The 144,179-nt window shown below is 43.7% G+C and overlaps 1 protein-coding gene and 1 long non-coding RNA gene across 2 annotated transcripts; one reads left to right on the top strand and one right to left on the bottom strand.

Moving 5' to 3' along the window:
• Nucleotides 1-39,615: 39,615 nt before the first annotated feature.
• On the top strand, nt 39,616-42,793 carry LOC119175555 (uncharacterized). Its single transcript, XR_005110311.2, has 3 exons — nt 39,616-39,752; nt 42,098-42,195; nt 42,502-42,793. It is a non-coding gene; the product is annotated as an uncharacterized LOC119175555 (long non-coding RNA).
• A 40,312-nt stretch (nt 42,794-83,105) lies between these two features.
• Nucleotides 83,106-132,834, bottom strand: LOC119176957 (nose resistant to fluoxetine protein 6-like). The gene is made up of 15 exons (XM_075878272.1): nt 132,171-132,834; nt 119,749-119,957; nt 112,671-112,785; nt 112,427-112,511; nt 111,928-112,010; nt 100,958-101,140; nt 100,374-100,467; nt 98,724-98,810; nt 96,199-96,364; nt 92,054-92,136; nt 91,439-91,561; nt 90,615-90,735; nt 90,290-90,479; nt 84,681-84,823; nt 83,106-83,361 (listed from the first exon to the last, which is right to left on the bottom strand). Exons 1-15 carry the CDS (start codon nt 132,478-132,480, stop codon nt 83,107-83,109), a joined length of 2,247 nt encoding a protein of 748 aa, XP_075734387.1. The 5' UTR covers nt 132,481-132,834; the 3' UTR covers nt 83,106.
• Nucleotides 132,835-144,179: the final 11,345 nt, after the last annotated feature.

Below are 144,179 nucleotides of genomic sequence, written 5' to 3'. Positions count from 1 at the left end.
GCGCAGTATGACCAGTTAAGCAAGGATGATTCAACCTGTGAGTATGAACAGAGATAGAGAATAGTTTCACGTGTTGCACTCAGCGTAGCCAAGTCCCACTTAGCCGCTACACTTGGCGAGTTGCACGTTGACCGGCCATCGAGGTCGACCGAGCGGAACTACCCCACCTACTTTTTGTATCTCATTTCGGGGCCAACCCCATGACCGGTCACTGTAGAAAAAAAAAGTGGGGAACGGGGGAGAGCACAAGGGCGGGGGCTAGCCCATAACAGGCCTACGTTATCTCACCATTGACTGCGAACTTTGGCAGCCCCTTCAGTGCCTCAGCTTGTATCTCATCCTACTCGACAATGTCTTCTCAATCTCTCCAGATCGAGACAATATGAACAGTATATGTGTGTTAATAATTAGAAGGCGCATTTTTGGCTCCAGAAGAGGCAGGCGGGTGAGGGAAATTGCCACCGAATTTGGTGCTCACAATAAGAGTAAGTAAAAATTTCATTTAGCAAGAGGATAAAATCGGCATACACTTTTTGCTTACACGAATTGTTATGACTTGCACAGAACAGCCTTGACTCAAAAGAGCGATACTCTCGTCCTCAAGACGCAGTATACAGAGGGGAAAATAAAAAGTGGAAGTTCTTACTTTTATTCTCTTCGTACTCAAATTGGTAAGCATGAATGCAAAGCCAAAATCACTTTTTCGAATTAAGTTTTTTGGCACTTAACATATAATACCCTTATCTATGTAAATAGCAAAACAATTTACATAACAAAACACTTGAGACTTTTCTTAGGCAATGTATTATGACATTAGGTTTACCTAACACATAGAAATATGCCAACCTATGCGAACATAATAGTGGGAAAATGATTAACTGTATGAATCTTTTAGCCGTTTTGAGTTGTATTCCGAACGCGATAAGAAAGACCAACTGGTCTTTATACAGAACATTATATATGCATTGACACTCAAGTCATTGAGAAGTCTGCTGAATAAAAGTAGCGCTTATATGTTTTTTTTTGTGGAATATACGAAACAGATTTCTAGTGACTCGGAATGCTAGCAGTAATGAAGATAATTTACGCATAATGAGTGAAGTATAGAGCTAATATGCGTAAAACGTTTCCGCGTGAATTCCACAGCAATCATGACTCTTCAAGCAAATATTCTGCTTACTTATATTTACGTGTAAATAACGAAATGAACTGGATTTGTAATGCAAGTCGTACCTTTTTTTCCCAGGCCCTTGTTTTGCTCTATTCTTTCATTCGCGGCCACTTAATGACAGAATGGTGTAAGAGGAAAAAAGATTGCGATTAATCTCCTCAAATACAAAGGAATGAAGCGTGTTTGTATCGTTTTTCATTGTTCTCGTGGTTATCACACTAATGCAATGCTTTGATGTAAAAATCTCACGAATAATTCATTTCGTTCTTTTTTACAAGCTACGATTATGTCCGATCTCTGAGTAAGCACGCAATGTACAAGATCCTCCACTAAGTGTTTTCGCATCTTGCACAGGCCTCCTCTGATTACAAAAAATCTACTTCAGCTTTTGCGGTGATCAAACTGCGAAACGCCTTATAGCGTGCATAAAAAAATTGGTCATTTCGGTGACATTTTTGAGAATGTTAAACAAAGACTAAATAAATTTACAGCTTTATGCCTTAGTTGCATGTGTTTTGCTTCTGTATTGAGTACCATCATTATGACTACTTGTATTATTGCTTTAATGACATTAATAAATATGTATTTATGCCTCCTCTGCAAATTTATTTATTTATTTGTTTATATGAATATACAGTCCAAGAATAAAACTATATGTAGCAGGTGTGAATAAGTAATACAGGACGAAAGCAACATGGCAAAAATCAACAAAATAAAACTGAAATACATTAGAGAAGTATATCCAAGAAAACATCACTTTGCATATTAGAAACAAGAACTTACATATGTTCGAAGTGGTTAGTAGCGTTGTCAATAAAATCTTTTTATAGTAGTGAACGAACCTTGCCCGGTATGGAATTCGAGAGCTTTATATATAAAGTACGTGGAAAAAAATTAAATGTGTCTCCTGCAGTACTACAATGCCTGCTGGGACAAAGGAGAGCTTCCATCCACGTGGAAGCATTCGGAGGTTATCGTGATACCTAAGCCCAACAAGTCCACAGCTGTTGACAACCTTAGACCCATTTCTCTGACTTCATGCGTTGGCAAGCTGTTTGGGCATATGACCCATGAACGGCTCACGTCGCACCTTGAGGACAATGGGTACTTCCCAGACACTATGTTCGGCTTCCACCAGCTGCTTCCTACGCAGGACATTGTGTTACTCCTCGAGAATGATTTAGTTGATCACTTGAGCAAGAATAGCATGTCGTTCCTTCTTGCCATTGATGTGAAAAGCGCCTGCGACCATGTTAGCCATAAAGCAATACTACAAAATCTCAAAGATACCGGCTGCGGTTCCAAGATTAATGGCTATGTTTGATGCTTCCTCACCGGTCGTACGGCCACGGTGGGATACAACATACGGAGCGAAAATTTTGATCTGCCGTACAGGGGTACACAACAAGGCTCTGTTGTGTCACCACTCCTTTTTAACATGGCACTCCTTGAGCTCCCCCGCCTTCTCGAAAAAATACAGGGCCTACGTCACGCATCTACGCGGACAATATTACGCTTTGGACTCGAGGCAAGAGCATTGGAAAGCAAGAAAGCTGCCTTCAGGGGACAGTCAATGTCATAGAGAACTACCTCGAAGCTGCGGCCTCCATTGTGCATCTGAAAAATCAGAATTACTGGTACTCAAGGGCCGTACGCGAGGAAGACCTCCAACCTGCGAAGCGCCAGACCCATGCATCATTCTTCACAGGGTCCAAACACCAAAGTCACCTCGCTTCACGTGCTCGGCTTGCACATGCACCATGACGGATCAGGGGCCGTCACGCTTCCTAGACTTCAACGCACAGTCTTCCAGCTCACGCACCTCGTAAGGAGAGTCGCAAACCGAGGCAGTGGCCTGAAGGAAAATGATACCCTGAGAGTTGTGCAGGCTCTTCTAACCAGCCGAATCACCTATGGAACCCCGTACCTCGCTCTCAAGACATCTGAAGTCGACAAGCTGAATGTGCTCATCCGCAAAGCTACCAAGCTCGCCATATGGCTACCTCCAATAACGTCGACCACAAGACTCCTAAGAATGGGTATACGCAACACCTGGCAAGAGCTGACAGAAGCCCAAAGGACCAGCCAACTCGAGAGACTTAAGCTCACGTCGACGGACAGATCGGTCTTTGAGCGCTTGGGCTACAGCGAGAGCTACATCTGCGAGGCAAACCGCAAAAAGAAGATGCCGCCAAACATGCGAGAATCATTCAGCATCGCCCAAGTACCGTGTAACATGCATCCCGAGTACCATCGAGAAAGACGAATCACTCGAGTCGACACCATCCGCAGAAGACACCAGCTCGATCCAGACGCTCGCTACGTCGACGCGGCCAAATACCCAGGCAAAAATGCCTACGATTTAAGGGTGGTCGACGCAGAAGGGCAAGAGCTGGCATCCGCCACCCTCCGGGTGCGGAGCTCCGAGTCTGCCGAGGAAGCAGCGATCGCCCTTGCCACTACGACTGGTAAGGACGCGGTCGTAGATTACACAGATTCCCAATCCGCTGTCCGCCATTACACGCGAGGCCGAATCTCCGCCAAAGCTCTCAAAATTCTGAGAAAAAGCCAAACTCCGCTTCCTTACACCTGCGTGGTATGGGTGCCGGAGCTCGAGGGGCTCGAGGGAAATGAAGCAGCTCACGCCGCGGCCCACGGTCACGTCAGCCGGGCCTTCCTCAGCGCCTCGGTTGACCCGCGGTTAGCCAGCGCTGCAGAAGAAGTGGAAACCGTACCACTAACATACAACGCCATCCTACAACACAATCATCTAGCTCGCAGGGTGTACCCGCCACCTCACCCCAAGTTGACTAAAGAAGAGTCCACAGCATTTCGGAGACTTCAAGCTAACACCTATATACACGGCACCCTGCTGCATAGAGTCTACCCAACGCTATACGCCTACAGCTGCCCGGTATGCGACGTGCCAGACACGCTGGCCCACCTACTTACTACTCGAGTGCCCATGGTGCCACGAAGATGCCAATACCAAGTCCGCAACGACTGCCCGTATCGACCCCCTAGCCGAGACGAGAGACGCCAAGATTGCTGCACGCGACCTAGACGACCAACGAAGACTTGTAGCCAGGGCCCAGGAGGTGATTGCGGCCAGAGAATTCTGAAATAAGAGACCCTCCTACCTAGGGTCACCTCAAGTTCACAAACTCAGGAACACTGCTTCGAAAAAATAAATGTTTATTTCATAATCATCATCATCATCATATTTGTACGAGCAGATAAAGGCTTTGTGTTCAAGTTGTGGGAGCTGCGGGTGAAAGTTTATTCCTTAAATGCTATGTTGTTACTGCCAAGGATTCCAGTGGAGGAGTTGATAATGGTTTATAATAGTTTTAAAGATTCAATATGGTGACTAGAATGAAATGGTACAATGTTCAATAATTGCAGGGCCTGGGATGGTGTGAAGTTCTGGTTGTAGTTGGCGGCATATGAAACGGATGGTTTTAGATTTTACGCTTTCAAGCGTATTTAGGTTACCTTGTTTGTGACGGTACCAAACTACATATGCGTATTCTAAAATAGGGTGAATCAACGTTTTGTACAGAAGTAGTTTGGTATCGCGGGGGGATTTAGCCAAAGTTCAGCGCAAATAACCAAATTTTTTTTGCATATGTGCACTCCAGGACCAATACGGCTTGTCATTAGTACACTGTCTCTAAACGATTGTCGTCTCTCTAGCTTGCACTTCCCTCCTTGAAAAGTTTGCGCCTACAACTTTCTCGCGAAGGGTGCCACGCCATCCTGATTACAAACATGCACTGCATAATTGAAAGTTTGGAACTTGCCCCAAAGAGCTCTCGATTTCTAAGGTAAGCCTATAGGTGAGCGAGCAGTTTCACCTCCATCTTCCTTTACGTCACACACATGCTCTCTTTCCTCGTGACCACATACCCTCGGTGGGAAATAAGTTGATGCACGTCAGCGCCAACACAAAGCTGGAGCTCCGTTCTTATCTAACAACACCACAAAGTCGCGCTTATCACGGCTCTAAAGGTTTTCCCGCTACTTGCTATCACCGCTACATATTCTGTGTGCGATACATGCAATGGGAGGTAACATCCGTTGATAGCGCACTTCAAGTATGCAAGACGACAAGGAACAGCGGTCGCACGTGCGACTGCACGGCAATGGTGCGATATATGACTAATATCGATGCCCATGGTAAGTGTATCAGGCTTTTACCCTTGTGGCTACTCGCGGTTGACCCTGCTTGCGTCAGCGCACGAAATGAAAAAAAACTTCGATGAAAACGAAAAAAGACCATGACTATAATAATTACAAAAAACTCTATTTGCACTGCGGTGTGGCTCATAATATTATCGGGGTACGGGCGTCTAAGATTCTCGTACTGTACAACGAAATCTGTATATCGCTAGGAGAAAGAAAAATCCCTTCAGCAGCGGTGTCACGAGCGGTCTCCATTGTCTGCGTTATCAGCTACATCGTTCGCTGCGACGTACTCTAAAACGCGCGCAATTGGCTGCTTTGTGAGTGACGGCGTTCATCCCGTCACCACCGTGGCGCCGAGGGCGCGCGTATCAGTCTCTCGTACGGTCTCTCCTGAAACTTTCCATATGGGTATGCCACGGACAACTCTAGACGAGCACCCAAAGTAGAAACGTGAGAGAGCTCGCATTGGCCGGGCCGATGATGCAGTCTGGGCGCAAAAAAAAAAAGGAACCGGGAAGGCGAATTTTTAATTTAATTTTTGGACATATTTCTTCCTTTTGGAGACGTGTAGACTGGATTGCTGACGTAAATGCACGAGCATGCCGTTAGCCGCCTGCGTCTGGCACATTCATTTCGTGACACGCACGAAATTAACGCATATTTACGTAAACTCACCACTAACACGCTACGTCAGCATCCTAATACTCATTTTTCTGATACATCATCGGCGAAACGGTTGCTTTCTCACTTCTTTTGAACGCAGTGACCACATGGCCCAAAAGGTAGACTATGCATCGAAGCTTACAGCATGCTTTCCAAGCCGCTTCCACCATGTCGCACAGCTTAAAACAATCAGCAGTAAAAGAATCAAGCGCAAATTATCGGCCACTAAGCATCATTCTTTGAAATCAAGATGCCGGAAGTGTTCTAAAACTAAGTGCCCAAATGCCATGGCTGCAAAAATAGCATAAGGCCGCAAAACAATAGAAAAGAAAACCCCTGCATAAAAGCTCTCAGGGTCGCTTATGTATACTTATCAGTCGATTTGAAGACGAAAACCATCTTTTTTTGTCTTCTAAATCGATTCAGAGAACCTCCCACTCTCCACTCCGAAAGCCTTCTCCCACTAACGTGGTTTTACCATGCCTCCAACAATGCCTCACTTTTGACCAAGAAGTGATCTCATGTGATGACGTAGAAATCAAAATTATACAGTGCCGTCCACCCCTGCGTACAGCGGGCCAGCGACCGGCTTTGATTTGCGGGGAGTCCCCTTCCACCAGTTGCGGGGTCTTACGATGCGTGCACAAGAGAAATCATTGCGCTGATTGATTGATACGCGCGGTTTAACGCGGGGGTACTGCCACATTGGACAAAATACACATTGGACGAAGATAAACGGGCGACCGCGAGCGCAAATCTCGAATAATCTGAGGTTTTTTGTTTGTTGGTCAGTGTCACCTGAACAAAATCTACTGACTTCAAAGCAAAAAGATGCTTACTACTGTCTTGTCTTCCTCGTATTACTTTGGAGTTGTGACGTCACAGTGTGACGTCACATATTTTGCTGATATTGGACGTCATGAAGACGCTTTGTGCGACATCATACCGTGATTATTTTGACGCCACCGTTGTGGGCGCCGATGTGGGCGCTGACGCGGGACGTTAGTCAATCGGTTAGTCAATCTCCTATGTGGCACGTAGATTTCACCCGCGTGTTCCAATACTATATCTTTGCTAGGCGCGTCTGCGCGACAATTTATTTCTCATTATATTATTCGCAGCGAATTCATGCGTAAGCTTTTTGTTGGTGTGGAATACGCACGTACCTGTGATAAAATGGTCTTCGCACACTCTGGCTCCAACGTTCGGTACCCAAAGGCAACCTGTCACTCTCGCTCTCTACACAGCCGCGACCCACCTCATTTTTTTTTCTTCGTTCAATGGAAATCGATAAATGCGTTTGGCTTTCACGCTCCAGTTGGAGCAGCCAAATTCTGAACAACCGACCATGGTTTATCAGGACGAAGATAAACGGGCGACCACGCGCGCGAATCTCGAATAATCTGAGGCTAACGGCGGAGCGGTTTTGCGTCGTCTACTCTCCTTGAACCGGAAACCGGCAGCAGACGGTGCATCCCACTATGCCTTGCTGCTCTTTTACTGGTCACCTATTTTCGCGTTTTAAGCGGCATCTGAGGCATTCACACCAATAAACTAGTCACCATTGGGCCATGTGCTCTAAGATGGCCATTGGGCCATCTTAGAGCACTAAATACAGGGTGTTTTTTTTCCCTCTAATTGCATCAACTCGTCTTGCTTTGCACCCACGGCAAAGTGAAAAATGCGTTGCAGTATGCGTGCAGCCGTTTATTAGGCAGTAAAGCACGATCACTGTCGTGCTACCAAGCTAAACGAACGCATGTGTATAGCGCCACCCGTGCACCTCAGTGTAGAACGCGCAAGCATTCGGCCTTGCTGTGCGGCATGACATCTTGCGACGTTTGCGGGTTCTGACGGGGTGTGCCGAAGACATGGTGGTCCAAGAGTATGCACAGCAAAATAGACGTGCATATCTGCCCACGCTGCTTCGAGGCAGGAGTGTTTTCAAGCGCCTATGTTTTGCCGGCTTTTCGCGTTATATACCTAAACCAAGGTTTTTTTATGGGACCGTGTATCTCGCCACAGCCACAAAGTGCTCACCAATCGTTTAAAAAAAAATCAGCGGTGTTGCTTAAAACAATTAGCAGTAAAATAATCAAGCGCATATTATTGGCTCCAAAACATCATTATTTGGAATCAGTATGCCAGAAGTGTTTCAAAACTGAATTCAAAGAAATTGAACATAGGAATATTTCAACGTTGCACCCGTTCAAGGCAGGTTTGCATGTCTATTAGGCCTTGCATTCTAAATCACTTGGTGGTTTTGGGACGTTAAACCCCACATATCAATAAATCAGCGCCATGCATTCTCTTGGGCACGCTTCGTTAGACCCCGTAACCGGTGGAAGAGCTCACTGCGCAAATCAAAGCCGACTGCTGGCTCGCTGTACACAGGGGTGGACGGCACTGTATAATTTTGATTTTTCAGTTGATGAGCGCTTTTAAGATGCGATCATGCTGGCAGCTCCTTCTGAGCCGTGTGCAGACTTCTTGCTTGTGTAAATTTCTAAAATCAGTAATGAAACAATCCTGAACATCACAACATGCGGAACTAAGCTGGTCATTTCGCTAAGTCAGGTGGTTCGCTCAACGGCCTCGAGTAATGAAAGCGAACTCCAAAGTAATACGAGGACGACAAGACAGCAGTAGGCATCTTTTTGCTTTGAAGTCAGTAGATTTTGTTCAGGTAAACATGTTCTCTCAAAGCGACATACTTGCTATTCTATATGTTATCTTCGCTTCGAGATAGGTAATAGTCCACTTCAAGTTGTAAAAGAGTAGGTGTACTTAGGGCAGGTAATAGCCGCGGAGCCGAACCACGAGATTGAAGTAACTAGAAGAATAAAAATAGGGTGGAGCCCATTTCGCAAGCAATCTCAAATTATGACAGGTAGGTTGCCATTATCCGTCAAGAGGAAGGTATATAACAGCTGTATCTGGCCGGTACTTAGCTACGGAGCAGAAACCTGGAGACTAACAAAGAGGTTTCAGCTTGAAGGGAAGACGACGCAGTGAGCAATTGAAAGAAAAATGGTAGGTGTAACCTTAAGAGACAAGAAGAGAACAGAAGGGATTATGGAACAAACGGGGGTTAAGGATATCATAGTCGAAATCAAGAAGAGGAAATAGACATGGGCCGGGCGTGCAGTGCATAGACAGGATAACCGCTGGTCATTAAGGGTAACTGACTGGATTCCCAGAGAAGGCAAGCGGGTTAGGGGGACACAGAAGGTTAGGTGGGCAGATGGGATTAAGAAGCTTGCGGGTATAAATTGGCAGCAGCAAGCACAGGACCGAGTTAACTGGCGGAACATGGGAGAGGCCTTTGTCCTGCAGTGGACGTAGTCAGGCTGATGATAATGATGATTGTTATCTTCATAGAACGGCAATTGTTCATTGCGAAGCACATGTTTAGTGGAGTTTTGTGGCGCAAGCGCCACGCGTGGCCAAAAAGCACAGGTGTGCATTGAATTAAAGATGGCAATGCTATCTACAAGTGAGCGATCAGAAATTAGCACGAATGACTCCTCTATGCCATTGAAGCCCAAGCCTGGGAAGCAGCGGCTGAGAGTAGCTACCACAGCCGCAACCTCTGATGACGCGTCGAGCTGCGAAGTCCTTGACATGTGACACGAAAGCTACAAATTTCTTTCAAAAACGCAGACAATGACTCATATTTAAAATGCCGTTCTTTGGCTATGAACATCTGAGGAGGCAGTGGTACTTGTTCGTTGTAAGCTAATGAAAAGTGCTTTTATTAATAGTCTAATTCACTGCATTGGATGACAATGTGAATCACAGTGAGGGATTTACCACATTTATCACACAAAGCTGGACCACTGCCGGAAAAAGGGTATGAGTGTGTACTTTATTTATGTCCTGTTCTTAACCTTGTAAGTTTTAATTTTGTGGGGCATGACTTGATACAATTGGGCAATTGCCAAGAAGTGGCTTGATAAGGTGTTGTTTATTTTTTATGTGCCTCTACCAAGTGCTCTACTAATAAGCTATCAGCCTTAGTTTAAGGACACGTTTGAAATCAAGGGCTGGGTCAGGAATGGACGTTTTGGCTGCGTTTTCGTGGAAAAACATGGCAAGGTGATCCACCGTCACGTTACCTTCGATCTCGTGGTTTCTTGACACCCCGTACACTATGACATGCAGTTTAAAAGGGTAGACGGCGCCGGTAGTGCACCAATCTTTCATGAGGGGAGTGGGGCAAATGGGATATATATATATATATATATATATATATATATATATATATATATATATATATATATATATATATATATATATATATATATATATATATATATATATATATATATATGTATATATATATATATATATATATAAGGGAGCCCCACCGTGGTCGTCTAGTGGAAGGTACTCGGCTGCTGACCCGCAGGTCGCGGGTTCGAATCCCGGCTGCGGCGGCTGCATTTTCGATGGAGGCGGAAATGTTGTAGGCCCGTGTGCTCAGATTTGGGTGCACGTTAAAGAACCCCAGGTCGTCGAAATTTCCGGAGCCCTCCACTACGGCGTCTCTCACAATATTATACTGGTTTTGGGACGTTAAACCCCACATATAAATCAACCAAATCAGCAGAGATAATAGCGGTGTAGCCAAAAAGTGCAGAATTTTGATAGGTTCAACGCTCAGTGCTGATATTTTCCCCGTGTTTTATGAAGAAAACAGTGGTGAGGAGGATAGAGTACCAGGAAGAAAGGCAGTGAAGGCGAGTAAGAAACCACTCTTTCATATATTTTACTAAGAGGGCTTTAAAGGCTTTTTAAATGTGTACCTTCAAATACTAAACAAGCTTTGAGCAGCCCCGTCAAGGACATTCGCAACGCGAAGCCTGAAAGTCAGGATCAAAAGAATAAAGTTCTGCGAGTTGATGGGCTTAATCAAGAGCGTGTCTTCAATAAATGCGTTGAAAGACTTTGCTTTGTGACTGTTAATCAACATCAACAAATGGTCGACAGTCAATTGTGTTCAAGAACACTGCCTAATGCATTGAAATACATGGGGCAGTAAAGTTTCAAAATGTCTGCTAAATAAATACGGTTAGCGTCTTGACAATACTTGGATTCTACTTACAATCCGTTTAATTTTTTATATACGCATTCAAAGAGAGGTAGGTGCGTTGTACGAGCTAGTTCTTTTCAATTGAGTGATTGATGAGTTGCCCAAAATGTTTAGTCGTAAGAAACTAGCGCGTTTTTCTGGCCGGATAATGTGATATTAGTTCAGAAACAGAAAAAATACCTAGGTTCATGCACAGCCCCGCTTCTTAGCGATATATCGGCGACGTTTTGTGTCAAGGGCTTACTGCTTGCTTTCAGCACAAAAGAATTAAAATGTATTGTCAAGTCATTTCAGTAATTTTTTACTCATATTACATGCTGCATATGCGCTCAAGAAATAAAACAGGGGATTTTTGTTGACATTGGGGCAACCTGTTGTTGAGAATGGCTAAGATGTTTAGACATGGAAATTCTTTGTAAGCCTGATCTTATGTGCTGAAACTATGAACCTCACTCAATGCAAGGTCTTCTTTCGCATGTCTTCGCATATTGCAAACTTTTCAAGCAAGACCTTGCAAGAGAATGTTTTCAAGCCATTCACACAAGCTGGTCTGAACGTTCTCTATATCATAGTTTTTTCCACAAGTTAACACGCTAAGGTTGGCTCATCGATCCGAGCAACGTTGGCTCAACGATCCGAGAACCCCAGGTGGTCGAATTTTCCGGAGCCCTCCACTACGGCGTCTCTCATAATCATATGGTGGTTTTGGGACGTTAAACCCCACATATCAATCAATATATATGTATATATAAGGGAAAGAATCAAGGACTTATTTTCCAGTGTTTTGACACAATGTTAATGAAATCTAACAGACAATAATGCCAAGAAAAGTATAGGGGAGGTTATTAAGGTTGTTAGGCCAAATTGTAAGGTAAATGTGAAGAAATAAAAGTGGGTGAAAAGATAACTTGCTGTGAGCTGGAACTAGAATATATATATATATATATATATATATATATATATATATATATATATATATATATATATATATATATATATATATATATATATATATATATATATATATATATATATATATATATATATATATATATATATATATATATATATATATATATATATATATATATAAGGAAAAAAGGTGTATACCTAAGGGCTTGTTTTTCCGTGTTTTGACACAATATTAATGAGATCTAACAGACAATAATGCCAAGAAATGTATAGGGGAAGTTATTAATATGAATGTAATGTAAATAAGATGAAAGAAAAGTGGGTGAAAACATAACCTACCGTGAGCAGGACTATATATATATATATATATATATATATATATATATATATATATATATATATATATATATATATATATATATATATATATATATTATAAAGGAGATTTATTAAGCAGAAAGGTTGGTGCTTGGAAGGCTTGGAAGGCGATGCACCAGCCGCAATTTCCGAGCTCGAGCCGCTGCTGCACACTCGATGCTGCTGCCTCTGCTGCACACTCGATGCTGCTGCCTCTGCGCCGGAGTACTTCCTCTTCTTTACAATGGCCCCACGGAGAAAAAAAGGAGCCATCCTGGCGACTTAGTCCTGTGCAGGCGGCGTTGAACCGTGGTATTGCTTGAGCCTCTGTACGTGTACAACCTCGCGGTTGCGACGTCGCAAGTCTGATGGTGGCGTAAGAGGCTCAATGAGGTAGTTTACTGGCGAAGTTTGTTCGACAATACGATATGGCCCATCGTACTTTGGCAGAAGTTTGGAAGAGAGCCCAGGTGTGTGATGCGGCACTGACAGCCATACAAGAGAACCCGGAAGAAAAACGGGAGTTGAGGTCTGGGCATCACGAATTGCCTTTTGCCTGTTTTGGTCATCGCAGGTAAAGCGACGAGCTAACTGGCGGCATTCTTCTGCGTGTCTGGCGGCGTCCAAGATCGGTAGGCACTCGGACGCGTCTGGTCGATAGGGCAAAATGGTGTCAATGGTGTGGGAGGGGTGACGGCCGTAGAGGAGGTAAAAAGGGGAGAAGCCTGTTGTCGCTTGCGTTGCCGTATTGTAGGCGTATGTAATGAATGGGAGAACTAAGTCCCAGTTAGAGTGGTCAGGCGTCACATACATAGATAGCATGTCACCGAGAGTACGATTAAAGCGCTCGGTAGCCCCATTGGTTTGTGGGTGGTAAGCGGTACATGTGCGATGTACAATAGCACACTCAGCGAGCAATTTTTCAATGACCTCGGACAAGAAGGCGCGGCCGCGGTCACTGAGGAGTTCTTGAGGGCCTCCATGACGCAACACAAAATGACGTAGTAGGAAAGTGGCAACCTCTTGTGCTGTAGCCGTTTTAAGAGCAGCGGTCTCAGCATAGCGCGTTAGGTGGTCGATAGCAACTATTATCCACCTGTTGCCAGTCGGAGTCAATGGAAGTGGCCCATAAATATCTATTCCAACCCGTTCGAAGGGTCGGGAAGGGCATGGTAAAGGCTGCAGTTCACCGGCGGAGGCATGTGGTGGAGATTTTCGGCGCTGGCATTCGGCACAAGAGCGGACGAAGTTGCGGACGAAGGTATACATGCCACGCCAGTAGTAGCGATGTCGAAGCCTTTCGTAGGTCTTGAAGACTCCTGCGTGGCCACATTGTGGGTCAGCGTGAAAAGAGGAACAAATCTGCGACCTCAGGGTTCGTGGAACGACGAGCAGCCACTTGCGTCACTCTGGTGCGTAGTTACGTCGATAGAGAAGCGTGTCACGTATCGAGAAGTGTGGAACTTGGCGCCGAAGCGTTCGCGTCTTTGGGAGTTCAGAAGTGTCGGAGAGATGATTGAGGAGAGACGCAGTCCACGGGTCATTGCGTTGTTCGATAGCAATGGTGTCAAAGTCAAGCGATGACAATGTGGAATCGCAAGCGGAGTCAGCTGTGGCATTCTGGGACAGGGGGGAACGGGAAAGGGCGTCGGCGTCAGCATGCTTCCGTCCTGACCGATAAACCACGCGTATGTCGTAATCTTGAATTTTCAACGCCCAGCGAGCGAGGCGGCCAGATGGGTCTTTTAACGTCGAAAGCCAGCACAGCGCGTGGTGGTCGGTCACGACGTCAAAAGAACGACCATATAGATATGGGCGAAACTTTCCAAGGGCCCACACAATGGCCAAGCACTCCTTTTCTGTGACGCTGTAGTTGCTCTCAGCCTTGGTAAGTGTGCGACTAGCGTATGCCACGACGTATTCCTGATGTTCCGGTTTACTCTGTGCGAGCACAGCACCCAGGCCTACACCACTGGCGTCGGTGTGGATTTCAGTTGGCGCTTCAGGATCGAAATGGCGTAGAATTGGTGGCGTCGTAAGAAGCCGTCGCAGGGTGTTGAAAGCCTCGTCGCAGGCAGGGGACCACGATAAGAGGTCTTTACAGCTGCTGAGAAGTTGCGTGAGAGGTGATATAATAGACGCGAAGTTTCGGACGAATCGCCGGAAATACGAACACAAGCCGATGAAACTTCGAAGTTCTTTGATGGTGGCAGGTTTAGGAAATGCCGTAACAGCTCGCAATTTCTCGGGATCCGGGAGGATGCCTTCCTTGGAAACAACGTGGCCCAAAATGTTCAGTTGACGCATGGCAAATCGACATTTTTTGAGATTTAATTGCAAACCGGCGTTAGTTAAGCAAGTAAGGACGTGCTGAAGGCGACGTAAGTGTGTGTCAAAGTTAGGGGCGAAGACCACGATATCATCGAGGTAACACAAGCATATCTTCCATTTTAGTCCACGCAGGATGTTGTCCATCACTCGTTGTAAAGAAGAGGAAGTACTCCGGCGCAGAGGCAGCAGCATCGAGTGTGCAGCAGAGGCAGCAGCATCGAGTGTGCAGCAGCGGCTCGAGCTCGGAAATTGCGGCTGGTGCATCGCCTTCCAAGCCTTCCAAGCACCAACCTTTCTGCTTAATAAATCTCCTTTATAATTGGTGGAGACGTGCCGGGTACCGTCCCTTACACCTTCCCGCTACCATCCTGGAACTCCGTTCTCGACGGCTACCTTCTGCTATGCCGGACGCCGATCAGCAGACGCTTCCATCTCTTCCGGCCACCTGTCCAGGCAGTGTTCCTCAGCGGGAGCCTCCAATCTTCAGTGGAACAGATGACAACGACGTTGAAGAGTGGCTCTCGACTTTCGAACGGGTGAGCGCTTTAAACAGATGGACGGACGCGGACAAGTTGACACGCGTTTCGTTCTATCTCACGGGTGTAGCCAGCCTTTGGCTTAGAAACCACCAGGCAGACGTCCGAACGTGGCCGCAATTTAAAACGTCAATTGTAGCAGTCTTCGATCGACCTGCCGTCCGAAAACTTCGTGCCGAGCAACGTTTACGCACACGCGCACAAGAAACGGGTGAAACCTTTACAAGTTACATAGAGGACGTCGTCGATTTGTGCAGACGCGTGAACGCCGAAATGACGGAAGCTGAAAAATGTAAGCAAATCCTCAAAGGGATTGACGACGACGCTTTTCAAATGCTCTTGGCGAAAAGCCCGACCACTGTTAACGACGTAATTAGCCTCTGCCAAAGCTACGATGAATTGCGGAAGCAGCGAGCGCTGACAAGACGTCCTCCAGCGCACGATTTGGCATCGCTGTCTAGTGCGATCAGTGGTCATGACCACGCGTCACTAATGGCCGAAATAAAAGCATTTGTCCGCGAAGAAGTTGCACGACAGCTTTCCTTGGTGCCTTTCACACCAGAAGCTACCACAACTTTACCATCGTCTCTACGTGACGTCATTCAAGGAGAGGTCGCCGAGGCCTTACCAGCTGCTCGCGAGCCTAATCTTGTGGCTGCTGCCTCTGCGCCGGAGTACTTCCTCTTCTTTACAATATATATATATTTATATATATATATATATATATATATATTTATATATATATATATATATATATTTATGTCATTTGTTATCAAGTGTAGCCGGTCAATTTTCGACTATCTCCGATCGCGCTTAAAAAAAACGTGTAGGTACACGTGAAAAGGGCACTTCAGATTATAAGCGCCTAAATGAAACTGTATCATGCCAATTAATTTATATAATATTAGAGAATAGAGTAATTATCATGAAACATTTTTCCATTATTTTTAAGGTGCTACTTTTTAATGACTGCAATGATTTTTTCATTTTTTGTTTTGTTTTTCTGTTTGGCGAAAAAGTGCAATATGCTGCATTTTTCGAGTTTTGTCATAAAAAGCAAAAAATTTTTCTACACTACTATATTAAATTCTCTTCTTTATAAGTTTTCATGTTATATGATTAAAATACATTGGAAGCAAATGAAACAAAAATCTTGCCGAAATATTGTGGCAAAGTTGGAGGAAGAGCGGCCCAATAGTGCGGCTTTATTTTCGCAATGTAGCAGTCTAAGAAAAAAATATGGCGTATGTCTTTTTGCATAGTACTGTTTTGCCGTAAAATAAACAGAAATTTTCAGATGAGTAGTTTTTTGTTTTAAGAGAGTAAACAATTTTCCAGCTGAACAACCACAAGGTTGTAGGAAGTCTGCCTTTGCCCTACCTTCACTGCATAGCAATTCAGCACGAAGTTCCAGCGGGAGCTTTTCGGCAGTGGATAATGCATGTCACAGAACTCCTTGTCACTTGTTTCCGTAATACTGCTGTATATAACGTCAAAATGGGGCAGTGGTGCTTTTTTTTTTATGGAACAGTATCTTCCCCTTTGGACCATCAAAGGGCAGGTTATAATGCACCGATTCTTTGTCCCAAGCTGCAGAAATATACTGCAGTCCATGGCCTGCATTACATTGTTGATGTGTTGTGTTTAGCTTCTGATATTTAATACACATGGTCTTAATAATAATTAACGACATAACTGAAGTATATTTCACCTGATCAGTTTTTAGGATGTTTTAGGCATAGGTGAATTTGACACTTTGGGTGCCAGGCCTGCCTGTTAGTGCCTAAAATGTATTACCTCTCAACTTTCCGCATGAATGTTGATGGCGGCCTCTCTAACTGTATGTATTTTTATCATTGAATGAAATATTTTAATGACTAAAAACAGTTGACAAATAATTGAATTTCAACTTGCCAAAAGGGTTCATTTAGCACGTTGGTGATTTGAAGTCGTCATGACTTCTTGAATGCGAAGCAATTCTCAGGCTACCAAAGGTACTTTGAGTCTTTCCATCTCTGGCCATGATAATCTTTCCTTCAGTCATGTGTGCCACATACCCGTATACCACGGGCTGCTGTATGCGAGTATGCGCCTAGAAGTTTGTATCTATCCAGGAGTGGTAGCCACAGACGTCGGTAATTTAAACGCAGGAGCATTAAAAAAATCTGCCCTCTGCAGCATTGATCCAACGACTGCAAAGAATAAAAATCAGGATCCCTAGAAGAACAGAACCAACTCCGATGGAGGCGGAAATGTTGTAGGCCCGTGTACTCAGATTTGGGTGCACGTTAAAGAACCCCAGGTGGTCAAAATTTCCGGAGCCCTCCACTACGGCGTCTCTCATAATCAAATGGTGGTTTTGGGACGTTAAACCCCACAAATCAAATCAAATCAGAACAGAACCAACGAATCTTCTGTGGCAGTCATGCATTCCACCACAAAACTACGCATGGCCTTGAATCTGCTTTGAAAAATGTACTCTGCAGACATGAAGTCGGCGCTAAGCGATTATGGTCACAATGCTTGCTATCTAAATTTAAACAAGAAGATAAACATTGCATATGTACTCTTAATGTCTGGACGATATTTGTGCTCCTTGGAGACGTACATCGCAAATATATTTGTCAGGGTACGGTTGAGGCATCTTATCAAGCCATTGGTTTGTATATGGCACACTGCAGTGAACTTCTGGTGGTAGAGCAGGATCGCAGGAGCTCGTTGATTACTTTAAATAGAAAACAGCGGCCGTGGTCGGTGTCGCGTTAACTTCAATTGTGGCTTCTGTGTCACCTCCGCCTGTATAGCAGCCACACAAACATAATATATGCACTCATATGACTCAGCAAGCTATAATCAAGCGTTGCTCGGCAACGGAGCAATGCGCTAACGAAGATATTCCTATTATCGCACTGTAGCACTCTCTTTGTTTCCATAAAAATTATTTGCGTGCCCTAACGTGAGTAGTGACGCTGCGTCAGGTCATAAATTTCCCTGTAAACGTCAGTGCAGTCGACCACTACTACACCCTGTTTACAAAAATAGGTTGATGAACCACGTAACGTCCATCTGAAAGAAAATAAAAAAAATGCGGCATCAGCAGGTACTCGCTGACAGCTACACATAAAACAGATTTCCACAATTGATGGAACATGCCAAAATTTAACGGCAAACTGTTGCATAATAACGTTCACTAAGATTTCATTGACGTATTTCACTCATGGAAACTACGTCGAAAATTGTACTCAATTACATGTCAAAGAAAAAGTTCTGGCACGCGCATCGAACTGACGACTTCTCAGTCGGCTGCCGCATGGGCCGAGCACGCTATCCACTGCGCAACGCCTACAGATTCTATGCGCTATACAGACACGCCTTACGTATCTCACACATTTCTCTTAGAGTGCTCTTCGTCAGTAGTGTAGTGTCACCCACTTGGAGTGGTAAAGTGATTCATCATTACTGTGGCCTCCGCGAATTGTATACGTGCAAAGCGTGCTGCTTCGTGTTTGTTTCATTAGTCGCGTTTTCAATACAAGTGCGATTTTTTGAAGTGGTGGCCTTAAAATCAAATAAAAAAGATCTTTCTTTGTTGCAACATAGCTAAACGCATTGAGGTTAGTATGTACAGAAGGAGGCACCCATAGCACAAGGTTGAACGGGGACCTCCTGTCAGAAGTATGAATGTTCAAAAGTACAACAATATCGCAACTGACAGCGGTTATTAATTTCGATAGGAATAAAAACAACGCAAACATGCAATATAACTTCCAGTAAAAATGGCAACAAAACAACGTTCAGTAAATATACATGACTATGAAAAAAACTCAAACACACAAAAAATGGCTGTAGGATCTCGAACAAACGTAACTTTTAATACATAGCTAAACAGACAACTCAAATCTACATGAGTAATAAATATAAAAATAACTCGTACGGTATTAGCACTACCATTACAGAAATACAGATGAGTTATGATTCCAAAATGGGATGATTAAGCTCTTTTTTAAAAGTGTCAAATGGCAATTGTTTAGTGCATAGTGGTATTGAGTTCCAAAATCGAATAGTAGCAAATATGGTAGTATGTTTACCGTAGTTAGTGCATGTATGTGGAAGTAAAAAGTTGTTGTTTGAGGCAAACCTGGTTAGATTAGAGTTCACCAATTGAAACTTCTGCAAGACATTGGCTGTTATAGAACCGTTTAGACACTTGAATGCAAGAATACTGAGTTTGAATTTGAATAAATTACACATTGTTAGTACACTATGTTGCTGAAAAAGTGGGGACGCACTGGTGATCGCTGTACTGAATGTTATAATGAGAATGGATCGGTTTTGAAGATGTTGAAGTGGGAGGATATGAGATGAGTAGGTGTTCGCCCGTGACGCGATGCAGAACGTATTATGACTGTGGATGAAGGCGTAGTATAGTTACAGCAGTCTGCAAGTTGAAGAAAGGTCGTGCTTTAATTAATGTTCCGATACCAAGAGCTATCCTCTGTCTTATAAGTGAAATGTGATGATGGTACGTTAGATGAGCATCTATGACTACTTCCAAGAATGTGCACTTAGTGGTACAGAGATGACTGTGGCCATTAATAGTAATAGCGGGTGTAGGTGAAAGAGCGTTATGACTAGAATGGAAGACAATGAATTGTGTTTTATTGGTGGTAATGGTTAAACAATTAGCTGTGGGCCAGTTCTGATTGTTATAGAAGTAAGAGGACAGTTTATTAGTTCGCGCATCGATAGACCTGTCTTTAGTAAGTATAGTTGTATCATCTGCGTACAAAAAAGAATGACTATGGGTGAAAGTGGAGGTTAGGTCAATATTATAGATTAAGATTAACAGTAGGCCCAGTGCGGAACCTTGCGGAACACCTTTGTCTATAGATTGAAAAAGAGAGAGGATGTCGGAAACAGAAACAGCTTGTTGTCTATTAGATAAGGAGCTATTTATCAGCTCCTTCGCACTACCTACGATACTTATTGAATTAAGTTTAGCTAAAAGTATGTTATGAACAATAAAGTCAAACGCCTTAAAGCGATCAATCAACAGAGCTCTGGCAAAACAACCAGGGTCAAGCGCGTGTTTAATATGATCGGTGAATGAGGGTACTGTGAAATCTGATGAATAGCCTGCACGAAAACCAAATTGTTGAGTGGATAGGATACGAAACTTAGATATTTAGATAATCGTTTTTAATACACTTCTCTTGATTTTTCTGTGCGATGAAAGAATAGCAATAGATCTGTAAAGACCAGTAGACGTTCTATTGTCTTTTTCAGAGACTGGAATTATCTTAGGCTTTTTAAGCTGCGATAGGAAGATGCCTAATTTAAACAAAAGGTTAATGATATAGGCTAATGGAGACGAGATTACGAGAGAGATGCGTTTCAGTTGAATAGGCTGAATGTTATTGAGACCAGCATTTGTTGTTTTCATCTGAAAACTTATTTCTACCACTTCATCTGGGCCCGTCTGAAAGAAGTAAAATGACTGAGAACATTCCCTAATTGTTGGCTGGTAAGCATGAGGCAAGAGGGAAGTGTGAGCCCATAAGTACTTGTTGAAGGCGTTCGCAATGTCGTCTGCATTTCTAGTACACTCTCTGATGACTGTAATTCATTTATACCTGGCTCATATAATGATCTGTTTAAACATGAATTAATTGTTTTACATCGATCTTTGCTGCTGTTACCAGCAATGTGTATCCTGTTCGTATAATGAATTCTTTTAGCTTATGCAAGAACTTTGTTCATAAGTAGATTGCAGTACATTTTATATCGCGATCGCAGGGCAGCATTGAAGGGCCGTTTCTTTAACTTATTGTATAAATTGTATTTTCTTCACAAACTTTTTATTAATCCAGCTGTGAGCCATGGGCTACGTGGGGCCAGAATGTTCTTGCAACATTTGACAAAGCCGGTAGAATCGTCTAAGCACTTTTTGACGGCAGGTGAAAAAGAATTAAAAGCAACTTTAGGATCATTCAGCAGTTCTAAAGAACACTATTATATGGCTTCAACACGCCTAACGAAGTTTATTTTATCAAATACATGTTTTTGAAATGAGCTTAGCTTATTTTGTGTGACACATTCAAATCGGCAGAAAACAGGGTGATGGTCAGTTGAGTTGGCTTCAAGTACGCCGCAATCGTTTGATGGAATAAAATTTGTTTAAATGTGATCGATGAGAGAACCGGACGCACCAAGTACACATCTAGGAACCGAGATGAGAGATTCATAGCCAAATCCTAGAAAGCACGCAGTGTAATCAGAGTACGCTGAACTGCTGACGTCGAGAATATTAATGTCTATGTCACCTAGGATGACGACATTCTTATTTTCAAATGATAACTTGTTGAGAATAGCTGAAAGTGATGAACAGAAATCGGAAACATGACGACGGTGATCTATATATGCAGCCTATTGTCTTATTGCCATTTGATGGCAAATATGGGTTACCAATTTCAATCCACACAGACTCGGTATTCTCAACAGAAAGGCTGAGATTATATCTTTCTTTATATGGTATTTATACTTTTACGAATATAGGTGCACCGCCAAAACTACTAGACAATCAATGACAATACTCTGGAACGCATGATGGGAAGCAGAACATATTTTTGTCATGAGGTGATAGACATATTTCAGTGAGGCAAATGAAATGAAAGTTCAATTTATATGACTACAAAAATTCATGTATGCTACCGAAGTTTTTTTAAGACTGCGTGGATCAAAGTAAACAACAGGCAAATATCGATCGCAGCAAAACTGCTGAAGCCCATTTGCGGCGAAATACGTTATGAAGAACTGGTAACTGTTGGGAAATTAAGCTATAAAAGAGGCTCAGCCGGTCTGCTGGAAAACAGACAGGTCTACTTCAGAAGAAATGCGGAAAACGCGGCTTTCACTCGACTTTCTCGCGTTAACTTGGCAATTGTCAGTCCAGAGATGCTACCACTGTTTTTCTTTCTCCAGCAACAGAGCCTTTGCCGAAAGCCGCTTATTTTCAGGGGCTAGGTGGTCATTTACAAACACCGCATTTAAAGAGAGCCAGAAAAGCCAAGGTCACGGCAGGTAAGTCGAGCCTCCCTCGCTTTGGTTACAAATTCTTGCTTTTTTGGCCGTGAGCAAAATCTGGCGACAATGTTTTTGGTAGACCCAGTCTTTGTGGTAGGCCCGTCTTTTGGTGTGCACATGAAGGCTGCCTAAAGCGTTGGTCTCACTCATATCGTACACTCAAGAAAAAAAAAAGCCCTGCGACATGCGCCTGCCTTACGTGGATGTAGTAGCTCGTTCTTCGCTACGCGCGCCCCGAGAAACATGGCGGCCAGGCTACAGGGGTGACATGACGTGCTCAGCCTTTTTTTTTTTTGAATAGCACAAAGTTCAATCACACTTTACGGGGCCGTGGGATGGCACCCTTAGCACGATTTCTGCGTCCAATATGCGACGTTCATCTTGCTATCACCCCTTTTTCTCTGATTATGCTTTGGTCGTTATTATCTACAGATACCACAATGATTTGCTTAATAAATTGATTGTCAATGTGAGTCGTAGGGATGTAGATTTACCCATCAAGATCAGTGCAAAGAAAGAAAAGGAACACGAGAACAGAAGGATGTGCACAGCATTTCCTAGTAGGTGTAGCAAGCGTCAACGAGAGTTAATCCACGTTGAACGACGCTACAGCTGTCGAACACCATAACATACGTTGGGCAAACCCTCTTTCATCAATATGCAGGAAACATTCGATTACCTCCGTAAAGACGCGTTTCACTTTCGTGCTATACTGATCCCTATTACGGAGGGATCAACTCTGTTTTTTTTTTGTGGGGCGAAGCTCTTTAAGGCGTGGGTTGGTCGTCACCTGTATGTATGCATGTATGTAGTAACCGCCTAACAGCATATCCATGGAGTGAATGATGACGAGTGGGACGAAGCTCTGAAGAGTTTGATCGGCGAACCGTGAATCATCCTCTGTCTGTCTGTCTGTCTGTCTGTCTGTCTATCTGTCTGTCTGTCTGTCTGTCTGTCTGTCTGTCTGTCTGTCCGTCCGTCCATCCGTCCGTCCGTCCATCCGTCCGTCCGTCCGTCCGTCCGTCCGTCCGTACATCCGTCTGCCTGTCTGTTTGACGCACGGACAAACACATGGACGGACGCATGGACGGATGCACGGGCGGACACACGTATTGCGAACATTTCTTAAATTACTCCTAGGCACCGGCATAAATACGCTAATACAAGCGGTGTAAACAAAGTTTTCTTTGAAATTCAAAAAATGACAATTACAATGTTGAAATTTCTCTCGTTGATTCTTTCCTAAATGGTCTTTCGCTGTATATGATTGGTCTAAACATTCTGGGTCATGCACGCAGCATCAAATTTGGGTGCACGTTAAAGAACCCCAGGTGGTTGAAATTTCTTGAGTCCTCCACTGCGGCGTCTCTCATAGTCCTATGGCGGTTTTGAGACGTTAAGACCCCACATATCCCATATCATGCAGCATCAGCTCGTTACGCGAGGCAACATGATCTATTGCGTAATCACCATTTATGCACGACCACATAAAAATAAGAGAATAAACTATTTTCAATGTGGCACATTGCTTGCTAGCACAGGACCGGGTTAACTGGCGGAACATGGGAGAGGCCTTTGTCCTGCAGTGGACGTAGTCAGGCTGATGATGATGATTATGATGATGATGATGATAATATTTCTTGCTATTGGTTCTTCGGTATATAAAAATTTCTGTGTTCCACAAGATCACCTACTTTTTACTTGACGTAAAGAATCTGTGAAATTTCGTGGTGTTGATAACAGTGCATGCGCATTAAACAGCGCATTCACGTGCTGAACAATACTTCACGTTTTGGAATGCCTGGAGAGCGCCTTCTTCTCTAAACGTAATTGAAGTAGGCTAGCCGCCGATCACATTAGCAGCGACTACATATGGCAGCTGGTGAGGTGAATTTATATGAATATGACAAAAAAATATTTTCGCTTGCAGCAAAACGGCGTTTAGCAGTTTGTGCGCATATACATCTCTGTGAGCTCATCCTTGCTGAGAAAGAGAGGAAGAGAGAAAAATCAGCAGCGCTGTACGTGTGTGCTTCTTTTCTCTGCAAGTTGTATTGTGAGCTCTAAAAGATAATTCAAGTTGAATAAAAAGCAACTAGCCTGACCCCATAGTGCTTAAGCTCCCATAGTGCTAAAAGCAAGAAAAAAAAAAACATGGACATTCACTGTCTCTCTGGTCCGAGGATTCAAGTTGCAGGGCATGCTTAAAGGCTGAGCTTCCCAGTGTGCTCGAGTTCATTGTTTTATTCGTAGACACTTTCCAAGCTGCCAACATTGCTCCAAGTTACCATAAGCACGACTGATCAGGTTTATTGGAGACTAAAGTGGAAACCTTTTTTTTTTTGGCTCTTCCAGTACAGCAAAACTAAAATATTAAAGAACATTCGTCACACTCATCGGCTCACGTACTGCAGCTTCGACAGAGTAGCGGTGATGCTATTCTTTTCAATGAAAAAAGATTGTTTTCCTGAAGCAGCAAATGCTTTCACCAGTTCATAAAATGTTTGCTTTGTTCCCATCCGTAGCTGCATCAGCCAGTTCAGTAGAATGAAAGCAAGAACAAGTGATGTAATTCTGTAGGGCCCATGTTCAGCGCTAGCCTACTCTATAATGCTATACAGCCCAAGGCGCGAAAGCGTCCCTTAGGCAGCCCTCACTGCAAAGAGCCTATAAGGAAAATAATCGCAGCAGGAATGTTGGAAAATTTTCACTATATTGTCAAGTTTGCTCGTAACAATATAATTGAGTGACTATACTGTGGTGAAGGAAAAGCTTCACCTTAGTTGTTCGTTTCACCAGCATGCAGACAACAGGGATGACTGTCGAAATGCAGAGGGGCTCATCCCCCTAACTTTTTAGGGGGGGGGGGGGTGAGCTCGCGCACCCTTGCCCCTTCCCCTCCCAGCTGATACGCCTATGAATTACGCATAAATAAGAGTAAAGGGAGACAAGGACCTCATTATTTTGTTTTCTAAGAGATTTCATTGCTTTTACCACGCCTAGAGAATCCGTATAACTTATTGCGTTTTGTAGCTTTAAGTGTTTAATGCGTTTAACAGCCGCAAGTGTCGCGTAAGCTTCTGCGGTGAAGAAGTATGTATCTGAAACACTGGCATCCGAAAAGAAGGGCCAACTTCTGAATACGACGCAGACGTGAGAAACATTGAGACATCTGTAAAGTATTCTGGACAACTGTATTTGTGTTCTAATTTCAGGAAGTACATGCGGATATTTACAATGGGCGCATGGTTCGTAACCTCTCATATCAAAACAGCCTCACTGACAGATGAGAAGGTGTTCTCTATGTACTGTCAGCGGTTCAAAATTTGATCCCCCCCCCCCTCAACACTACCATTTTTGTCAAAACTTGACTTGTATACCTTGGTAGCGGACTGCTACTTCTGAGTGGACTATGTATAGATGCTAAAACGAAATTTCAAATAATCAAACTTGCAGACACCTTTCCAGCTCTAGCGCTCGTGAGTAACTTATTTATATAGGAGGTTCCGCATTGATAGGGAGCTCGCAAAATCCTTATCGACAACTACAATTAAAAGTTCTGGCACATGACTTAAACAGTATATCACTTTTCTGCGAAAACATCTGCAGCGGCAGGAACAGACGTACTTTTAAATGTAGAACTTCATGCTAAAAGTACACATACCTGAAAGTGCTCATTTTCTCTAGCCTCAGTTAAGATATGGCCACACACACGAACTGTAGCTTCCTGAATAATCCTCCTACAATGTCTTATGAAACCGCTGCAAACACACATGTTGTACCTGGTGTCGGACGAACGCCGATCAACACAAGACTTTTTGTGAACTTGTTTAGTCGTCAGATAGATGCAAGTAAGGTTACTGTGGACTGAGCGGATTACGAGAATAGTAAGCAATAATGTAACGGATAAATTGGAAGATGATGGACACTACACACACTTATGTTTACCGTCTTCTTCATATTGGAGGCTGAGCATCTCTGGTGTGGACGGTGAATGAAGTCGTACAAGATAGCGTGGTTGAATACTAGTGCGAATTATTCTTTATTGCTCAGTATTGTCCCTTTGCTTCTTTTCTGTACAAACTTCAATGGGGAAACATACAGGAGCTAACACTGCTTACACCTTGAGATATTTTTTGCAATGATTGACACCCTTTAGGTTTTTGTCTATGGTAAAATGTGCTTGAAGGCTTCTAATACTCGATTACCATCATTTCATGAATTTTTAGTGACAGCTGAGTTGGTCACTGATCACTGTATAGTTGTCTATGGCGTTTTATAATTTTTATCGAATTCTTATGATCTTTTCAGGTTTGTGTTGTTCTTTTGCTCATAATTTTTCATTCTCTTTTTTGCCATATTTTTGGCTGATGACAAATTTTTTTCGGCTGGTTTTTTTTTTATTTTGATACCTAAGTTTTAGGTATAGTCGGCTCCTTTTTGGAATGGAACCTAAAATATTCGACAGATATTAAAAACTACGAACATTTTGGCCTTCCTTGAAGTCAAGCACGTATAGAATGTCTGAATACGGCATGCAACAAATGCTGTTCAAATTCCTTCAGCAGAAACGCTCATTCTCTCGCCGTTTGGCCTCAAAGCACTGGGCTTTAAGCGCACCTCCTAATGTACTGTTGGTTGCGTGTTGACGGCCACATGCGCTATATTTGCTTAATGCCTTGAGTACCGAACAGTTCATTTTCGAACATAAAATTCTCATAAGGTAAATGAGTACAGTAGATCGAATATATAAGGAAGAAAACATAAATATAAAATCGAACGAAAGGAGATGTCGAAGCTCCCCCGCAAGTCTGTGGCAACCATTTCTCCCCCATTCCACGGGTAGTTTTTTTTTTGTTCTTCCTATAGATGACGAAGCTTATGGCTGCAATCGTTGCCTAAACATCACTATTAATGACTTCTCGTAGTGAAGCGGTGCCACGTAAGAGTGATCGTAATGGAGAAATGATAGACGTGCATCAACGAATATAGAAGCCCTATGCTGCGGTTCCACATAAATGCTACAGGTGGTTCATGCTCATCTGCTGTATGGTGTGCGTGCAATATTTCCGTGTGATGTGCTGCTGCTATCGCCTTTATAACCAAGACGGATGTCTGAATATGGAAACCTCACTGCTTCACACACGCTGTCTTCCACGCTGAATTTATTTGGTAAATAACACCTATTTATTTATTTATTCATTTAAATTAAATTTAATGTCCTATGGGCCTTATCATACACTGAGCTTGAAAAATTTTGCGCGCTGTGGGTAAAAATCACTTGACTTCATAAACATCAAAATAGCTGGAGTGTAACCATTTTTATTGTGTGGCAATCAAGGGTTCTATCCCAGAGCCACGTTGGCGCTTGAAACTGCTTTGCAAGAAGACCCTAATAAATTGCCATGTCCGTCGTGGAGTGACGTTCACAGATGTACTACTGCGTAAAGGAGAAGTGTGGAGTCGCACCAGGCGTCACACCTTATGAATTGTATAGCATTGAAAAAAAATCTGAGCAAGTTAACTCATTCGTTAACTGAAGCTCTTCGAAATGTCCCGATATATACAGAAAATAAACCGAAAAATACGAAATGCGGAAAAAAGACGCCTAACAGTTACGTGAAACTTGCAGGTGGTATCACGAACGGGAATATTATCAGTAATAGCTATTTTAGAAAGAGAGAGACTGGTGTGTGACAGCACGTTATTACACTCAATAAAATTACTGAAGCTTTCAATTCATACCTTTGGCACGGACGTTGTTTAACCTATTTGTCAGTCATGGTAGAACGCCACTAGTACGTTTTTAGGGCTGTACGTGGGATAATCAAGGGGCGATTGTTCAGGACGGGCACATACCAGTGACCAACTAGCCACCCAAATGCCACCTATCTGTGCTCAATTCACACAGTGTAAAGCGTAGCATAACCGAAGTTCAATAAATAGGGACACCAACAAGCGCTAATTATCAACTGATCCTAATTTTCAAACAAAGCAAGATTATACAGGCAGTGTTTACAGTGACTAAAGAAACCAGATTAAGGGGGCGCATGCGAAAACAAGTGAGATCAGATTAAATGAGTACGTGGTGAAATATACTTAACGCATCATTATAATACAAACTGTAGCCCAAACCACTACTCTTGTGAGTTATATATTTAATTTTTCGGGTCCCCTGTCTTCAGCTTTGTTACATCCGTCGCTCTTACTAAATTAACTATATCTAGGCACGTGCTTGTACGAAATCCTCAAAAATCTGTGAAATGTGATATCCGTTCGATTCTTTCAAAATGACTTCTTGTGTAGCCGGAGGCATTCCAAGATGGTTAAGATATCAGTTTAGGGAAGTTCTTAAATAAGTTAAATGATCGACGTTTTGTTATTTGTGGAGCTAGAGGCTGCTTTTTAGAAACATGGAAGCTGCAATGAGTTCTTCGCATGCAGGACTTCAATTCTCCAGTTCAACAAAACCACCTAGCTCCACTAGTGCACTAGCGTAAAATGTATTTAATTTCACCTAATTACTTTTCCTAATGATAACTTTAGCCGTCTTAAGATGTCTCCAGCTACAGAAAAAGTGACACGCAAGATGCAGAAATTAAAACAATAGAGCGAAACTTCTGCAGCGTGACCCCGGCAAAGCGATGTTTGGGTTCTGGCAATTACATCATGTCATTCGCGCTTTATGATATCTTTTTTATCGCAGTGGCTAAACAAATTCTTACAGGTCCGAGCGCCGAGGGACGCTCTTTTTTCTCTTTCAAGCACACACAGTCGAGCACGTACTTCCGGTTTTCGAAATATTCATAAAAGTTATTGATGGTTGTGGTTGATGCTAAGGTATAAAATTATATTGATGATTGTGGTTGAAGGTAGGCTATACTGGATACACGTTATGTAAGAACATAAATTTTTATAATGCTTAGGTAAATCAAAAGGCAGGATAAGTAATGAAAATCAATTGATTGAATTCATCGAAAAAGTGTGAGCATCTGGGATTATTGCGGTACTTGACGGAGCAGATCTCAACCTATGCACGCTTCTTTTCACATGGCTTCCGAATACCCGCTTCGACCACGCGTGAAAGGCGAGGTCAACCCATGAAATATGTTAGGGCGCAGACATCCCGACGGGCACGCCGCGGTGGTCTAGCGGCTAAGGTACTCGGTTGCTGACCCGCAGGTCGCGGGATCGACTTCCGGCTGCGGCGGCTGCATTTCCGATGGAGGCGGAAATGTTGTAGGCCCATGGGCTCAGATTTGGGTGCACGTCAAAGAACCCCAGATGATCGAATATTCCGGAGCCCTTCATTATGGCGTCTCTCATAATCACATATTGGATCTGGGATGTTAAACCCCACAGATCAAGCAATCAATCAGGAATCCCGACGTGCGAGTTCCACTACCAGACACCCAAGAAAAGTATTAGTGCCGCCTCAAGACTTTTACCAATTATTTCGTTTCTTTTAAAGATTCTTACTTGGATGCAAAAACATGGGGAAACAACGTTTTTATATATGCCAAAGTCATGATATGATTGAGGGACACCGTAGTGGGACCTCCAGTTTGAATGTGGCCTCCTCGGGTTGTTCACGCGCACCTGAGTTTATTGTGTATTCATGAGGGTGTTAGGAATTAAGCCTCTATCACAGCCAAATAATGTAATGTCAACCTTGTATTGTCCAGCTTTGATCTGGGAAGGACACCCTACCTGGAGGTTATCATTACGTACTCCAGAGGGCCAAAAAGACAATCTTTTCTCATTGTATGCGTATAGCGCATACAATGAGAAAAGGTCGCAACAGTGAGCATGATTCATGGCTAGAGTGTCATCATCATCATCATCATCATCATCATCATCATCATCATCAACCTGACTACGTTCACTGCAGGACAAAGGCCTCTCCCATGTTCCGCCACTTAACCCGGTCATGTGCTGGCTGCTGCCAATTTATACCCACACACTTCTTAATCTCATCTGCCCACCTAACCTTCTGTCTCCCCCTAACCCGCTAGCCTTCTCTGGGAATCCAGTTAGTTACCCTTAATGACCAGCGGTTATCCTGTCTACGCGCTACATGCCCGGCCCATGTCCATTTCTTCTTCTTGATTTCAGCTAAGATATCCTTAACCCCCGTTTGTTCCCTAATCCACTCTGCTCTCTTCTTGTCTCTTAAGGTTACACCTACCATTTTTCTTTCCATTGCTCGCTGCATCGTCCTCAATTTAAGCTGAACCCTCTTTATAGGTCTCCGGGCTTCTGCTTCGTAGCTAAGTACCAGCAAGATACAGCTGTTATATACATTCCTCTCGAGGGATAGTGGCAATCTACCTGTCATTATTTGAGAGTGCTTGCCAAATGTGCTCCACCCCATTCTTATTCTTCTAGTTACTCCAATCTCGTGGTTTGGCTCCGCGGTTATTACCTGCTGTAAGGAAAGGACTTAAAGACGCCGAGGAGCATCAAACCAGAACTGAAGAAGACGAGCGGAGAGCAGGTGGCACGAAGGCGACAACAAGAAATGAAGAAGAGAAGAAGGCACGTGCGATTACGAGGCAACTGTGCGCCAATCAGCTGATGACCAGTGATGGCCCATAGAGGTGGCGTGCCACGATTGGGCCACGTGCGACCATTACGTGGCAGTAGGCTTTGTGGCTGGGGACGAGCCGGAGCAGCGGCAGACGAGAGACAGCGGGCCGAAGCGCCGGACGCAGGCGATCCAGGTTCCGGCCAGGGAACGCGGCCGTCCACGCTACTGTCGTCCAACCACCAGCTGGGGCGGCATTGCCGGCACGAGTACTGCATCTCGAAGCGCGGCCTGGCCTGCTGTTCTCTTCCTTGCCGAGGGCATCGCGGATCTCGGCGAGGCGTCTCCACGGTCAGCCGTTCGACACAGCGATGAACGTGGCCTGGCTAATGGTCACGGATGCGTCGAGCATCGCGTCTCGGCGCACGCTCTTCGCTGGACGGGCTGGCCATGCCCCGCATGGAGCATCGCGTCTCCATGCGGGTTGACTGCTCCGTGGCCGAACCCATGCCATCAAGCGCCGGTGTCACGAGAGCGTCACACAACGGAAAGCAAAGTGCATGGAGGTGAAGATAGTGTGGATGTACAACCGGGATTGATCGATGAGGAAGATTCCGAAGAGGAACACCAAATGGATGATGAAGACGACGAAAAGGAAGAACTCGTGTTATTCAGGACCTGGCTTGATGAGAGACGGGAGACAGCGGGCCGAAGCGTCGGACGCAGGCGATCCAGGTTCCGGCCAGGGAACGCGGCCGTCCACGCTACTGCCGTCCAAGTACCAGCTGGGGCGGCGTTGCCGGCACGAGTACTGGATCTCGGGGCGCGGCCTGGCCTGCTGTTCTCTTCCTTGCCGAGGGCATCGCGGATCTCGGCGAGGCGTCTCCACGGTCAGCCGTTCGACACAGCGATGAACGTGGCCTGGCTAATGGTCACGGTTGCGTCGAGCATCGCGTCTCGGCGCACGCTCTTCGCTGGACGGGCTGGCCATGCCCCGCATGGAGCATCGCGTCTCCGATGCGGGTTGACTGCTCCGTGGCCGCACCCATGCCATCAAGCGCCAGTGTCACCAGAGCGTCGCACTTCGGCAAGGGACGAGCGAGATGTTCTGCCGGGCGAGACGCGGGCGTGTGTACAGAGGACCATGGAGCCGGGCGAGGTTCAGGGTGGCCGAGGATTCAGATGCCAGGGGAGTTGCTGCCTGAATCAAGAATCGCCGAGTGGTGCCGAGCCGTACCGAGCGACGCACCAGCCTCGGAAGTGGGCCGCGAGCTCACGAGGTGCGCACCCGAGGGTACCTGGCTGTGCCCTGGCCAAGGCGACGAACGCCGGTGAGTGAGCTGCCGCACCGCAGCTGTAGTGTGCTGGCCAGAACCCACACGTGGAACCGCTACGCCCGGAAGGTGATCAAAAGCTTGGAAACGAGGTCCGAGGTCGCGCTGGTCAAGGTATCTCCGCCACTGCAGCTCGAGAGTTGAGGCCACGAAGGCAGACGAAACGGAGCGCCGCTCGAGAGGACGAGTTCCTGGGAGCGTTCCTGAGCCGGACGTGAGACCCGTACGTGTCGGCCAGGTCGAGCTCCGGTGTGTCTGTTCAAGGTCCAAGGCCGAGACCTGCCGAACGGCTCCTGCCTGAGTGCAGTGGCCGGGAGCAGGTTCGTGGACGAGGCCTACCGGGTGTGGTCGTCATGAGGCGTGGCCTGATCCAGGACCTCCGGAGTTGCGACCCTGACTGCTGGGTTGGCCGCGACGTCCGACTCAACGGCGCTGCACACGGTAGCGTATCCGTGCGTCGTCAGCCGTTCCACCCATGCCATGAAATAAAAAGTTCATGTTAATGATTTCTCGTCCGCTATCAACAAGCATAGTGACGAACGTCCCGTTAACCATCACGATAAATGGCGAGCCTGCCAGGATCAAGCTCTCGCGTTACCTCTGAGAGCCTCACGTTGTTTGTGTGTGGCGGACGAGAATGGACGACAAGAGAAAGCTAGTTGAGCTAGGGAAGGAGATGGAACTGAGTGGAGAGGCTTTGCTGGCATGGGTGAGCACTGAGAATAAAAAGAAATGAGGAACCAGATAGCGAAAGATCGAGAGGAGGCACGTCTAGCAGCACAGGCAGAGCATGAGCGTGAAATAGCTCGCATGGAGGCTGAAAGGCTCCTCCTCGAAGAGCGGCGTCTGTTCATTGTTGTGTGAGAAAAGTTGTTTTCCCTCTAAACAACTTTCTTGAGCAGGGGGATATTGTAAGGAAAGGACTTAAAGACGCCGAGGAGCATCAAACCAGAACTGAAGAAGACGAGCGGAGAGCAGGTGGCACGAAGGCGACAACAAGAAATGAAGAAGAGAAGAAGGCACGTGCGATTACGAGGCAACTGTGCGCCAATCAGCTGATGACCAGTGATGGCCCATAGAGGTGGCGTGCCACGATTGGGCCACGTGCGACCATTACGTGGCAGTAGGCTTTGTGGCTGGGGACGAGCCGGAGCAGCGGCAGACGAGAGACAGCGGGCCGAAGCGCCGGACGCAGGCGATCCAGGTTCCGGCCAGGGAACGCGGCCGTCCACGCTACTGTCGTCCAACCACCAGCTGGGGCGGCATTGCCAGCACGAGTACTGCATCTCGAAGCGCGGCCTGGCCTGCTGTTCTCTTCCTTGCCGAGGGCATCGCGGATCTCGGCGAGGCGTCTCCACGGTCAGCCGTTCGACACAGCGATGAACGTGGCCTGGCTAATGGTCACGGATGCGTCGAGCATCGCGTCTCGGCGCACGCTCTTCGCTGGACGGGCTGGCCATGCCCCGCATGGAGCATCGCGTCTCCATGCGGGTTGACTGCTCCGTGGCCGAACCCATGCCATCAAGCGCCGGTGTCACGAGAGCGTCACACAACGGAAAGCAAAGTGCATGGAGGTGAAGATAGTGTGGATGTACAACCGGGATTGATCGATGAGGAAGATTCCGAAGAGGAACACCAAATGGATGATGAAGACGACGAAAAGGAAGAACTCGTGTTATTCAGGACCTGGCTTGATGAGAGACGGGAGACAGCGGGCCGAAGCGTCGGACGCAGGCGATCCAGGTTCCGGCCAGGGAACGCGGCCGTCCACGCTACTGCCGTCCAACTACCAGCTGGGGCGGCGTTGCCGGCACGAGTACTGGATCTCGGGGCGCGGCCTGGCCTGCTGTTCTCTTCCTTGCCGAGGGCATCGCGGATCTCGGCAAGGCGTCTCCACGGTCAGCCGTTCGACACAGCGATGAACGTGGCCTGGCTAATGGTCACGGTTGCGTCGAGCATCGCGTCTCGGCGCACGCTCTTCGCTGGACGGGCTGGCCATGCCCCGCATGGAGCATCGCGTCTCCGATGCGGGTTGACTGCTCCGTGGCCGCACCCATGCCATCAAGCGCCAGTGTCACCAGAGCGTCGCACTTCGGCAAGGGACGAGCGAGATGTTCTGCCGGGCGAGACGCGGGCGTGTGTACAGAGGACCATGGAGCCGGGCGAGGTTCAGGGTGGCCGAGGATTCAGATGCCAGGGGAGTTGCTGCCTGAATCAAGAATCGCCGAGTGGTGCCGAGCCGTACCGAGCGACGCACCAGCCTCGGAAGTGGGCCGCGAGCTCACGAGGTGCGCACCCGAGGGTACCTGGCTGTGCCCTGGCCAAGGCGACGAACGCCGGTGAGTGAGCTGCCGCACCGCAGCTGTAGTGTGCTGGCCAGAACCCACACGTGGAACCGCTACGCCCGGAAGGTGATCAAAAGCTTGGAAACGAGGTCCGAGGTCGCGCTGGTCAAGGTATCTCCGCCACTGCAGCTCGAGAGTTGAGGCCACGAAGGCAGACGAAACGGAGCACCGCTCGAGAGGACGAGTTCCTGGGAGCGTTCCTGAGCCGGACGTGAGACCCGTACGTGTCGGCCAGGTCGAGCTCCGGTGTGTCTGTTCAAGGTCCAAGGCCGAGACCTGCCGAACGGCTCCTGCCTGAGTGCAGTGGCCGGGAGCAGGTTCGTGGACGAGGCCTACCGGGTGTGGTCGTCATGAGGCGTGGCCTGATCCAGGACCTCCGGAGTTGCGACCCTGACTGCTGGGTTGGCCGCGACGTCCGACTCAACGGCGCTGCACACGGTAGCGTATCCGTGCGTCGTCAGCCGTTCCACCCATGCCATGAAATAAAAAGTTCATGTTAATGATTTCTCGTCCGCTATCAACAAACATAGTGACGAACGTCCGTTAATCATCACACCTGCCCTAAGTATACATAGTCTTTTACAACTTGAAGTGCACTATTACCTATCTCGAAGTGCTGCTCTTTCCGAGGCTGTTGTACATTACTTTCGTTTTCTGCAGATTAATTTTAAGATCACCTTTCTGCTCTCCTTGTCTAACTCCGTAATCACGAGTTCAAGTGTACGTTGTATTTAATTCGATGCATTTCTTTGCGTCGTGCGGGCAGGTTGAACACTTCTATCTATCTATCTATCTATCTATCTATCTATCTATCTATCTATCTATCTATCTATCTATCTATCTATCTATCTATCTATCTATCTATCTATCTATCTATCTATCTATCTATCTATCTATCTATCTATCTATCTATCTATCTATCTATCTATCTATCTATCTATCTATCTATCTATCTGTCTGTCTGTCTGTCTGTCTGTCTGTCTGTCTGTCTGTCTGTCTGTCTGTCTGTCTGTCTGTCTGTCTGTCTGTCTGTCTGTCTGTCTGTTGTGGAGTTGCTACTCCGAAATTGGAATGACTCCGGAGTCGTTCCACATTTTCGCGACCTTGGGATGGAATGGGAATGGAAATAAGCGCTTTGCGCGTGGAAATAAATGGGAATAGAATTGTGTCTTTTTCCGAAAATAGAGCACGGTTTCGTCTAAGTGCTCTTTTTCAAACCTAAAACATTAGTAAGTCAGAGCCTCGAATTTTACTATGCATAACTTGCAAATACATCACAGTGCTGAACTCTGAGATACAATCTCGGCATTGGTGCCACCATTACCTAGCACATGGCAGTAGATGACGCCGAGTCAAGCTGTGAGGCTCTCGCATTTTCCGTCTTCGCTGTACGTCGCAATAGTGATTTGTGCGACAATTGACTGCCGCACAAGTGTTAAGTATACATGAGCTAAAAGAAAGGCGAGAAGTAGGGATGCACTATTCGCCCAAGGTTGTCACAAACCAGTGCGTCCCCATGTGCTTTGTGATGCCAGTGCCCGTTGAAGAACAACAGATGGTAAAAATTTCTGAAGCTTACCACTACGGCGTCTCTCATAATGATATCTTTGTTATCGGACATAAAACCTCACACATTATTATTAATAACCACTGCGACTGCACGAAAGAGCTGTCCGAGCTCTTTCACCCGCCGTCACTTATTTTTAGCTTTAAGGCAGGCCTCTAGTATAGGCTGTGCCTATTTTGAGCCTTAATATAAATTGTTCTTTCAGCCTTTCTTGCAATAAACCTATTGATGCTATTAATAGCAGCTAGTGCAAACGTTTGGATATCAGAAGAGCTGGCATGACAAGTAGGGCAATGACATCATAAGTTTGCCATGTCTATCGAAAATAAGATGGCATACACATCTCTTGTATACTTTGTTCTCGGCACAAAAAAGATAATATAAATTCATCGTCTCTAGCGGTGCTTACAAAATGCGTGTTGTAGTTCTCAATCACTTACGAAATGTTTGTCCCAAAAACTGCGCTCGCGTGAGGGGAACGCCAAGTGTGTTCAGGTTTACAGCAACTGAGCACTTTTTTTGCCTGATTTTTATTGACTGGCAATTGTGCCAGATCTACATGTAGACGGTCGAAACAAGCGTTTGAATGATGTCGTCCTACCATCAAGGGCAATTTGCTCTTGCGTGCGCCTGCTTATGCAGAGGCTGTGCGCAGTGACCTTGGCCAGAGTTCACTTGAGCGTGAAATGCAGGACCGTTCGTGGTCACACCCTTGTCGTAAGCTTTGTCAGATACTAAAGGACTATGCCACGTTGCACGCCATCGCCTTTTTCACTGGCGTTTTTCAGTTCTCAGGTAACTCTCTTGAAGCTGCATTACTGATAAAAGTTTTTTAGCCCAACTGTCCAAATTATTTTACTACTGGAATGTCTACGCCATACTTCATATTTTTTTAGACTTTTTAAAGCTTTGTATTAGCCTGGCCGTGGTGGTTTAGTAGCTAAGGTACTCGGCTGCTGACATGCAGGTCCCAGCATCGAATGCCGGCTGCTGCGGTTGTATTTACGATGGAGGCGAAAATGCTGTTGGCCTGTGTGTTCATATTTTGGTGCACAATAAAGAACCCAGGTGGTTGAGATTTCCGGAGCCCTACACTACGGCGTCTCTCATAATCATATGATGGTTTAGAGACGTTAAACCCCCTATAATCAATCAATCAATCAATCAATCAATTATTCAATCAAAGCTTTGTATTTGTAATTGAAGAGCAAAGAGATGATGCATTCCTATATGAGAGTAACGAGTATCACCTTATTGTTTATTCCAGGCCTTACTTGTTTATATCATTACTGGTGTCGATAGATATGTGTATTTGGTGCCTAAATGAAATCATGAAGGACTAAAAAACGTTCGCGATAGGCTCTATTTTTAGCTCACAGATTTCTTGCGGACCCTACTTCCAAGCTAATACACCATTGTTTGCTAAGTTTAGATATCACGTGCATCACTCATGGCTGATTCGGTGCATTTTGACGGTGTACTGTGACGTTCGGTTCCTTGTTGTGGTTCATTATAAGGCTTTGGCGTTAAAGATCTTATTTCACAGATATTCCGGCGTCGGTGTCTTTGATTGTGAGCAAAGCCTCATTATCTTGACCATTACTGAAAAATTGAGGAAAGTGCCAGTAAGTAAAAATGAAAAGTTTTCCATGCGAGTGAGGACCTAAATCAGGACGTTTGCGAGGCAAGCAGGTGTTCTACTACATAACCACACGTCTGCTTGGAAAGGCAGAGAAAATAACTCACTCTGCTTGAAAATGTAGTGATGGTAACTATAGCATACTTTACAAACACACGCGTGCTGTATGCATGCTTCACAATTCAACATGTAACATCACAGTAATAATGCGTGGTACAAGCGTACATTGCAATCGGGCGTCAGAACATGCAATTATCATAACTTCATGGTTCAAAGCAGGCTACTCTACAAAAGGCACACACGTTACTGCGCCTTGTCCCATTAGGCCACGTGGTGGGTGCATAGCAAGCTCCAAAATATTTCACACACACAATCGTCCATAGTTTAAAGGATGCTACCCTTTACACAGAATGAAGCCGTATGCGAAAGCGTCACTGACGGAAGCCCACGAGAGATGCGATACGGGCCTATTGGTAGCTCTTCTTTAGTGTTTCTATAGTGAACTTAAAAACACAGAAAGAGATGAAGGCACATATACACCGGCAGAGGACTCTGTCTGTATTTGTGCCTTCATTTCTTCTAGTTTTTTTTTTACAGGAAAGCTTACAGATGACGGAAGCCATTATTAATCCAATACGCACTAGGGACAGGATATCGCTATCGCGTTTACCTCTTTAGGCGAAGCTTTAGGGTCTCCAATTTCTTTTCAAGATATGTGAATTACAAACGGCATGTTACGCACCATTTAACAAGATCAATAAAAATAGCATAAAGCTAAGTGGAAATAAATATTTGATGTTCACTTGAGCGTTGAACACTCACCAAATTGTTTCACAGTGCCATTTGCAGGTTTACTTTGCTAACATTGCGTTGCTAAACTTGTACCTCTGCGAAGAGACCACTGTCACGCATTCGAAAAGGATTTAACTCTTATGTAATGATGATAAAGAACACACAGACGAATCATGACAATGAAATTGTCATTAGTTATGAATATTTTATTATTAAAAAGTATACATGAACGAGAGATTGGATGAATCCTGTTCCAGTTTTGTCAGCTTTCTGACATGCTAGGGACACATCTTATTTTACGTCATGCGATTACGTCATACACGTGTGGCAAGACATGTTTGTCATCTCTCAAAAAAGGTAAAAAGTTAAAAAACTCAACTATGTAAATTTACTAAATGAAAACAATATAAGTCAATCCTACGTCAATGTTTTATTTTACGTCACATCCTGCTGCATCAACACAAAGGTGTACCTTAAAAGAGTCTTCTCGTTTATGTCGGAACAAGAAAATAAATAACAATCTTGAGCAAGTGAAGCTGCGAAAAACCTACGTGAGAGTTTCCGTCCGGATACGCCGCCCTTTAGGCACGTAAAGGAACATACAAGGAAGCAGGGCCGCTCGCTATCATCGTTTCCTCTCACTTGGTAGCGTGGTTTGCGCATTTTGCGCGCGCCCGTGTGCGGAACTTTATATTTTCTGCAGAACCTGAGTTGTGCGCCGAAAATAAGGTAAAAATAAGCACAAACAAAGGATGATCGTCATAGGCCTGTGGCCACGCTACTGGCCTGTGACGATAAATGTCCGCCTCCGGCGGAAACCGGGAAACCCGACGTCTAAGAATTTGTCGGTGTGGTCTTGAGACTGTGCGACGAGCGTAGGTGCCTGAACGAAGAGAGGGCACAGCCCTTGCTGAAGAGAGTGTCCACCATTCATCACAGCGGGGCATGCGGCCGTGCCCAGTTTCATACCAGCACCATTGTCGACACTGGCGTAACTTCAGTAAAAGCAGCTGCTTCGGCCGAACCGGACTTCCCCGAATGTTGCCCTCCCGGGCCGAGAGGCGGGAGTGAAGGGGGGGGGGGGGAGGCTGAGCATTGGTGACTTAAGACCAGTCGCATGGCATCTCTGATCCACTCATAAGAGCTCAGTCGTCCAAAGCGGCAGACAAGTGTGGAAAGCCCAGCCACGCGAGAAGTTCGCTCAATCTTCAAGTGAGTAATCGCAATTATACAGCCTTGTCTTTGGCAAAATTCGAAAGAGAAATTTCTCACTATACTTAAACCCATAGCTAGTCTGTAGCATACTAGCTGTCTTACACAGAACAAGCAAAGTACCGCGCCAAATACAATAAAAAATTGGTAAAAGACATTGGACAAAGCGTAACATGATCCTCCCTCCTTAATATCTTTTTCTGTCATTGTTACTTTATTTTGAGCGTTATGTAACTAGGTGGTTGTTTACATGGCTCGTTGTGATGATATCAGTCATTGTACAAAGCTTTGTAGTTAGTTCATATCATAAGTGAGATGGTTAGTGTTTATAGGCTCTTAGGTACTCTGAAAAGGTCCATTGACATGTATTTTTAGTAGCACAATGGTTAGTGTTTATAGGCCCTTAGGTACTCTGAAAAGGTCCATTGACATGTATTTTTAGTAGCACAATGATATTTAACAAAGTTCATGTATGCCTTGAAAGTGACGTGTCTTTGCTCTTTGTTCAGTTTTTGTGCAACGTAAAGCCAGCTGATAAAGCTCTGCGGCTTTCTGTTGCGTGAATTGAACTAAATATTTAGTGTCATTTCTCTTATTATCATTGCCGTTGTTATTGGCATCGCAGTCATCACTGAAGCTGGTAAAGTATCGAGCAGCAAATGACGTGCATTCAAGTGTATCTACTGTTTGTCCATTTTTATGGTTGCTTTGGTGTTTTCTTTAAATATATGTAAATGCACCGATGGAGATATGGCTCATGGTGTCACACTGAAGAAAACACATAGGAGTATTTCGTGCAATAAGTATACTACAGCTAACAGTAACGTTTCATACAAAACTTTATTAACACGCAAAAAACAAACAAATAATTGTTATGCTGCGAAGATTATTTCCTACCCCGCCGTGGTGGTCTAGTGGCTAAGGTACTCAACACAAAAAAAGAAGTTAACTTCTTTGGCGCAAACAATACGGAAAAAGGAAAAAAGAAGGCGAGGAAAGAAACAGATTGACGCCAATCTGTTTTTGTGCTATGTACCAACTAGACCCAACGCAAGTTTTGCTAAGGTACTCGGCTGCTGACCCGCAGGTTGCGGGATCGAATCCCGGCGGCGGCAGCTGCATTTTTGATGAAGGTGGAAATGTTGTAGGCCCGTGTGCTCAGATTTAGGTGCACGTTAAGGAACCCCAGGTGGTCAATCGCTGTGAATCACGTAGCTTTCCTGAATAAACCTATTACCTGTCTTACGTTTATTTCCTGAAGAACTAAATAAGACAAAAATGTGAATGTTTCGTCACGGTATTGTTTAAATTTGAGCACATGGGCCTACAGCTTTTTCGCCTCCATCGAAAATGCAGCCGCCGCAGCCGGGATTCGATCCCGCGACCTGTGGGTCAGCATTCGAGTACATTAGCCACCAGGCAACCGCAGCGGGGCATATATTTTTACGCTCGTCGCCCAAAAGTATTAAATTTATTCCTTCAATTTTTTCGGTGTCTAGGACCAGCTTGCAAGAAGAATGAAATCAGTCGTGCTACAACAGTGCATAATAGACAAGACACAAGCTCAACGCTTAAAATAAAAATACAACAAACGTGACAGAGCGCGAAAGTGCGAACAGTCACCAGGAGTGAACGTCCCTTTTAATGGTAGATTGCGTTCCTAATACAAGTAACAATAACGTTGGGCGAGATTTGTGCATTCATTTTGCAATTATATTATATATATATTACAAGCAGGCAACAGCCAATGCATTTCATTCACCAACAATCGGCTTACACCCCTCAGAAAACGCACCTCGGCTTATAGAATTGCGTGCGCGCCGCCAGTCGCATATCCACACTAGGGCGGTGATGGGGCTGCCCCCTACCGCCCGATCTCGGGGCGAATAGCGTAATGTGTTTCTTTCTTGCTGTCATAAAGAGCAATCTTCTCAAGATGAGCGATTGTGCACAGTACAAATGTGTTCTCGTCAGTTAGCTGTGAATTCACGACAATTGTGTCGCAGTTGTGGCACTACCTGCTCTTGGGGCTGCTTTTATAAAAATTAATACAATCAGTAGGCGACACTGCTTCTCCTGGGTAATAATGACGGTGGGCTGCATAGCGCTTCGGTCAACTACTACAGATGAATCGGAGTTTGAGGAACCAGATGGGAGTGTGGTGCTATAAGGATTAGAAAAATTACGACAGGCGAATTCTCGCACGTGCATACAAGCTAGTCTTCGAACTTCATAAAGCATAAAACTAAACCATTCAAAGGAATATTAAAATTGTTGCTATACAGATATAAAAGATTCTGTAGAAAACGTAAGATCACAAAGTAATTTTTTTCTTTTCTTTTCAGGATGAAATCAAAGCTGCTTGCGTACGCTTTTCTTCTGGTCGCCTGCGCCGCATTGGTGGATATGGCGGTAGCGTACGACCCCACATTCTTCGACATTGGTAATTTTCTTTACATTTCTTTACTCAAATGGAAAACTCTAAGTGACGGTTTTAATGAAGCTGCTCAATAAAATGTAGAAAACGATTACCAGCGCAAACAAAACGAAGAGAGAGAGAGAGGTTAAGAGCAAGGCAGAAGTATCGAAGCATGAATGGTTGATCAGGTTAAATATACTAATACAAACTGAAATAATCCGGTCTGACTTAGTTGGCGGAAATTAGGAAACTTTGATCCGATAGTCACTGATCAGGTAATCTGTACTGCTCCTTACTTCTCACGAACATAAACTACGTGTATTATTGCAGGGTTCGGCTGCCCGAAGTCGGCACTGTCCTGTTTCCAGGAATGCCGAGATCAGCGTGGGCACCGAGGCGGCTATTGCAACGGACCTTTCAACATCGTATGCACTTGCTACTGAGATTTGGAATTAATCAACTACCAAGCTGCGTGAGATTGGTTTCGAAGCAGCGTCACCAATTCGACCACAATCGCCATCATCATGCGTGTTATAAAAATAACGGCTTCCTTGGCTTTCCCATTCGCCTTCCCATTCAGGCTTTGGTGTTCTAGGATTACATTACCTTAAACCATGATCCTCAAGATTAAGGGCTCTAAAAGTGGGGCAGTTGCAGTGCGTGTGTATGTTTGTTTTAATTTCTGTAAGCAGCGAACAAGTGAAGTAATTGAGGTTTTGTGGCCTCTACCAAAAGAAATTACAGCTAAAAAGAACGCCGTATGCACATCTCATTACGTGATTCCTTCTTTCATTCTGTGAATATGTTGCTAGTCAATACTTCTAACCTATTGTTTGACAATAAAGAGATTTGTTCTTCCGATGTGTTTCTGCATGCCTGCGACCATCTATGTAACTTTTCATATTACCGTGCATTCAAGTTACAGAAAGGCAACAAACGTTAAGAAGAAGTCTATAACCCCAGGTTATAGTTTTAAGGCCTCTATAATATGAAGATTTTTTTTCTGTAGATGGCATTCTGTTTTGACTGTAAAATAGCGTAAATAACGCACAGGGACCCAAACGAGTGGGATGACACTGGCAAAAACTTACAATTAATGCTAAATTACGACTGATTCGACCACATGGGTTACATGTAGGCAATAATATAAAAAACAACTGTAAATTTAGCCCTTTCAATACAAAACTAGGTAAGGGGCCACGACACCCAATTTTCTATCATAATTTATATTACTCGGGTTAATCCTTGCGCATGAACCAATGAGGTGATGAAATTTAGGTGCATATAGTCAAGTACTTAAATCATATTTGAATAATTTTATAAATACGTGAGTGAACTGGGAGTCAGCCAACACGGCCACACTCTTGAGCCATGACGTAACAAGCAGCTAGTTGTGCGGACGTCTGCATTCCAGCGAGTCATATTACTCCGTGGTCAGCCGCTCGTGAAATCGAGATATTGGCAGCTTTAATTAGACAGATTGTCATTATTCATGCATGTTCATAATGTGCGTGGCTGATAAGTGGGGTTTAATGTCCCAAAACCACCATATGTTTATTAGAGACGCCGTAGTGGAGGGCTCCGGAAATTTCCACCACCTGGGGTTCTTTAACGTGCACCCAAATCTGAGCACACGGGCCTACAACATTTCCGCCTCCATCAGAAATGTAGCCGCCGCAGCCGGGATTCGAACCCGCGACCTGCGGGTCAGCAGCCGAGTACTTTAGCCACTAGACCACCGCGGAGGGGCTGTGAGTGGCTCTTCAATATTTTAAATTTCTTCAGCTTGGCACTGAAATCGAACGATTTGCAGCGGCTGAAAAATTGGTAGAAGACAACGGCTCCGCCCTTACCAGCCCAAAACTACACAATGCCTTGGCAAAATGGTGGTCACCAGGGGTGGGCGAGATTTACAGCTAGCAACTTCTAGGGCTTGTTTTGCGCTAAAACATTTCATTTTTAAAGCACAGTTTTTATATCTATATAGCATGACCCTCCTCCCTTCTAGTTTCGATTGTAAACCACAAATGGTTGGGTGATTATGTCATGATATGTTTAAGAACAGAATTGCCTTTTCCCATTTTAAGCCGTCACTGTCGAAGACATACTGTCACTTCATGAGGCAGAGTGTCTAACGCCAGGTTACTCACGCAAGCAGGTTTTCTGTCTTCGTCATTTCTCGCAACTTGCAAAAGAGCAAGTTGACAGAAATGACAAAGCAATGACGAGCAATGGCGAAATATTTCAAAATGGTCGACTGAATCGAAGAAACCATGTGAACCAGATGAGATGAATATATCCGTCATTCTTTAGGTCCACAGCCTCACAGATCAACTGAAAAAGATTGGCTTACAGTACAACGTGAATGTAATATGTTCCGCCAAAACAAGAATTCGCTGTTCATGCCCCGCGTGCTGCGTAACGTATGTACAACAAAAAAGGGATACGTTGGCTAGAAAGTTTTAGATGCGCCATACCATCAAGTTTAGAAAATGCAACAAAAAAGGTGTTGTATACCAACTAGCAATATTATGTGGTCGCACGAATGCCGGATGGTCAGGACGGTGCCTAAATGTTCAATTTCGTGAAAATTATTCTTCATTAAAAGGCAGTCCAAGTAGCACCCTGTCTGTTCCTTCGTGGCGCAAAGTGCAAATTGGCACCGTGTTTTCATGACGCACCCATACTACTTCAAAACGATGATCAGACCGCTGGAGAGGTAGCCAAAGCTTTTTTTTTTTTTTCATTGCAAGTTTAGAAGATCAACGCATCAACCACTCATCTTTATCTCTGTCGGGTGAGGAAGCGGGTTTGATGCGTCTCAGGGCTGTAAAATTGGAAAGTGAAAATGTTAATTATTTTTATGCTGTTGAACAGAGATGTTGAGCATGATCAGTTGTTTTTTTCGTATATATGTTGTCTTTCTGAACGAAAAAAAAATGTGAGTCAAAAAGTTTGCACTGGGTCGTCCTAACTCGCTGGTGTTCCTGTGTGCTATTTGCGCTATTCCACAATGTGTTCGTACCAACTACAAGTTTTCCCTCTCACTTTAATCCAAGTGCCATCCTAGATAGTCTGCATGCCATTCAAATAATCTGAGCGCCGAGCTATTTAATCCATGTGCCAAACATTTAATACAAGCGTCAACATATTTAATCAAAGCGCCAACTCACTCAGGCTGCGTGCCATTGAGTTTAATCCAAGTGCCACCGTCTTTAATTCAATTGCCAATGACTTTAATTCAGGTGCCAGTCAGTTTAATCCATGCGCTAGAAACACACAGTTAGCCACTATATATAGTATAAATGTCAGAATAACGTAAATATGGCGTCACAGTAAGAACTTTTTTCTCAGCTATACATGATAGCGCTTATGAAATGAAGTGCGCAGTGTGACTTCCCCTTAACATTTTGGTGTCATAGCTTCAAAATAAAAAAAGTCAGTAGTAATTGCATTTACGGTACTTAAATGTATTTGCTCATAGAGTCCATGTGAGTCTTTATTGCATTGCTACTGCTTCATTCCGGTTAACTATCTACAACATCGCATATGCATGCATAGATTCGTGTCGTCTGCTGAGCAGACGGCATTTGGCTACTTATGCGCTGAGACTACCGCAGTCGTCTGCTCAGCCCAGGGAGAACAGTGACCGATAGATGATATTCATTCGTTCTTGATATCATAAATAACCACTTATAAATACCAAACTAGCATTTATTCGGGTTTATGTGGAAATAAGTTGTTATAAAAGCATCAAAGTAGATACTCTGGTTTTCATGTAACAGACGACGCTTAGTGTAGCTGAAGCGTGTTTACTTGAAACGTGTGTTTTCATACGGGAACATTTGCAGACAAAGAGAGAGCTTTGCTTGAAGTCATGGCTGAACGCAAACGAGGACCACACTTTAAGAACCCTGATGAACCTCGTCGAAAAAACAGCAGAGTATCGGTGGTCGACAGGGCTAGGATTGTGGACATTTACAGGCGTGGCGGTGACTTAAAGCAACTGGCCGACGCTCTAGGCATCAACATTAAAACAGCAAAATAGATTGCCGCTACCGACAGAGAAACATCAAAGCATGGCGGGGGTTCAAAAAGGAAGTTTGGAGATGTCGTCGAGAGTACTTTGAGACGAATTGTCGACGAAAACTGTACATTTACACTGAAGCAAATAAAGGAGGCCCTTGAGAAATAAATGCCAGGAGTAACAATCAGTGCAAGCACAGTCGACCGCTTGATGGATGCCCACTGCTACTCGATGAAGCTAGTGACGCAGAGGCCCACAGATCGCAACCATGACGATATCAAGCACAGCCGCATGCTGTACGCCCTATGGCTGCAGTCTGATGAACCGCGTGTTTGCCGCTTCTATTTGGATGAGACTAACTTCAATATCTGGTGTTCCAGGAACTTCGGCAGGGCAGCTAAAGGACAACCAGCTGTGCACATCACCACAACGACAAAGGGAGTGATCTTGAACGTTATAGCATGCATGTCCGCAAATGGAGTTATTCACTAGACTGTGGTGGACAAAGTTCATTGGGTTGTTTTTAATGACTTCCTCGGTGATGTTTCGGCTCACGTAGAACGTGATGAGCCAAATGCCGAAGCTGTATTCCTTTTTGATAATGCACCTGCTCACGCTCGAGCAGAACAGGCGGTTTTGGCTAACTCCATGCACTCTATTAAGCGCCTGCCAGCGTACAGTCTTTTCTTTAACCCTATAGAAGAAGCCTTCTTGAAATTCAAGTCACACGTGAAGGACTACCTGAGCGAATGTCGTAATTTAGTTTTAGTGACACCGCAAGGCATGACGAAAAAGGAGCACAGGCGTTCTTTGCTGCTGGATGCGGCTCGCCACTCCATGCAACAAATACAGCGCGTGGACTGCGCGGCCTTTGATCAGCACAATTTCTCTTTCGTGCCTGCCGCTTTGCGTGAAGATGACTTGTGAACATCCGTCTCCGAGCCCTATGAGACAGTTCTGTTTTAATGAATACACTAACCTGTGTCTATGTTGCATTTCTTGAATAATTAGTAGTAATGACTCTTGTTTTCCTGTATATGTATATATATGTATGTGTACACACACACACACACACACACACACACACACACACACACACACACACACACACACACACATACACACACACACACACACACACACACACACACACACGCACACACACACACACACACAGGACACTACAGGTTGTGTGTGTGTGTGTGTGTGTGCGTGCGTGTGTGTGCGTGCGTGTGTGTGAGTGTAGAGATAGAGAGAGGAGACAGAACAAATAATTTAGTGATTGCACTGAATCTGCAAGCTTCCAATGTGCGATGAGAGGCATATTGCCGCGCAAAAAAAAACACGTACACACAAAAAAAGAAAGCTAGGCCCAAGGTCAGTTGCGTGTTATTATCATTTTGTTTCCTCTGTGTTCGTTTCTTCGCATTCGTCAAGTACGCCACAAAACTAACAAGCTAAACGAACAATCAATAGTGTTCGTATCATTTACCTTTCTTTGAATAAAAAAATAAGAGCATACAATAATGTAAAATAAAACTTCTATTGCCACATCAGGGTTATCAGTTTACGTTTTATGTCCACTAGAGGAAAAAAAAAACATATTGGAATTATCTCTAATTCACAGTGCGTGCCGCGCGACGGCTTCCTAATTTCTTGATTATGTAGCTGTCTTTGACCCATCACTGCCCGCGATCATGCTTTTAATCTCTTAGTATGCGTTCCGGCACTCTAGTAAACATAGTGTGTCGTTCGCATTACATGACCTGTCCTGGTCATGTAATGTTGTAGTGTGTACCAAAGCCAATTATGAGCTTCAGTGACGGATACTGAATTTCATTGCACTGTAAAATATTCAGTAATATGTTCCTGCGTTTTTTTTTCGTTTTCATTAAATTTATTTAACCTGGGCCAAGCACTTATTATACAAACTTGCGCATAGCGAAGTATAAGCACTCCAAACATGGCTTAAATGAACCACGGCAGTAATTTTTTTCAAGAATACTATCAACGAATACAAATAATAATGATTGATTCTACCTTCCTACTATTGTCTTTTATACTGTAGGAACTGCATTTCAATTGCACTGCCGTTTTTACGCTCGTATTCTGGTTTTTGTGCGTGGAGTAAACTGACTGGCACCTGAGTTAAAATCATTGGCAATTGGATTAAACACGGTGGCACTTTGATTAAACTCAATGGCACGCGGCCTGAGTGAGTTGGCGCTTGGATTAAATATGTTGGCGCTTGAATTAAATGTTTGGCACAAAAATTAAATAGCTCGGCACTCAGATTGTTTCAATTGCGTGCAGATTACTTAAGCTGGCACTTGGATTAAAGTGAGAGGGAAAACCTGTAGTTCGGCTTTCCGTACATACAGCACTCTGTCACTATCCCGCACTGCAAATCTTGTTGACAGAGCACTAGAAACGTCATACTTCCACCGCAGATGAAAAGTGGTTCAGAAAACAATAAAGATAATACCACTGCATGACGCTTGTCCGAATGCAAGCACCGAAAAACGCTGGCTCATCTTGGGCTGCACACCATGCATCGCTTCGAGAAACGCGGCGCGCTACTTAATTGCTGTACTGGAATGTCTATTGCTCTGCCCAATAATGCTTGAGAAGTTCACGAAATCGGAAAGCACGTGCTTAACGAAGCTTGAGAGCGAAAAAAAATATTTTAAGGGGCATCTATCAACCACGCGTGAACTGCATGTCATGCGGCAAATGGACGGCACTGCAGCGTGCATGCTGGTGCTGCTGCTCGCAAGCCGCACTTTGTTTCTTCGGAAAGTATTTCTTACCTTAGGGTGGTTCAGCTGTTTTTAGCAGCTCTTATAGTCAGACATCTTTCAGTATTTCTTTCTGACACATGCCCGAGGGCCCTTCTGAAAATATGGGGTATATCCAGACCCGAACTTTGATGGACTATTTTCACAGCTCTTGTCAGCGACTGTAGGCTAGGCTGCCAAACAGAAAACTCTTGAAGTTCATTTACTTTTTTCTATTTAGATAAGGCTCTTATTCTCAAGTCACAGGCATTACCTGTACTCTTGCGTAGAACGTATGTAGCCTGCTACCACTTTCACTTTATTTTCAAAGTGTGACTTATTCTGCAAAAAGCAACAAAAGCTCTAATAACAACAGTGATACATCGTAAAAGTATCAACAATATTTGGTCTAAACATAAAAGTGTATGACCTTGGTGAATTCTATGACCACCCACATGGGCACACACTTTTGCGGCTAGACCAAACAAGATGCATCACTTGATCGCGTTTATTAGAGCTTTCGTGACTTTTCCCATCTCGAAACCGGCTTTGTGGATCCTTCAGGAAAAAAAAAAACATTGAGTGATACATACTCGTCGGTTCCCAGCTCACATGGGAGGCGTGGATGGGACCCTGCCTGAACGAATCAGCTCACGTGGCCTGCGTAGCTACCACGGGAAGCTGGGCTTAGACTGTGTTGGGGCCCTCCCACTTTGCAACTGACAAAAAGTTTTCACCTGGGGCGGAGACAATACTTTTCATCACAAAGAAAATTAATTAGACCTCAGGCTCTGACACTCAGACAACTTCATGTCTGGACGTGCCCCAAACCAGCTTTATTGCGCAAGATTTATCTCGAAAAACAGCAACAACTATAGCATGTTCTCTTTGCGCTGATATAGCTAATTTTGGACACGTGATAAGACGGTTCCCCGCGGTAAGGGGCCGCGAAGCCATCACATGGTCCAAATTCGAGGCTCGTGCGCTTTTTTACCGGCTCATGACTCGAACAACAGTTATGGGCAGTACAATGGGCCGGTGACGCAGCAGAGAGACTTGGTCTTTCTGTTCCGACGTGGGAGCGGCTCGAAACGGGCTAAATTTCGTTCCGAAAGGCCGAAATGACGTTTTTTTTTGGTCCAGCCATGAAAATGTATAAAGGTGCACTAAAAACAACATGAAATCCTGTAGTATGGAAATCGTTCAGACTGGACAGCCCTGGAAAACTACCAAAATCAGAAAGGAGGCGGGAAAAAACTTTCTTATTATTTTATTTTATTTATGATTTATATTGAGCAGCACCCTCACCAGTTCGAGCGCTGCACAAAATTTCCAAAGTATGCGTTACCCTTCAGGATTTTTATATGCATGGCTACCAAGCTTCAACAAACTTTTTTACGGAAAAATCGCCACCCCATTGACGCTGATGACGCAAACGAAACAGGGTTTTATATTAAAGCAATATTGACACCTTGTGAAGGTGGCAGCATGTTCTTCAGGGCACACTGTACGCTGTAATCATGTGGGAGCATGAAAAGCACTGCATTCATTCAGAATTTGAGCCTCACACGATTTACTTAACGACTTACACTGGTTGCATATGTACTTCACTTTCACTTTTATTTACCATTCATGAAATGTTCTTAGGCGATATATAATTTTAATGAAACAGAGTTGCCCACCCGAACATAACGGAACGGTATATTTTGTACTAGACTACTTATTTTGAGCTCTAGTGAACGACAAACACTTGAAAGCACAAATTCTATTATGCCGCACAAGACGCTCATGGCATTGTCATGTTTGTGTTGTGCAATATATATATATATATATATATATATATATATATATATATATATATATATATATATATATATATATATGTGTGTGTGTGTGTGTGTGTGTGTGTGTGTGTGTGTGTGCAGGCATGGTGGTGGAGTGGCTGCAGTGTTGCAAGTAGTCAAGTAGATCCTCCGTGAGAAGTCACAACATGGTTTGAAGGCCAGACTGGCTGAAACGACGAAAGAATTCCGTGTTTGACACAATACTAATGAGATCTAACAGACAATAATGCCAAGGAAAGTATAGGGGAAGCTACTAGATCAAAATATATTGTAAATGTGAAGAAACAAAAGTGGGTGAAAAGATAACTTGCCGTGGGGATGAACCATTATTGTCTGTTAGATGTCATTATTATTGTGTCAAACACAAAAAAACGAGCCTTTAAGTATGCACTTCTTTCTCTGTTTATTAACCAGGGTCTCGTACAGGCAGGCTTGGTGCCTTTATGTTGTATACGAGGGGCTATTGGTCAGCTGACAGATCGTAATAAGTTCACGTGCTACGTGACGCCAAACAGGCTCATAAAGAGTGTGCTCCACTCGCCGCCATGGCTACTAGTGGTGCTGACTGACACTACCACGCTTAAATTCACATATATACCCAATAGTGTGGCTGGGGGAATGACTGCCATGGTAGCTCAGTGGTAGAGCATCGAATGCGTTATTTGAAGGTCGCAGGTTTGGTTACTGCCCACACGGCAAGTTATCTTTCCACCCACTTTTATGTCTTCACATTTACATCACAATTCGATCTAGTAGCTTCCCCTATTCATATATATATATATAAATATATATATATATAAATATATATATATATAAATATATATATATATATATATATATATATATATATATATATATATATATATATATATATATATATATATATATATATATATATATAAATTCCTAATCATGAGCAGGATTCGTGATCATTGGAGTAACTGTATATGCCATCTTTAGGTATGAGCTTATATACAGTTACTCTAGGGAACATCTGCACATAGCGACATCTGCCATCAGTCACACTGGTGATCTGTCATAACTGAATGCCAAATAGGCGAAAAAAATAATATCTGACAAAAAAAGGTATCTATCAAAAACTAGTCTTGGTTTTATACAGCAGAGACATATTTCAACAGTCTGGCAGAGGTACAGCGCTTCACTACGAACCACATGGCTCCCAATGTGTTATAACTGAAATGAGTGGTTGGGTCAAACGGGCGAATTCAAGTCCTTCCTGCAATTATAAGTCCATAGCTAATCTGAAATTCCTGAAAGGTGGTTACATGGCTCATTAAGCAGGTGAAATAGCACTCAACCAGTCACGTCGAGAATGCCCTCAATGGCGTCGGTGTCTGCATCACATCGAAAGAGGAGGGTAAGCGAGCGTCAATAAGCGGCCATGGGACGTGAATGTGCTGCCATGAAATGAGGTATGTTGATCGAAGGTTAATAATGGTTAGGTAAACAGTGTCACCATTAAATGCGTTTTTAAAGTGAATGGTGGCTGCACAGTTTGGTGCGTCGGTTTGGGTTTTACCTGCTAAATTAGCCAGACTTCATCGCCCCGCGGTGGTTACTACTGGACGCCTTTCTGAAATTTCAGTGGGGATGTAATTTTCGCAGCAAGGGCTTGAATTGGCCTATTTGTCTCAAGTGCTTATTTCCTGACTCGACCGCTTATTTCCTCTGGTAGAAGAGGTAATTTTGTTAGTTTCTACACATACTCCCTTAAGAATGTGTGTACGCATCTGAAGATTCATTCTGCCACAGTAAAGGAGATACAAGCAGGTACATACCTCCTCACATACCTCCTTTCTCTAATTTTTCAATAATAGTGGACGCATTTCTAGAAACACCCTACATTGCCTACGTTGAACAATTCGTATACAGGGGTTGTGTAGTAGATAGAAGGGCAAAAAGAAAGTGGCAGTTCTTACTTTTATTCTCTTCGTATTTAAAATTGTAATTATAAATGTGAAGTCAAAATCACTTTTTCGAATTAGGTGTGTTTGGCCCTTAACAAATAATACCACAATCCATGTTAATAGCAAAACAATTTACATAACACAAACTCTTGAGATTTTTTAGGCAATGTATTTTGACTTTAGGTTTACCTGACGCATGGAACTTTGCCAACTTGATGCTCACTTTAAAAGGAAAAAATGAATGACTATATGAATCTTTTAGCTGTTTTTAGTTGTAATCCCGGACGCGATAAGAAAGACCATTTGCTTCTTAGACATAATAATACATGCATATTAACACTCAAGATATTGAGAAGTCTATGAAATTAAAGTAGCGCTTATATGCACTTTTTTTTCAAAAATTATGCGCAAAATAATTTCAGTCAATAAGAATACTAGCAGAAATGAAGATAAATCGTGCTTAATGATTGAAGCATGGAGCTAATACGCGTAAAACGTTTTTGCGCGAATTCCATGGCATTGATGACTTTTCAAGCAAATATTACTGCTTACTTATATTTACTTGTAACTAACGAAATGAACTGCATTTGTAATCCAAGTCATACCTTCTTTTTCCCCCCCCCCCGCACTTGTTGCAATTTATTCTTTTAGTCACGACCACTTGTTGACGGAATGGTGTAAGAGAAAAATTGCAATTAATCTCTTCGAAATAGAAAAAAATAGGTGTGTCGCATTGTTTTTTATTGTTCTCGTGGTTACAATACCAATGCTATCATTTGATGTGACAATCTCAAGAATAGTCCATTTTGTTCTTTTTTCAAGCAACACTTATTTCCGATCTCTCAGTAAGCTCGCAATGTGCAATAATCTCCTCTAAGAATTTTCGCAACGGCAACAACAAAAAATCTACTTCAGCTTTTGCTGTTATCAAGGCTCGCTAATCACAGCTCTACACCACCAAGTCTCATTTATCACGGCTCTACAGGTTTTTCCGCTATGTACCATGAGTGACAGGTGAGCCAGCTGCCGACTGAAAGTACTACCCCTCACGCCCCATATACGCACCCCTACCAGACAAGACGGAAGCCACGGCAACGACGACCAGAGGCAGGATGACGGCTGCAGGATGTCCTGCAACGATAACTTTGCGACCGCTAAGAGAGCTGCTGACGTTCCACTCGTCTCCTTTAGAAGACCCCGAAACCTGGCTGGAGACGTTTGAAAGGGTTTCGACGTTAAACAACTGGAACGCCGAGGACAAATAGTGAAACGTATACTCCTATCTGGAAGGAATGGCAGGGACCTAGTTCGAGAACCGGGTGTTTAGGCTTCGAACCTAGGAACTGTTTCGCAGTGCTTCTTTGAAAATGTTCACGAGCGTTGCCAGATGGAAAGGGCCACCTCCATGCTGGAGACACGGGCGCAACTCCCGAAAAAGAAAAAAAAAACGTGACCATATTCGTCGAAGGGATGACCCGGCTGTTCCTTCACGCCAACCCCACCATAGATGAGGGAGAAAAGCCCCAGTTCATGATCGAGAAGCCAAGTAAGAGCTGTTGGCGGGACTTGTCCGCAACCTGCCCAAGACTGTCAATGAATTCCCCGCAGAGGCCATGACGATAGAAAAACTCCTTGAAATGCATTGTCAGGCTTTCAATTGCTCTTTCGCCACCCCTTCCCGTTGAACCGCTGGATAATATATCTACACTCCAGTTGGTAATAAAGTTCGAAATAAATAAAATTGTTCCTGCTGTAGCATTTGCAACAAAATGTAGCACCTGCCTCCCGTTCCTTGAGCATGCACGGGCGTTGATGAGACATTCGTGTGATTTCCAGATTCTCACGTTTTAGCATTATTATACACTCGACGCTCAGCGCTCCACGCATTCCTATCAAAATTTTATATATCATTTAATAGATTTAAGATTTCATATAACGAATGATATAAAACCACTTTATAGTCATATTACTTCAGTTAGATTGACGATTATAGATGCAATCATGGCAGCACATTGCTGAGCACTACTAGCACTTTATCATATCAATCAGGAGGCTCTTTGTCTATATCTGACCCTTGTGTAACTCAAACAGAGAGAAATAGAAATAAAAACTAAATGTCATCAGAATCAATGGCTCACTTTCAGGTCTACATAAAACATTTAGAGTTCCAGCACACACAGCAAAAAGAAAACCAGAAGAAAGCAATGAAGAACAGATATCGAGATACTACAACGAGAACAGAAGCAACAGCAGCAACAACAACAGCAACGGCAACAAAACATTGGGTACGCGTAAAGATAGCGATACTTGAAAACCAAGCTGAACTGAGTGTTGTTATAACTACAATGAAAGGTCTGTATATTAATTCAACATCATTTTTATGATGGTAGAATAGATGGCTCCATTGCGGCCTACTTTCTCATGTTTTCGCTTCTAAAATGAAACTACTATAACCAGTTTTAAACTCTTCTACTTCTGCTCCTCCTCTTCTCATAGCTCATACCCATTGGGGATTGGCAAAGTATAGGGCGTGAGTTGTTTTTTTTTTTCAGTTTTTTAGCACATTACTTGTATCAGCTAGAATCAACTAATAGAACGAATTCATTCGGACTACTCATGCAAGTACGCTTACAAGGCACCCACTACTCCATTAGTTGATTCAGTGGCTGATAAATTATGGCTTAGCGGTGGTCTAGTGGCTAAAGTACTCGGCTACTGACCCGCAGTCGCGGGATTGAATCCCGGTGGCAGCGGCTGCATTTCCGATGGAGGCGGAAATGTTGTAGGCCCGTGTGCTCAGATTTGGGTGCACGTTAAAGAACCCCAGGTGGTCGAAATTTCCGGAGCCCTCCACTACGGCGTCTCTCATAATCATATGGTGGTTTTGGGACGTTAAACTCCACATATCAATCAATTAAATTATGGCTTAGCCCTTTTTAATGGGTTGAGAGCATTCAGCAACCCATTCATTAGGCAATTCATATTTTGTGACGCCTGGTTAGACAATTCGTGTTCTGTGACGAATGGTTGTTATTTTATTCTTCTACCGCGCTTTATAACGTATAATGCAGTTCCTTTCCCACATGACGCTCGTATAGGGTTTTTATGCGGAAGATTTCCGAGCAGTGGGGTGGCTCTGTTGTGGAATACTAATCTGCCACCGAAAGGATCTCGGTTCAAGTCCCGTTTCACTGTAGATATGTTTTCTTATTTCGTTTTTTTAAAGCAGACTAATCCCTGTACCCACAAACACTCCTTGACTTGGAAGTGACTTCCACCGCCTTCAATATAGCGCGTTCAAAACGCATTTGTGTTGCAGTTAAGGTAGTGGCAAGTCAAGTTCTAGCGTTTTTGAATGCCGGTGTAAAGTATAGTGACATATCAGGGTGGTGGGGTTCTACGGAAGGTTACAAAGAGAAGTCACTAAACGCACACTTTTACAGCAAATGCTGTAATGAGATCACATCAAGGGTACTGTAGTTGTGCACCGCCACCGGTGTGATTAACCGCCATCACGCGAAAGAAAAAACTAAATAAGAAAATTATTCAGGTTGAACGAAATTCAAACCTGGGTCCATTCCGAGGCAACCTTGTATTTTACATCAGAGTCATGCTAGTGCTCGTACCTTATGCACGCAAAAACACTGCATAACCATTATGTTGAGAAAAATCCACGCAAACAGGCATAATTTAACGTGGTAGAAGAGTTAATTAACCAGTTGTCACACAATGAGAATTGTGTAATCAGGTGTCACACTAAGAATTGGCTAACGGGTGGGTCGTTGCACGTTTCTAATGCATTACAGAGGGCTCAGCCATGATTCTTCATTATCATCAGCCACCAAATAAAGTAATGAAGTATTGTGTACTTTACAAGCGTACTCATATTAGCTCTAATGAGTTCAAGCAACGGATTCTGGAAATAACGCTCAGCTGTTCCAGCTTTTGCTGTGTCTGCGCTGCGCTTTCCACGCAGACCTGGCGTTTTCTTTTGTGCGTGTGTGTTAATGGCCCAATAAAATACACTACTTTGCGGTTTCAAAGTACACGACAGTGAAATACTTACCACTGTTATTGATTTTTGTGCATTGCAATTATGACATTGCTCTATAGAAGGACAGCTCGTACTGACATTTGTGATTTAGCTGGAAGATTGGTAGACTTTCTGAGATGCTTTCATGTTCGCGTAAACCAACGTTGTAACAGAGTCCGTCTTCCCAATGCACAGCGTACAGGCGCTAGCCTATTGCAGCATGCCCACTCTTTGAATAGCATGTTATTCTAAAAAATACTGAACTTATCCAAAAAGATGTTACAGACCCGGCCGGCTGTTGGATTTATAACGTATTTTTAGTTTCAGGAGAGGCAATTAACGCTAAAGAAGAGGTGATGGCTGACTTGAAAAAAAGAAGTTAAGTGGCAATCTAAGGCTGAAATATATTCCCACATTGGAGAACGGTATCAAAGTGACAAAATTACCAGGCTAGTTACTTACATTATCGCAATTTCAATGGCACTCATGGGCTCATATTGCTTGTTAACACAATTCCTTATGGTGACTGGCTTGCTTACCCACAACTGTAAAAAATAATGTTTTTATACTAAATATGAAATATTGGCACAAGACCGCACCTGTACCAACGTAAACGCCTGCTTATGCGTTTATGCAGCTTGAAAAAACTTGGAGGACGCAGAGTGCCGTCTTCAAAAGTAGACAGCGACGCGTAATACAACCTTGTTCGCATCTTCTTCACAATCAGTCTGTCTTTGGCTTTCAGTGGATAGCTAAAACAGTTCGCAAAGAAAGGAATCTCTGTCAGCCTGTAAATAAGCACCTTCAACTTATCCTAGAATGCCTATACTGCCAGTACAGTTGCGAAAAGCTAACTACGACATAATTATTTCTTGGGTCATGTGCCGAGGTACCTAATGAAGGTTCGTGAAGCAATACACACATCTGCGCAGCTCTCCACGTTGCTGATTCTGTTGTTGATAATAATGATTAATTAGGCCCATGTGCTTTGTAATTTATGGGCCTTGAAACCAACCACTCATCGCGTTATTCCTATGTTTTGACGCCTGGCGTGATTTTTTGCTTCTACCATGCCATGATATATGGGTTAATGACACTCCTCGCACAAAATAACATTCACATGGTGTATTATTTATTAATATTATTTCGAGCATAAGCATGGCTCTGTAGTACAACACCTGCTGGCTTTGCATAAGTTATTAGTTTTATTCCCACTCAAACAGAATATTTTTTATTATTTGTTTATTCGGATCTACCATAAGTTTTCGCTCACAGCCACTGACGCCAACCCACACACCGGAATTTCGGTGAAACAAGCTCTTCAGCGCTTCCATCTTAAGTAAATGAACAGCGTGACAGAAAACGAGGACGAGAAGACGAACGACCGGCACCAGTGCTGCTCGCCATTCCTCCTGACGTGCTTTTTCTTATTGATGTGATGTAAGAAAATTTCGGCGCACAAATTCGGTGCCCGCTACTTATTATCCTTTAGACGTATTTAACAGAGAGCGCGTATGCTTCAAGACGCCAAGCTTAAGAAGGGCGGAGCACATACAGTATAAAAGTATACCAACGCAATATAAATATATAACGGTTCTGACATAATATTTCAAAACAACGTATTCAACAATCTCATTTGTGTGCATATGCGAGAATATTAACAAACAGAAGAGTTACCAGCGCATACTGTGAACAGTGATATAACTGAAAAAAAAAATATTCTACAGTCACATAAATATTTTTGTCACGTAAAAAAAAGCAAAAAAATGCACTAGTGTCGGCCAAGAATGTCACTGTCATAAAACAATAACAAAAACTTCGAATACTTTTACTGCGCTCTTTTGTAAACCTCTTGTTAGCCTCGGGCCCAAGAGCTTCCGCAAACTAAATGCTCTTTGATCTAAAACTATTGGGCCTGATCTAAGTCGGCATCTTGGTGTTTCACGTTATGGGCATTCTAGAAGGAGGTGACGTATGTGTTCATCTACAGAACCGCAATCACATTTAGAAGTTCCAGCGCATCCAATTTTGTGCAAAAAATGCTTGCGGTCCTAATCTTAATCAAAGAATAAGGGTGTCCACATTTGCGTCTTAAGATAACAAAATTTCAAATTGACGTCCTCGTTTACTGTCACACTGCTCATTTGTTGAAGATGCAAGCCCACCAGCTTGCCCATTTTACCATTCTGATGGTCATTCGGGCTATGACGTTCGAAGGAGTGCGCTCACAATAGCATGCATTCGAACAACAAATAAGATAACTGTGTCTCCATTTTTACTTTTGGTATTCATGCATATATACCTTTTTAAAGCTAGCCCTCCAGCGTGTCTTAAAAAACAGTCTTGTGGAACAGAGAATACCACTTACACCATTGTTTCAATAAAATGATTTGTCTTCGTCAAACAATTGTCACTTGTTCAAATGTTGGCCAAAGTGACATTCTCTGTTCAACAATTTCTCATCAGTTGAAGTCTCCATCTTCCGCTGGACTAGTTTTTAAGATGAGGCGTTGGCGCGTGGGGTGTACCAATTAGCTTATAAGACCACCTCTGGTTTCTTTTCAGTGACAACCTACTGGAGAAAAAATATATGCAAAATCGAGGATTACTTCTTCATTAATTATTAGATGGCTCAAACCAATAGAAATGCAGGCATCTTTCAGTTTCAGGTGAACTAAAACTTTGTAACATAACTGTAAACCAAAAATCAACGGACACGGGGCAACAATGATATCTTACGTAAGTTTGCATCCTGCAGGTGAAAATTTACCACGATACTTACAAGTTTCGACGATGTTTTATAGATCTTGCTGCGTGCATTCGCTTATAACGCAAGTGCCAAGATGAATTCCCGGAAGTCTCGTCCGCGGGATAAGCTTTGCAATGAATCCCCTAGGTGTAGCAAAGGGACCAACACGTTTCATAAAATTACATGGCGCCGTTAAACAGTAGCACATTGAAGCTTATTATAGCTGACATCTCAAGACGCCTTCAATCAATTCAAACATATCTTAAAATACTGCTTTGCGTGGAAAGTGAACCATTGTATGCAGCCAATAATGAGATCCAGAATGCACAGGTTTAACGCTGTAGACACTCTTGCCATGCTGTGCAATAAGCGTTTACAATGGGCCCTTCCAACTTGCCCTAGTCAACACTCTTCTTCTGAATGCAGAACGTTTTCTTACTAAGCGAACTCCCTTTTAGCTTCAAAAGCTAGGCTGAACTCCACGGAGTAGAAGATGAAAGGAACAAATTTTGAAAATACGCTCTGCAAATATTTACTGTACCTGTAGTGCAGAGGTTTTTACAAAAAACGAAGGGACAAAGACAAACAAACAAACAAACAAACAAACACACCCCCTTCAGGCCTCCTGCATATGCTTCATACCAACCTCTAAATCACTAAATTGTGCACAAGAGCATCGCTAGTTGAGGACAACGCAGTCGTTTCCAGCATTTAGTAAAAACATGTCCTGTAAGCCTGACTAAATCAAAAAAATTGTTATGCTTATACTTCTTCAAAGGGGTGTCAACAAGCAAAATAAAATTTATGCAGTTCTCCCCTTTCATACGCAGTAATTTTACACGAGAAGAATTTAGCGGTCACAGCTAGGACATTTGTCAGCTTAATAAATTCAAGGAAGCGTTTTCAGATAAACCAAGGTGCTTTTCTGAAGCATGTAAGGGCGTGAGTGATGCCAGTGTCCGTGCGATGATAGCACTGGGGTGATGGTACAGACAACTGCATATGATGGCAAATGGCATTATTACAATTTTGATCATTCGACGCACGTTTTTACACGTGGTGATCTTTTTTGCATTTATACTGGACTGATGCAAACGCAAGAAACCCCATGCTAATACATGACGCTATCCCAAGGTCATGCATTAGTACGTTGATGTTAGTAGAACCCAAAGATGCGCAGAAACTTTCAAACACACCCATACCCTGGATGACCACAAGGACAAGACAAAGGGCGCCCACATCTCCCAACTTTCATCTGCAGAGGCAGATGAAAAATCTACCCCCCCCCCCCCCCTCCTATAATGGGAGGAGTGGTGGCACTTGACCTATGCTATTTAATACCTACGCTGGGTCACTGCTAATGACCATTCCTAACTACAAAAACTCCCCCATGCTTGAAGCTAGTCTGCGAATGTCATGAATCTCTAGCCTATAGATAGGATATTGTTGATTTCGCACCTTTATGTATACCTTAGGTTCGTGGTCACCGATGACAAAATATTTTGGAAGCATGCATATTTACGCATAAACTTTGCCAAGAGGTACGATGTCAGGCATGACAACTGCTCTACGACGACTCAAATCTTTTATCGCTTGCATTAGTGGCCTCACCATGCCTTGGCTTTTTTTTAAAGTTAGGGACACGGACTCGCAAGGCAGGCCATAGTTCACGCTTAATAGAGAAGTCAAATATATATTATAGGGGGAGTTATTATGCTTTTCATAAAAGCAGCGCAAAAAAACAGACGACGACTGAAAGGACAGATGGCAGTGCAGCCATTTGTGTCCGTTTTACAATTGTTTACTGTCCTTTGTACGGCTTGTATGTGAAGCATGCCATGCCAGCACGCCCAAGCAACCACTTTATCAGAATTATCATGTGTACCACCTGCTAGAATTCAAAGTACTCATCACGAGCTTGCTGTTTATATTTCTGTTTCAGCGTAGGAACAAACTGGCGGGACACATTTCTGCCTTCTATGCAAGTGTTCACGTGGACTGCCATGCACGGAAGTCAGAATATTTAAAACAATATTTAGGATCGTTGGTTACATCTCAATACTTCTTCCACTGATTGATTGAATACACACTCCATATGCAACCGTTTCTTGTGCGCTAGCACAGCTGATTGCCTAAGGCGATGTAAAGCTTGTATTCGTACCCTTTTATGAATAAAGCTGAATACTTCATTGAGCTCATTGAGGAAAGCCTGACCGCCTTTGTTTGAATGCACACGAAGGTTTATTTATTGGGTGCGCCCTCACTCTGTGCCATCCTCGTTCTTGACGACAGTCTCGATATTCTGGTCGTGAGCTCAAATGGCAGCCACAACACCTCGGCACATGTCGCTCTAGTATTTACCGGTCGCATCAATAACAGGAAGCAGAAAAAAAAAGAGGAAAAGACATTGCTGCACAAAAAGTGTTGAAAATACTCCGGTTTGGGTAGATAGTGTCTGCTGCGGTCGAACCCGACTGGAAGGAAATCTCTAGATCTGGATTTGTCACCTCTAACATGTTTCGCGAAAGGAGCAATATTGACTTGGAAAATTTTTATTCTGATTACTCTTGATCGTGATCGAAACCAGCATATGAACCTGTTGATCATGTCAACAAAAAACATCTAAAAATGAATGGTGGTTAAGCTAAAGCGATAATTATTCACGCCCAAGGAACAAAGTTTCGACATGGTCACACCATGGTGATGAAAAAAAGAGGCATAGAAATAATGAATAAAATTAAATAATTTGGAACCTATTTTTTCTGTACATTAAAGTGGGATCAATATGTTGACTTTATTACTAAAAAATTCAGCCATGTCACAGGAATGCTTCATCTGCATAGACATATAGGCTATCAGAATATTTAAAACCATTAATTTATCACTCCTTATTGAGGTGTCGACGAGTGCGGACGCGCGAAGATCGGCTCCTGCTTTCAAGAATGCTTTCCTGTGGTATTCACGAATTTGTCGCCGAGTTTTTACTCTCATCGTGTGCCTAAGTTCTTAAGAAATCAGCAGATACCACCTTTGTGCCGGTGAGTGGACTTTTAAACCGTTTTTTGGGACATTTTTACACGGCAACGCCACCGGGGGATTTAGGCCTAACCAAGGAGGCGATTGTCGCCGATGCGCCGGCCCGGCGCCAACGCGACTCAACGCTCTGCGCGTTCCAGTATCTGCAACTGAGAATGGAATACCAAGTAGATGGAGAGGACATCTCTCCAGAGGATTGCACGGAAGAAATGGGTTGGAAGGAAGCCGAAACAAGACGCTCAAGGAATAAGCAAGCCGCGGTTTGCGTTCCTGCTGCCAAGGGTTCGACCGAGGCCGGCGTTGCGGGAGACGCTCGAGCCAGTCGTAGTAGGTATGACACCAAGCATACAATCGTGCGAGCTGGACGCATGCCGCCACTACCTAAAGACTTCAGCAAAATTGTGCTACGACCACGTGGAGGATTAAATATCTCGAGAATTGGCACTGGAGCCGTGGCAGACGCGATAGTACTGGCGGCCGGCGTCAAAGAGGAAGAGGCCATGCAGGACATCATCTGTTCCAACTTGCAGCAGAACATTATGGTGGCAAGCACTCCGGACCAAGACAGAGCTTCAAGATACCTCAAGGTCAAGCAAATTGACATTGGAGGCAAAGTTTTCGAAATTAGCGCGCACGCCGCGGCACCCCACGACACTTGTAAAGGAGTGATTCGCGGGATCCCCGTAAGCGATACTCAGGACATTTTGACCCGAAAGATTGTGAACGCGAACAACCCGCTCGCGCTGCAGGCCAAGAGAATCAAGAACACCGGGACAATCATCATAACGTTCGAAGGACACAAGGTGCCCAGATTCGTGAGATATGGACCTTCACTTTTGCAGTGCTCCCTTTACCGCAAGAACATCGATATTTGTTACGTCTGCGGAAAGCTGGGACATCGGGCTGACGTCTGTCTGAACCCAGCTGAAACAATCTGCAGAGGCTGCGAAATCAAGAACCCAGATAGCCTGCACCAGTGCAATCCAAGATGCAGGCTGTGCGACGGTCACCATCCCACGGCAGACAAGGAGTGCAAGAACAGGTTCTTAGTGCCATACGTCGTCAGACGCAGACGTTGGGAAAGATCGCGAGCAGCCGCGGAAGCCCGGGACGCATCAATCACATCGAGTCCAGACATCAATGACAAGCAGCTTATTCCAGCCTACGGGACCCAGAGCATCCAGACTACACAAGAACAGGAAAGGCGGCCCCACTCCAGGGGGAGGTCGCGTTCCAGAAGAGGTTCTAGACCCAAGGCCCGCTCCCAATCACGGGGGCGCTCGTGTTCTCAAGGTCACCATCAGGGTCGGGATCAGCCTGGGCGGCACCCGAACGGCCAGCTACCTGGCGTTCAGTTCGAGATCACGGCTTCACATCCGGGGAGGACGCCTGCAGTTACTTCGAAAGGCAGCTGGGCTGAGCGAGTGCGCAACGGCGGGGCAGAGGTGATGACAGGTAAGCTGCCAGAGCATGATAGAATTGCACAGCTAGAGCAAGAAAACGCGAGACTTACAAAATCAAATGAGAGGCTATCAGCTAAGTTAAAGGAAATAAAAATTCTTCTCACTAAGCTAACCAGCGCGCAATCTTCACAGCCAATGCCTCAGCCAGTTGATGTCCCTGTGGCTGAAAACGTGGGGGACTCGAGAACCGCGAAAAAGAGGGCAGTCATGGCAGAACACGTGGAAGCCAACCAAACGACCATGTCAGATATGAAAGAGGTGTTTGAGACGCTCAGCAAAGTAGTAGCCAATCTTAGCGAGCAGATGGGTAGGCTACAATCAAGCGTCGTGGCACTGGAAGAGCATATGACTTTGCGCATTACAAAGGTCGAATCATATCTGCACAACACAGCAAGGCCTCCTCATGCACCAAGCTCACCCCTTCGGCCACCAATACTAGTGGTACCAAACCTGTCGACAGGTGCAGCATCAGGCTCTGGCCACCCATGTAATAACCATGATGGCAGCGCTACGTGAAGCATTTCGTATCTGGCAATGGAACTGTAGAGGTTACCTTAAAAAGAAGGCAACCCTGCAGCAGTATATCAGGAGCAGCCAAGAAAAGCCTCATATTATATTATTACAAGAGACCCTTTCACCGCAAGCAACGTTGCCTGGATTCCGGCCTGTAATAGGGGATACTGAAGGGAGGGGAGTCTGCACCTTCGTATGCAACAAACTAACGCACGTAACCCATGACCTCAAGATAGAAGCAGGCCGATTGGAACACGTCTTGGTAGAGATCGTGCCGGGTACCAGCAACCGTCAGAGCATTTTCATTCTTAATATATACAGCAGTCCAAAGGAACAAAAGCAAGGGTTCAAGACGGTTCTAAAGAAAGCTGTTAATATCGCCGGGGAATGTCCACTCGTCATAGCAGGTGATTTCAACGCCTCTCATCATACATGGGGTTACAAGTACAACACTGGGAAAGGAAATCGACTTTGGCAAAGTGCCAGTGAACTTGATCTCACCCTAATCCCAGACCCCAGCCTACCAACAAGGCTTGGTACATCTTGCTGCAGGGATTCCACCCCGGACCTTACATTTGTAAGGAACATCAAGAAGGCCCAGTGGATGAACCTTGCTGTAGACCTAGGGAGTGACCACTGCATTCTTGCCACTATCTTCTCCGTGGAGCGTAAAAAGCAGAGAGAATTCCACTTCACAGACTGGGATAAGTTCAGGAAGCTAAGGATGGAAAGGGAACAAGATGGCCACAGACAAGGCTTGGAGCAGTGGGTCAAACAGATTAAAGATGACATCAAATCCGTCTCCTCCACCATTACCACAGATCTTCCGGTTGAAAGAATGGATAGCCGGCTTGCTCATCTTCTTGAGGCAAAGCAAGCACTACTGAACCGTTGGAAGGGTCAGCGCGTGAACCGAAGACTGAGGAAGAAGATAGCTGAGGTGAACAGATCAGTCGAGGAACATTGTCGCGCACTATCGAGGCAGCAATGGGACGAAATCTGCAACTCCGTCGATGGTCAGATGCGCAATGGCAAGACATGGAATATGTTAAAGCATCTCCTCAACGAAAACACCACCAAAACAAATCAAAAGCATGTCATCGCTCGAATTTTGCATAAAGAGATAGGGCACACTACAAAACAGCAAGTTGTCCAGCAGCTCGTGCATAAGTACCTCCCAATCAAAAGAGGATTGGCACCACCAAGTAGACAGTACCAGGGCACGCCAAATCCAGGTCTTGAGGGCGACTTTAACATCGAGGAGATCAGAAGAGCCTTGCATGATCTCAACGGCAGGTCGGCCCCTGGTCCGGACGGTATATCAAACAAGGCCCTGCGTAACCTTGATGACGATTCAATTGAAACCCTGAGGGATATGATCAATTCAGCATGGAAAGAAGGCAGGGTGCCAGAGCAGTGGAAGCTGGCCAGCACGATCCTTATTCCTAAGCCAGGAAAGCCCCCTAACTTGGACAACATGAGGCCAATATCCTTGACATCATGTATCGGCAAGGTCGCAGAACATGCCATACTGCACAGGATAAACAAGTACTTGGAAGATAACAACACATATACACACAATATTGTTGGATTCAGGGCAGGGCTATCCACACAAGATGCATTGAAGCTTATCAAGCACCAGGTCATTGACAATGAAACCAGAGACGTGAGAGCCATTCTGTGCCTAGATCTAGAAAAAGCGTTTGACAACATCCACCATTCATTCATACTCGAAGCAATGTCCAAGCTTGGTCTAGGGAAAGCCTTCTATGACTACGTATGGTCCTTTCTTACGGATCGAAAAGCCGTGATGAAGATTGCAGATATCGAGACCGCAGAAATCGAACTAGAAGCAAGGGGCACGCCACAAGGGGCAGTGATTTCACCAATGCTGTTTAACATTGCCATGATTGGACTGTCAAAGAAATTATTGAGCATTGAAGGATTGAAGCACAGCATCTACGCAGATGACATTACCATCTGGTGCACAGGTGGAAGCGAAGGGCAGATTGAGAGCGCTCTGCAAGAGGCGATTGACACCGTAGAAGACTACCTTCGCCCTTCCGGGCTCAAGTGCTCCTCGAGTAAGTCAGAACTTTTGCTTTATCGGACTGCACGCCGGGGACCAAAGCCCAGGGGATGGAAGCCGTTAAACCAGATAGACATCCACCTCCGTACAAATCAAGGGGATGCCATCCAGAGGGTCGACTCCATCAAAGTCCTGGGAATGCTGATAGAGTCTACCGGCGCCAACAGCAAATCTATAGCCAAGTTAACTCGGAAAACAGACAGTGCGGTGCACCTCATACGCAGAGTGGCCAACAAAAGAAATGGGATCAAGGAAGACAACCTCATCAGGTTGATGCATGCGTTTGTTCTAAGTCACTTCATATACGAGGCAGCAATGCACAACTGGTCAAGAGCAGAGTCCGAGACACTGAATGTGCTCCTCAGGAAAGTTATCAAGAAGGTCCTGGGCCTACCCATACATACCAACACCGAGCGTCTGCTTGAGCTTGGCATACACAACACGCTCGAAGAAATAGCAGATGCCCAAGAGAGAGCACAGTTTGCAAGGTTATCTACTACAAGGTCGGGGAGAATGATCCTGCAGGAGCTGGGCCAAAACCCAATAGCAATCAGACGCAATTACAATGATATCCCTGACAACATCAGGGAGACTATCACGGTATCTCCTATACCGAGAAACATGCATCCAGAACACAACGTCGGAAGAAGAGTAGCGAGGGCCAGGACTATACTTCGTCAAGTCTCAAACGAGGAACGAGGGGTCGTATTTGTTGACGCGGCTTCCTACGCCAATGGGAAAGCGTTTGTGGCAGTGGTAGTCGATGGGGCTGGCCATGTCGTCAACTCAGCGACGGTCAAGACGAAAGACCCAATCATTGCGGAACAAGTGGCCATCGCCTTAGCACTCAAGATGGATAACATTGAAGTGGTCTACAGTGATTCCATGGCAGCACTACGGGCGTTCGCCAAGGGGACGGTCTCTGAACAAACACTAAAAATACTGCAAGGCAAGAACATAACACATCATCTTCTGAGTTGGTTCCCAGCTCACCTTGGACAAATCAACGATTCCCCTCCCAATCTCAACGAAGCAGCACACGAGGCGGCGCGAGAACTCTCCAACCGCGCCTCCCCGGGGATGCGTTCTAGCGGTGAAGGGGATAACCGGGAAATTCTTACAACATATAACGAGCTCACTAAACATTTCTACCTGTCTAGAAGGATTTTTCCTCCACCTCACAAAAATCTAACTCGGCCCCAAGCACTTACATTAAGGCTTTTGCAAACGCGGATGTACCCTACTTTGAAAATGTTACACATCATGTACCCTGACCTATATCCAAGTAATCTTTGTCCACATTGTGGGGAAATAGCTTCATTAGAACACATGCTCTGGCAGTGCACCAAATTCGCTCATTTATTGCACATCACCTCTGCCAGATGGGAGGCGGCAATCCGCAGCTCATCCTTGGCAGATCAGCTCTGGGCTGTCCACCAAGCCCGCGAGGCGGCTGAGGAGCTTGGCATCTCAGTCCCCACGTGGGAGCTGCCCGCAACACAGTGATCTGTGTTTTGGAGGACCAAATAAAAGTTTATCCAATCCAATCCAATCACTCCTTATTTGCAACTTACACTAATTACTCATACTTTGTGTGGGACACTACCACTGATTTGAACCTTTAATTATATACTTATTACAAAAAAGATAATACGTATTATAACAAATGTACCTCACCAACGTCATACTGAGTACCTCTTTTTGATTAAATGTATAGAAGGAGAGTACCTCTTTATGCAGTAGAATGTCCCCACTATCTATTCTTCATACAGTGGTTTCCTGCTTTATGTATGGCACTCTGTCATAAACTTGGAAAACAGTGTATTTATTTAAATAGCTTTTTTACATAAAAATACGGCTATCTAGTCTACCAACTGTGGTGAACTTTGGTCTGAACGCCAACCAAGAACTAATTATGGCGCGAAATCAGTAAAAAACAAATTACCCTGATTACTGAATTCCCTCGATTATGCAGAACTTTAAACCTTAAACACGGACTCAACTGATTTTACTCATCTGGTCGCTTTCTTTAGTAATGAGAACTGTGGGCTTTGATTATGCTGTCCAATAGCACTGTTGGATAAACGACTGTCTGTGCCCTTATATTTATACTGTGCATTATTTTGCAATCTTTTTGTTTGCAACTATTGTGTGAATGTTGGCACGCAGCGTAAATGAAATCCTCATTGCTCAATCTCAAGCACATCTCCTGCACCATGTCCGCCACCTGCTGCCACCATATATCACTTAAAGGTATAACAGCTTCCCAAGTTACATTTAGCAGCTTTTACCTTGCCCCCTGCTATTTTGCAATTATGTCTAAGTCAAAATAAATGAATAAATAAACTACACTATTTCGCATCATTGCCGGAATGATGAATTGCCAGCGTTGCCAGCATTTTTTCCGGCAGAACCTCGGTACAATTGAGTGACTTTCATCACGTGTAAAGATATACAGTATACTAACCCAAGCGTGCCTGTGGCTGCTTTGTACCATACATGAAACCATCATCTTTGATTCCTCCACTTTTTGTACGAGTCACACATGATAGCTTGCAGTTGCAAGTGCAAGTTGCAGCCTTAAGACATGTCCGCTTGTTGAAACATCTGCTCGAACGAACACCGCCTGTTTACAAATTTTTCATCCTGCACATATGTAACGTGGCCGTGAAAACGAATATGAAGTACCGGTAAGCAGGGTTTAATACGAATCAATTGGCAGCTTTGCCGTCTTAACAACACTTTATTCTTGAAAGATGTTGATGAAATGCAGACAGAAACAGCGATAAACATGCACTTCACTATGAATGTGCCTTTCGTTCAATATTATCTCGTCCCTATTCATAAGCTTGGTGTAATAGAGCAAATAACTCTGTATTATTCTTGCTGAATACAAAAAGAACATTTTTTGCTGCACATAAAGTATTAACAAGCGTAAGATCGACGTGTTTGTACGTAATGAAACAAAGACTAGGAAAAAAAATGTGTGCATTTCCTTTCTTGTCCATGTTAATTCATGACCTTTCAAACACGAAGTAATTACGGATGCAAGAGAAAAAGTGTGCTTTCTTGAACAAAAACAGTAAACATTATAAATGCATATAGGGCCTAAATTGAACAGTCACGCCCACGAAAATGGGCGTCAATAAAAAACGATGGATATTTCAACATGTTAGCTGCAGAGCCATGCGGGAAACGAATGAAACAATAAAGGAAGCTAGACACAACATTGGCTAATTGATGCATACCCACAAAAAACAAAAAGAATGACAATATTTATAGTGCACCAAGGAAACAAAACATGCAACAATGAAAAACTGAAATTATATTCTTGGTTAACCCAGACACACCGAAGCTAATCAGATGTACTGAACTGTGTATTGCACTTAAGGAAGTGAGATTGTATTCCCTCTGCGAAGATCAGTAGTCATTCAATCTTACCGCGCCGCGGTGGTCTAGTGCCCAAGGTACTCGGCTGCTGACCCCCAGGTCACGGGATCGAATCTCGGCTGCGGCGGCTGCATTTCCGATGGAGCCGGAAATGTTGTAGGCCCATGGGCTCAGATTTGGGTGCACGTTAAAGAACCCCAGGTGGTCGAAATTTCCGGAGCCCTCCACTACGGCGTCTCTCATAATCATATGGTGGTTTTGGGACGTTAAACACCACATATCAATCAAGTCATTCAATCTTACACACGTCTTCATGTCGCGCCTGCTCAAGAAGATTCGCGAATGCTCCCGTGAATCTTCGCGAGTCCGTGCCACACCATTTAGAAAAGATTGAGTTCAGATTGTTGGTGGTAGACACGGATTCAAAACGCGTGAAAATTTCCCATCCTTTCAGCCAGTAGCTGTCGCGGGTCCTTAGTGTGTTCACCGCTGCACTAAGTGTTTTCAAATCACTTCACACGCATCGCAACGTTCGCTACTCATTCGCTGTGTTGCACCTCTTGCGCAGTGACTGCGCGTGCAGGTCCATGAAGCCCACCATGCTCAACGGGCAACTGGACTCTCCATGCGCGTACGTCTGCACGTGTTTGCAGCTGTTGCGAAAAACTACCGTCGCTAGAGCAGCACACCGGAATCGCTAGCAGCCGTACCACATGCGCTAGAGTAAGTACTCACTAGTGGCAAAAGTACACACGCCCGCGCTGCGATCGATGCTATCGCGAGTGGCGTGAATCACGCAAAGCGGCACCAACGCGCGGAAAACGCTCCAATGAGTGCGAGAGCCATTTTTTGCTGCACGTCGCAAAATGAGAACCAATCAGAAGCGAGCTGTGCACTTGTCGCGCTATCTGTACAGCCCGCAAAGAATAATGCACAGCCTAAGAGATTGTACGCCGTAAAAGACATACGCACGCCATAACGCCATACTGAGACTTGACGTGAAATGTCGGAGGAGATGTCCAGCCAACAGGCCATTTTGATGGCGCCGACACAGCAGCTTGTGCACACTTTTAATAATATCCTAAGTTTTAACTCTCTAAACAAAGATATGATTATCTGACATGCCGTAGTGGAGGGCTCCGAAAATTATGACTATCTGGTGTTCTTTAAGGTTCACGAACATTGCCACTACATGGCCTCTATACCATATCGTCTCTATTGAAACGTGACCGCCGCCGCCAGCAGCAAACCCATGACCTTTGGGTTTGCAGCCGAGCACCATATATAACCGCTGCTCTATGATGGACCTTGTGCACACTTTAACTGAAGAATTCCACTCAGCGCTTTGGCCTGTGACACTCACGAACAGGTGCGTCTTTTATACTCTTATGGTGCTTTTGGTATCTGAAACCCCACCTATCATAATCATCTCACGAAGAGGTACGTCAACAATTGTAGTCAGCTGGTCGACCTGCGCATGTGCGCAAGTGGTGTCCTGGAGGAATGACGAACACAAAGGGCAGACAAGAATATTAGTCATTTAAAATAATGAACACGTATTTATACACGAACAAGGCTTGGGAAAGTGCACAAATCAAGTGCGTAATATTGCGATATAAAACAAAGGAACTCACGAAATATGCATGAAGCTTGAAGTGAAAACTTCGCCAAATGAAATGAATAGAAATAAAGAGACATTACAGAAACCAAAACAGTTACGTAAATGTTATAGACATATTGTTTTACTCTTCATCCGCAACGCGTGTGGATGCGACGCGCTCGGCCTATAAGTATGTAGTGTGCGCGCGGGGGGACCTGAGTAGCGCTGATCACCGGGAAATAGGAAATGAATAAATTTTCGTTGGGACCAGCATATAAAGAAGTTTACACTGTGTAGTCGACGTCATTTCACCAAGACTACCTCGTCTGCTTCAGTAGATGTATCAGGGAGGAGAAAGGGGGATCTTGAGGGCCACTGCATTCGCCACTTAGGCCACTCAGCGAGACGCCACACTGCTTTCTGCATATGCTTCTGAGGCATGCTGCACTTAGTTTGAGACTGCCACACTACGTTTTTCTCAGGCAGTCTGAGCCCAATGGCTTCCGGCTCGGCGTGTACCAGCAATAATTCGAGGTACCAGCAACGAAACGGACCACGCTTTCCTTCTAGAGGCAATTTTGTCATTTCAATAAAACGGTTTCAGCATCCAGGTGAGAATGTGCCTTCTATGTTCCTGTGCACCGAAAGGACGCGCCCAGATTAACAGACACCTTCAACGAAAAACGAAGTCGGCTGAACGAAGCGCACGTTTTTACGAGAAGTTAACGAGTGGAAAGAGACTGCTCGGCTTGCCAGGTTTCACTGCGGCGTCTCGCGAAACGCGAATGAGAACATGCCCGCGTGCGTTCTCCGCAAACGTGCTCGTCGCGTGCGGCCTGTCGCACGTGTTTCTGCCGCTAGTGAATATATACCCTTTGGCTTTTCCGCATTGTGGCGTGGAAAATCGCCAGAACCCTTTCATAAACGCTTCTATTCATAATGCTTACTTACGTCTTATCGCCCACGGTTTCATGTTTTGAAGCGATTTCGCGAACTTCAGGATTCCAAAGGTGCGTCCAGTCGATACGTTCGCTTAAAGCAATTTAAGAGCGATCCCGTTTTCTGAACTAGCCATCTTCGCCTTGGTGAAAGTTCTGGCAGCATCTAAAAACTTGGGCTTTGGTGTCTCTTGGGTTGTGGTATTTGGGCTTGTGTTAGGTGCCCACATTACCAATACATGGCGCTGTGCATATTCGGATGATGGGGCAACACTTCCGTTTCCTGCTGAAATTGTCTCTTCTTTAGAATAAACCATGTGCACAAGAAGGGTGATAGTCCTCTCTATGCACAATAAGAACGATCTGCAAAGTTCTTGCTCACATTTTTTGGTAATAGTTAATGTTGCGTGACCAAATCGGCACGTATGGTGTATGTACCGTCATTATACTAAGCTAACTCTGGCATCAACTGGACTGCGCTGTCTAGTCTGATATGACTTCCCAATATTACAACTTGGGCGCCGCCGCCAACACGAGCGACTACCATGAAAACATAGCGAAAAGTGAGCAATCATGCGAGACACTTGCTAACAAGAATATTCTCTATTAGGAATCACACCGTCACAGATTTAGTTTTGCGCACTCATGAAACGCAGTAGATCAGATCGAAGTGCTCGCACGTGCTCATAACTCTCGCAGTCAGCTGAAATTTCCACTTTTCTCTTATTTACCTTGCTCTCAACTAGCGCATCTATTTCAACGCCATTATACCTGACGAATCTAGCGAGAGATTTTGACGGGCAAAAAGCAGTGGAAAAGGTTCTCTGTACTGTGACAGGTGAGAAACCTCCTCATAAGCTGACATTCAAAGCAACAACCTTGAAAGCATGATTCTAATTTTGACGTAATCAAATATTTTGAATATTCTGGGACCAGTCGTATGTTATTGAGCGGGAAATACCGTGTATAGCAAACCAGCTGTGCACTGAATGTATAAGTTCCACTCGGCGAATCAACCTTCTCAAGACGCGAAAAAAGTACAAGAAGAAAAAGAAGTTGTTTTGCAAGATTTACCCATGTCACGTCCGATATTAGTTTCTAGTTTCGTCATCACTTGGAAGAGTGCCTCGCAACGTAAGGTAGTATTAACTATTGCTATTGCTTTAGGTACTTTTTATGCCAGGGTATTACCTAATTAAGCAAGTTGCCATTAACTCAGAAGGGCATCTCTAACTACACCATCTTGAAGTACTTGCTTTTTCACCTTTTCTTGTTATTTTGTTTACTATTATATCAAGAAACACAGAGGCATTCTTAGGACATGCACTCGTTCCTGCGAAAGTGTTTGCTCATATTTATAGTCTGTGATTTCCAGACAGCATTACTATCTCTTGGTGGCGCCAGAAGCATTTCAATTTTGCTCAATACGATATGCCTTACGTGACTTAAAGAACAACTCCCACACAGTTGAACTTAATACAATGCAATTTTTTCGCTTTGTCTAGATTGGTTAACTACGAAAAAAGACTGGAGCTTACGGACTAATATCATTACTGTAATCTGAAAGCAGTTAATTTTTCAGTGATCAGTGATAATTTAATGGTCTCAATTTTCCGACAAAGAACAATCATTTCAAATTAATCAATTTCCGGCGCTCATTTACCAGATTGTGCATGAATTTGAACCCCATAAGAGGCCTAAACCCTCTTTATATTTCCCTCGTCCTTCTGCGACTCGTATAACTACTTTAGGGTATGTTACAGCAGCGCGTACAAAAAGTCTAGCTGTTCTGAGCCTAATTGGTGAAGAAAATAAATCAACTTTTTCGTGCGAAGTGATATCACAACTGATAATGTGGCATCATCTCGGCCGAAAGCAGAAAAACGCGTACCGTTTCGACACTTTCTGCTCATATACTTTCCAAGATACACCCCTCCAAATATCGTGGCGAGTGCCCCTAGTGTGTAGGGATACCATAATTGACTCACTTTACATTCAAGTGTTCCTCGCTTCCTACTGCGCCAAACTCCCCGCTCGTACAAACACATTGCCGCAATTGCTGGGGGAGAGGTGACTATAGGAAAGAAAACCTGGTAGTCAACTGGCAACCCAGGGCCAGTGTAGCTCTGAACGAACGACCCCACACGTTGTCGGTATACGTTACTGCTAATAAAGGTTTACCCTTTCTTTCTACCTTGAAATGGCCAGCAGACTGTTGGAAGGATACCGTCAAGTGCTGCAGTAAAGATGCAGAGCGCTTTTGCGTGGACTCCAGTGGATGAGCACTTCTAGCTGTTACGACCAACTGTTTCACTGCCTCCTTGTTAAATTCATATCATTTACAATACACAGTTCGATTAAAACCAGAAGAGCGGTGATCAAAGTGCATATTTTTCCCAGTAGACTGTAGTAGCGGCCCAAAATTTTTTTGTTAATGAGGCTAAAAGATTAGTCATTGTAACTCTACAAGTAGTCATCTAACTATAAAACAAATGTCATTGAGGTATATTCAAGTGATGACATTAAATCGTGCTACTTTAATCAATATACTAACTGGGCACCCATTTTTGTTCTGTTCATGAAGACAGTTTGTGAAATATTCAAAAAATGAATGAATGAATGAATGAATGAATGAATGAATGAATGAATGAATGAATGAATGAAGTCTACCTTTATTTAGAGGACGGCTCTCCGCCAAAGTTTCAAAATACGTGGGAAAGAGATGGTTGGGTGAACAGAGTAACGATAATAAACTAGCATAGGTTCGTGTGAATTCAGTGAATGCGCATGGTTGTATTCGCCTTTAGTAGATTTTCACTAGAGTCGCTTTCGAACGAGATGGTCAATCTTTTTTGCACCACTCGACACATGCTACTTATACTAGCATTGTTTGGAAGTGCATTTTGAGCTCCATCATTCTATTGTGGTGCAATGTCACCGAACAGGATAACTGTGAGGTAGTAATTTAAAAATAATTTTGACAATAAAACGAGAGAAAAAAAGATTACCCTAACTGTCATTACCTATACCGAAGAAGTGCACCGTCTTGGTCTTCCAGACCTGGGCCGTAAGAAAATCAGTGCTCCAGCCACATTATTGAAAACAGTCGGCTGACTGACGGTGGACATCATACAAAGCGGTTGCTTGCGGTAAGCTTATTTGAGCGTGCTGCTTGCAGGAGGAAGCTTTGTCACGTGTTATTTTTTCCATTTCGCGGGCATTCTTTCTCAACCAGAAAAAAAAACGGGCACACAATTACTACATTGGTTTCATTTACATTTTCATAATTAGGTGAGCAATTGTAGAAATATAAGTATGATTGACTACTTCCCGAAACCTCATTACCAAAAAAATTACTAGTTGCAACTTCAGTCTACTGGGAACAATGCGTACCAGGCTTGCTTTGCGTAACACTTTCTCTCCTCTCTTTCTTTGAAATTTTGCAGCCTGATAATTGGGATGTCCTGTATACCGTAATGTACATTTATCAGTCAGCAGAACACGACAGTTACATTAAGTGCTCTTTCGTCATATAAAAAACTCATCTAAGAATACCTCGAATATTTGAAGCGCAGCCTATCCAGAGCCTGGTCAACATAACCACCGCCATGAGGAGTGTTTATGGCAGTGTTTCGATGCCCTTAGTTATCGCTACATTTATATATTCTGTTCTGTAGCTAAAGAGATTATTTATTATTAATCAGCAGATTTTTCTTGGGTTGTTCAACTGTCGCAAATCTTACGTGATCTAGATCTCCACGCATGTATGGTATGCTGATACTATTAACTGTGATCTCCGCGAAATTTACACGTGTTCAGCCACCATAGAAACTCTGTTTAGGCTGACACACTTTGGCTTTGATCTTTCTATCTTAATGTCATGCACAGCAGCTTTTCCGCGAGAATAAGTTATATAACGTAAATGACCTAGCGTTTTCTTTGCACATATAAACTAGGGGTGTTCTAGAAAGATCCGCATTAAGCCCACCTATTTCGCTATTTTTAAATGTTTTTGTCAATTTTGACAGAATAAACGCATGCATACGAAACTCACGCAATACACGTTTATATTTTAAACATGGATATTTTGCCTCATACGCTGAAAAAGGAAGCCAATCTACGTATTCTATAGAATTTGTACAATGAAGCTTTAGAAGGCTTGCAAGCCCTCAGTTCCTCATCATCACGTCAACTCGAATTCGTGTCACATTACTGGGCGTCGTGAGGTTTATGGCGTCCCTGATTCAATGATACCTGTAATGCATGCACTCGAATAATATTCGCCCTGATGTCGATAGATGTGACTATAAACCACTCGGACATTGGGCAGAGCACTGCTTGAGCTCTCATGGCTACGTTCTGTGAAGCGAAGCCGTAGGAACTCAGCCGCGGGGGCATAATAGCGACTTGTTGGTTCACACCAGTGACTAGCAGTGGTGGTGTGACGATTTGCGACTGGTCGCGAACAGTCGCAAACGCTCGCAAAGCGGCTGCTTTGGGTAGTCGCTTCATCAATTTTTAGTCGCGCGACTGCAGTCGCAAAACTGCGGGAACTAATCATTGATGGCCAGAAATGACATCGGCATTATTTCTTTATATACAGGCTCTTCTTTTTTTGTTTTTTTTTCAATGTGCTGGCCTCATGTCAGCAAATTCAAATGAGTGCGTTCCTCTGGGTCTGTGGCTTTATGGCCACCATAGAGTACTTGACTTGGAGATTTCGGAGCGCAGCAGCTCGTGCAAAGTGCACGTCGAATTTACGTGGCGGCGTTCGCAAGAAGCTAAACGCCGTCAAAGTGAGGAGAAGGTTGATTGTGCACTATTTTTCCCGTATTCAGAGTCGTCTTTTGTCTCGAACTTGACTAACCACCTTCTTTAATGCAGCGTGTTTGGAACGCATTTGTGCTTCATGCCTTGGCACCAACTAAAGACAATGCGTTCGAGACGTGTTTGTGTTGCTTTGGAGGCTGTGTCATGTCAAGTTAAATTCAAGGAGCATTTGCGAATATGTAGTACCACTCTCAGAAATACTTATCGTCGTCGCAGCGCTTCTCGGGAAGTGGGTAGCCTATATGACCGGCTAGCTCTCGCGAGGAAGGACGATTTGCACCCAGCACCGTCCTTTTTTTGTTGTTGTTTTTCGCTTGAATCGAACTCCTTAGATGTGTGGTTGAAGGGAAAGAAAAAGGCACAATCTTTTGCAGCCCTTGCGGGAGCACAGCTCAGCGCCTTCAAACTCCTCGACGCTACTGTGAACGCTGTGCGAGAACGGACGAATACAATAAATGCGGCGCGCTCGGTTTGCTCCATAATGTTGCCTAATATGCACTAGAGAGAACTGTGGCGCTAGCGTCTAAGCAAGCTGCACAAAACACTTCAGCGAGCATGAGATTGATGGGTAGTACACAGATTAGTCTAATCTTCGTAGTTACGGCCTAGTTCTGGCTCCGTGTGCGTTCGTGTGGCTTGGAGACATTTTCTCACAAAACAAAAATCAGCAAATGTTTAGCGGTTACCCACCATATTCTTTTAGGCTTACTATTAAGAATAGGGTCAGGGAACCTGAAAGAGTTCGTTCTTTCCTTCAAAAGGAAGCCGAAACCAGCAATAAACGAAGCCACACGCACGATTCGTCGCCCGCAAGTACGAAGACTAGGCAAATCTGTGTACTACCCATCATTCCAATGGTCGCTGAACGATTTCAGCGGCAGAGTCCCCTCTAAATAATTTTAGGAAACTATATGGTTTGCTCCGCTCAATCAGCTGGCGGTGATCAGCTGATCGGCGCCGGTCTCTAGAGTTCTCACTGATAACGATATCCGGACGTGACTCTCCGGTTTTGCGACTTCCAGTCGCTCGCATGCAGCCTCTGCCGGTGTGAACATGAATCGTTTTTTTTTAGTCGCGCGACTGCTGCTAGTCGCCAGTGTATACCAACCTTTGCTGTCAATTCTTTGCGGTTACCAGTGCGTGTTTGCTGCCGGTCAGCTCACGAATTGTACCCATATAAGCTGGGACACAGCGTTAACAGGTTGACTTATCACTGTAATCCATAAAAACAAAACTCTGTCGTCGTCGCTCTTTGAGCTTGGACCTCCTTTTTTTTCCTTGTACTCTCCTCCTCCGCTTTTGGCTACATATGTCTCCTAGTGCGTATTTTGTTATTCATCTGCTTGTTGTCTTGCCTATGCTCTTTTGTTTTCTCTCTAATTTGCTGGGTGCTCTCATCTTCTGCCCTCTCTCTACTTTATATTCCCTCAGTGAACCTGCTTTAACCTGCCTCTCTTTGAGCCTATGCTTCCCTCCCTTTTCTTTAGTAACCGTTTCGCTTCTTCCCTTCATATGCCATCTCATACCTTGCCGGTAACGTCCTTTATTTGATTTTATGTTTTTGTCATTTAACTACGACAACGAAATTTATTATAAAAGATGGACCACGCACATGGATGCATTTTTTATAAATATTAGTAAAAATACAAACAAAAAAAGCCGTTTCACACATTCTTCATTTTTGTGTGTCGTCAAATTTGGTTTTAATAAAGAAATATATTTTACTGCTTGTAGATGCACACCTTGAAATCCGGCTTGATTTTTTTTTATTACTAGAGGCAAAAACGTTAAGCTGTTCTTGAATACTACGATGACCAAAGTCGTGACTCACTCATCAGACAAAAAGCAAGTAGCAGTAATCATCTATGCAGTTGTTGATGAGGCCGAATACAGCACACAAAACACCTGTTAGGTTTGTTCAGTCGAACGACAGCATGAACACTGCTTAGGAGCCTTGGAAGTCGCTTCGTAAAGATATTTCCGTATATTCTTTTGAACAATCATGATATCTTTGGAACAAGTTTGGCTAGACCAATCGGAATAGCGCTACAACGTGCTTGTGTATTTTATGAATTGAATGTTCTTAATTTCTGAATATTTATGCGCCAAAATCACAACACAATTATGGGGAGTGCTGCATCCAGAAACCCCGACTTTATGTTGAACCCTTGGGTCTCTTGATATGCACCTACACAGACGATCGTGGTGAGATTTTGTTCGCAGAGAAATGCTGCCGCCGTGACTGGGAATCGAACCTGCGTTCTCCAGCTTAGAAACACGACACCTTATCTGTTAATGCTGCGACGAAGGGTCACTAATTACGAAGAAAATTGGATGATTAGAAACTTCTGGTCTATGGGAGTTGTAACTGAAGCTGCACTTTGAGAAACTCCGGGCACCATTAACAAGTAACGCCGGCGATTTTTCTATGTAAAAGAACGACACTGAGTCTTCGCATCATGATGTGCTTAGTCGTCCGATGTGAGGCGCATAAATGCAATAAATGTGACGAAGAGCATAGTCGTCTGCTTCCAGCATCAGGGGCCACTCATGCGCATCCATAAGTAGCGAAACGGACTGGATTGGAGAGCAACACGATGGTGACGTTCCACGGGCTGAATGCGCAACACTCTATTTTTGAAAACAATTTTTGTAATTGGATGTCCACCTTCACTAATGATGATGCCCAGCGTCAGGTGTGGCTGAAATGTCGTCATATACGAACAGTTGAAGCGTGAGCGGGGCCTAGCAGTGCCTACTATGTCTACGTGGCACAATCGGGATTGCTTCGCGCTTGATCGATACGCCTGTGGTCTCGTCATTTGGCGGCGTCCGCCACCCTCTACTAGTCAAGCCTTCCGCACGCTGGAGGAAGAACTGTGGTTTGGGGCCTCACTGATTTAGCAGTGGGTCACCATCAGATGCAATTATTGACAATTATGCTAATGTGCCTCTGTTTTATGCACTCATTGCAGTGACGTCTCGCAAATGTGCTGTCGGTCTGTGTTTCCTCGATCACGTTGTGCATATATTTGCAAGTGATTTATATAATTAGCTGGAGAAATCTGCTCACGATCTCAGACTGAGTCTTCTTAAATCACAACGTGCGACTAAGACTTTAAATGCTCCACATTTGAAAAAAAAAGATAGTGGCTAAAGGGCTCTTAAACCACACCGAATTCGAATGTAAGAGAGTATTTTTTTTCTCGTCTTCTTTACCCTTTCTATAGGTGCTATATCCTCCTCACCACTTATTTCATCATAAGACACGTTGATCGTCAGCCCTAACCATTGAGCCAGTCATAATTTCGCGCTTTTCGACTATAGCCGCGTTGCTATATCCGTTTGCGCAGCCAAAAACGCAGAAAACGAAGTATTATCAATTTATCGTGCATGATAGCCACGTGGTACATCACAGAACTGGCAGTGTGACTGCAGGACAAAGCAGAATACATGTCAATTCAAGACAAAAATCTCTCGTATATCGACTAGTCGAGAGCTCATTTAATCCTGACGTCACGTGAACAAACTGTGGCGTCACGAATCGTGCACATGCGTTCTCGTTATTTGTATTCTCAGATGTTGTTTAGGGTCCCTAAGGCGTTTGATTTCATCTTTGTGCAAGTAAATCGATGGTTGGTTCATGCATGCGCAACCACTATTATCGAAATGCCATACCTCAATCGATGATTGATTGATTTGTGGGGTTTAACGTCCCAAAACCACCATATTATTATGAGAGACGCCGTAGTGGAGGGCTCCGGAAATTTTGACCACCTGGGGTTCTTTAACGTGCACCCAAATCTAAGCACACGGGCCTACAATATTTCCGCCTCTATCGGAAATGCAGCCGCCGCAGCCGGGATTCAAACCCACGACCTGCGGGTCAGCAGCCGAGTACCTTAGCCACTATACCACCGTGGCGGGGCTGCCATACCTCAATCATCAGACATGTTTCTTTATTCTTATACTGGAACATAACTGCATATTATTGAATTTCGGCGTGCGCTTACATTCTTGACAATGTAAAGAAGGATTAGAAGGTTAGCATCCGATTATTGATCTGTTATAATTCAATATTCTCTCTTTAATGCAGCGGCCCGTTGGTCCTACGTACAATGGGCGAGAGCTGAAAGAGACGTTACATACTACACATGTGTGCCAGTAAATGAATTTGTTGGTGTCTTTTGCTAAGCAAATATCGGTCTTCTTGTCTTTTACTCTCTCATTTTGTTTTCTCTGAACAGCGCCACAAATTGTACCTAGTTTATTGGGAGCTGTAAAAATAAAAGTTAAGACTTGTGCCGCTATGAACAGAAGGAATGGGTAAAAGCCAAAAAGCGGACCAATATTTGTTTCGTAAAACACAACAAAATGACTGATTGCCGTACAAATGTAGTATGTAAGGTACTTTCAGCTCTGGCCGCTTCTAGGCACGACAGACGGGTAGCTGCATTAACCAGAGAATATTGGAACATAAGAGATCTCTAACCGGTGGCTCATAGTCTAATCTTTCTTTACACTGTCGAGAACGTAGGTGCACGCCAATGTTCAATGAATGCACAGTCTTGTACTGTGATAGAAATGAAGAAACGCGTGTGGTGACTGAGGCATGGCATATCAATCGCAGTTGTAGGCATTCATGAGCCAACCGTTGATTAACTTGCAGGAATACGAAGCCAAATGCTTTAAGAGTTATTTCTCATGTATACCCACACGTGTTCTAGACAGGTAGGTGCGCATATTGCATGGAAATGCGCTGAGAATCTTTGATGCCTTCTTTCTGTCCCGCTCCTGTGCGCATCCTCAGTTGTTAGTAAGCATATGTGGTGCCCTGACTTCCTTCTTGTATTCGTGTTCGCACGCCCTATGTCTTTTAGAATGAATATGTATTAACTATCTCAGCTTTCTGCAATTGTAATCCCGTAACATTTAACATTTCTATTCCCTACTCTTCATTCAGTGAATTCTATCTTTCTTCTCTTTTGATTTTTTTTCGCTCTATTCACTAGGACAATATACCACCCTAAATCATGACCGATCCCTCAGGGTGTGTTGCACCAAGACACTTAGCTAAAAAAAGAACCAACATCAATGGCGTAATCGACTGTTCGATATATAACACACTTGGACAGCCTCGTATAACATCGTCAACACATTATCGGACGTATCAAGAACAGACCACAACGACCAAATACTTGACGCGATAGACGTCCATACGCGAAGGAAGAGAGAGGGGAAGGGGTAAAACCACTACTCCAAAATGTGTGTAGGGGGCTCCCAATGCTGGCCCACACATATACTCACTCGGACCTTTCCTGCCATTTTTGAATGCACAGGGTTTACTCTGAGCGTGCTTTTTGAAAATATCCGTGACTGAAGCCTTCTTTATTCACTGGAATGACGGGGACCTAATATAGCCTACTGTCCAATTCGTTTTCTATTTTTACGCAGCCATGGTGGACCCTGTTTTCTTTTGAACTTAATAAACAGTGTAGGGGGGGGGGGAGACTAATGGTTTTTCTCAATAATGAACCTTGACCCTTCCTCCCATTGAAAAAATGTGCACGTGACTATGCTTGACGCCCTCCGTGTATTAATAAGGTGTGAGCGTCAAGCATTTTGGTGTACCAACCCGATAACCAAAACGAAAAAAAATGCATGAAACGAAACCGAGAGTAATTGCGCAGTCAACACACGACGCGTGCTCACACTCGTTCACAAATGACTCGAATATTCTTTACTGTTTGCTTTTTGCTCATTCGTGTTCACGAGCTCCGTGTCTTTTATCGTAGACGAAAGGTTTCGCATAATGTTGATTTGTTCTCCTCTGCAATTACGGCGAGCTTTCTCTTCTTTTCTATTCGGCATCAAAAACATCTTCTCGAGACGACCCACTGGTGCTTCGCAGGCAAGATAGATGGTAAGGCTTAGCAAGGACGATGCCACAAACACGGCAAACGTTTGGAGAACCTAGGAAATAAAATAAGATAAACACTTGAGAAAACTGAAAATCCATCCTTGACGGTAGGATATACAGCGAGCAAAACACAAAGAACACACAGGCAGCGAGAATCAATGACACGTGCTCTAAAATAGAAAATCACAAAAAAAGCTTTATGAATAACTCAGCGGAAATAGTGTTTCAAAGTACTTCGTTTCCATGACAGCTTTCTCTAAGCAATATGCACTACTGACACAGCAAGGCGTCTAAATAGTTTGCCGAAATATGCACTGTAATGAGCGCATCATACGCGCTAATCTTTCACACAAAAGTGCGAAGACTTGAACTAAGCACGTCGGTGCGAAAAATCATAGTCGGTACATGATAACGTAGTGGTGGAACTTGAAAAGTGTCAAATTGTTCTAGCGCGAAACGTGGACTGATCGCATGATTTATTTGTACGCTGTGCTTGCTACGCTTGCTGCAGTGAATCACGATTATTACGAGACACTTGCGTGCCAAATGATCAGGACACTAGCAAGTCCTTTTCATTTATGGCTCATTTCTAGTTTCTTGAGTGGCTCGTGTGGCTGTATGACAACACTATAATCTCTTTCGTCAGGTCGTGAGTGGCGGTTGATTGAGCAAAAAAAAACGTAAAAAATGGTTCTTGGTGTGATAATTTACTACATTTGACAATTTGTCTATGCTGCTTGCCAACTTTTGTCTATTCGAGATATTATTCGCGGATTAAATGTATCTCGTAATCTAACTAATACTTTGACGGTGTATGCTTCTATTTTATTTTTTGCAAGCAGCACAATGGGAAGTATATAATATTTCTAGGGTAATTTCAAAAATTTACTGCTTACAAGGCTTATGTGAGATCATATACACACACTTTTCTACCTAGGGCGATTATTTAGTATCATAAAAAATAATTTGCTCGCAGGGTCGATGCATTTTAGTGAAAAAAAAAAACTTGTTGTCGCCTCCTTCTTTGTGTCCTCGTTTTTTACCCGCTCTATTTTCATTATTATTTAGTTGCATTTCGAAAAACTGCCTACATAAACACATGCGGCAAGAACACTCACTGCATGCGAACGACGCATGCTCTTCAGATATTCTGTCCTTTTTTTCGCGTAATTAAGCTTTGTCGTAACATACATCGAATAACAATTTATTCTCCACTGACGTAAAGCGTCCTAATAGCTTACATGCAAGCATCGTTATACACAAAAGAATTTCAATGTCTACCAAAATCACTAACTTGAAAACTTCATCGATCAAAGCGCTTTCGATATTGACGCTGGGCGGGAAAGTAGAGTGGAAAGAATCTGTATCTTACCAATGTAAAGTGAGAATAGAAAATCCGCTCTCGAGCTATGTTTGACTTGATAAAAAACAATGGTACGTGAACGATATATATTCCAAAGCACAAGCGGCTCAGGGGAACAAATGCTTTCCACGAGAGAAAATTCCAAAGGACACCTGCGAGAAAAACAATATACAACGCAAGCGCTTTTTGTAATAACTATAGTACGCACCTAAGGTTAACTTTCGACATCTCAAACATCTTGGGCAATAATCACACAAACTTACTTTCTTTGTGGCCCATCACAGCGTCTCGTACAAATAAAGAATGAACAATAAAAAATGAGAATTGGAACTGATTAGAGCAGCTGATGGCAACTTGAGATGTAGGAATGGATCAAAATGTTGTGATGCTACAGCAGTTGTTTAAAACTAAGTTTCGTAAAAACGGGGCTGATTGCTTTCTCCTTTGTAAAATAACGCGCTGTTGTTGAGTCGAAGTGCAACATCATGACTACCGACGTTATGATTGTTGTGTCACAGATTACGACTCAGTTGCGAAGTTGCCTGCACGAGGTATACAAACGGCACGTGTCAATAGAGTAACGCCGAGTGCCATGCGGCAGAGATGCCACCGAAAAATCATGCCACCAATGTGGTACGAACAATTAAAATAAAACAGGAAAATATGAACTTGTTGGTAACACACTATCACACACACACACTCACACACACACACACACACACACACACACACACACACACACACACACACACACACACACACACACACACACACACACAAAACGTATAAATCGTACACATTTCCGGGAGATATTTTGCTGCTATTGTGTGAAAGCTCCCAGTTCCAAGGAGTTTGTTGTGAACAAAATGCGTGATGGATGGCCAAGCAATACCAGAGTTTGAAGGTAGAGATGCGGTAAAATGCCTTGCTTTTTGACCACTCGGGCAAAATTTGCACAAATAGCTCAGAAGTTCTCCCAACATGTCTCTAAACTGATTGATTGATTGATAGATTGATATATAATTAATTAATTGATTGATTGATTGATTGATTGATTGATTGATTGATATGTGAAGTTTAACGTCCCAAAACCACTATATGATTATGAGAGACGCCGTAGTGAAGGGCTCTAGAAATTTCCACCACCTGGGGTTCTTTGACGTGCTACCAAATTTGAGCACACGGACCCACAACATTTCCACCTCCATTGGAAATGCAGCCGTCGCAGCCGGGATTCGATCCCGCAACCTACGGGTCAGCAGTCGAGTACCTTAGCCACTAAACCACCGCGGCGGGGCCAACATGTCTTCCAAATCAAGTCAGTTTCTTCTACAGGCAACTTGCAACAGCTTCTTGCGCAAACTTTTGTGAGGGAACGTTTATTTCTCCTAAGTGGTGAAAACTATCAAATCATCTTTGATGGTACTATAAGGTTTAAAAATTTGAATTAAGGCTATAAACTATTCTAGTGTCTACCTCGTAACTCTGACGAGGAGAAATGGCGCACATGTAGTATGACGGATGGTGAAAGGCAACAAAAGAAACATAACATAAGCATATTAACACCGTTTTTCAATCTTTCTGTCCAAGTTGCAATTTTTATTTAAAAAAAAAGCCCCAGTTCTCAAGTTCCCGACAGACCGGTGATTCGTTGATCTTAAGCATTGACAGATAGTCATAAACAATAGTATAGTAGCCCCGATAAATCACATGGGTATACCCATGTGCTTAGATTTAAGTGCACGTTGAAGAATTACCCCAAGTGGTCGAAATTGCTGGAGCCCTACACTCCGGCATCTCTCGTAATCAAATGGGGGTGATAGAACGTTACACCCAAGAAAGTATTACTATTAAAAGTATGTGAGTATATCTATAGTGCGACAGCTGTTAAAGGCCTAAATTGACAGAAATCTTGAGCGCGAAAAACACGCATTTAAAAGAAGAGTGGACGGAAAAGACAGGCGCTACTTGCATCTAAGTTTATTCAGGGGTCGCCCGCAAATATAATCAGAAAAGTACACATGTACACACATTCAAAATTATAGTCAAACAAGTTGTCACTTAGAAAAAAAAAGGCACCACATTGCCGCATAGACCAAACAATGAACGTGATAGCAACAAATTAGAAGATCACGCGCCGAATGGCAAGCAGATCAAAACATGTCCCGCGTTCCTGACGCACTAATGACGCACGCAACGTACTCACAGGTACAGATGAACGCGAATAAGCGTCTCAGTTGTTACTTCGTTGTGTCTGAAAAGCGCACCCTTTTCGCAAACGGAGACTGCAACGAATGAAGTGACCTTTGTGCACCCGGTAACTACAACAGAAACATTCTAACGAAAGCCCAACGCCAGCCAAGACGTACGATCGTCCCACCGCGAGATAAGAGATATTGAGAGAGCATCCACCTACCACTCTGAAGGGCAAAGTACACGTGGAAGATGAGAAAGCGCACCTCCGCGCGCTCAATGTGCCATCTTGCTGGTAATGTGCAAAACGCAATAGTTCCCCCCATCTTGGAGTTCATGCTCCCCCCCCCCCCCCAAGATGCCGATCACCAGTGGTATGTGGTAGATATAAATATCTTGCATATGAGCGTTGAAGAAGAGCTCCTTGGTGGCTCACAAGGGTAACGCTTCGCACTCACGTTTCAGAGGCCTGACGTTCAATCCCGCAAGCTGAAATCTTTTTCAGAATTTTTTTATTTCTTGCGTTTTCATATATATAGATACGTATACATATACGGTGAATGGCGGTGACGCCGGCTGCAAAATTCAGTGGAGAGTGCTCATACAATTGCGGTTGTAATAACACTTGTCGAGGTAATCAGCGTTTGCCTTCCAAAGCTTATGTGTCACTGAGGCACATCCTCCTTCGCTTCCTCATATGATACGCTTCAAGCAATTCCCTTGAAGTCTTATCCCTCCCTCTACCAAAAATGTTTATTTCACACAGTTTCGGCTCACATGCACCGTGACTTGCCCAATGCTCTGCCAAGTTCGTGCTCTCATATCTAACAGCTTGTTAATTATCCACCGCTCGGTCATTATATAGGCACAGTTTTGCCGCAAATGCGAAGCAATGAACGCGATAGCAACAAATTGGAATGTCACGCGAAGAATGGCAAGCAGATCAAAACGTGCACCGCGTATCTCACGCACAAATGACGCACGAAACGAAATCAGAGGTACAGATGAACGCGAATAACTTATGACAAATGTTACAGAACCTCCAATACGTGCATAGCCGCTGAATACCTAGATGTGTTTCAAGAAGCTTTGTCGGTATCTCTGTATACTCGTGCGCATGTTGCCAAGTGCAGTTCGTGACTGTGACAGGGATGATTGCGTAAAATCAGTTTCACCAAAATGGTGAATCAATGATTGTGATAGCGACAAATTACAATATTATACGAAGTGAAGCTGGCATGTAAACTCATTCTTATCCGATCTCACGTAGCTCTACAAAACCCTGGTGTAAAAGAACGTGGCCGCTCCAGGTACACTTGTGGCACAGTTTTGTTTTTTGTGTTGAGAGCGCAGCCCGTAGAAGTTTTCACCTGCTGTGAGTGCACAATGCCCATGCTGATCGTTGTAGTGATAGCATGGAAACCGTAAGCACTCCTCCCCCCCCCTTGCTCGCTCCCGAGAAAAGCGCGCGCACAGCAGACGACTGCAGTCGAAAAGGTGATGTTCACTCTGCAGAAAGAGGAGGGAAGTGCATCCTTCCCCATATATATATATATATATATATATATATATGACGTGGCGGTGGCGTTGACAAAAAGAAGCAGCTTAGTATCAAAGGCGAAGCAATAAACGTGATATTGGAAGGTTACGCGAAGAATGGCCAGCAGATCGAAACTTGCCCCGCGTTTCTCACGCACAAATGATGCACGAAGCACAAAACGTAGTCAATAAACATTTAGTTGTTACTTTGTGGTGAAAAGTAAGCCCTTTCGGAAAACAGAGACTGTGCTACGAGTGCAGGGACTATTGTGCGCCCGGTAACTACAACAGAACTGTTCCGGTGAAGTCCCAAAGCACAGGATTGTCCCCACAGCGAGATAAGCGAGCACTCGCGAGAGTGGCCCCTTTCTGCGGGCAAAGTACGAGTGGGAGTTTGAGCGCGCGCCATCACGTCGTGACAATCTGGTGACGCGCGCTCATTGCACCATCTCGGTGGTTATGCTGAAAACACAATAGTAGTTTCCCTGAGATGCCATTCGCCAGCGGGAAGTAGTATATTTGAATAACTTGCCGCTTGAACGTTGAAGGAGGTTCGCTTTGCGCCTTTTTGGCTCAGTGGTTTACGCCTCGCAAACACAATTTGGAGGTCAGAGGTTCGACTCAGCATGCCTGAGTCTTTTTCAGATTTTTTTTTCTTTCTTGAGTTTTCATATACATAAATATGTATTGATATACGTATCCATATGACAGTGGCGCCCAAGCTGACGCCGGCTGCAGAATTCAGCCGAGAGTGTCCATATAGTTGCTATCGCATTAAAAAACCAGCCCAGACTGTCTTATAATTGCTATCGCAGTACTATGCCTAACCGCAAATTAACGATATTTTATAGACAACCCCCGTGCAACAGTTAACAAACTTTCTACCATTCTTTTTCTGGCAACCTTTTTTTCTGTCTCCACCACAAGAAATACGGCAGCACAACTGAGCTATAGCTTTCTCGAAGCGAACAACGCCACCGGTACCAGTTTGCCACTTTTTTCATGTGGTGCACAGCCTTATAAAAGTACGGCACCATTAATGACTGGGTGGTGAAGCATTCACGAGCTGTGAGGAAGGGGGGTATGAACTTGGCAGAGCATTAGGTAAGTTTCGGGGCATGTGAGCCGAAACTGTGTGAAATAAAGATTCTGGGTAGATGGGGGGATAAGACTTTGAGGGAATTGCTAGAAGCGTATCATATCAGGAAGCGAGGAAGCATGTGCGTCAGGGACACATCGGTGAAACTTTGGAAGGCGAATGCTGAATATTTTGATAAGTTTTTCCAAGTGAAAGCCTGTTTGACTAGGCAGTCGACCCTGTGTACATGTTGACTTTTTTTGTTATATTTGTGCATGATGCCTCAAATAAAGTTAGATAAAAGTAGCGCTAGTTTTGTCTTCTCGTCTTGTGAATGTGTTTATTGTGCTCAAAATTTCTCTCAACTTTGCACCATTTTGCTGAATTTAAGTTTCTTTTTAAAATTAAAACTGGTTACGTTGTGTACACCATTTTTGTTACGCCGTTGTCGACAATGGGTGATCTCCTCCTCCTCAGCTTTGTTCTCGTGATGTGGCCACCATCGGCCATCCTAGAGAAACTAGTGCTAGTTGTGGTAACGCGATGTTAAGAAGTCAGCGCACATGCCATTGTCCTTTCGCGCAGCATTGCAATCTTGTGTCGCTTCCAGTAATTATCAGTGTAGGGTAGCCAACTGAGCATGTGTCTGGTTCACCTCCCTGCCTTCTTTATTGTTGTTTTTCCTCCTCCCCCTCTTCTAAACAAGAAGTGATAAATGCAATGAATAAAAACTAGTGCGACTGCAAAGCAACCCGTGCGAAATTACTGAAGAAAATTAGTTTTCGCGGTGATAGAGAAGTGTGATTACCTCCTCTTCTTGTTGAGCAAGCGAATACTGTCCAGCTGATGCAAAATGACCACATCAGCCTGTCGATGAACACTAAAGGAACTTTTATCCATTCTCCACGTGGACCATGGCCTCGGTTCCAGTCATATTTCAGGAACACAGTTGAGAGTGCGCAGACGAGCGTTAGACACCACATTCCGATCTGCTTCATCTTGATGGGAAGGAATATGATATAAAACATCACACAGTGCCGTCTTTTCTAGCAATTTTCTGAGAAATACTTCTTCACTAAACATAGTAGCAAAAAGAAGTTAAAAAAAAAACGTCCGGAAAGCAAACTTTTTACCTGGGATATCTTGACTTGCCCATATTTCTTCAACAAAAAGTACGTTACACATCCGGCAAAGTAGCACATGCCATGATAAAAAGGCAGGACGTACACGTAGTTTAGCGTGTCCAGAAGAATGCTGAAGAAGAGAACATTACTTTATTTCCTCGGTGCACCATAATATTTACTGACATAAACAGAGTATTTTTAGTTTCCCCTCTCTGCATAACAAGAAATGAAGGCGTGTTTTTGCCCCAAACTCTCCACCAAGCCTATCAAATTAGCTGCTGCTACATTGGGTCGGAGAGCTGACTTGAGGGAGATAGCACGCACTGTCTACGTAGAATTCGTGTTGTGGTCCAAGAAACAATGCACGTTTTGTGTTTTAGCTTCAAGTAAGGCCAGATTTGGATATAAATCTGTCGGTAGTGTTCTAAGCGTCGTTGCCAAGGCTCTGTGTGGTATTCTGGAAGGATGGGGATAGACCTTCCTGGTTAGGTAGGAGTGCTGCGTAATCTCTTGACGCACCCGATTTAGGTAAACGGCGGCAACCCAAACCTTCCCCACGTTGTTTCTTTATTTGATCCTCAAAGTGAGTGATTCCAAAGCATTTTAGTTTTGTCTTTTTTTCAATTTCAACTCGTTTTTACACGAGTTGAAATTGAAAATTCAACTCGTGAAAATTCAACTCAGTCCCAATACGCAAGCGCCAAAAATAGAGTTTAAGAACTCCAAAGCTCCCATTCATGTCGACTTCTTTAAAATAGATGGATATTCGTAGTGCCAGCGCTTAGTAATCCATCAGGATTGTTACTTTGCTTCTGTATTAAATGAAAATTCACCTGATGTTTGCCACAATCGGGGTCATAAAAGGTGGGTAAGATGTATTGACAACCTGCCAGGCTGTCACTGAACAACACAGCAGGCTAAAGCTGAAAAAGGCTGCAATCAAGGCCCAAAAGCATCTGAAATAAAATTCGAAGTTTATAAACGCCCTATAGCGGTCATCCTTATCTTATGGTACTTTCTTTATTGTTCTAGTACCTGTACAAGATTACAGATTATTTTAGTACAATATTACAGAAAAAATTTCTAGGGGAAACTACTGTCAAAAAGTAGCGTCAATAATTGTTCAGTTAGAATAAACATCATCTGTACAATTAACTGCTGCCGAAAACGTAATGTTACATGCGTAAAGGTATATTAGACACGTTAAGTGCATTCAAATACTTGCTGTGACGTATTTAAGTACTTCAGGTTCAAGTATCAAGTGTTTAGTAACTAAATTCACATTGTAACAAAACTGAACCAACTGCATTCGCTTTTCGAAATTTCCGATGAAGTGAAGCGAACAGCGTTGAATCAGCAATTACTTTTTTTTACTTCAGTACTGCAAAAAATAAAAGTGTCCTTCAATTTTCAACACTAGAAGACACCTTATTCACACCGTAACTTACCTTCTAAGTATAAGGATAGTTGGCAAAGCCCATAAAAACAATTGAAAGTCTGCTGAAACGAACCACAGATGGCCAAACATTCCCTGCATGAGGAAAAAGAGCACACTCTCATGAAGGCTCTCTTCTAGCTGTTTAATTAAATTTAGAATGAATACCCATCATATTCAGTATTTACCTGCTTGACGAGAGAGTGGTATGGTTGGTCGACCAAAAATTTTTTTTTATTTTAAGGCCCAAAAATATTACACATTCACAGAGGCAAAACTGTCCATTGGCCAGCGCGTAGACGCACTCGAATACTTTTTGAAATGGCACCGAAAAACTACGCTTCCACACGGATGCAAGTGGCTTATAAGTAGTTTTCTATCATTGGTTTGCATGTATGTATTGTTTTATAATAAATTTGGCTAGGCTGAATAACGATATCCACTCGCTACCGTCTTCATATATTTTTATTTCAAATTTTCCAAGCAGTAATGCGTTTGTATAGTCGACATTGGTTTATGTTGTGAGCACTTTTCACTCATTTTTCCCAAGCAGTAATTTTAAATTTTTCTAAATTTGATATACCTCTTGTAGTAACTTATTCGATTATTTTGCTGAAATTTTCTGAGTTTATACTTCAATATTTTATATATATTCTAAACCTAGAATATTGTAAGAACTGTACGATTTGTATTTGAGAAAAGAAAATCATTAATTAGAAATTTTCTCTGGCAGCACGTGACATTTGTGGACAATATTTGTGAGATAAGCCTAAGTGTATACAGGAATCTGTTCTTAAGGCAAGGGATCATGCCACTACTATGTAGAATCGGCGTGCGAAATTTCACGGTCATGCCGTTTTTTGGTTCTGTTTTTGTTAGAGCTTGTCTAGGAACATCGCTTGGCCACGTTGAACATACTAAATACTTGGCGTCTACGCATTTTTTTTCAGCTTATTCTTAAATAAACATAGAGCATGTAACTCGTACAGAGAGCGAAAAAATGAAGCGGAACTGTAAGGATTCGTTTTTTTTTATTACCAGATACAACATTATTGAGAACTAACAGGGAATGATGCCAAGAAAAGTATATGGGATGTTATTAGTAGAAATGGTATTGTAAATGTCAAGAAAGAAAAGCGTACGAAAGGATCATTTGCCGTGGGCGGGCACAGAACCTGTGACCTTCGAATGATGCGTCAGATACCACTGAGCTATAGATCGGTGGCCATCCCTCACGTTCATGATGTGGGGTATATATGTGCATTTAAACAAGGAAGTGTCGATCAGTGGCGCTAGCAGCCATGACGGTGAGTCTGGAACACTCTTTTTCTGCCTGGTGGCGTCACGCAGCACGTGAACTTATTACAAGCTGGTAGCGGACTAATATTTCCTCCCATACTACTTGAAGGCATCAAGTTCATCAGAACGAGACCCTCGCTATGATTGAAAGAAAGGAGTGTACATTTAAGGGTTGTTTCGCTTGTTATACACAATATTATTTAGAACTAATAGACATTGATGCGAAGGAAAGTATAGGAGATATTTTAGTGGCAAACTTAACGTACTTATAAAGAAAAAAGTGTGGAGCCTAAATGTGACGCAAAAAAGTGATCATTAATATTGTGTCTGACAAAGAAATACAAGCCCTTAAATTTCCACTTCTACCCTTCATTCATAGCGAGCGTCTCATTCTGGCAGACTTGAGACAGCGGGAAGCACAATAATTTCTCGCGTTCCTGGTTCGTGCTATGAACTCCACCTCCCACGCTCTTAGAGAGCTGTGTGTTATATGCGTGAACAAAATCTCAAGTTACCATTTTACGACACTTTGAATGAGAGCCAATGGAGTGGCAATGTGCATTGTGGTGCCATGTTTGACGCGATTCACTAACCGCTGCTTTTCGGGTTTATGTCAAGTTCTTCGGCTGCCACAAGTGTTAAATCATGATTCCTGATGTTGTTCATCGAGATGAAGACGTGCCACCATGCTTCAAAGTGAGTGCATCCACATTGAATGGTGCTACAGTTACAAAACACAGACAGACATTGGCAAGCTTTCATTTATCAACGTACAAAAGCACACAGTGTCCCTTATGCACTCCCCTAAAACGACCGGCAAACGAAATACTTTTTCTTTCTGTTCTCAGTCGAGGTAGGTACTGCTCCTGCTCCACCTCCCTACGAAAGCATTCTGGGCATAACGTGGTATTTCATTGCGTCAAGAATTGGGGGCACCTGATCTAGTTTTGCAAAGTCACTGTAATCGGGCCACCATTCACCAAGCTACGAGGGCAAGTGACAACGTCATCACCGTGACGTCACTGTTAAGTTATAACAACATCATATCGTGACTTAGTTATGATATGATCGTTTCTTTTTCAAATCTCGTGTGGACGCCGCTGACACAGGACGCCCGTAAAATATTAGTTTGAGAAGATATAAGCTTTCACCATAAACATTCAGCTACTTTTGTGACATTGCCCCGCCGCGGTGGTCTAGTGGTTAAGGATACTCGGCTACTGACCCGCAGGTCGCGGGTTCAAATCCCAGCTGCGGCGGCTGCATTTCCGATGGAGGCGGAAATGTTGTAGGCCCGTGTTCTCAGATTTAGATGCACGTTAAAGAACCCCAGGTCGTCGAAATTTCCGGAGCCCTCCATTACGGCGTCTCTCATAATCATATGGTGGTTTTTGGGACGTTAAACCCCACATATCAATCAATCAATCAACTTTTGTGACGTGTGCTTTCACTTGTGTTCTATACCGATTACTATGATGGAGGGATCAACCGTGTTTTATTTTTATTTTTATTACGCGTGACTAGAGCCAGTTGGATGCAAGAGTTATTGATCTTCCCAAAAATATTTGTTTTTTTCGTCCTTGCAAGCGGAATACTTGAGTTCCATGTGCACATGATAGCTGCGCCTGCCTTTTCTGTTTTGAGTGTGGTTTTTATGTCAGACGATTTCGACCTTCTACAAAGTGCCTGAAATAAATAAATAACTGAATAAGTAAAGAAATAAAACATCATATTGCTTCTTTTTTTCTATATTTCATTCATTCAAGGACAATAATCACTGTCTGAGAGCTTCTGCGGCCATAGAAACTAATATGCAACTTGAAACACATGCATATTAAAGAAACAAATGACATAATTAACACATATCAGTCGCTTTTATCGTGCTCGGGTGTTTTTTTCTGTAGAATCAACATGCTTTCACACATTTTTTTTTGCGCAATACTTGCAGCACTTTGCAACAATGCTACGGGGGAAAAGAACAAAAACTGAGCACTTGTGCTGAGCTTTTGCTTCAAAAAGTCATTTTTTGAGTCAATAATATTCCTTGAAAAACCATTATTGTGCCCCTCATATCAGTAGTGATTGTTGATATTAGGGAGTAATGTCAATTATTTATTTGTCATTTCAATTGATTCATAAAGTTGGTCAATTTATAAGTTCCGGTATCACTACAGCAGTTTAAATTTAGGCACCTTACAGCATTTAACAATGAGAAGGTTAGAGAAATGTAAAGAATGAAAATCAAGTAGGTACATAAATCGGACGGGTACCTCATTTTTTATTAAGACGTGACGCGCAAAGCTATAGAAAGAATGGGTGGAGCATTCTGAAGCGATTGAATTACTCGAGGGTCAGAATTAGTAATCGTAAACAATTAACCATAAAACCTCGTTTTAGTAAAATTCTCAAAGCCCATCTATGACATTATGAACCGCAATTAATGTAGTAGGGTCGCCTTTAAAAAGTTTTTTTTTTTATTTTTTGCGTATGACACGCTAAGTGATCGTTTCTGACTACTGTGGGTGAAAGTTCATCCAGCAGCTGACTCCGTCACGGTTTCAACAAACACCATTCATTTCACATGAAGGGGGTAAATCTTGAAACACCTAGATGTTGCGTATTCTTGTGCGCAAAGAACTGACCTTCAGCGCAAACGAGTCTAATAACTTTAGGCAACTGATTAATGTTACATACTATAGTTTTGTAGTACTACGTACTACAGATATTATGTTTGAACTTCTCTTTCATCACAATGACACAATTTTATTCTGCCCTTTTATGCAAAATTAGCTACGGATATTCATTTCGAAACTGAGCAGCAGACAGGTGTATGATAACCTAAGAGAATTCAGTACTCACAATTTCTGTTTCGCTGTAGAGGTTGCGTACTTGGAGAAGAATGTGGCACCACTGGTTTCGAAATTCATAGTAAAATTTTTCCATCAGTGGCTTCAAATTGGGGCCGGATGCGATTTGCAGTACCAATAAGCAAAACACCATGGCAAAAAAGACGGGAGCTGTTGTCCTGAAAAAAAATTCGAATATTTTCCTTTCGTATGATTACTGCCCTTCGGTAACAGCCACTTTGTCAATCCCTTGCAAGACTATCAAGGTTTTTCTAAATATGTATCGACACTACTTCCCTCTTCACAAGGGTCATCAAAATCGCTCCCAGTGTAGTAACCTAAGCATTTTGCCCCACAGTCTGGATTCCAAATGTGTTGACTTCGAAAAATTAAGTTGAGCAAAATTATAGAAAACCTGTAAGCAACAGCCTCTGCTAACAAGCAAAAGAAGATGTGCAAGTGTTTCACTCTTGCTCGAACCTTGATGCGCTAAAAATTTAGCTAAACGCAACCTAGCATTACTTAGATAAAGCCTAGGAACAAGTTATAAGCAGCCCAGACTCAACCTGCATCACCTATAGTCAAGGTATAAAAACAGCGTAGAAGCAACCACAATAGTCTTCAAAATTGTCCAGTTTCACTGTTTCAAGCCTTACAGAGCTTAGTGCAAAGTTCTTTTTTTGTGTGGAACTACTAAACACCAAAAAAGAAAAAAAAACTGGCAGAGGCCCTTGTACATTCGTGTAAGATTATTAAAAAGTGATAACTTTCCCGTGGGGCACTGTTATCTATTGTCGTCATTGGAGCTTGAGGGGTCACGTTGACCGCTGCCTATTTTGTTGGTGTTTTGGCTGCGCCTGCTAATGAATAGTAATTACCCAGTTCTTTGTAATGGGTTGGCAGGTGGGTAACCCACTCGTTACAGAATTCATATGGTGTGACATACGACCTGATTTTCAATGCTACATCTTCACGAGGGTGATTGCTCCATGTGACAACTGTATAAGGTGTTATTTCAAAGTGGTTTCAAGCATCAATAGGCAGAGCTATGAGGCAGAATAACTGACTGCCATGCAGAATACGTAGTCTTGCTTTTACCTTTAACCCCTATTAATACTGTATCATTTTTAAGGTTACTATTTTTTTTTCTCTCTCTCTTGCATCGCCGCGTTGGTATAGTGGCTATGGCACTAGACTGCTAAGTAAAAGGTTGTGGGATCGAATCCCGGCTGTGTTGGCAGCATTTTCGATGGAGTCGAAGATGTTTGAGACCCGTGTACTTAAATTTAGATGCACGTTAAAAAACCCCAGGTGGTCGAAACTTCCGGTCCCATCTACCAGGGTGTCTCTCATAATCATATAGTGGTTTTGGGACGGTAAAACTCAAATATTACTTTTTTTATAGTACATGCCATTGTTTTGTCTAGTGAGATGTATATTTCTCTTCCAGATTTCATCACCTTGCGAAGGCGAAATAGTTTCCAGAAATTTTGTCAACATAATGACAATCCCAAAATGTTAAACTCTGTGAAAATCGAGAGCATGTTAAAAATGGAAAGAGTGAATGACGAGTGCTTTTGTGATGATGGGACAAGTTTTTCAGCTGAGCGCGAATCGTTAGTGGCGGGAACCAAGAATAACATCAATAAACTAAAAACATATAGCGCAAAACGCGGCATTGTGCTGATTGCATGAGTAATGTTACTCTGATCTTGAGTCTAAGTGGGTGAGTCACACCCTGTTTTCAGCTGAAGAAGTTTAAGATTCGCGTCTATACGTAACTAGAGGTATCATCCTTCAAACCGCAGTCTAAAAATTTACGTGCACCGGCCTTTGGGTTAGGCAGCAGTGAAGCCGAAGACAGTGGATTCATTGTTATTGATATGTCACACGAATATCATTATCGAAATTATTTCAAACAGGTCCTTTGAAGGTAGCTATTGTGATAAGTAATTAACAATGTGACCCTTTTAGAATCACTGAGCATTATAACGATGCTGTTTTGTATTTAATTATGAAAAAGCTTCAACCACCCTCGCGTGCCATGTACCCATTGCTAATAGTATTATGATTATATTACGCTTTTTACGGTCTTACATGTGGTCATACAACATAATAATCAATCGTTCACAAAAAGTACAATAACGTAGCATAGGCAATCAGGCTAACTGGTAGTAAAAATATAAAGCAACTAGCCTGCAGTTTGTCCTATACATTCGTTGTTGATGTTACAGTTTCCTGACAAAACCTCGAATTCTGCTGTGTTGACAAACATTTCACTCTCATTGTCCCAAAGAGCAGTTGATGTAAAGGGCGCGTAATATACATCACTCGAGCTGTTTTGGCTTTGGGGCGCCCTCTATCGAAATGTGTACAAAGAGGATGTACTGCGAATAAATGGTGTCACCTTTGTTGGGGAAGCGGAGCGTGCGTCTCATCACTGCGACCTTTCGGCTTCGGCCTGTGTCCCTAGCTAACTCAGCTCGAACGTGATCAACACAGTTAAGTTACATTCAAAGCCATAGCAATTTAACTTACCTTATGTGACGCCGCACGATGGCAATGAGTCCCGTCAGTAGTATGTTGTCACGTTTTGGTTCAATATTATAAGCTAGGAGGAAGCCGCTGAAAATGAAAGACGCTTGTTAAAGCATCCGCTCATGAGCTCAAGTGCTTACTTGATCTGGTTGCGCCTGCCATTTTCAACTCTGCAAGTGATTGTGCTTGAGTGGTGGCGGTGGTATTGAATTCGTGTTTCACTGTTGTGAGTGTTCTAAACATGTCAGACATGCATAATATCAAGTGCGCTCTGCACCCGGTTTTCATTGTTTAGAGTGTTTGTTTATTATTTGAAGCAGATTATTGATGAAAGTCAAAGCAAAGTATAAAACTAAGAAAAAATATTTAGACATTTCCGGACATTACTTGCGAAGCCATTTTGCTTCCTATTAAATTCGTGTAGGCGTCGTGGACCTCAATAAAATAAATTGCACTTTGATATCTCCATATGACAATAGCTGTTGCAAGTCAGAAAGCGTCATGGCTTAACTAGGTCACGCATAGCGACTATATACAGGACACTGATATAGCGCTAATTTTCGAACAAGGCTGTAAATTAGCGTGGTCTCTGCAACTGAGAAACTCAAAATGGAGCCTTTGTTGAAAATTTATGAAATAGATGTTTCCTATTTTCATATAATGAAAAAGCAGGTTTGAAATATTATCACCACTTTTTTATGCTTACTGTACGTGTCCATTGTGTGGATACCAATTCATTGCGGTAATTTCAGCAACGTCCTCACCGATCAAGTTGCCAGAAAAGCACACGTAGAAACAAACTTTGTTCCTATGCCTTTATCTGGGATTTACGCGGCTTGATACATTAGTAAGATGGCTTAGAACATGACACTCCGGAAGTGGCGATTATCACGGTTGACGCATCATCGACTGTATTCTTTCGACCCATCTTTTTGACTGCGGCTACGCCCAGGTTTTTCCTGCGAGGAAGGTACAGTGTTGTGCCGTCTGCGTCTGAGCATAGCTACCACCAACGCCTAATAATTTAGACCTGCTAATTTAAGATTAAAATTGGTGACAACGCGGAGTACAATGACTGTGGCTTCTATGAGACTATTGAACACCCTTTGTGTTACTGCCCGATATACGCAAACGAGAGGCTTCAACTTCGCACTGTTCTACATCAGCTCTACTGCAGCAGTTTCACTGTGGACAAGGCACAGGGACTATGGGGCTGCTCATCACAGTTCCGAAAGGCAACAAAGGTGCTGTTCGATTTTCTCAAGGACACTGGTATGATTCATCTTTTGTGATGTTAAGCGTGAAACTGTTGCGCATCGGCTCCAACCAGTGCTTTTTCTCTCCTTCTCTATAACTTTCCTTCCACCCCCCCCCCCTTCCCCAGTGCAGGGTAGCCTACCGAACTCAGCCCTGGTTAACCTCCCTGCTTTTTTTCTATATTTATTCCCCTTCCTTTCATACATAAGTCGTGTCATCACTCATCACCATTTTTGTAAGTTTAATAAGACGAATTACGTGTTGTAGCAAGCTCTAGTCAGTTCTTTTTTTGCTTTCAAGGCGCAACACATTATTGTGGATTTGTCATGAATCTCGAGTTTGTTCGTCGTCAGATTCGATATGAACATAAGAGCTCAACAAACTATTACTCACCTCAGAAAGAAGAAAACGTCCACACTCAAATACCCAGTCATTACCAGAGAAAAACTGATGTTGTCAGCATAATGCAGAGCATTCACCAAGCGTGCTATTAGGAGAACATACGAAGAGAGGATTAGTACGAATTGGGAGTCAAAAAAGCAACAACCTAAATTTGGATAATTTGCCACACTGTGCAATACATTGATTTCGGTTTGTTTGTCTGTTTTAGCTTGTTTTTTTTATTGTGCGCTGACTCACACAGGCCTTGACAGCACCACACATATTCTTTTATCTCTGAGGATACTTATTTTTTAGCAGTAAGGTAGCTACCTTTCTGACTCATATTCTTCACCTCAGTGGGTTGCTTTCATTATTGACATTTACTTAAACCAGACGTGACATCATACTCGGCCACTTTCAGTCCCTACGAGAAAGAACATTTACATGCTAAACAGAAAAGCTCCGAAAAATATAAAGGCTGCATATCCAACACAAATACGTAAACTGTAATAAATATACAATACAGAATAAATTTTAAACAATAGACGACGCATATAACAGTAAACACAAACCTGCGACAAACGTAGAGTACTCACAGGTATTGATGAAATCGAATATGTTGTAGGAATGGCCGATCACAATCAAGAACATGCTGAAAAATCGCAGACCATGAAAGAATCGGAACATGTAGGCGTCAGAATCTTTGTCGCTGACCCCAACGAGAAGAGCCTCCAGATTTAATCGCAATGAGAATGCTGTCAGGAGTTTCACAAGGAAACCTGGATGTATGCCAAAAAAACGAAGCAAAAGATACAAGCTCCGCAATCAAAATTAGGTCGAGCACCACTTTTTATTGAAAAAATTATACATTAACGTTGTATATATCTTACTGGTGTCATTACATTAGAGGCCAGATTTATAGGCACTCACAAATAGAGTTTCAGGAGCCAAAAATAGGCAGGTGAAGCACTGTTTCAGGCCAGCAAAATCGTAAATATAGGCACAATAAACTTTTACACAAGATCAAATTTTGAAGAAATACGTACGGGACCTGTATCTATGGACCGGAAAGCAAAGAGAAATGTTTTAGGTTATGATAGTACAAAATCATCAGTGGTTTAGCATAGCCATGCAATTTGTTTCAAGGGTTTTCAGAACACAGTCTTCTCTTTTATTTTCCAGAATGGTGAGCTAAGTGTCCACAGTCAAATAAACATGCTCCTGGGCATTTTCTATTCGGTATGGCTAAGAAGGACAGTGCACAAGTTAATAGCCCGACAGCTAACAGGCCAGACGGGTATTTGAGCCACGTATTAACCGGGTCTAATTGCACAGGTTCAATTCCTTCTCTGTCTGTCAACCCCATAACTCTTACAAGGTTTGAGCATTTCTAGTAGGCAATAGAAGTGCGTTGAAAGGGTGCTCATGATCTCGTCTGCGAAGATATTGTTACGCTCAAGGAGGACCAGGACGTATACGGCTGAAGGGGCCGTTTATTGTGGTCGCAAAGAGAAGTGCTGGAGCGACCAACAGGTTGATGATCGCCGTGTCGTCGTCTTCCTCCTTTTTCCAGCTTGGGGCAGCCAGCATGTTCACCCATCTTCATTTTTTTCCCAGGTATGCGCAACATTCCTCCCCTCGCAGACGAAGCCCGCCGGGTGAGGTAATTGATTCCCCTTGGTGTATACAACTTCAGTCGAGCGACATGGACTGCTTGGGTTTTAGCGGCTCTTCTACTACTTCTCGTGAGGCGAGCGATTGTGTACGTCACTTCGGTAATTTTGTTGAGAACAACCAACGGTCTGTCATATGTGGCCAAGAACTTTTGGCATAACCTGCGTCTCCGTACCCGAGTCCAGAGCCACACTAAGTCACCTTGATAGTAAGTTACAGGCCGGTGGTGGACGTCGTAGCGTGCCTTCGATTTTTTTTTTGTGATGCCAAAGTGCGTAGACGAGCAATACGACGCGCCTCTTCTGCAAGGCAGAGGATTTTGGCGACTGAGAGGTTCTCGTGCGCCGAGATTGGCAAAACTGTGTCAAGTGTGTGCCGTGGCGGTCGTGCGTACATCAAGAAAAAGGGACTATAGCCTGTTGTCTCGTGCTTAGCTGTGTTGAACGCGTACGTTATAAATGGCAGCACGTCATCCCAGTTCTTGTGGTAGGATGCCACATACATAGAGAGTATGTTTAGAATTGTGCGGTTGGTGCGCTCCGTGAGCTCATTTGTTTGCGGATGGTATGGTGACGAGTGACGAAGGTGGGACTCACTCAATCGAAGCAGCTCTTCTACTATATCAGCCGTAAACTGTCGTCCACAATCACTGATGATCACTTGAGGCGGGTCAAGTTGGAGGATAACGTGCTACAGCAGGAACACAGAGACGTCGCTGGCAGTTGCGGTTGGTATGGCCGCCGTCTCGCAGTAGCGCGTGGGGTACTCGACGCATACAATTATCCAGCGATTGCCCTTAGCCGACTTTGGAAAAGGGCCCACGAGGTCAATGCCCACTTGTTGGAAAGGTGTGCTTGAAGGTTGCAAGGGCTGTAGAAGACCAGGCGGAGCAGTAGATGGGCGTTTGTGGCGTTGACACTGCGTGCAGCTGGCCACATACACCTCGACTGACTGTCGCATTTCCGGCCAATAAAAGCGTTCCTTAGCACGGTAAAGCGTCCGCGCAGAACCTAAATGTGCGGACGTAGGATAGTCGTGCATAGCACTTAAGATCGCTGTTCGAAGGCTTTCCGGCACTACCAGGAGGAAACGTGCGCTAGTGCTGGAAAAGTTCTTCTTATACAGTAGTCCATTGCGTACACGGAAATGGCATACCGTAGAAGCTGTGCAGAACGATGACAGCCTGGTGTCTTTTCGCTGTTCCTTTTTGAGAGTACTGAGGTCGGGAAACACAGAAGCTACGAGGTGGTCGAGGTCATCGGCGTCAGACTCTGTAGTGCTCAGTGGCATGCGCGAAAGGCAATCTGCGTCGGCGTGTCGTCGACCAGTTTTGTACGAGACTATGAAGTTGTACTCTTGTAGCCGAAGTGCCCAGCACGCTAGACGGCCGCAAGGGTCCCGAAAGTTGACAAGCCAACATAATGAGTGGTGGTCGGTGACGACTGTAAAAGGGCGTCCATATAGGTAAGACCGAAACCGCTGAATCGCAAATACTACCGCGAGGCATTCTTGTTCCGTGACAGTGGGTGCACGTTAAAGAACCCCAGGTGGTCGAAATTTCCGGAGCCCTCCACTACGGCGTCTCTCATAATCATATAGTGGTTTTGGGACGTTAAACCCCACAAAATCAATCAAATTGTTCCGTGACAGTGTAATTCTGCTCGGGCCTACTCAAGGAGCGACTTGCGTATGCGATCACGTGCTCGCGGTTACCATAACGTTGAACTAGGACGGCACCAATTTCTATGCTGCTGGCATCCGTGTGCAGTTCTGTTAGAGCTGATGGGTTGAAGTATTGAAGAACAGGCCGCGACGTCAGGAGGAACTTCAATTGACGAAAATAGGAGTCGCACTCCGGAGTCCACTCGAAGGGAGTATTCTTCGAAGCAAACATGTCAGTGGATACGCGACATCGGCAAATTTAGGTATAAAGCGGTGAAAATAGGAGCAAAGCCCAAATAAACTGCGGAGCTCCTTAACAGAGCGCGGCACACTGAACGTTTCAACGGCTGCTGTCTTCTTGGGATCTGGACGGATGCCATTCTGATCAACTAGGTGTCCGAGAACAAGGTTTTGTTGTTCTCCGAAGTGGCATTTATTTGAGTTTAGAACAAGGCCAGCGTTTCTTATGCAAGTCAGTACAGTATTCAGACGTGAATTGTGTTCGCTGAAGGTTCTGCCAAAGATGACGACGTCGTCGAGATAGCACATGCAAATACTCCACTTCAAGCCACGAAGAACTGTGTCCATAAATCGCTCGAACGTCACCGGTGCGTTGGACAGTCCAAATGGCATCACATTGAATTAAAAAAGGCCGTCAGGGGTTACAAAGGCTGTCTTTTCTTTATCTTCAGGATGCATGGGAATTTGCCAATAGCCCGATCTTAAGTCAACAGAGGAAAAATAAGAGGCCGAATGCAGACAGTCTATGGCATCATCAATACGTGGAAGTGGGTACACGTCTTTTTTGTTATAGCATTTAATCGGCGATAATCGACGCAAAATCTCCAGGATTCGTCCTTCTTTTTAACGAGAATTAATGGGGCTGCCCATGGACTTGCCGACTCTTGAATGACTCCGTTCTGAATCATTTCGTTCACCTGCTCATTATTAATCTGCCACTCGGATGGCGAAACACGGTATGGCTTTTGTCTAATCGGATTGGCCAAACCAGTGTTGATGGTGTGACGTGTCCGAGAAGCAGGGATTAGGGCGTTTTGTCTTTCTGCGCAAAGTCGAATGCAGAAACGTGCTTCGAAAGTACATTGACCAATGTTCGGCGTTCACTTGTGCTCAGCGACTTATTAACCATTGACAGAAGAGCCGTTTCCAAACTGTGACTACGATGCTCTTCTGGTGCATCCCTAAGCTTGGTCACCAGTAAGGCCTCGTGTGTTCCACTGACGACGGCTAACTTTAGACCATTTGGTAACACCACTGGTTCTGTGGAGCGATTGACAGTCCATAAGCCAGCGCGTCCACGTCCGATCAACACCACACAATGTGGCATCAACACATTCTTTTCCATGCAGTTGGTGTACACTGGTTCTACGTTGGCATCAAAGTTGGCGGAATAGCTATCGGTGCAATTAAGAGGTAATCGAACGGTTGAAAACGGTGGTATGATCGTGTCGCCACAGACACACAATGCCGTCTCACCATCCACAGGGTTTTCCGAGAGTGCTGGCGGAACGTGATCACTCAAGAATATTGTCCCTGTGCGGCAGTCGACAGTAGCACCACACTCCCTCAAAAAGTCTATACCCAAAATAACATCATGTGTCGCCTGTGGTATAATCACGATCTCCGTTGGGATAACCAGGCCTCCGAGAAAAACGTGAGCTTGACATACACCAACAGGATGCAGTGGCTCACCACTCATTCCACAAAACTTCGAAGCTTGGTTCTACTTAAATGAAACCTTCCGTCCTAAGGCATCTTTAAAACACGCACTCATGACAGAAGTGGTTGTCCCCGTATCCAGCAAAGCCATCACAGGCACATCGTCAACAAAAACACGTACTTTGTTCTTGAGCATCAACACAGGAGGTAATTCTGATATTAGCACGTCTCCGGCGACCTCACCTCCATCGGCCACGCTTGCTAGTCTTCCTGTGGCAAAGGAGACATGTTGAGACGCCGGGGTGAAGGAGAACGGGGCACATGAGACGGTGGAGGCGTCAAGCTTCTATCAGATGTATGGGAGTGGTTCCGGAAGCTGCGTGTCCAGTAGTATTCGTGAGGCAGCACGTGTGTTGCCCTAGGGCCATCGTGCGGTCGATCAGACGATCGTGTGGAGTGTTGTGGTGGGCCATAGTATGTTGCTCGCGGGTCGTCGCGAAGTCATTCGGAAGGCCGTGGAAAGTGTGATGGGTGGCCATACCGTGGGGCTACACGTCGACGGTTGCAAAATCGCGAAATATGTCCTGGGACACCACAGGAGTAGCAAACTGTGAGAGGTCGAATCTCTCTTTGTTCGTCGATGAATCGAACATCGTCTTCCCTGGCGTAGTGGGTTGGTTCGTCCCGTATATCATAGGAATAGACCGGGCGTCGCGAAGAAGGTGGACGCTGAGGGCATCGGTCATGGCGAGAAGCTGGCAAGCGTGGTGCTCTCCTTGGCTGTGGTGGTGCGCTGTACTCCGCAGCTGCTGCACTAAGCATCGATTGCCAAGGGGTTGTAGAAGGCGGCGGCGTAGTCACAGCCTCACGTGGCAAATAAACCGAACGTTGGTCGTTTACAGAATGGTTATCAACTGCTGAATGTGTCTGCTCTCTATAGCGAAAAAGTTCTTCGCGAACAATCTGTCTAATCGTTGAGGACAGGTCTGGGCAGGAGCTCGTGTCGATGCTGGCAACCGTTGTAACATTTGTGAGCCGGCCGAACTTTAAAGCAATCCTGCGCATTTTCAGCTGTCCGAAAGTGCTGCAATGCCGAATGACGCCGGACACCGAGTTCAGGTGCTCTTTTCCGATGAGAAAATTATAGACATCCTCGGCTATGCCTTTCAGCAAATGTCCTAGTTTTTCTTCTTCTGACATCTCATCATTGACCACCTTGCAGAGCTTGAGCACATCTTCTATATACGTGGTACATGTCTCACCTGGAAGCTGTGCGCGTTGAGACAATGTCTGCTCAGCCCGCTTCCTTTTGACGCTCGAGTAGCCGAAACTCGCTTTCAGCTCCGCAACAAAAACGTCCCACGTGGTCAGTGTGTCCTCGTGGTTTTCGTACCACACGAGCGCAGTATTCGTAAGGGAAAAGACCGCATTGCTGAGCTGAGCGGCGGCATCCCAGCCGTTGGACTTGCTGACTCGCTTGTACTGGACGAGCCACGCGTCGACATCTTCTCCCGATTTTCCTGCGAAGGTTTGTGGGACTCGGTAGTAGGGCACGAAACCCATTGGAGTTGGCCTTGAAGCGTCAGATGGCTGATCTTGGGCCATAACGATCGGCGCAGGCGGGAGTCTGGCAAGGCGGCGGCTGCGGCGAACTCCTGGTAATGAAGCTCCCGTCGTTGGGTTTGTCTTACCCAGCACCTCCACCAATCTGTTACGCTCAAGGAGGACCAGGACGTATACGGCTGAAGGGGCCGTTTATAGTGGTCGCGAAGAGAAGCACCGGAGCGGCCAACAGGTTGATGATCGCCGTGTCGTCGTCTTCCTCCTTTTTCCAGCTTGGGGCAGCCAGCATGTTCACCCATCTTCGTTTTCTTCGCAGGTATGCGCAACAATATACAATGCTACGCGGCCCAGAAAGAGGTGAAATGTCAGAACGAACACCACTTGCCCTTCATCTCATGGGCGCTCACCCCAACATGATGGGATAAGAGGCCTTGTAGCGTTGATAGCGCTGAAAGAAACTTCTGAGATGGAGTATAGGTTGCACCCCATATAAAGTTACGAAATCACAATTTCGCCGGGTAACATGAATACAAGTTTCCTACCGTACTTGAAAGCAACATTTGAGAGTGTTCACATAAACACCAATTTGCAAAGTAGGCATTTATAGGGACTTATTAACTTAAACACAAACGTCCAAAATAGACATTTATAGGCGTTATAAAAACAATATAAAACTAACCTCTAATACATGTTCATATATCAAACCGACCTTACAGGAACACAAGAACTAAAATAGGCATTTGCCTGTAATTTATTTCCTAGTCATCCTGGTAAGAAAAAAAAGAAAAAAAAACCGATGACGAGACAAATTCTTGAGGTGTGTTTTGTCTCTTTTTATTATTTCTTGCGCCTGTACGCTTATACATCTTTCTATAAGCGTACAAACCCACTCAAACAAAACCAAACGTAAATATGAGCTTGGCTTTTCTATTTAACAAAAGCCACGCTCACTCTTACGTTTGATTTTGGTAAATACATTTCGTGTTGATTTTACGAAAGCACTGAAAATGTACTTTTTTTTCTTTCTGTTGATTATTCATTTTTACAAAAAAATATAACGGTATTGACCTGAAAACTGGACAGCGACAGCCATACAACATAAAAAGCGTGTTTTTTCAGATAAGTGTCTCCCGGCACATACTATGAGTTTCATAGCCATACTCTACTTGATTTGACACTTTGTCAAATCAGCTAAAGTATTTCACAATTTGTCTTATTATGCTTGTTTCAGTAAACGCACGCAAAACTTGTAGCCTTACACACAAAGTGAAAAAGCTTTAAAATTGTATCATTCATTTTGCGTTTAACACTTCCAGGGAGGTTTATGATAACTCTTCGTCGGCCGGCTGAAATCACCATATATACTCCGAGTCTGTACAATAGGTACTGGATGTTGTACGTTCAGCACTTGCTAACCTTGAGTAAGCATCGTGACTTGAAAAGATAACTGATCGGGCTAGTTGGATGTGCATACTTAATTTCAACAGTCTTGTATGTTTTCATCAGTTTTCATTATCTTCATTTTTTTTACTGTTTTTGCTTTCACCTCGACTATTTACAGGAGCTTCCTTGTCAAAACAAAATTACAACTGGAAGTCAGCGCTTGTCCCACCTGTTTCATGTCTGTGGCTCTGCGTTTTTGGGCTCTGTTAACTTTAAGTAAGCTCCATGGTTCGACAATCTACCGTAGAACGTCATGCGCCTGAAGGCCTGCGTCCACTACTATCGAACGGAGCAGTGTAGCTATAACTCACGTTGATATTTTTTACATGTGGTCTTCATTTTATCTCTCTATCCCTTTTTCCCTTTATCACCTGCCACCAGCACAATGCAGTGAACCAGACACGCGTCTATAGTTGAACTTCTTGCCTTTTTTTTCGTTTTAAGACGATAGCGTTAAATAGCTCGTGTCGCAGAAAACCCGCCGCTGGCGTCGGCCCCGTTGGTTGTGAGCGAAAAATCTTCTGTGCATCTGTGACCGAAAAATCAAGTTACCGAGATATCCGTGAGAAGCCGCCACTTGTCCGTGCGTGCGTGCGCGATCGCACTGAAAAAGCCGTGCGTTCGAAGAAAAAAAAAGAGCTCAAGGTCATGAGGCGCGGTAATTTCTTTGCCCTCCTGCTCCTCCCTGCTTAGCTTCCAGCACTTTCGTCGGCACGAGAGAAGAGATAAGTCATTCGCAGCATGCGACAAACCTTCGTAACTCCACTCGCGCTAGACGGATTCCTAAAGTTTTCGCGGCGTTGAATTCGTGAGGCAATAAGCTGTTCTAGTGAAATAATTACATGATTACCTTAAAAAGTGTTCCAGGGCCCCTTCAGTGCATTTTGATCGACAGGTGTTACGATAAGAACAAGCCCATTCGGCGATAACAGCGCGCTCTGGTCCAATCTACTGTGTGCCTGTTTGCGTGCGTGACAAAACATATGAATGAGTATGCACTTAGCGGTTGATGATGCACTAGGAGCCTGATTATTATCGCGTTCAACTCTTAAAGGCGAAGCTTAAGGGTCCCCCAATTTTTTATCCTCTTCTTCCTTAAAAAAAACAAAACAAACTCAACGTGCAAAGTATTTGCCCTAATTCCAATAAACGAAATCCCTCACCCATCATATGTAGAAACTAGGAATAGTTTCTTTTATTTTTCGCTAATTGTGGATAGTGCAGATTATTTCAAGTGATAATAAAATATGTACAGTGGTGTAAATGATAAGTTCAGGGAATTATGCAAGCTTGAAGAAAAGACAAATTCTTGAGCACGGGGTATCTTTGGACACAACGTTTCGACAAAATTAATGGACTTGTCTTCTTGATGGCAGTAACTGACTATCTTATCATGTATATGTTTGCGCTGCGAACCCCTCATCCCAATGAAAACAAAAGAGAAGGAGCATAGGAGAACAGGCATGGAGTTGGTGCACAATGCCGTATAGGCTGAGTAGAGAAAAGAAAAAAAGCAGCCAGTAAAAAAAGGGGAGGGGAAAAAAATACAAGAGGTTCGCATCGAAAGGGTAAAAAGGAAGGTATACAGGTATTTCAGTGAATTATGGTTGTCAAAACTAAGCATGATCTGACCATAATTATCACGCTGATAAGAGCGGTTAGTAATTTCGAAAACAAAAGATTAAGCCTCACTGTTTTTCGCTGTGTATCTTTACAGCGCTTATTTAAAGAATTACTCAGCGAGGCAAGGGTTGGAGTCAAGCAGTGCGGCCTCCCACTGCCACGTCGTGGTATTATGCAAGCTCTGCGGGCGACGATTGCACACGCATACTCGGAGTGGAAAAGTCGGCCTTAGTGTCTCGGCACAGGTTACCCTGAGGTTCCAATGTGGTCAGATAGATATAGAATCAATGAATTTGTGGTTGAAAAGAGAACCGCTTGGAGTTGCCGCCCCACCAAGAAGCAGGGGCTGCTGGCTGACTAACCATTGTCATCTCCCGCAGCAGAGGAAACCATTTTCCTCGGTTAAATTTAATACAAGTTTTGTCCTCCTCCTTCACGAGGCTAAGTAAGCATGGGAATTAAATCCAGCAGAGGTGTTGTGAAATTGGTACATATGAAATGATTTTCCGGAATTAGCTGGCTCGTTTCTTACTGTTTCATTGCAGGAGCTGCCGTTAAGTAGCTTCATGCACAGCTTTCATGGGACAGGCGTTTTTCGAACAGGAGGAGCTATACCTTAATAGTTATGGGAGGTTCTAACTTGCCACGAGAAATGTATATAACAGTTTAGAACAATTTCTCTCTTGTTACCATAAAGCTTAACTGTTTAAAATAATGCAAAACAAAAACATGACTCATGTAGTGATGTCTTTTTGAAAGCCAAAGCATTTGAAAGAACGTTCAGTGTGCGACAAAACAAAATAAAATAGGGAGCGCCGTCTACAAAAACGTATGTCGGCATTATCTGTGGTTATTGAGGGCAGCTCTTTATGTGCACTTTATGATCTTATATGAAATGTGATACAGTCCAAATGATTTACACCTTGCCATTTTACTTAGTTTTAAAAAGAATTCCTCCTTGTCGAAATACTAGTACGACACAGAAAAAAAAAGTTAACGGGCTGGTTGTGCATTGGCTAAATTTTTCCCGTACCGAAAATTTATTTTCTGTTAAACTATGAGAGTCGTTCGATGCTATTAAATTAGACAGACCATGATCAGTTATTATCTTGTTTATTGTTTTATCTTCGATGTAAAAAAAGTTGGAGACTTCTCAAATATCGCGTTAGATGCATATACCATATGTCAGCAGCGTACTTGTTCTTATTCGCCCCGCCGCGGTGGTCTAGTGGCTAAGGTTCGAACCGGGATTCGAACCGGGATTCGAACCCGCGACCCGCAGGTCGCGGGTTCGAATCCCGGCTACGGCGGCTGCATTTTCGTTGGAGGCGGAAATGTTGTAGGCCCGTGTGCTCAGATTTGGGTGCACGTTAAAGAAACACAGGTGGTCGAAGTTTCCGGAGCCCTCCACTACGGCGTCTCTCATAATCATGTGGTGGTTTTGGGACGTTAAACCCCACTTATCAATAATTACTTGTTTTTATTCTTCTCGGTGACCCTGTTTCAGTGGCTAGGACAGCAACACGTGTTATCACTTGGCGCAAGTTACGCCTTAATGCGTCGGGACTTTCTCGAATGTTTATCGACGATGGCAATGAAATCGCTGGTAATATGGGAATACCCATGCAACATACTGTACAGTTTACAAAATCCCCAGCAATTGCACTGGAATATAAATGCAATGAGGCATGTAAAACAGCCAATACATTTAATATAGAAATCTCATTGCGACAACCGACGACTGCTCTTCACTACCATTATGATTTGAGTGTTACTTTCTTTCGCAGTACACGAGGTCATACAATGAAAAGTTTATCTATAGATCTGGCCCTAGTGTACTTCACTATTACGACTGGACAATCTTTCTTACATCTTGAAGTTTTTTTTAGTTGTTCCGCATGTATACAGCTCCGAAACTTACTTCTATTTGCATCTGTGCGGCTCAGATAAATGTCCAGGGTGGTGCTTAAGCAAATGCCCACTGCGAGGATTCCCAGGGCGACCCTGCGTGAGAAAAAGTCTAAGAATGAAGCTTCCGCGATGACTGTAGCTGTACTTTAAAAATAGTAAGTTGTAAAATTGTTGCACCTATGCAAATAAACACCGTTGATGCTTTCTATCAGTTGTACTTTTTAAATCATTTATCTTTTTCATCAGCTCGTTATACACAAAGTCAGTGATGGCATACATGCAAGTGCGCAATATAAAAAACAGCAAAAGTACAGTTTTTGAAAACGTTTAGGTTATCATAGGACCAAAACTTTCAAAGAGTTTAATTTACCATACTTAAACTCATTATGTACGAACACTAGCGGTTAGTGTCTTTGTTGAGTGCACTAAACATACTCTTGCCTAAGCATAGATTATGGTGTAGTCATAGCTGTAGACAAAGTACGTATAGTAGCTAAACTCGTGCCCACACTATCAAACTCTGCGTCTTCGTCATTGGAGGCTTCAAGCCGGTTACGCAGTCCTTCACGTCAAGATCAATCGTTCCATGGACCACTGTGGGACGTAAAAAGAGAAAGACAGCATGCGTCAGTTAGAGAAAAAAAAGAACTGCTAAATATCCGTTCTGTAATGTCAAATTGCGGGCATGCTAGGGCCTTCATGATACAACAACCTAAAAGAGCCCCTCAGGACAGCCCGGTTACACGTACTCACGTGATTGCAGAAGACTTCGAATATCGTTTTGGTTGCAGTCGGTAATGAAGCATAGCCCGATGCGCACGCCTTCAACGAACTTGTTTTTTCCACTTTCTAGTGCGAAATCGATTGCCTGCAAAAAGTAAAAGTGTTTGCGTCCTTCTTCGGCGATTTTGTGTAGGCGGAATTTTCAGGCATTTTTTTTTTAACTTTTACTGCCACAGACTGAATCCAATAAAATTACACGTAGATTCAGTTTGTCTCACACGTTAATACACAGCTTCAGACGCACAACAAATACAAATAAATGTTTGTCGTTATTATTTGACGTTATGAGCTAAACTTTTGTTCTTGGGGACTCGAACAGGAAGAATGAGGTGCACAATTGCATACCCTATAACCCCTCACACATATAGTGACGAGTAGAACCCCTTCTTCCAACAAAGAAGGCCTGGCTTCATTTCTCACCCAGACCATACGATTTTAATTGCGAAGCATTCCTTAACGTTCATCATAAACAGAAGGGCAACAAATACGGCACACAAGGAAAAGAGAGACACATAACCAACAGCAACGCGTCAAACTTTTTACTTTACTGATTTTTTAGCAAACTGCAGCCCCTTAACAAATTTTTATCTATCTATCTATCTATCTATCTATCTATCTATCTATCTATCTATCTATCTATCTATCTATCTATCTATCTATCTATCTATCTATCTATCTATCTATCTATCTATCTATCTATCTATCTATCTATCTATCTATCTATCTATCTATCTATCTATCTATCTATCTATCTATCTATCTATCTATCTATCCGTCTATCTATCTATCTATCCGTCTATCTATCTATCTATCTATCTATCTATCTATCTATCTATCTATCCGTCTATCTATCTATCTATCTATCTATCTATCTATCTATCTATCTATCCGTCTATTTATGTGGCCGCATATAACATTAACCGCTTCTGGCCATTTGAACCATGGAATCTATACAAAAATTGGTATGGCATAAAATGACTGTATTACGAGCATAAGTGACTAGTCATAACATGAAAATCTTGCCATGTATGTCATGAATGTCATAATTTACATGTCATGGTCTTGCTGCTCCTGTGGTGGTTTCGTTCACATCATATATTTTAAAACTGGTGTGGTGTGTCATGAGTGCATAACGAACATAAGTTACAGGCCCTCTCGTGGAAAACATGATATTCGTGTCGTGTGAGAACATGACTACATACCACGCTCATCATGCACTCGCGGCCATTTCACTAGCTTCAGACATACTAAATTTGTTTCACGTCATGTTAATAGACGATGAAGACAAATGACATATCCAAACGTAATAATCATGACATGCGTGTCACGTAAAACATGACAACAAGCTACGCTCATAGCGAGGCTTGCGGCCCTTCTGCTAGCTTAACATATACCAAATTTGGTATTACGTGACGTGAATGGACGAACAGCACAAATTCCAGGCGCAAACATGATAATCATGACATAAAAGTCATGTACGGAACAATTTAGGTCCGCCTCGTAACGTTGAGCTAATTTTAACGTCACAATTCAACCTTGCTCATTAGTGCTTTGTATATTATCGATTCCCGCTGTACGTAGAATCTACCGATTTTTTTACTGGATTTGGATCACTTTTTTACTTTCCGCATTGTTTTCGAAGATATATCACCGAGATTATGTTGCTATACCAAGGAATCGTGAGAAGAAACACTGGTAATTTATATGTGAGAACGTTAAGCAAAACTTGCATTGGCAGCATTGACCCATAAAAACAGAAAAAAAAATACGAGCATTTCGCAGAAATCAAACCCATCGAACATGCTCGGCAATCGCTTATTCTACCACAGAGCTACGCCAGGTCACGGAACTGCTTTAGAAAAACAGTCTATATGCTGGCCACTAAATCTATATGTAAGCCTATATGCAATCCACTAAAGGTGGTCTACGTAGTACCAGCCAGCCATAGCCACCATCCTCGCACGCACAAGCTTTACTGCTCAGTTTAGCGCTTCTGGTGTTGACATCGTTACGCAACGGTAAACAACTTGTTATGTAAAAAATATGCGACTGTTGAACATAGTTCCGTGCATAAAACATTTGTGCATATCTTAAGCGTAATTTCGTACCATTTACCTGGACAAAAAATTGCGTCGCAGTCACATTCTCTGTCCAGTCACAGTCACATTCATTCCCATGGTACATGGGATCTGCCAAATTTTCAATATTGACTCATGTATAGGCACCAAGAATATGAGAGCCAACACGGTCGCCATTACTATTTACTTCAGTTCTTTCTCCGCCTCCATGATCTGAACTCTTGTCTTTTCTTTTCCGTCTTCTTCCTTGCACTCCCCCTGTTTTGTTTTTTTTCTCCGCCTCTCCTGGGGTGATAGGGAAGAACGTTGCTTGTAGCAGCGAATTGAAGTTGTGCATTATTAAGGTAACCTATGGTTTTGAGCACACCTTGCTGTACCGACATATTGACACCTCTGAGATCCCCAATTATCCTTGTGTTCATACTCGGAAGACCCTTCAGCACAAGCGCGAAATCGTTTAGGGCCATATACGGCCTCTGTTCTGGGGGTCGTTTGTCGAGTTGGATCTTCATCCCCCTTCAGTACTTCCTTCGTTCCTCGTTGGTTTGCGCTGTTCAAACAATTGCAGTTTGTCGTCGATTTTAAGTTCTTTGTCAACTGGAAATATTGGAGCTACGCCGTGAGCAGCAAAGTGTGGGCTGCAGGCAAGGCTCGCAGTGTGTGTCCTGTTGTGGTGTGCAACAGACGCTTCTAGACAGCATTTCCACCCGCCTTTAAACGTTCGATACATTAAGATGAATGTCTTGATGTCACGGATGACCCTTTCAGCCATTTCATTGGCCTGCGGGTGAAAGAAAGCGCAACGGCGTGGCGCAACACTCCGGCTGTCTGCCCACTGCTGCAGCTTCCTATTCAAGAATACCGGTTCATTGTCTGTTGTTATAACTTTCAGCTGTGAGATTGTAGCTCGATTAAACAAAGCTATAACGCTGTTTGCGTCTTTTTATCGAGGACATGCCGCTACCATTCTCGTGTGCTGATATATGGCAATTAGGAAACACTGTGTCTTGCGAAATCCAGTATTCCTCCTTTTCAACTCTACAAAGTCCACATGCACGACTTCAAAAGGCTTTTCCGAGTGGTTTGGAAAAACGAGCTTGTCGGGTTGAGACCGGTATTTCGCTTTGTTCAACTTACACAAGTGGCATGACTTTACATATTCTTCGACGCTTTTTTTATGTTCTTCCATGTGAAGCGTCTAAAAATTTCGTTATAGGTCCGCGAAAAACCATCCTGACCACCTGATTCCGGACTGCCATGGTACGAGTAAAGAACTTTTAAAATCAGTGTCTCTGGAACAGTAAACTTGCCATCCCTGAACTGAAGATTTCTATAGCGTTTCTGTAATTTTTTTATATTTAGGTTTTCATGTGGAATTTCAATTGCTAATCGAGACAAGGCATCGGCGTCTGTAAGATGTCTACCTGCAGGGTGGGTTGAACCATCGTGCCAATTTTCCTGCGGGCTCTGACATATTCAAAAGGTGCATGAGTGCTTGATGGTCTGTGTACAATGAGAACTTTCTTCCGTAAATGTATGATCGAAAGTAACGGACCACCATCAAAGCGGCAAGAGCCTTCTTTTCAATTGTCGAATGATTCTGCTGAGTTCAGTTGAAGGTGTAGGAGTAGTATCTTAAAACCCTCATCTGCTGGGCTGGTGGTGAATTAACATCTCTTTGGTATAGAACAGCTCCAATACGATACTTTGAGGTGTTCGTCTTCATCTTAAAAGGTAAACTGTAGTCTGGTAGGGTAAGCACAGGGTCCAAAAGAATGCGCTGTACAAGTTCGTGGTAAGCCCTTTCGCATTCTTGGTTCCAAGGAAAGGGTCCTTCCTTCTTTGTAATCACCGTCAAGCACTTCGTCATCTTCGAGAAATATTTGATAAAACCTCTAAAGCGGACCGCGAGTCATAGAAAAACTTGCAGTGAGTAAATATCATGCGGCTTCGTAAGCATCGTAAACCTCTGGACGGACTCCTATTTAGTAGTCTTGGTAGTTCTGTCAAACACTCTTCCAAGGCGAATAACTTTTGACTTGAAGAATTCTCTCTTCTTATTTCTCATCTACCTTCATGACTGCGTCACTAAGGGTTCTAGCACTTTTTCAAGTTGTTCAGAACGCTCCTCTACTGACCGTGAGTAGACGAAAATGTCGTCAACATAAATTGTACAGAAGATTCCTCAGCGTGTCTTCAAAACACTGTTGATCATTTTCTGAAGCCAGGCTGGCGAATGTTTTCAGTCAAATGGAAATGTGTTGTATTCATATACGTCAATTGGTGTAATGAACGTGGAGAACGTCTCCGTTTCTTCTTGCAGAGGCACTTGGCCGCATCCTTTGAACATGTTGAGACGACAAAAAACTTTACACCCTCCGGTTTCACTTATAATTTAGTCAATATCCGGCATCAGAAAAGAAAAAGGGTCATGCTGTTTGTCTGTTTGTTATTGGTGCAAAGACAAAATGGTCGGTCCTCTTTAGGTGCGATGATCATAGGCGAAACAAAAGAAGACGTGAAAGGCCGTATGGCACTGGCATCAAAAACTTTCTGTAGCTCTCCCTTCAGCCAAAGCTTCTTTCACCACTGTGCTATCCCGCCGCTCGAATGGAACTTGAAACTTTGAGGTCGCTTTTGGGTATCCGCCTATGCAAAACAATTCGGGACACACGCGAACGACATCTTCTGCGTCAGCGGGCTTACCGGGATGATCACCGATGACTGTGGCCAGCTGATGGTCATCTTGCGTGGTAACTTGTTCATTCAAATAGAGATTAAAACATAGTTCTTGCATTACTGGAAGTGATGAGAGAACCTCATATTTCATCCAGTCAAGGACCAATGCTTTTATTGTGGTGCTCTTGCCTTGACCCGTAATAAAGATGTCATTCCATTCATCACGCACTTGTTTCTTTTCATCATACCCGTTTACGATGACAGCACAATCCTTCATTACATTCAACTCGGGAATCACGCTCTTGTTGGCAACAGTAATGGAAGCTCCAATATCAAGGAGAGCTTTCACGTTCCTTTTATTAATTTGCGTAGACACGTACACCAGGTTGGCGTGGTTAGTGAAAAAAAATCTTTTTTTCATTGGAGACAAGATATCGTCCGACGTTCCTTCGATTATTCAATGCTTCTTTTTCTGTCTCGTGTTGTATTTCACAGATGAATCCGGTTTGCTAAGCATATCTCGCCATCCAGTAGCTGGAAGAGATTCAGGCGTGCTGACTGGTGTCGCCGCAGAATGTGGAACCAACAGCTTCATGATCTGTAGTATCTCCTCGGGCGTTTGAGGTCTTCCAAGATGAATATGGTGCTGCATGCATTTATGGAGTCCTCATATTATCAGACACACAAGTGATGAGTTGGAGAGTGTAGGATCTGCGGCATGCAATAGCCTCTATCACTCAGAAACGTAGTTCACAATCGAACCAGAGAAGTACTTGAAGTCCAATGCACGGTCCCAGCTATGAAACTTGTCTTCAGAGAAAGTTGACCGAAAATCCTGCTTTTAATCTTCACAACAATCTTCCTAAGTATGTCCGGTCTTCGCTGTTGCTCGTATCTCGTGCCGCATTTTCGCGACACCTCCCAATTAAAATGGCATGTTAATTACTTTATCACGATCGTGTTGCCAGAATTTTGATCGCACACATATTCATAAAAGTCAAGCCAGGCCTGAGCACTCATCGATGATGAACCATCGTAGACTTCTGGTTTAAATATTTCTCCTGTTGTTTTGGATATTGGTCAGTGTATATTCGCGTTAGAAGCTCCAACAGGTGTCATTACCACTTGCTTTTTTTTATTCCTGAAGCTGTATTACTGCTTTGAAAATATCATTATTTGTTAAGACACTGTTTGTATCAGTGAAAGCTATAACAACTTTCGCAAGTCTAGCTTCCTGTAACCTGTCTTCACTACGCAGCCCTGGAGTATGCGTGGTTGCCGCATCAAGTTCATGATCACTCATTTTCGGCAAAGTGTCACCGAACACTCGAAGCTCGCGTCAGCAGGTCGTACTTCCAACATAGACAGCCCATACAACGCACTTCGTCTTGACATCATCCACATGGCTCGCATCGATGTAAACAAACATTGTCTTGTGGAACTTCTGGCTGCTCAGTGGCGTAGCACAGGATCCTGTGAACGACTACGTCAAGTTCGTAACGGCGCTAGGAATCAGAGAGCAAACACAGTCGACATTACTGTTGTTGTTGTTGATGATGATGCTGATGCTGCTGCTGCTGATGATGATGATGGCCTAAAAGCAAGGCTTACACCCACTCGGGGGATTTATTTCAGTTCTTCCTTTTCCTCCATCTCCAAAGACTGAACTCTTGTCTCTTCTTTTCCCTCTTCTTTCTTACAATTCGTTCGCATCTACCTCAAATTTTTATTCGCAGGCAAGGCCGATTCTTTTCTCACAACCAACGACGCCGACGTCGACACCAGAATTCCTGTGAAACAAACCCTTTAACACCGTCACATTAAATATAAACCTAGGGGTTATGTCAAGTAAGTGTTAGGTAGAGAAGTACGGTGAACTCATTTCGCAGCCAACATTTCCGGGCTAACATTCACTTAGAAGCAATGTGTTGCATGTAATTTAGCTTGAATGGTAGGTAACATTCATTTAGCAAAAAAGTTAGCTGCCCAACTTAGCTTACCATTTCTATCTCGTCCACATGGGTAGACCCCCATTCTACTTGTGTGTTTTTATGTGTTGTAATCGGTTTATTTGCCCTTCGGTGATAAACCCCATCCATTATAACAAAATTTTAATTAGGGTATAGTTAAGAGAATAAGTATTGGCTACTAAACACTACAGCTCAAGTGGGCTCACATTTGTGCTTTTAATGCATTCGTGACGCACAAAGTATTGAGGAGCACGAACTCAAGAAGCATTAAAGCAAACTTTGAATGCATCTGTTAGAGCGAAAGTTACAATGGCTGCTCACCCTTGGGTGTGACATTATGATGGCTGGAGCAAGGTACCTTAGCACCTCAGTGGCGTTGCCATCCAGATACACGTTGCAGTACTGGGCCCGTGTCGTTTCTCGGCCATAATAATCCCGCACTACCGTCTCAATGCACTCGTCGAAGGCTCCCACGTCCGAAAGGGTTCCTTGGAACAGGCCAGTCGGATACTTTCCGGATGCATCTAAAACTGGCATAAAAAAAAAGATCACACTGTTATAGGAAATATCTCTACTCACGCGCATTTTCTAAGTCGTTGCGTATTCATGCTACACATTCCACTTGTCTCTTTTGTATATCTTAATTGCATATCTTGAACTATACATCCAACTACTGAACGTACATCATTGTTACATAGAAGCAAGCTTTCCAGGGTTGCTGTTGGTGGCTACTTTGAGCCAAAATGGTGACTTTACGACCCTGTTTGGAGACAAACATTGCAGCTTGGTGCCATGACTACTTTCTGGCTACTCTTAGCTTCTATTTTGGCGCATCTACTAGGCATTATTTCTTAATATTTCAAGATGAAATAGTAAGTGCGCCTAAAGAAACACCACTGTTGCAAGCTTTTTCCCCAAGCTGGCCTGACGTGATGTCTTCCTCACGCCAGCGGGCTAGTGCAGATCAAAGTATACCTAACGTGCATCGCGTATGTAAATACGAAATGACAGTCGGTGTAAAAGAATTTCTGGCCAAGTCACCCTGCTTAAGCCGGATTCTAACGCTGAAGCACAGCACGTGAAATAATATCATCAACAATGTGAAGCTCGACTGTTCATCTTTCAATAAGATTTTGCTTCTTGATGAACTGTTATTATCATAACCCTGTACCACCTAACTTACGGCTTCGAGGGAGCCCAGACTCAGCGTATAATATTTTTAGTGTGAATTTTTACCCGAAAATTTATTTGGTAATACTTCTATGCAGGCACGTTAGATTTAGAGTAACCTATTGATTTCCTTGCGGATTGGGGACGAAGCAATAATTAAAAATACTGTGCTCTTTAGTCTCCTTTTTCTCACATTCAATGTCATTTCATGTATTGTTGAATATTATTGCTTCTGTTCATAATATTGTTGTTTTTATTTTGGCTGCAAATTTGGTGCCAGAGCAAAATGACATGGATACTTTGGCTACGTTAAGCTCGAGGTTTGGATCCTTTATAGGTCTACCCAACTGAAAGCCTGAAGGGGGCCCAAAGTTGTAGAGCTCAATTTTTTTAAATACTGATTTTTTTAACATAAAAGTGATGTGGCAGTAAAGCTTGTAACATTTGGCACAAAAACTCACCGTCCAGGCGCAAATACTTTACCACTGCTAGAATGACACTGAAACGTCTAATTAACGAAAAGTTATTAATTATTAATCATTTATTTATTTTCTTCAGGACCATTTATGCGAGGCAGTTGAAATGCGTGACAATTCATGACAAGCTATTTTTTTAGAAATCACAAAAGAGACAGTTAGTTTGAACTATTGACAGTCGAATATTTATGGCAATATCGAGACTCTTGCGCCCGGCGTGCAGTAAACGCGACCACACTGTTTCGTTAGCCCAAATTTTCACGCTACAAGTAAGTGACGAAACTTGAAAATATGCGCGTCGCGGCCGTATCTTTTCGTGAAAAGCGACAAGTCAGCCCAACTGCATCAGCAGATGGCCTTGCTTTGGGTTTCGTGTTTGGTGCTGATATGCGTCTTTTGAGCTGTGTGTAAGAAAATCACAATATAAACCTTTCCTTAGTCCGTGCAGCTTAAAAAAGGGACAATGAAATAAAGTATTTTGTCTTTCTGCCTCTCAAAGGCAGCCAGTGCGGCACTGCCTTACGTGGGCAGGCGAACTATACCTCTTTTTTTCCCCTTTTTTGGTGTGGTTAAAATGTTAAAAAAAACAGATAAACATACACGTCGCGTTCAAAGAATAATCTGTCTACTTGTGTATTTCAGAATGTTTGCCTACTTCTGACCAGAACTTCGGATGTGGTGCTGAAGGTCACTGCAAACAGGCTGCAGTAATTGTAGCGTTTGTTAACAATGAAGGGTCGGTAATGAAAATGACGCCACCAAACGTAGTGTTTTATGCGCGACACCACCGTGCTCCGCTAACCAGCTGACATCACTTGATTCAAGAAACGGCTGCTGCGCAAACACTCAAGATACTTTCAGTCACCAAAGTATTGTGGCGCCGCCACCAGGCTATTGCACGCAGATTTGCTGTATATTCCACCTTTAGGCAGCAGAGTTGGGACATTGTAGAGAAGCTGAAACTCCGGCTAGCTATTGTACTTTCCGCCACCGGTGGCCGCTGTACCGAAGAGGATAACCTTTTCACATAACGCTCCCGGGCACCGCTATAAACCCCTTTGTGCAGGGCTAAATACGCGTTACCCCTTAAAAGGGCATTGACAAGGTAGAGACATCAGCCTTTGTACTCCTGAGCCATAGGTTCTGCTTCTTGTTTATCACCGGTGGGTGACACGCCTGGCACACGATGTCAGTCAGCCATGTACAAAATTTATCGTAACACAAACCAGCCTGTCCTCTCTTCGTTTTCTGCTGCCTCTTCTTCACTCCCTGAACACACGCGCCGATTTCTTTGGCGAGGCATGCAATACTTTGATGGTTGCACCAACAGTGCAACTCTAGTCATACGGGCAGTAATGACCTTTATAAAAGCAACAGGGCTATATGCGTGGCTATAAAGTTTTTCTCAGCTGGAAAAGATTGTATATACTCACCTCCCTATTTCACCATCGTCATCCATTATTCTTTCTCTTCCCCTTTCCCCTGCCCCAGTGTATAGTAGCAGGCTAGAGCATGCTATCGCTCAGGCCAACCTCTCTGCCTTTCTGTAAATAAACGTGTCTCTCCCTCTTTGATGGCCGAGAGAACCAATACAGAGAAAGAGAGAAATAGATGACAAAAGAGAAACAGAAAAGCGAAAATAAGTACAGAAAAAGACAAAAGCAAAAAACAAGTAAACAGAGAGAGAAGGAAGTATACAGAAGGAGAGACTAAAATAGACAGCAAAGTTAAAGGGCAAGACAAAAAGATAGAAATGAAGAAAAACAAAAAAAAACGCCAGAAAAACAGATAGAAAGAACGAGGAAGCGAGAAATATAGAGTAAGGAAGAAAGAAGAAAATAAAGGGAAGAAACATAAACCCGGACAGAAGCAGCTAAAAAAGAGAAAAAATAGACAGAGACAGAAAGAAAGAAATAGAAAAAAACAAGAAGACAGATAAATATAGAATAGAAAGAGAGAACGAAACAGAGAAAAAAGAAAAAAAACTAGGCCGCCAAGCACGCTATTCCTTCAGGCCTGCCACCACTAGTGCCTTGGCAAATGACTCTCTATAGAATCTTGGAGGGGAGTTGAGTAACAAGTAAAATCGCTGCTGGATAGTTATAAAAGATGCGAATGGTCAATCTGTCATTCATGTGACCTCAGAAAACAAGCATGTTGATTCGCAGTGCAGTGTTTTTCACTCGTTTTGTGATATGCAAAGACTTGTTGCCCATCATAGTACAAAAAATATCTGTCCAACTTGTACGTCTGTTTTCATGTTTCGAACTGGTTAAAATTATGGATTTACTCTTGTACTACAAAAAGAACATCTACGGTGCGATATAGTGAATGACAATATAAGGTATTACTGAAAAGTGAACTCTCACACTTTTGTGGGTTTTTTTTTTCTTTTTCCCCTTTTAAGCTTACTTCACTTGAAAGTTCGTTCTGTCACGCACTGGCACTTTGAGTTTTAAGGTACACAAATTTCTGAGCACTACATATTTATCTTTCTTTTAAGATTCCTCAGAGATACCAGCACCTAACATTTGTGAATCTCTACAATACGCCATTTCACTTCACTCGCCGTTAGAAAAGCAACTTTCATCAACATACTTCTAGAATAATACCAGTAAACTAACCGGCCGTTTTGTTCCACCGGCCTTCTTCCAGCTCCCTGTTTTTCATAAATTCGACAATAAGTATTGTTTAATTGGATTGCCTATAGGCAATCCAATTTGCGCAATGCAAGAATACTGAATGTATGAGCTTCATCTGGCAAAGTACCTATACAGGTGCTTCAAAAGTAAAACAGAATGCGTGGTCTTTGCCAAACGGGGCGAAACTGCATGCCAGAGCTTCAACGGATAATGCGCGGCCGATAGCGAGAGAATGTCCGCATATCCTGCTCACTAATCCTAATATTCTGGGACCAGGGACGAAAGTGGTGGCATTATCTACTATGCAGATAGTGCATGCTTACGAAGATATAATCACGACGCGGACCAAATAGTGCATGCAGCATTGAAAGCGTCCCCTTAAAAGTCCCCTAAGTGACACACAGTTCAAAGGCCAGATAGTAGTTACGCTCTCGCCTTTACTACGCTCACTACAAGCGCTATCGCTTCTTCGTCACTTATTCATAAAACACGATGAATGCCAGCACTAAGCGTTCAGTTAGTCAGAACTTCGGGCTTCTTGATGACACGCAGCTATCTCCACTTGTGCAGTCGCAAACGCAGAAGGCTAAGTGAAGATTTTCGTTCTCGATTTTTTTGTGAGACAAGGCAGAACGAGCGTGTGAATGCTTGGCGAAGCAGAGCAGGAGACCATTCAGAACAGATAATTCTCGTGTACCAACAAATCGAATGCAGATTTCATCCTGACGTCACTTGAGCGGACTTCTGTCGTCATGAGTCGTGCCGCAAAGACTGGAAGCGCATACAAGCTAGGAATATCGCGCTCGTTTCTTGTATTTTATAGGATGTTTAGGGGCCCTTTAGGTGATTTGGGAATGAATGTCGACATCTGGCAGCATGTGCTTATATGTGTGAGTCATTCTATTGTAGCTACTGTTCATGCTCAAAATTTTGAAATCAAGTTTATTCGTAAAAATATTGCTACGTGTTTTAAAGCAGAGTATCAAACCCATTGATGGCGTTATAATGACACTGGCTACTGCGCTCAATCCCCTCTCCTGTTCCCCTTGCTTTATTCACAACTACTACCGACCTCCACTTTCTGCTTCGTTCATCGAAATGCGGATTATTTTCTATCCGTTCGCGGAACAATTCGAGAATATGATCACTGCACAAACGGTTCTCCTCTCGTCGTAGAAGGGCGCGTGTTTCTTCTCCAATTACACGAAAAAGCAGGCACCTTGAATCAGCAAATGGCTAGGCCTCGAACCAGAAGTACCATCGCAGAGGACGCGTCGTCTTGCTTGCTATCCGCCTACTAAGCTGGTCCTGCGGCAGCTAAATGTGGCCCACTTGTACTTCTTAACCTCATCTGCCTACCCAACTTTCTGCTCCACCTCGAGTGCTTTCCTTTTCATTGAATTCAGTTTGTTTAAAAATGAGCATATGAGCTTCGTCATATATATATATATATATATATATAGTGAAGGTATGGGATATGGCACAACGGGAGCGTTGTCAACAAGGATAAATATATTTATCCTTGTTGACAACGCTCCCGTTGTGCCATATCCTATACCTTCACGAAGACTAACTGGCCCATTGAATTATTACTCCCACTATATATATATATATATATATATATATATATATATATATATATATATATATATATATATATATATATATATATATATATATATATATATATATATATAAGGGAAAGAAGTGTATACCTAAGGGCTCGTTTTTCCGTGTTTTAACACAATATTAATGAGATATAACAGACAGTAATGCCAAAGAATGTACAGGGGAATGTCAAGGAATGTACAGGAATGTACGACCTTCGAATAACGCGTTCGAGCATCGAACGCGTTATTCGAAGGTCGTAGGTTCGATTCCTGCTCACGGCTGGTTATTTTTTCCTCCACTTTTCTGTATTCTTATTTACATTCCATTGGTTCTAATAGCTTCCCCAGTACATTCCTTGGCATTACTGTCTGTTAGATCTCAATAATATATATATATTTATTTATTTATTTATTTATTTATTTATTTATTTATTTATTTATTTATTTATTTATTTATTTATTTAAGCATTCTTTCTTCTCTCTATGGAATTTCTCATAGTGATAAAAGCTTACTGGCATATATATCATAAGAAAGATAAAAAGTCAGAACCATGTAATTCTACGTAATTCAGTAAATGCCATCTCACAGGAAGGCTACAGGAGTAGGTACAGCAAAATAAATGGAACGTGGGCGTATGACGCCACACGTGATTTCGGCCTTCTGGAGAAAGCAGGAAGCTTCAGTGATTCCTGGGCGTCGTTATGGATAGTGAATGAGATGCTGCCAAGCATGACTCCATTTGATGCGCAGGTCCAGTTCACTGTTCCAGTGACAGGGCACCAAATATTTTGTTCGCCATGACAGAAGGATCATTAAATGCGATGCTCGGTAACCATTGTAACAATTTGCAGGTACTCTTATCCTCTGGCGTCAATGTTTCCGCATCATTCCATTAGCACTTGAGACGTTGTAAGCACACGCACAGAGGAAAATGTTACGTGTTTTTATTAACAAGTGAATTATAAGTAATTGTTCTCTCATTAATTATGATTGGTGAGCATTGCACGTGGTCCTTAGGTTTATAGCTTCCGCTAATACTACTATGCACTTTTTAAAAAGTTGGAGACGTGTGGTCATTTGCAGAGTCCCTAACCCATATTACTCTTTAAAACTTTATTGCATGCTTCCATTTTGGGATGATTTAGTGTCCTATTTTCTTCGTTTTTTTTCCTATTTCGCTATCTTTTGTCTTCTCTCTCTATTTTTGTTACATCCCTCTTCTATCATCACTTATTCCCCTTACCTCCTCCCCCCTCACAGGCTAACCAGGTGGTCTAAGAACTAGCTAACTCCCCTATCTTTCCGCTTATTTGTTTCCTTCACCTTAGTGCATTGTACAAACCCAGAAACTCTCCCCCGACTTGCCTCCTGGCATCGTACTTGGCGCACTGATTTCTGTCTCATACGAACAGTTAAGAATTAGAAATTCTTAAATGTTTGTTTATTTATTTATTTATTTATTTATTTATTTATTTATTTATTTATTTATTTATTTATTTATTTAACAGTACTGTAGGTCTTCAGCAGACCCACACAGGAAGCGGGCATACATCATCACAGGTAACCAATTAGATACAAAGTTCAGGAAATACAATATTTTGAGGGACGATACGCACAACAGCGAACACTTACAATAGCGGGCACCACATTACAACATTAGTGCTCTTCCCATACACGAGAAGATGAGAAAAAAATAATAAAAACCATGTACTACGCATCAAAAACAATATATATGTACAAAAGATTACAATGCACCACTGCAAAACACGTTTTTCGTTATCGCAACAACAAGAACAGCAAAATGTAACTATGCTGGCTCTGTTAACTGCTTCGCAAAAGAACAAAATTCATCAATATTTGTAATATTAACAGCTTCAACTGGTAGCGCGTTCCAAGCGGTGACAGCGCGAAAGAAAAAGGAATATTTAAACACATTGCTGTGGGCACTGAACAGACGTATACATTTATCATGGTTCGTCCTACAAGAACGGTGGCCAGGCGGATGAATACAGTCGTCTTTACAGATTTTAAGGTGACCGTGAAAAAAAAGATAAAAAAACTTCATGGAAGCAAGATGACGCCGGCTAGACAGAGTTGCTAAGTGCGCTTGATGACGCATGTCCGTTGCACTGTCGCGCCAGGAGTATTTTGAGTGTATAAACCTCAGGGCCCTGTTCTGCAATTTTTCAAGTTTTTCGCGAAGATAGTTTTGATGAGGGTCCCACACTATACTTCCGTATTCTAGAATGGGCCTGACCAGAGTTTTGTAGGTGGTTAGCTTAACTTCTGAAGGTGCTTTGCTCAATTTTCTACGCAGAAATCCAGGTTGTTTAAATGCCTTGGCACATGTATTGGTAATGTGCTGTTCCCATTTTAAATCTTGCGATAGTGTGACCCACAGATATTTTACTTTGTCAACGTTGCTAATATTGAAACAATTAAGACTGTACACAAATGACACAGGTCGCTTTTTCTTGGTTAGACTTATGAACGCGGTTTGAGACACATTTATTTCCATTCCCCACGTCTCACACCATTGGGAAATGCTTTGTAAAGAAGAATTGAGTTTTAAGTGCTCATCAATACCGCGTATTGTAGTGTAAATGACGCAGTCATCTGCAAAAAGTCACAATGTTACACCTGGTTCCGCACAAGAAGAGATGTCATTAACGTAAAGAAGAAATAATGTTAGCCCCAAAACAGACCCTTGGGGTACACCGGAAAAAACACTGAGGCAGTCAGATTCTACGTTGTTTAAAGTTACATACTGGGAGCGATTAGGTAAGTAGGCCGAAATCCACGCAATTACTTTTCTGTTAATCCCAAGAGCTTCAAGCTTGGCTATCGATTTGGAATAAGGCACACGGTCGAAGGCTTTCGCAAAGTCTGTGAATATTGCATCAGCCTGAAGTTTGGAGTCAATTATGCCAGCAAAGTCATGCGCTATTTCTGCAAGTTGCGTTACCGTGGAGAGACCCCTACGGAATCCGAGTTGCTTCGGGTACAGCATATTGTTAGATTCTAAGTAATTTACAATGGCTTTGTTGAGGATGTGTTCCATTAATTTACAACAGTAGGTCGTCAGCGATATGGGTCGATACGTGTTCACCAGAAATCTGTTACCACTTTTATGGATCGGAATTATTCTTGCGCCTAACCAGTCTCTAGGAAGTGCGTGAGTTTTCAGTGAAAGCATAAATATTTTAAACAAAAAAGGAGCAAGCTGTTCTGCATAAGGCCTAAGAAACGCATTTGGGATTTTATCTGGCCCCGGCGATTTTTTAACATCTAGTTGTAAAAGCAGGTTCAAAATACCTTGTTCGGTTATCTCAATTTCCGGCATGGCCGAGTCACGTTCAAAAAGCGGCCCTTGGACTGGGCATGCTTGGGTGAATACCGATTGGAAAAAGGAACTGAACGAGTTAACTATTGCGTGCGTATTTTAAGTAACGATGCCGTTGATTTCCATCTTACGGATTGGACTGTACTACTTGGCTAGGTAACGCCAAAATTTCCTCGGTTGTGTTGTCATAAAGTTAGTTGGGGTGTGTGAAAAATATAGGTCTTTGCTTCGCGCAACAGGCTTTTAAACTCTTGGTAGCACTGACTTATTAATGCTGGATCGCATTTACGCTTCCGCATTATTTTCAGCTTCCGTTTGGTATGAATTATTTCTCGCGTTATCCAAGGAGTTCTTCGTTTTGTCCTCTTACATTTCGTAGGAATGTAGGTTTCATCACAGTGAAAAATTGCTGCCTTGAAATTTAACCACAATTTGTCAACGTCATCGGAAGGTTTAGCGTCAAAATCGTCTAACTACATTTCTAGGTAATCAATCATACTTTCATTGGCAGCTCTGGAATAACCTTTAATAAATATATGTGAATTTTTATTGACACTTTTTGCTGGCTAAGATTGGGAAATTCAATTAAAACCGTTTTATGGTGAGAGATTCCATCTTGCACCATAACTTGAGCATTTATTGAGCTAGAAATTAAAGCAAGATCTAAGATGGTGGAAGCAAGCCCTTGAATGCGTGTCGCTTGCGTTACGCATTGAAATAATGAGAAACTTAGCATAGTATCCAGAAGTCGCTCGCAGCTATTTGCCTCTCTATTTCTATCTTTGTGTAAAGACTGCCGAAGATGGGGAACGCTTCGTATTTAAACGTGCACCTGCAACTTTTAAGGGCTGGCTGTTTTGTTGTTTCCGCGTTATAGTTGAGTGGTTAATGCCATGACATTTGTACAGTTGCAGCATTTCCCTATAAATCTTTTTAAGCTACCGGTGTTACTACTGAATAAATCTGGCCCCGCCGCGATGGTCTAGTGGCTAAGGTACTCGGCTGTTGACCCGCAGGGCGCGGGTTCGAATCTCGGCTGCGGCGGCTGAATTTTCGATGGAGGCGGAAATGTTGTAGGCCCGTGTGCTCAGATTTGGGTGCACGTTAAAGAACCCCAGGTGGTCAAAATTTCCGGAGCCCTCCACCACGGCGTCTCTCATAATCATATCGTGGTTTTGGGACGTTAAACCCCACAAATCAAATCAATCTGAATAAATGTGCATTTATGTTAATAGAGCGATACCACTAAATTCGGTTTGTTCAATTTTGTAAAGCTCTCACATTTGTTTTGTGCCACTGGTGTGGTCATGCAATTTACATTACTATATAGACCTTTTTCGAAAAAGAGCGCCCCTTGCGCCACGGACGCGAACTACAGTCTGCCGCCATTGTGAGGGCACCGCAGCAGACGACGCAAGCTGTGTGTCCCAGCGACGCTGATGCGCGTTTCTTGCAGCGCACACAGATGCCTCTTCCGTTCCTGCAGGACGCAGACCATGTCGGGAGGGCACACCGTTGAGAGTCTCTTTCAGGCCGGAGCCATGCATTGCCAGTCATAACAAGCCAAACTGCTAGTCTAACCCCTTGACGGGTACAAAATTTTGCTGATTTTACAGCAGAAGCAGATCAGAAAGCTTATCGGAGAGTACTAGGAGCTCGTTCAAGCTAACAAGCGGTGTGATTGCAGTGGACGATACGGAGAACTAGTCACCAACAGAAACATCACAGCACTCACGCATTTGACGGCTTGCTTTCCATGCCCACCTGATGACGCTAGCTATCCCACACTCCTTTGCAAAGCGAAACGGACGAAAAGCTCACCGTCAGGTGGCGTATTTATAAAAAGAGTCTATATTGTACCGTAGTTGCAAAAATGACTCATGAAGATGCTTGGTTCTTTAGCCATGTAAGGTTTCTATTTCTATGCGTTTGCACTTTTATGTGTGCCTTTTCACAAGTGTAACCCTCATTGTAAGGTGGCACAGTTGTGACGACAAACTGCCCTGAAAAACAAAGGTGGACAAAGTAAACATTCGCAGTTTCGGCGGGAGCTTAATGTTGCCATGTCACTGGTTGTACATTATAATTTACATCTATAAAGATCACTTAAGCAAAACGAAACAGTTCAAAGACGCCGGAGAGAGGAAACGTAGTGCACTGAGCCACATTCAAAGCCGGAATAACTGAAGAATAAGGTATAGTATTGCTATTAATAAAGATTATTATCACATGTTACCTGTAGATGCAGACGTACTAAGAAACATTTCTAAATTGAAGTACTCATAATGAAAAACGCCATACAGCGTCTTCACATGTTTATTTGTTTTTTTTTTGTACATCTCCTAGCAGGCTTTACTTACCGAATTACGGGCATCAAAGTGGTTGTGATGTGTGATGCAAAACCTGAAGAATTCTAGTGACAGTACTGTAGCTGTAATGACCTTCTCTAAATGTCAAATAATTTTGTCTGAGAAAAATAGCACTTGGAAGTCTATTTTGCGATGCTTGATTTAAGGAGTGATATCCGAAATATGGGGCCATTCTTGCAATTCTAAGTAAACGAAAACGTTGGAGTTTGTAAGTTTCCTTGGTGACCGATTGGTTTTGTGAGGTTGTATGTCACCTCTCCCCTAACGTTCGTTCATGCGAAGAATAGCTGATTGCATATATGGCCTCCTGCACTCTAAAACGTTTTTCGAAAGAAACTGCGCACTTACGCCGAAAGGGGCTCTTTGCTCCTCAAAATCACGAAATGTGCGCAAAAAATTGCACACGGCACGGCAAGGAGGGGCACTTTCTTCCATGTAGAGTAAACCACCTGTTTTTCGGAGTAACAGCAGGAATGTTCGCGCCGTGTGCAAACGACCCATCGGTGCCTACACAAGCCTGCTTTGTTTCTTACGGAGCCGTAGCTGGTGTGGTGTAGTAGTTAGTGTGCGCACATACTTACTGAATGGTAGTGAGTTTGAATCCCGTGGGTGCTTCAAATTTTTCGAAGTTTATTTCTAAACGGGTTGCTTGCGCATCAATTTTACATGTAATCAAATGCCTGCACGCTATTCTAGAAGCTGGGTAAGTAAACCAAAACCAAAATTTTCTTTTGCAAACTGTTGCTTCCGCGAGAGCGCAGTTACTCTTTCGAAGTTACTCCCGAAATGGTGTAATAGGTGTGGCAAGTTAGTTACTCCTCTAAAGTAGCAACCTGCATGCCCTTTTTTCTTTACTCTTTAGAGTATAGTGTATCCGGCGCTGTCTATGCACCTTAAGGCTGATAAACGAAGGTGGTTCAGTTAGTGTAAAAGTTTCTACAATGAAGTGATACTCATCGCCAGCTGGGGCATTATGATTGCATCTGCAGAGTAGACACACTCACCATGTCGCAACATGTGTAAAAAAGTGTTGGAAAACTTTTTTAGCATAAAGGCACTTTTTTCTTGCACCCACTCACTCTAGGATTCTTTTAGACAAAGCTAAAATTGGAAAATAGAGAAAATATCTCACGTCTGTAAGCCCAGGGTTCCATATTCCTGAAATCCCGCAGCAACTTCATGAGCCCTACAGTGCAGCCAGATGAAACTTTTGCAGCAATCAGCCTCCTTGTTAGCGGGCTTTGTGGGCTTCCCAGGAAGTCGTTCACTATGCTTTTCAGCGCTTGCACTAATTCAGGCGTTGGTTGCACCACAGCTGGCTGTTCTGGGCTGGGCTGAGTCGGCGCTATCGCAGCCTCCGCAGATGGTGTCAATGTTGCAGCGACAGTAGAAGCTGCAGTGTAGAGAAGGCTTATAACGACACAGGTAGTTGGATGCATCATTTTTTGAAGGTGACGAAAGCGGAAAATGGGATAAAGCGAATCCTACGACGTGTCTTATCACTGCAGTGTGGGGCAGAGCTCTATGCTAAGCGTGATAACGCTTCTCGCCAGAACCAATCTGAAGCACCCCACTGACAGGGGTGAAGTGCCAAACTTCCGCAGCACTCCCTTGCTATCTTAGTCTGGCTATGATGTAGTAATGTCGGTCGCTGCGCAGAGGTGGCGTTGACACTCAGCTATACTGACACCTTTCGTTGGCCTTTGTGTACGTTATATTGCGCCTCTTAGAAAAGCGCTTCATAAAGATGGGGTGGATCATGGAGGTCTGGGACAAAAGGATCAAGTGCGGCGCGGCTGTCTGCGTAATGTACACTGAGGTGCGCGAGAGAGGAGAACTTTTCATGCATGATGACGCCTGGGGCGATTTGCGTCGAGGCTGAGAACTGCACTCGCTCCTTCTTTCCCCCAGATGGTCCTTGAAGTCCTAATGTGGTGCTCTGGCTTCCTCGGCTTCCGAGTCGACATGGGTGACCAGTTGCAACAGCGTTTTGGCCAGAATACTTGCAGGATGTGCGTCACCATGGTATGTCTCATGAGATGTCCTCTCCAAAGCTGCTGGTGAGTAGAGCGTACCCACAATGCATGCCACTTTTAATAAAGACAGGAATGACGCGTTCTTGGTGCTTCGTCTTGCGGAGAGAAAGGCAGGTCTAAGGCCATCGACCGGTCACCTTGAAATAGTGGCTTATTGGCACGAACGGAGAGGCGTAGCTCTTGTTTTTTTCTTGGAAAGCCTATAAAGCAGCTGTACAAACACGGTAGTATCGCAAGTAACATTAAATCAAATGTTTTCTGATTGAAACTGTTTGCATTTTGACTCTACACTTATCGAGGAAGCGTCCGTGAATACGTTATTCTCTTACTAACAGTGTCACTCGTTTGCAGACACGTAGAAAGCGACCATATATAGCGTACGAGTATGAGCCCTGGTTAAAATGGCTGTAATGTTGACTAACTTTACCCGGTAAAAGCAAACAGCTAGCAGTAATTTTCTTTGCTCAATAGGTTAGCTACATACGTGTAAAGGCGCGCAGAGGTGACACAGACCCACAGGCTCACAACACCTCTGATATGTTACTTCATTTTTTTTTACTAGGCAGCATTCGCTTTACAGCGAGTACGGTAAGTAGGCTAAGGAGTAAGTAGGCTAAGGCAACCAGGAAGTGACAGGAACTGAAGGTGGGTTTTCTGTCACCTAGAAATCAGAGTGTATGTTTTTTGTTTTTGTTTTTGACGTAAGACTTGTTATTTGTTTTCTGTCTTGATGTTTTACGATATGGATCTACCTTCCGTTTGCCAATTAAAAATACATTACTTTCGCTTTTGAGATATTCTGTTGATTTTGAGAACACTACCATCAACTTCACCACTTACCAATAGAGCGTTTTAGTAAGTAATGTAATAAATATATTTTAAATTAAAGCAACTACGACAGACTTGACGCGTTGGCGAATAGTGCCACGTCGAATAGTACTTGCGTCTAGTAATATTTATTTTTTTGTTGTTGAACAAGTTCGCGTGGACCTAAATAGTTGGACTCATCGCGCAGTTTCATTTAAATAGCACTTATATAATCACTCCAGGTGCTTCTTCAGTGTCAGTGTAGGCGTTACCATGAGTTTCCTGTATAAAAAGTACGAAGGGAAGTAACATCGCACTCCAAGTGGTATTTTCTATGCGCGAGTAAAACCAAGTTGGGGCAGCAGCCCACAATATTGGCTCATGCTTAGATGAAGTGCACTGGCTGACCTCCGCCGTGCGAAAGCCACGTGAGGGGTCCCCAAAGGAGAAGAGGTGGTTTCGTGGCCGCGTCAGAAACCACGAGCTTTACACAGCCGGGCGTGATTGTGCGTGCCAAATCTTGACAAGGGCCAGCAGACTGCATACCCGTTTCCATTTCATTTTTGCTTCGGCCTCTTTGCAAAATAGTATTTTTTTTATTATGAGAAGGAAATTACCAAAAAAGTGGGGGATACTTAAGCTTTGTCTTTAAGAATTGAGCGTAATAGCGACATTTTGTCCTTAATGCATACTTCAACCACTTAATGCATACTTTCTATTGCATGGTGTTACTCTAGAAGTTTCAACTATGAATTACTACTATGAAATCAATAAAGTGGAAAGTGGCATCGGTCAGTTAAGCTATCGCATATGGCTGCATTCTGTGTAACGTTCAGCATGATTTAATCTACGAGCAATCAAGTGCGCGAAGTCTTTTTGAACGCCCACTGCGTGGTCCTAACGGAATATGTGCAGTAACGTGTGTGCCTTTTGCAATAAGTGCCCGGTTTTAAACCCCAAAGTCGTTATGAGAATCATAAGTTCGGTTAACCGATGGCCATGTACGCTTCTAATTGGAAATATTACTTCAATATTACATGTTGTATTGGGAAGCCTGCATACAGGACGCGTGTGTTTGTAAAGCATGAACGTTATTTTCACTGCAATTCCAAGCAGAGGAAGTTATTTTCACTCTATTTTCAAGCAGAGGCGTGGTGGTGTGATAAAACATCTGCTTGCCACGCAAATGGCCTCGGTTCTATCTTCGCTCGGACGCTGAAAATTTCACCTATTTATTTTAATTGTACCTTTTTTTTTCAGTCCCGCACAAGAGGGTGACTTTTGGTCCCGCACAAGGACCGACACCAACGCCTAAGCCGACACCAACACCAACGCTAGAAAAACGGTGCTGCATGCTATCAGCTTTAACGCTTTCGCGTTAAAAGCTGGTAGCGTGCAGGACCATTTCTTAACAGTGTATAAACGTATAAATCCGTCCACACAATAGTACCGAGAAAATTTATATCTAAGCAATAGTCATTACCTCGATAGCGTTAAAGAGCTCATTTCGCAGAAATTCCGGTGTCGCCGTAGTTGGTTGTGACCGAAGACTCATCATCTTGACCAGGACAGAAAAAAATTATTAAAAAGTGCCAATAAGTAATTAAGAAAATGCTTCGCCAGTGAGTAAGGCTTGAACCCAGGATGTTTGCGTGGTAAGCAATACACAGCCACGCGTCGGCTTGGAAACAAAGTGAAAATATCTTTCTCTGCTTGGAAATGCAGTAAAAATAACATAACTTACAAACACACACGTCCAGCATACAGGCTTCACAATACAACATGTTAAATTGCCGTAATCTTGCGAGGTACAAGCATACATTTCCATCGGGCGTCAAAACATGTCAGATTATTATAAGGACTTTCACTTTTAAAGACGGTATTTACTTTAGTATGTGTGTGCCAGCATGACAAACATGTCATGATCATTATAGCATAATATCAATGGCATGACATAGTATGACATGTCATTATAGCTACGCGCGGTATATGACATGAACGACATAAGTGATATGTCATTGCACTGATTTCTTTAAATGGGATACATTATTATGTGTGGTATAACGTGAGTGATCTGACATGTACCATATTTTCTGTCGAATTACCAACACTGGTTACCCAACTGTCGGGTAGTGTTGTTCAATGGTGCCTGTTGTAAATCAGCTGTTGACTGGCGCTTGTTAAAATAACTAAATCAAGGCTAGCGGTAACGGCTAGTGTTGAATATATTGCCTGCTAATTCTGGCTAGTTGGAGATAATGTAGGCGATAACATTGGATAATCATGATCTTGTGTCGTACGAAATCTTATAGTGTTGCGTTGCTCCAACCAGCTGGAATGCGCCAAATATAAGCTTTTTATGACAAGAACACAAAGACTCGGAAGGGTGCATATTTATTTGATGTGACTGACGTGAACAGTCAACTGAGAGGGCCGACTTTACTGGGGAACAAAAAGTTGATAGACCTCACCTACTGTGGGAATTGTTGATATGCGAAGCACATATTAGGAGGGTGGAGTTGTCACGTTAAATTCGGCACAACCTTACGAGGTGGACGAAAGTTTTGCGTACATGACTTACATGTCATGATTATCATGTTTCCGCCAGGCATTTCTGCTTGTCGTCCATTCACGTCACGGATTACCTAATTTGCTATATGTGAAGCTAGCGAAACGATCACGAGCGCGCTACAAGCGCAGCATGTAGTCATGCTTTCCGTGACACATCATGTTTGGGCGTGTCATTTATCTTAAGTGTCTAACACGTCACGTAGTACCAAATTTGGTATATGTGAAGGTAGCGAAATGGGAGCGAGCGCATCATGAGTGTGGTATGTAGTCATGTTCTTACATGACACGCATATCATCATTGTCATGTTCGCCCCAGTCATATACCTTCGTCATCCACTCACGTCACGTAACGCCTAATTTGGTATTTGTGAAGCTAGCGAAATGTCCGATAGCACACAATGAGCGCAGCATGTAGTCATGTTTAACATGACACGCTGATGATAATTATCACGTTTGCACCAGTCACATACCTTCGTCATCCATTCACGTCGCGTAGCACCAAACTTAGTGTATGTGAAGCTAGTGAAATGGCCAGAAGCGCACTATGAGAGTGGCATACAATCATGTTGCTACATGACACGCATTTAATAATTATCATGTTTGTGCCAGTCGTATAGCTTCGTCATCCATTCATGTCAAGTAATACCAAGCTTGGTATAAATAAAGCTAGCGACACGACCACGAGTGCATCATGAGCATTTCATGTAGTCATGTTCTTACATGAAAAGAATGTCATGATTATCATGTTTGCACCAGTAATGTACCTTCATCCTCCATTCACGTCACGTAATTCTAAATTTGGTGTATGTGAAGCTGTGAAATGACCTCGAACGCATCATGAGCGTAGCATGTAGTCACGTTCTTACATGACACGCATGTCATGATTTTCACGTGAAGGTCTGTCTCTATGTTCACCATACAGGGATGTCATGCCATATCAGTTTTGCGATATGTCATGAGAACAAAACCACCGTATGAGCAGCAAGCCCATAACATGTAAATCATCACATTCATACCATACATCTCATTATTTTCATGTTGTGACTAGTCCCCTATACGCCTGATACGGTCATGTTATGTTATATCAATTTTAGTATAGATTGATTGATTGATATGTGGGGTTTAACGTGACAAAACCACCATATGATTATGAGAGACGCCGCAGTGGAGGGCTCCGGAAATTTCGACCACCTGGGGTTCTTTAACGCGCAGCCAAATCTGAGCACACGGGCCTAAAACATTTCCGCCTCCATCGGAATGTTATCCCTGCTTACGAGGAGAGACAAGGCAGAATGGGTGTTCTACTAAACGGAAAAGTAGGAAAGGAGACGATCCGCAGCGGATATCTCTTGTATATGAATAATTCATGAGCTCATTACATCGTGACTTCGCAAGTACAGACCGCTGGCGTCACGAATCGTGCCGAAAAGACGAGAGTGTCAGGAGAAAATAACGCGCTTGTTCTTTCTATTTTTATAAGTTGTTTAAGAGCCCTTTAACCCTTTCGGTCCTAGCGAATTCAATTGACGACACCACACAAAATTTTCCTTAGTACCTCGAAAACAATACGAAACCTGCTGATTCCTGGAGGAGTACTTCTTCGATTACCTCCACTGCGATCGACACTACTACTGTATATAGCATTTTTGCAGAGTTAAGAGCCATGAAGAAGAAGCTTGACTGAACTTATAGACCCTGGATGGCAATGTCTTGTCCCTCTGTTAAAATTATTCTCTCAAAGGGCCGCTATTACGCCTATGCAGCGTTTCTTCCGAAACAGAAATAGGAGAGCACTATTTCAGTCATGTGGCCGATACAGAATACTAAGAAAAAGACTTCTTGTTATCTCATTCGCTAACCTAGGCCTCAACCTGGCAAGTGACAGTATACTTACCTTCGGTGCATCGGCTTTCGGCTCCTGCCACAAGAACGCCCTTGAGGCCGTTTGTGATTATCTTCACAAAACTAAACGAATGAGAATGAGTTCGTACTAGCATGAGTATTATTACTGCAGGAATATTTTAACATAAAAAGGTGTTTCTTTATTCAAGCTAATTTCTGTTCAAGATAACAACTATACTGGCTCATCTCCGCTTTGCGTACGCAGTTTTTTTTTTGGGGGGGTGGGGGGGTATCAATATTCAATACCAAAAAAGTCTCACTAAATCGTAAAATCAATCCTTGGCCGATTCCTATGAGTGGGTATGAGTGATGCTTGAGGTATCATCATCATCCTCATGGGTGACATTGAGGCAGGCCAGCTGAGCCGGGAAGGTGGCATTTTCGGGATGAAGCTTTGAAGCTGCTTAAAGAGCTTCCACATGGCGAAACGCTACTTTGGTTCAGCATTTGTGTACTCTAATGAGTAGCAGGAATAAACTAGTCATTTTTGTCATTTAATGGCTGCAAGGGCTACGATGACGTAATTTTAGGTCATGTCTGTAAATCCATAAATACTTACACCACTGGCTCACTTTTTTGTTGGGGGTATTCTGAGGCCCTTACTATTGCAAAAAGTCGCATTAAAATGCCTCAGACAATAATAAAATTCCTGGGTGAAAGGGTTAAGGTGAAATGACGACCTTTCTTTGTTAATATGGAGCAGCTTCGATTTCCCGTCGAAGAGGGATGGTACTGGTGCAACCGCGCTCTTTCAGGGTATACGTAACTACTTTCACTCATGAGAAGACGCTACACAAACTCCGGTGTCAAATTGCCGGTTCCTCTCATTGTGAAAGCACTGGCATGACTCGGCGGGTTTTCGCCGTAGGTGTCGCCGTGCTGTTCTGTATAGGTTTTCTATGCATATAAAAATATTTTATAAATGTTGTGATGGCCAAAAACAACACTGGCGCTGTGGCACGGGTGCATATTAGGCTAGCAAAGGAGGGAAAGACGAAGGGCAGAATAAGAACAGCTGGAATAGCATACAGGCGTTGTGTCTTATTTCTCGACAATGGCGCAGTCTGCGAAATTCGAACCATCCAGCTGAAGCTATCTATCATCGGCAGCAGGGTCCCTTCATCTACTAAACGCCGTCCACACTTCCTCGCACATGGACACCAGGATCCTACGACTACCGGTAGGACCTACGCCACCACTCCAGGACGGCTTTCTTGCATCCGCGGTGGCGCCGCTACGGTGGTCTAGTGGCTAAGGTACTCGGCTGCTAGTGGCGGTGGTGGTCTAGTGGCTGACGATACCGTATATGTGCGACTTGGTGCCTATGCGACGCAGTGTGATGTTTTTAATGCGATAAAATTAAGTGCCTGTTAAACAGGGCTTTTGCTGAGGTGTATATAACGTCTGAGGGAAAAAAAGGAAAGGTCCAGAGAAATAAATAAGCTGGGTCCATGGCCAAAAAGCGCAGTGCGATAGTCGAAAGTGTGCTTTTATATTTTAATGTATTCTCGATGATCGTGACATAATTGGACGCTATAATGCGTATAAAGAAAACAAAAAGAAAGCTTGTTTACGAGAACGCAGTGTTATTTCTCGCAGTGTTGCTTGAATGTTTCCCACCTTTCTACTGTGTATTACGTGGAATAGTTATCGTTGCCATTTCCGCCGCAGCTGGGATTCGATCCCGCGACGTGAGGGACAGAAATGTTCTTCTGCAAAGCACAAGGAACAAAAAAGAACAAATTGACTGTTGCTTATGGTAGGGATGTATACGCAAAAGTTACAAGGAAGTTACGACTGGAATTACAGATGTTTTCAGTAGTGTCATGTGCAAGCCCTGCCCCGCCGCGGTGGTCTAGTGGCTAAGGTACTTGGTTGCTGACCCGCAGGTCGCGGGTTCGAATGCCGGCTTCGGCGGCTGCATTTTCTATGGAGGCGGAAATGTAGGCCCGTTTGCTCAGATTTGGCTGCACGTTAAAGAACCCCAGGTGGTCTAAATTTCCGGAGCCCTCCACTACGGCGTCTCTCATAATCATATAGTGGTTTTGGGACGTTAAACCCCACATATCAATTAAGGCATCCGCGGTGGCCAAAGGACAGGTTCACTCCGCCGTCGTCAAGACGGTGCACAGGATCCTGTTGCCTAAGGACGCTGTTCATGCTTCCCGTGACGACAACGTCTCGTTCAGGACTTGTTCAGCTTCGGACATACACAAAGGGGCTGTGCAAGCTCCCGTCTACAAAGATCCCGCCGCAGTGAGCGCAGTCACCACCATGTGCTTCTTGTACGTCGCCGTTGGGTCCACGTACGGAATACCCGAAGGCATCCTCCAGTTTTCGCCTGCCATCTGAAGACTTTGTTTCATGGTCAACGCCTTGACAGCATCGAGGTCAGCACTTTTTCCTGCAATCTTACTAGCACTGAGCGCCTCCAACGCCATGTTAGACGCAGTAGCCTCACAATACCTTGAGAACTCACCAGAGCAAAGCTGAAAGCTCAGGCGTGCCCTCATGCTGCTCTTCGACCAGCTGGGCTGTTTCGCGTCAGCGCTTTCTCCGTTGCCGCTTGCGATCTCATCGCAAGCCGCCTGCGCAATACCGGAGTTTCACGGCTTCGATAACGATGCTGAAGACTGGGTGGCAGCCGTGAACGATCTGAAATCTCGTGAGACCTGGGCCGCATCGCAGAAATGGTCCGTGGCCACAGACCACTTTCGATATGGTGGCACTGGTACGAAGGCGTGCGTCAGCAGTGCTGGGCAGGCTGGGGCTGCATGGTCATAGCTGCCTTCGGCTGGATTCAATTTGCCAAGTCCGAAATTGCCCTTACAGAGAACGAATCCGAAGAAGATGACATGTTCAGGACTGTAACTGCACACTGCTGCTTAACCGAGAGCGTCCCACGCCCCACTCGTACTAACACAGGAGTCACGTGGCGCTGCGCCAGTGTCTGGCACAAGAAACTTACTACGAAAAGGGGAGACTACACTCCCTGCCCGGGAATCGGTAACGCCGGTCTCAATACCATCTTTCCTTTGACACTTGGACGAGCTAATGCATCTCGTGCCTGATACGCTACCAATTCAGAACGCAGACGAGTGCGTGGCAGCAAGCAATGTCTACTCAGAATCGTCGGAGCTACATCTACGACTTCAAGCGCAACCATTGGCCCTATATAACGATCTCTACCTGGTGCTAACTGAGCAGGAAGATGTGGCAAAAGAGCACCACGAGAACAAGCAGCCACACATGATAACCATCACTAACGTAGGGAGTGTGGCGAACCAAAGGAGCTTGGCAGTTTTGCTCAAGCCGAGAAAGATGCTTTTTGCTCACAAGTGTCTTTCCAGTGTTGGTGATGCAAACGTAAGCGAAAAGCGGCACCGTAAAAACACGCCAATGAAGGAGCGCCCTCGTCAGCTGTTCGGGTGATCTCCTCTTTGAATTCGAAATCTGCAAATTTTTTCGCAACGTAGCCCAGACCGGCCACCCAATGCATCTTTCACAGCCCACACGACCTCATGCGAGGCCCAGACCGACCACCGTGAGGCAGCCAGTGTCGCCCACCAGAGATGTTACTCGCAGATACCCAATCCACGTTGCAGTGTAGTCAGGACCAACCACTACGACGCAGTCAGGCCCGCCCACCAGAAGGATCTACAAGTTGTCAGAATACGTCTCACCATGGAGATATCTCGACCACCATAACACACCCAACATCGCCCACCGGATGCACTTCGGGCAGATTTCCAGCACCGGCCACTGCGATAAAGCCAGTGTCATCCTTCCGACGTACGTACGGCAGATGAACGAGCCAAGGTGCGGCATAGCCGAGACCGTCCACTGCGATGTAGCCAGCATTGGCCACCAGAAACGTTCTTGTTAACTTGCAGCCAGCATCGCCACCTAAACATTGTCGTCCGCTCCACCGATGTTTGCAGTCATGGCCGAGTGTGATGAGTCTGATGATGAAGGATGACACCGGCGCTGTGGCACAGGTGCATGTTATGCTAGCGAAGGATGGGAAGACGATGGGCAGTGTTAGAACAGCTGGCCAAGCACTCAGGCGTTTTGTCTTATTTCTCTACACTATAGATACATATATAAAAATCACAAAGAAAAATCAGAAATTTTTATTTTGCCAAACTGGTTTACTTTTTAGCATTCGTTTGAAGGTTACTAAAAATTTACCTCAGTCAGAATCCTAGTTGTCCTTGCATATGGTATACATCCCTAGAGAGAGGCTTCTTCCGCAGTTCGAAAGTGCGTCAGTGGGCCATATCTTAATAATTTAGCCAGATAGTATTGGGCGATTTGTGTAAAAATAAGTTATCTAGTACAATAAAGTTATTATATTAAAACAGCACCGGCTAGAACAATGATGACAATTTTATTAGCACAGATATGCACTCAGTACAGTGAAGAACATATGAATTTCATTTTCATTTTTTCATTAGTGCAGTAAAAAGTGATGATTCAAATGTTTAAACAAAAGCAGACTTTTTCTGGTCGCTTGATCTTCCTGGAAAAAAATTCTTGATACTATATGAATGAGTACAGGTTAAGTAGGCATCTAATAAATCAATACAAGAGTTTGCACATGGTTTGATTGATCGATATGTGAGGTTTACGTCCCAAAACCACTATTTGATTATGAAAGACGCCGTAGTGGAGAGCTCCGGAAATTTCGACCACCTGGGGTTCTTTAACGTGCAGCCGAATCTGAGCACACGGGCCTACATTTCCACCTCAATCGGAAATGCAGCCGGCAAAGCCGGGATTCGAACCCGCGACCTGCTGGTCAGCAGCCGAGTACCTTAGCCACTAGACCGCCGCGGCGGGGCAGGGCTTGCACATGGCACTACTGAAAACATCTGTAATTCCAGTCGTAACTTCCTTGTAACTTTTGCGTATACATCCCTACCATAAGCAACAGTCAATTTGTTCTTTTTTTGTTCCTTGTGCTTTGCAAAAGAACATTTCTGTCCCTCACGTCGCGGGATCGAATCCCAGCTGCGGCGGAAATGGCAACGATAACTATTCCACGTAATACACAGTAGCGAGGTGGGAAACATTCAAGCAACACTGCGAGAAATAACACTGCGTTCTCGTAAACAAACCTTCTTTTTGTTTTCTTTATACGCATTATAGCGTCCAATTATGTCACGATCATCGAGAATACATTAAAATATAAAAGAACACTTTCGACTATCTCACTGCGCTTTTTGGCCATAGACCCAGCTTATTTATTTCTCTGGACTTTTCCTTTTTTTCCCTCAGACGTTACATACACCTCAGCAAAAGCCCTGTTTAACAGGCACTTAATTTTATCGCATTAAAAACATCACACTGCGTCGCATAGGCACAAAGTCACACAAATACGGTATCGTCAGCTCTAGATTTGCGGTCCGCCTTGGCACTGTGAGAAATTCGCTGCGGCAATTTTATTTGGCATACGAGCCTATAGCTGTTTCTAGCGGAGCGATGTTTCTGTATTTCCACGCAGGTCACTCCTGAGCGACCAACGCGAAGGTCAATGGATAGAAAGTTAGGTCGGAAAGCCAGCGCGGTGCAAGCATGAAAGAGTTTTGCACCGCGCTCTGGCGAACGTGTCCCCGTCCTTTTGCCGCCACTTATTCATGAGGTTTGCGTCCTTGGGCATCTGCGTATACGCGAAACGGGTTTTTCCTGGACGAGTGTGACTACGGCAGCGCTCGCTTTTGACCTGGTAGGTAATAAAGCTATCTGGATTTAACATCGCGGGAAAGAGGATACCCCCCGCATTCTCTCTCTCAATTTCTGTGTCGATGTTAAGGAGACGCGTG

Source organism: Rhipicephalus microplus, chromosome X, assembly GCF_043290135.1.
Source record: "Rhipicephalus microplus isolate Deutch F79 chromosome X, USDA_Rmic, whole genome shotgun sequence".
Lineage (NCBI taxonomy): Eukaryota > Metazoa > Arthropoda > Arachnida > Ixodida > Ixodidae > Rhipicephalus > Rhipicephalus microplus.
This window is presented reverse-complemented; position numbering and strand designations above follow the sequence as displayed.

Excerpts from the sequence above, each read along its gene's own strand:
- LOC119176957 (XM_075878272.1), bottom strand. The coding sequence starts at position 132,480 with ATGATGCATCCAACTACCTGTGTCGTTATAAGCCTTCTCTACACTGCA. Across the intron at positions 119,958-132,170 it reads GGAACCCTGGGCTTACAGAC|TTTTAGATGCATCCGGAAAG; the intron begins GTGAGATATTTT and ends TTTTTATGCCAG. Across the intron at positions 98,811-100,373 it reads GACGTTTTCTTCTTTCTGAG|CGGCTTCCTCCTAGCTTATA; the intron begins GTGAGTAATAGT and ends TTTCATTTTCAG.